The sequence below is a fragment of the Suricata suricatta genome, chromosome 13, assembly GCF_006229205.1.
Source record: "Suricata suricatta isolate VVHF042 chromosome 13, meerkat_22Aug2017_6uvM2_HiC, whole genome shotgun sequence".
Taxonomy (NCBI): Eukaryota; Metazoa; Chordata; class Mammalia; order Carnivora; family Herpestidae; genus Suricata; species Suricata suricatta.
In genome coordinates, this window is record NC_043712.1 from 60145733 (window position 1) to 60289911 (window position 144179).

Sequence of the window (144179 nt, forward strand, 5' to 3'; positions counted from 1 at the left end):
TAGTGTTCTCTGATCTTCCCGGATCTTTGGTTTGATGTTTGTTTTAATTTTTGAAAATTTTCAGTTACTATTACTTTCCTCTACTTTCTCACTTTTTCCTCCATCCTATATTACAGTTAGGTAACTTTTGAAATTGGCCCAGTTCTTTGATGTTCTGATCTGTTTTTTTTATTCTGTTTTCTTCTTCTGCATTTCAATTTAGGAAACTTCTACTGACTATGTTCAAAGTCACTAATTCTTTCCTAAGCTATATTAAGTCTACTAATCACTACTCAGAAGGCATTCTTCATGGCTCTATAGGATTTTGATTTCTATCATTTCCTTTTGATAATTTCTTGAGTTTCCATCTCTCTGCTTACAATGACCACTCTTCTTACAAATTGTCTGCTTTTTCTATTAGTGCTTTTAACATTTTATTATTCTTTTCATTTTTTTAAATGTTTATTCTTGAGAGACAGAGAGAGAGAGAGAGAGAGAGAGAGAGAGAGAGAGAGAGAGAGAGACAGAGGATGAGTGGGGGAGGGGCAGAGAAAGAGAGGGACACAGAATCTGAAGCAGCCTCCTGGCTCCAAGTTGTCAGCACAGAGCCTGATGCAGTGCTCGAACTCACAAGCCACAAGACCTGAGCTGAAGTTGGATGCTTAACCAACAGAGCCACCCAGGCGACCCTAGAGCTTTTAACATTTTAATCATAATTATTTTAAATTCCTTGTCTTATGATTTCAACATCTGTATTATGTGTGAGTTTGGTTCTAATGATTTATTTGTCTCTTCAGACTGTTTGTTGTTCTGGACTTTTTGCATACCTTGTCATTTTTTGTTGAAAGCTGAACATGATATGTTGGGTAATAGAACTGAGGTAAATAACGCTTTAGTATGAAGATTTATGCTGATTTGGCTAAGGCTGTATTGTGTTTAATATTTGCTATAGCTAAAGGTGTCAGAGACTTCAAATTCCTCTAGTGTTCTTGTTTTTTTCTTGTCCCTTGTTGCTTGTAGGATTCCCTAGTACTATTTCTTAGAGAGAACTTGTGTCTTACAGCAATTTTAGTTGTTTTTTGGAGCCCTATTAATGTGGTGATGTGTTATGGAATAAGAAAAGTGTTTTCTCAAATTCTAGTTAAGTATAGGCCTATGTCTCAGGCTGTGAATTTCCAGTGTTTCTCCAGTAATACAGCTCTTTCACTCCCACCCCACCCCACTCCTTTCCTTGGCTGCAGGATTCCCAGTCTATTTCCTGGAAGCACTAAACCCTGTTGACTTCTTTCCACATTATATGAGACAAGAAGGCTGGAGGGGGCTACAGTGGGAGTAATTCCCTTCCCTAGCTTGGATAAACTCTGAAAGCCTTTCCTTTGGAGAGTAGGTCTCTGTTATAAAGAAGGCTCTGGGTATATTTCACAAGTGATTACTCTTTTCCTTTTCCTACCAGTGAGGTGAGGGGATTTCTTGGGTTTTCACCCTAACTGTGGTGGGGCTTCTAGAGGTAAAGCCCATGAAACCATGAAAGTGTAGGAGCCCCACTAAAACTCTAGTCCCCAGGAGTTTCTCCCTCTCAAGCTGGTCCACAGTCAGCATCCACCAATCCATCATAATTGCCATTATATGTTCCTACCAGTTCATAACTCTAGCAGCTTCTGATCCAGGCAAGCAGATCTTGGCTGTGTCTCTTTGGATGAGCCTGTCTCATCAGATTTCAGAGTGGCATTTTGTCCTGCAATGTTACTTTTCAGATGTGTCTAAAAATTGTTGGTTTTTGTTTATCCAGATTTTCTTGTTCTAAGGACAGAAGTGATCTATCTCCCTTTGCTGTAGCTAAGGTGCTCTCTCTCTCTCTATATATATATATGTAACTGTTTTATGTTTTATGTATTTTTGAGAGCAAGAGAGACAGAGCATGAGTGGGGGAGGGGTAGAGAGAGAGGGAGACACAGAATCTGAAGCAGGCTCCAGGCTCTGAGCTGTCAGCACAGAGCCCTACGTGGGAATGACTTGATTTCCCTCTCATTCATGAAAGATCTCTCACAAGACAAAAGATTATGGGTCAACACTTCTTTCAACACTTGAAGAACATGTGCCACTTCTTTCTGTCCTCCATGGTTTCTAAAGCTTTTCTTTTTTTTAAGTTTATTTATTTATTTTATTTTGAGAGACACAGAGATAGCTCAGGTGGGGAAGGGAGCAGAGAGAGAGAGAGAGAGAGAGAATCCCAAGAAGGCTCCACGCTGTCAGCACAGAGCCAGACATGGGGCTCAGTCTCATGAACAGTGAAATCACAGCCTAAGCAGAAACCAAGAGTTGGTCACTTAACTGACGGAGCTACTGACAGACACCCCTGTTTTCCATGGTTTCTGTAAGAAATCTGTTATCATTCCAGTAGTTTTTTTCCTATATATAAGATGTCCTTTCTCTTTTGGTTTTTCCAGCATTTATCTTGGTCCTTAGTATTTAGCAATCTGACTATGATATGTCTTGGCATGAATTTCTCTGGGTTTATCATTTTTGAGGGGAGAGAGGGAGAGGTATTTTATTTCAGGTTTTCTTAATGCCTTAGTCAACTTGTGCTGTCATAATGAAATATGATAGAGTAGGTAGAAATTTATGTCTCACTGTTCTGGAGGTTTTAAGGTCCAAGATCAAGGTGCCAGCCAATTCAGTTCCTAGTGAGCTCTCTTCCTGCCTTGCAGGTGGATGTCTTCCTGCTAGGTGCTCACATGACCCTTTATTGACGGGTGCACAAGAAAAGAGAGGCAGTGGGCAGGGGAGAGGTAGGTAGAAAGGAAGGATTCTTCCTCTTCCTATAAGGCTACTAATCCTATTTGATTAGTTCCCCCATCCTTATGACCTCATTTAACTAATTAAATTAATTGCCTCCTAAAGATCCCTATGTGGGACTTACACTCACAGACCACAAGATCATGACTTGAGCTGAAGTTGGATGCTTAACCAACTGAGCTACCTAGGTGCCCCCCCCTTTTTTTGAGAGACATAGTGAGAGTTGGTGGCGGGGGCAAGGAGATAGAGAGAGACACAGGATCCAAAGCAGGCTTCAGGCTCTGAGCTATCACCACAGAGCCCAATGCTGGGTTTGAAACCATGAACCGTGAGATCATGACCTGAGCTGAAGTCAGAAGGTTAACAAACTGAGCTACCCCGACACCCCAAGAAATTAGGTCATGTGATTAAAGAGGCTGGCAAGTCCAAACATTTGCACTAGCATGCTCATTCAGGTCCAAGGTTATCAGGTAAGAGCCAATATTCAGTTCAAGTCCAAAGGCTGTCTGCTACAGAATTCCCCTTTCCTAGGGGAGATCAGTTTTTTTTTTTTTTTTTACTCAGACCTTCAACTAATTGGACAAGGCCCACCTACTTCTGGAGGAAGTAAACCTGCTTTCCTCAGAGTCCACTGATTCAAATGTTAATTTCAATGAAAAACATTTTCAGAGAAACATCCAGGATAAGGTTTGATCACATATCTGGGCACTGTGGCCTAGCCAAATTGACACATAAAATTGACCATCACACTTGGTAAATGGCCACACCTATCTGTAGGGAAGTTTAGGAAGAAGATTTATAGTGTGTATTTATAACAGGGCCATAAGATCTTTTCTCAGGTGTTCTTTCTTAAGATCCCCCTCATCTGGGAGGCTCTGGGTTTGTGAACCACTTAAAGTAATAGAACTAGTTGAGAGACTGGATCTGTCCATTTGGGTGACATCAAATTTTGGGTCATCAAATTAAGTATGATTTCCATAGGCTGATCATTAATTAGTGAGCAACAAAGATCCCTGTGGATCAAGACTGATTAGTTACCACTCTGATTATGCTGTGCATTACAGCAATCTTGCCCCTTTTCTGTTTTCTAGTGCTGCCATTGACCTCTAGCACTCTGGGACTCCAAGGAACCTATTTCAACAGTGGCATCTTCTACTATCATCTCATATGTGCAGACACAGAAAATACAAAGTTTTTCAAGAATACTACTGCTCTTCTAACCAATGGATTTCTCAATGTTTAGGTCAAGTGATTATCCTCCATTCCCTCCTGAGGGAATCAATGAAAGGGTTGAAGAATACATTGCACATAATGAATCCATCCCCACATTCCTATCTCATCAAGTCTTTGAATCACTTATTCTCTATTATACCAAGGAAGTTCTAGTATCTTTACCTAACTTAATGAAGACCATTGTTGAGTCCAGTTTCAGTCAGCCAACTCAGCAAACTCTTAGAGCCACTCCTGACTGATTGAGCTAATACACTGAAACCAAAATCTTTGGTGCTACTAGCATATCAATAATTTCAATATTATTTTTCTTTTCCCTTGGTCCAGAACCCACTCCTACATAGAAGTTTTCCAGTACTGATATATGTTAGCAATACCACAATTTTTTCCCTGTGTAAGCTTCTCCTCTGGTGTTAGGTGTCTTATTCGTCCTCTCAGGGTATGCTGATATCAGAGTCTTGTTCTCGATCTAGAGGTAAAGAATTATTGACATACCTTTGCAAGGTTAATGCTTTTGTGAAACCATTACAGAATCTTCAACCAAGGGATGATCAGCATATCAAAGAGGGTATGAGGAGTTGCTTCAGCTGGGAGGGGGACTCAGTGAAAATTGAAGATTCAAGATAGTCAAATTCATCCCAAACTACCAAAATGTCCCTGTTCCAGGTTAACACTCATTTTTAATTAAACCAAAACTTTTACATGTGAGACCTAAGAAGGTGTGAATTCAACTTTTATGATCATTGGGCAATTCACAGGATCAAACATTGGGTCTGATATGTAAATATCTTGCAGCTAAACAAGTTAATAGATTCTTTTAGAGTGGTGAAACTCTCTGGTTCTCTGAACTGTCATTTTATCCTGTAAATTCTCTAGGGCATCCAGAAGCCACCAGCCCTCCCAAAAGTCCTTGTAGACATGATTTCCACCACAGTGGTCCAACCCAGCAACTAGGTTGGTCTAGCAAAGACCTACCTTCAACAGGCACTTAATCCTGCACTGATAACTTAAGCAACTGTTTCTATTTCATGCCTAAGACTATCATGATCTAATTTTTCACTAGTGATAACTTCAAACTTTCACTAGTGTTTATTTCAAACAGAACCAGGTTAGATAGCTAGTCCCAGATTCCTATCTTTGGGATCAATTTCCTAAAGCTACTTTATAGTCTCTTAAGGTTTATTTAGAAAACTGGAGTATTCAAGTAGAGGAGGATTAAAATGCTAGGAACAGGTACATATAAAACCATTGGAAGGACTGGAAGAGCAAAACATAGAGTAGACCATCCCTATCTTCAGGTAAACCACTGAAGCTCTAATCCAGGACAGTGAGAAATTCCTGCAGCCTCCGATGTTTTCTATTGAGGGACATTCTATTGAGGGATCTGTGCTGTGGGTTGGCTGGTAAGGAAGCACTCATGGCTGCTGCCACTCATGTATCTGTCAGAGAAATAAATGGTTTCTGCTTTATTCTATTTTCCAATTCTCACACAAGTGAAACTTGTTGACAGAAGACTAAATAACATCCAGAACCGTGCAGCCGAAGGAATCTGGGAGATACAGCTCTCTGGCTTCCAGTCCCTGTGATACAGAGTGCATAAACAGGAATAGGAATAAATGCAGATCTCTGCCCCATCACATCTCACACTGAGGGTATCTCCCAACTTTTATGCAGGCTATAATTTCAATTCCAAATAGATGAAAAACTGTTTAAAGACATTCAACCAGCTCTCTAGTTCATTAGCTGCCCTGCCTGCCATACACGCACATTTTGCTTACTGGTTTGCTTTATACTTTCCTGCCTCCTTGCCTCGTCCACGTGCCTGTCAGCTACAGAGCCAAGAATGGACATAGGATGGTTGAAGGAAGAATCTAAGAGGAGAAGAAAAAAAAACAAACAGATTTACTTACCTGTAGTCTAAGTAATGTTCTGAAGGCATCTGTCCTCTCTTCCTCATATTAGGACAATAATAACTTTGAAAGTTCATTTTAAAAAAGATTTAATTTTTAATTTTTTTTGAGAGAGTGTGTGTGTGTGAGCAGAGGATGCGCAGAGAGAGAGGAAGAGAGACAATCCCAAGTGGGCCCAGTGCTATCAGCGCAAGAGGCGGAGGGAGGAGCGCAGTCTCACCAATCACATGATCATGACCTGAGCTGAAACCAAGTGTCAGATGCTCAACTAACTCAGCTACTCAGGCACCCCAAAGATTTTATCTTTGTCATCTTTATACCCAGTGTGAGGCTCAAACTCAAGATCAAGAGTCACATGTTTTACCTACCAAACCAGCCAGGTGCCCCAAGAGTTCATTTTGATAAAAATCTCAAGAGATAGCTGGAGAGTTTAGACTTACAAATTTTTCCAAATAAGATGATAGTGCATAACATACACCTCAATATCTTTTATATTTGCCCCCTCCCCACACATACATGGAGAGCGGGGTTGGGGGAGGGAGAGAGAAATGGTTCAAGTCTACTGTTAGGGCAATTCTTTCAACAGTATAATCTATTTTTAAATCCCATCCACCTAAGTGAGATAAGGACACTGAATGAAGCTCAGAGGTTGAGTAACTTGCCCACAATACAACTATGAAAGACCACAACTATTTTTTTATTTAAAAAACTTTTTAAATGTTTACTTATTTATTTTTGAGAGAGAGAGAGTGAGAGCAGGGGAGGCTCAGAGAGAGAGGGAGACAATGCCAAGCAGGTTCCAGCTGTCAGTACAGACGGAGCTGGAACCCACCAACCATGAGATCATGACCTGAGCAGAAATCAAGAGACGGATGCATAACTGACTGAGCCACCGAGGCGCCCCAAAAGACCACAACTATTAAAGAAACTTTCATCTGCCCATATTGGTTTCCATGAAATATGACAGGGAATGGTACCCTAATTTAATGAATGGAGCCTAATTATTAGAGTCTGGCCTCGCTGTCAGGATCATCTTTCACCTCAGCTTAGTTCCTCAGGCCCTTCGCCCGCCGCTATGTAATTAGATCCCGCGCCAGTGCGGTCCTAGACCTTGGTCCTGACTCCATGGAGCGCTCTGCTCTCCTATCAGCCAAAAATGGAGTAGGAGTGACCTAGGATGGCAGGTTCTCGGCTAGGGGCAGGACTAGATAGACCGCCAGCGAAGAGAGGCAGGGAGAGGGGGCGGGGCGGGGCGTGCCCCGCCCCCCGCCCCTCCGTCCACTCCCATTGGCTGAGGGTTTCCAGACCCCATCCCACCGCCCGCAGGGCTACACTCAAAGTGTGCAGGGCAGGTGTCTGGCGTGTAGCAGTAACTTTGCGCGCGTGTTCAGGCTGAGCGCGGCGCCCATTCATTGCCCACGAGCACCCATCCGTCTGTCCTGCCGTCGTCCAGAGAGAAAACGCTCCAGGCCGAAGGCAGCCGCCACCTGGAGGACTGAGATCCAAAGGGGCCGAGAGTGCTGCTGACCCTCTCGGGCCCGGGCGGAGGACTCTGGTCGCGACCATGCAGACGTGCGCCAGGGCCTGGGGGTTGCGTCTGGGTTGCGGAGTCGGGGGCGGCCGCCTCCTGGCTGGAGGGAGGGGACCGTTTTGGGTGTCGCGGGGCCGTGACAGCAGCAGCGGCGGCGGGCACAGCAGCAGGGCTGGGGACTCGCGCCTCCTCGAGCGCCTCCTGCCCAGACACGACGACTTCGCTCGGAGGCACATCGGCCCGGGGGACAAAGACCAGAGGGAGATGCTGCAGGCCCTGGGGCTGGCGGTAAGGACCCCATTCGGCCCTCCAGGGCCTCACCCCGCTTTACCCGATTTCTGCCGGCTCGGCTTTCGGCCTCCCCCCACCCCTGGAGCTCTTCTTGACTCCGCGTGGGACCCACACCCCGATCTTGGGCCCTGGCGTGGAAGCGAGCCCGCGAGTTCCGTTCCCGTGCTCCAGCCTTTTCTCACCGGTTTACTTTCTCCACCAGCTTTTCGCGCCTCAGAACCTTATGTTTTTCAACCCAATTCGCCCTTCTGATGAACCCTAACTTTGCGAAAGGAGGACCTCCTGGTTTAACCAATTATCTCTGGTTGCTGACTGAAATCCAGCCTAGAGTGGTCGAATCACTATCCCAATTCATTTACTTTCCTCCAAGTGATTTCTGATTTGCTCAAAGTTGTCCTTTTTTTCTTCTTAAAGAAACACTAATTAGGCGATTTAAATGAGGTTCCCACAAGCCTTTGTAGATGCAAAACACAGAGGTGACTCCTTTAACTCGGAAGCACTTTCCTCTCCCTTTAGTGTTCACGGATTTATATTTCCATTCCAGTGTATTGATGAACTGATTGAGAAGACGGTGCCTGCCAGCATCCGCTTGAAAAGACCATTGAAAATGGAAGACCCTGTTTGTAAGTTACGGGGAGAACTCCCTTAGACTCTGCTTGCTCTGGCTTGTTTGTCTTATATAGTCCCTGAAAATCCAGCTCTGGGTTAGGATTGCCCAGGACTGGGAATATCTTTATTAATATAAAACAGTGCGAGTACCTCAAGGGGCAGGAGAGGGTGGAATATTTAGTTCCTGGAGCAAGCAGTTCTGTACCCGAGGTTGGAGTCCATGCCTCGCCTTTCTAGCTCTTTATCTAGGCGCCAGCAAACTGCCTGCCCAGAAGGCAGTGCACAGGCGTGTGTGGAGGACTCCCCACTTCCCAGGCACCGTCCCAGGCCACGGTTCTCACATCCTTTGGGTTGAGATGTCATCACCTCTGTGCAGGTCAGGATACTTGAAAGGAAAAAGGAATTGCCTATAATCATACAAGTAGGGAAGTGACAAAAAAATGGGAGGAGATGCAGACATATGGCCTTCTAGCCCAAGGTTCTTTGTATCACAGCAGCTTCAAATTGTTCTCATACCTCATGTCCAATTTCATTTACTTATACCTACTGTAAGTCAATAGTACTCCTCAAGTTCAAATAATTTTTATAAAGAAATGTGCAAATAAGATTCGTGCCTGGTTAAAAAAAAGTTTAGTTTACTCAGAATTACTTAGAATTTTATTTCATATTTAAATATTTTTAATATTCCTGAAGACTGACTTTCAGAGGTATTTTTATTAGTATTTAACTTCCATGGACTAAGACAAGAATCCACGTGTCAAAGAGTCAGGCAGAGCTGAAGAGTTCTCTTTCTCTCTTAAACAGGAAAGAATTGTCTTGGGTGTTATCTGCTTTTTGAATCACAGAGATGCTATCTCTTATACTTTTGGAGTCAGATGAAGAAAAGACACTTTGTTTTTGGTTTTAGGACAGAAAGGATGTGTGGATGGCAAACTTTATTTTGTTTTATACTTGATCTTAGCCAAAAGGCCGAGAAGTGATGAAATTTATTTTGTTCTGAAGTAGGCAATGTGAAGTATAAAGCCAGTCCGACTCTGGCTGGCTAATGTAACTCAGGTTATGATAAGAACTGCTCTCCTTGTTGGTTTCAAATCTGAACTATTTCTCTTGATGGCAAGAACCTTGCCCTTAGGAGAAAATCTGTACATTTTGTTCAGTTGAACTGATTGAGACCTAGGGATAGCTGGAAGCTTTATCTATTTCAATTTTAGGAAACCAGAATTCAATAAGTTATTGAATGTTTAAAGAGTGAAGAGTTGTATATATGTATTTTTAAAATTATTCATTTTTGAGAAAGTGAACAAAGAAGGGAGAGAGAGGGAGACAATCCCAAGCAGGCTCCATGCGGTCAGTGCAGAGTGGGGGTCGAATGCCCAAACTGTGAGATCATAACCAGAGCTGAAATTGAGAGTCAGATGCTTAACCAACTGAGCCACCCAGGCACCCCAAGAGTTGTGTGTATATATATATATATATGTATATATATATATATATATTTTTTTTAAGAGTTGCATATTTTTAAAGCAAGCCTTAGGTAATGCATTTCTGAGATTTTCAAAGTTAGAAAATGTTTGGGTCACCCATTCTTACAATATACTCTAAAACAAGATGTTCTTTTTTAAATGTTTATTTTTGAGAGAGAGACAGAGCATGAGCATGAGCATGAGCAGGGGAAGGGCAGAGAGAGGGAGACACAGAATCCAAGTCAGGCTCTAGGCTCTGAGCTGTCAGCACAGAGCCCATCAGGAAGCTCGAACCCACAGCGGCTTCTTCCCAGCTGAATAATGTGAACAGTGGGGGATTTCATTTCTCCTTCTCTCTTTCATTAAAAGTGGACTTCTGATGAGTAATTTGCAACTTAAATGTAAATTTTAAACCCAGTGGCTTCTGTGAGATTTGGGGCTGGTTCTATCTGGTTATTCTGAGATGACTCAGAGAAAATATTGCACTGTCAGTTTCCACCCCCTTCTCTCTCGCCTTGAAGTGATTTGGCTTCTAACAAAGCTTGCTTCTTGGAAGAGTGAGCTGTGGTTGAGGCTGGCAGAGAATGTGTCAGGAAGTCATCAATTTTTTATTCTGAGGTGTGCACATGTCATGGTTAATGAATGTTCTCCACATGAGGAGAACAAATTGGTCCCTGTAACCTCTAGTAGTAGCATTTCTATTTAATAGTAGAATAGCATTACCTAAACAGTTTAATGTTGAATACTTGTTTTCTGTTGTAGTCAGAGAGGAATTCCGGACCCAATATTTGTTCAATGTATCCACAGGAAACTAACAAGAGCTAGTCGGTTACATGAGTCTTAAATGCCATCATTGCTGAGTGAGAAGACTGAGCTGTAAGCATCATGAGATACATGAGTTAGTTCTTACACATACTTTAATAACCTCAAACATTTTTTTAGTGCTTACCATATACTAGGTACTTTTAAAAATGCTTTTCATGTGTTAATTTAGTCCTTAGTACAACCCTATAAGGTAAGTACCAATCAATCCCTCTGCCATTTGCCAACTGCTCAGGTGAAAATACAATGGCATGCTGAGAATACAGAAGTGGGAACACTGAGCCCTCTACCAGAGAGAGGGAAGGGGTGATGGGTGCAAGACTGGGGTTGGCTACTGAGGGATGAGTCATGATGCTCTGCTGGACAAGGCTGGGGGAAGCTACTGCAGGCAGAGGGACCACGTACAGGACAGAGTGGCCTGAGAGAATCAGAGAATTTATCTTTCCTGAGGGATGCTCTCTTCCCCTTGGACACTTAGGTGCTTTGAAACAATAGCTTGATTATCAGTTGAATTCTCAGTAAATCGAGCTTCAAAGAAACAAGCAAAGCTACTCAACTCAAAATCCTGTTATCCTGTTCAAGTGAGTTTACTCTCCCTCACCCACATACACATAAAGAGAAAAAAATAGGAAGTATATATGTCAATGGCAGCATTCATTTTCCTGGAAGGGCCATGATGGATGATTTTAGCTTTTTTATTACCTTGCTTTTTTTTTAGGTTTAATACAATAACTATTTTATACTACCAAGCTTTGAAGTACTTTGTGTATGAACCAAGCCAATCACTTTTAGCTATGGTATGCCTCTCTGTGTAGTATTTTCGGTGAAGTCATCTCAAGCTAACCAGACTGAACTGGCCCAGAACTGCACAGAAGCTGCAGGGTTTAAAGTTTACACAAAATTGCACATTGCTTGTTGTGAGCATGCTGAAGAAGAAAGGAGACATTAACCCCTCTAATGTTCAAATTATTCAACCAGAACTAAGCAGCTGAGCTGTCACACTTGAGAAGCTTGTGGGAACTTAATGTTCTAAGCCACATCTTTTAGAGCAATATTTAATAAGTCGTTAATGGAAGGAGTGTTGTGTAATGCAGCTGCAGGTGGTGACTATGTCACCCAAGTGGGGTTGGGCATTCTCCTCCATTGACCTCAAGGACACTGAAACTGAGCTGTTCCCCCAGCTGTAGATGTCACATGTCTTTTAGCTGGATGATATCCATCTTTGAATTCTGTCTGTAGACTCCTCAGATTGTGACAAGGCTCACCCTTGGCCTTTTCCTGGCCAAGTTCCCAACTTATAAGATTATTTTGTCTTTTTAATACCAGTGGATTTTCATTATGCAGCTGTGGAAATAAATGAAGATCAACCAAATGAGAAAAGGAAAGACTATTTATTCTGTACTTGTTATAGCAAGGGAGTCAGCCTTTAGTTTTGGCAGAGGAATGGGGAAGCCTTATAGTGAAATAAAGAAAGGCTTCAGGTATGCTTGAGTTGGGGCTGTTTGCATGCAGAAGATGTAGGGGAGGCAAGTGGGACCAGGGGATCCTGTGTGATTGGTTAAGGGTGTGTATTTGGCTTTTATGGTTGGTCCAACATCAGAAGCCAGCCCCAAAATTAAGGTAGCTATTAATCAAATCCTGGCCAAGAATTTTTTTTGTTAATTATTATGTAAGTTATTGTGCAGTTTGCTGCATAGTCACTGAAGATAACAAGTTGACTTTCTGCAAGTCTAACTTACAGCAGGCTGGCTTCTGGAGTTTGTTATAGATAAGGTATTGGTTTTTTGAGCAGGTTGCTGCAGGTTGTGGGTTCTGTGGTAATTAATGGCCTGGCCATTGTCTATTTGTGTATTCAGTCTCTCACAATAGAATCTATTTTGTCCTTTTATTTTTGTTATTAATTCTTATAAGGCAAATGGCTGCTCATGTGACTGATACCTTGGACAGTCAGTCTATTGCATAAATTGTTAAATGTTCATTGGCCATCTAGTATATGCAAAGCACTGTGAGGAAAAATATATTAGTAAACAATCACTATCCTCAAGCTTATATCTTACCTTCTTAATATAAGTATGTCAGAAGTTTAAAAAAGTCCCATGTGCCATGAGAAGTATGGATAGAATGCTGCGAATATTCAAGAGATGATGTGAAGTTGGATGGAGAAATGGGATTTCTGAAACAACATAGAGAGTTGAAATATATCTTCTCCAGTTAGAAGCAAAGACAATACCTTGACATTGACTATCTTATTTTGGTGTGTAAATATAGTTTATATAACTATATAGTTTATATGCAAAGGAATAAAGGCAGTACCTTCACTGAGAAAAGAAAATGGCAAATGCAGCATAGAGAGCATAATTAGGGAAGTATTTTAGTATTGTTGTAGCACTGTTTGTGGAATCTCATCAGAATAAAATTATATTGTCAGTCACTCAGGGATTCTAATGTATGTTCCAACACCACAAACCAATTCTTTAATTAGGTGTTCTACAAATGTAACTCAATTCTGACACTATCTACTGAAGAGAGCCTAAGAGCCTGCAGGTTAAGGGGTCAACCCCACAAAACTGTCCTCTCTTCAGATGTCAACTCCAAGTCCACCTGTGCTTCTGATCAACAAGCTATAAATTGGAGGTTCCCACAACCCCTTCTTTGGGTTTGATTAATTTGCTAGAGCAGCTCACAGAACTGAGAAACATTTTCATATGTTTACCAGTTTATTTTAAAGGATATTATAAAAGATGCAGTTGAGTCACCAGATGAAGAGGTACATAGGGTGAGGTCCATAAGAGTTTTGAACACAGGAACTTATTCCCTTGTGGACCTTGCGGTTTACCACCCTTAGCATGTGGATGCATTAGCCATCCTAGAAGCTCATCAAATCTTGTCCAAGGGTTTTTATGGAGCTTAATTTGTAGCCTCCTACGCCTTCCTCTTCCTCTCCTTAGTGGTCTGTGGGTGAGGCCAAGAAAGTTCCAACCCTCTTATCTCTTGGTCTTTTTAGGTCTTTCTAACCATTCCCATCCTGAGGCTATGTTGGGACACCACCCTAAACCACTTATTAGCATAGGTATGATTTATTTTTTAATCATTTTCAGTTGTGATCATAAGGGCTTCTTATGAATAACAAATCCTATTACTCAAGAAATTTCAAGGACAAAGACCATATATAGTTTTTATTATACTACAGAGGTATTTCAGTTCAGTAAGTGGAGGTATATCTCAATAGAAGTGGAAAAATTAAAATATTTTAAGAGATGCATCCTAAAATGAATTAGAATCCGTTTTCCCCCTTTTTATCTTTAGTTTTTAAAGTTTATTTTGAGATAGAACCAGCAGGGAAGGGGCAGGGAGAGGGAGACAGAGGATTTGAAACTGACTCTGTGCTGACCCAGAACCATTGCAGGCTCAAACTCAAGAACTATGAGATCATGACCTAAGGCTGTCGTATGCTTAACCGACTGAGCCACCCAGACACCCCAGTTTTTGGCCTTTTTAAAATTAGAATACAAACTTAAAATCTCAGTCTTTATAAATTGATAATTTTTAGCATTAAAATATTTGGGACTTATATTTTGACATATAAAGGATACAAACATGTAAACATACGTTGATGAGAATCCAAATAAAATAGGTCCTGTGCCTAGGACAAAGAACATATAACATGTAAAAACAACTTTTCCCCTTCATCTTGCTACCGGATCATGGAATTCATCCAGCATCATCAAATATATTTTATATAAATGAAATTGCTTATTAGGGCACCTGGTGGCTCGGTTGAGTGTCTCTTTAGGCTCAGGTCATGGTTTGTGCGATCAAGTGCCGTCTCCAGCTCAAGAGACATTATTAGTATTATCTGTTTCCCTCTCTATCTCTCCCCTACTCTCTCTTTCTCTCTTTCAAAATAAATAATAAAAATAAACTTAAAAAATAAAATTTAAATGAAATTGATGAGGGAGCATGAGGCAGGTTGAGGGCAAAATACAAGCTAGCAAACCCAACCTTACCTCCCTCCTAGTAGGATTATGTGTGATATTCCTCAGGTACTTCTGGCTGCCCAAGTGATGAAATTTTGAGGTAATGGGGAGGGGTGGTTCATGAGGTCTGGAGCCAAGGACCAAGAGAGAATTCTTGAAGTCTTTGGTGCAAAAAAGTGATTTTATTAAAGCATAGGGATAGGACCTATGGGTGGAAAGAGCTTCACTTATAAGTGTGGGGGTGACGTTTTATAGAGTCAGGGGGTAGTTTCCAAAGAGACCTTTACATGCTAAAGACTTACTGGAGGCCTAGCTATTGTAAAGCTAAGGTTGTTTTTCCCTCTAGCAAAGCATTAAGACCGTAGGGAGTTCCTGGACTTTAGGCTATGATTGGGGTTGCCTCTTTCTGGTAAACTGGTGGAGACTCTATAATCAGTTTAACCATTTGCTTTTCTGTCCTTTCCTGTTTTGGGGTAGCCTGGAGTGTCCAGGATTATCAGACACATGGAGGGGTGAGTGAGTGTGTGAGTGTGTGTGTGTGTGTGTGTGTGTGTGTGTGTGTGTGTGCTGTTAGCCTACACTTTGCCCTCAGCTTGCCCATGTTCTCTCATCACAAGGACAAAGGAAAGGACAGAAAACATGGTTAAACTGATAGAGAGAGAGAGAGAGAGAGAGAGAGAGAGAGAGAGAATCCAAAGACAGGCTTCAGGCTCTGAGCTAGCTGTCAGCACAGACCCTGATGCGAGGCTCGAACCCAGGAACTGTGAGATCATGACCTGAGCCGAAGTCGGACGCTTAACCAACTGAGCCACCCAGGCGCCCCTAGACTTAATTTTTAAGATCAGTTTTATGTTCCCAGCAAAATTAAGGGTAAGGCCCAGAGAGTTTCCCATACCTCCTGCCCCAAGATAGCCTTCCTCATTATCAATATACCCCAACTCCAGAGTGATAAAATGGTCACAACTAATGAACCTACATTGACATACCCAAGGTTCATAATTTACATTAAGGTTCACTCTTGGTATTGTATATTCTATGGATTTGGAGAAATGTATAATGACATGTATCTACCTCTATAGTATCATACAGAATAATTTCATGGCCCTAAAAACATCCCACAGACATTTTCTCCCCTGAAGACATTTTTAAAAGCTACCACATTCATCCAAATTAGCACATACTTCCTATCATAAATTATAATGAATTTTATCTAACTTTTACAAATATTCAATGCTAATCAAAATGAAATCAACCATATTGTATCACTATATTGTAAATACAGTGTTACTCCTAAGGACTATTATGGTACACGGACCATTTGCCCATACGCTAAATGCCCTAGTCTACTCACCTTTGTTGCCAATGGATTATAAGCTATAATCAAATTTATTTCTACAGCTTCCTCCATCTGCTTCCCTTTCTCTTTTATTGGGAAGCTTGTGTGGAAGGTAAGATACTGTTTTAGGCACTGAAGGTAAGAGTCAAGACGTAAAGGATGATAATGATGCCTGACTGTAGGTTATAACTAATAGGGGGATAGATACTGTGTAGCAGTAAGATCTGTAAATTAGGATGAATGCTTTGGCTGAAGTTAAGACATGAGCAGAGGCATGGAGGTGTAGAGATAACATGGTTATTTGAAGGATATGGTAAGCAGCCATGTGTGTAGAATACCAGGCTGTAAAAAGGCTTGGAAAACAAGCTATGGGGGGCTCAGAGCCATAAGAGATTTGTTTTTTCTCTGTAATGAGAAGACATTAACAGTTACTACAGACGGAATTGACATGGTTGTGTTCCACAGAGTCTTCTGACATCAGAGGCAAGGAGACCAGTTGGGAGATTGTTGGAGAGTTTAGAAGTGAGATTTTTAAAAAAGATTTTTTTTAACATTTATGTTTGAGAGAGAGACACACACACATACAGAGTTTGAGTGGGGGAGTCAGGGAGAGAGGGAGACACAGAATCAGAAGCAGGCTCCAGGTTCTGAGCTGTCAACACAGGCTCTGAGCTGACCTGGGGCTTGAATCCATGAACTGTGAGATCATGACCTGAGCTGAAGTCTGATGCTTAACTGACTGAGCCACCCAGATGCCCCTAGAGGTGAGATTTTAAATCTGCATTAGTTCAGGTCCACCAAGGAATACTCACCAGAATAATATTAGATATTCAAGAAATTACTGGGAGTGGGAACAAGAGAAGGCAGGGGAACCTTTAGGCTGTGATGCAGATCTGATCCTGGTGGAAGAGGAAAGAGATGGAAGGAGAAATGGCTATGAATCTAAGTAAGTTTTGGTCAGTCCAAATGGGAGTCCTTGAGTCAAAGTCGCCCATGGGAGGGGGTCCCAAATCTTGTAAGAATGGGTCTGCATTAATTAGTTCTTTTGCTGTTCTTAGTAATTGACTGAGAGTAGCCTGTGGAAAATACAGTTTTCGTATAAATATGGTGGTTGATCCAGTAGGTGGGCTGTCAGTTTCTAGGCTGAATGTCTCAAGGTGATGTAATCTCATGAACGGAACAGAAGAGGAGGGTACTGAAGGAAGGAGAGATTATGAGTCTTGTTTGAGCAAAATTGTGTTTGAGGTGTTCATGGAACATACATTTGGAAATGTTGAAAGCAATAGTCAGAAACATGAGTCTAGAGCTCGAGATAAATAAGCGATGGAGTTCCAGATTTCGTGAGTCCTCTGAATGAAATCATGGGAGTGAAATTTCCTAGATATGGAGTATGGGGAGAAGTAGAAGCCAGGATGTTGGGAAAATAATAGAACATGTAAAAGGGAGTCAGAACTGTCTGAGGGGAAATAATTCATTCGGAAGGCTGTGGACGTAGGGTGTTCTGGGTCCTATTGTCATATTCTGGACCTTTCTTAGGCATAAAAGGCAATAAAATCCACCTGAGGGTGCAAAAACATTCTGTAGTAAGTGTTGATAGACTGATGATCTGAGTGAGATAGGAAGAAGGAGACTGAACATTAAAGAAAAGTGGGAAATTTCCAGAACAGCCATTGTGGACATCTAGGTAGTAAGAAACCTAGTATTTTTACACACACAAAGGTATTTTTACAAAAATGCAAACAATTTTAGTAAGGATTCTCAATACCTAGAGTATCAACATACTAATTAAATAATGATGAAATACAATTTCTGAAATTCTAAAATTATTGCATTAATGAGTTAATGTACTGCATTATTTCACAGAACTTGCTTAATGGCTGTGAGTTTACATTTATAAATGTTTCTCTGAAGCCTATACTTTTAGGGATACAGTTGAACTAAATGTGAGAACAGTTTGTGCATTGATTTGTTATCATGGGATTCTGTGATGGGTGATTATTGTGAATACTGAGCTAGCTATATGTGGGAGTTTAGGTGAGTTTTCATTGCAACACCTTGATTCACCCATATTTTCTGATCACTTACTGTGTGCCTAGCAGCCTGCTAAGCAGAGATTATAATTTAGTAGGTAAGGTTCTGGATTGGACTATAAATTCCTCCCTATGCCTATTCCTTTGATCTATAAAAAGTATCTCTTTCCTGCAAGAATGTTAAATTGTTTGAGTTGGACTCCTAGAACATATCCTTCCCTGTTTTTTGCTCTACTTGGCTATAATAATGTCCCCACAAGGCAGCAAAGAGGAAAAACAAATACTCCAGAACTTGCACCCTGATTCTCATTTCAAATTTACCATTTGGCCTGATTACATAGGTAAACTGGTATTCCAGATAAATATGAATTGTAATGTTTCTCTGTACATTTCTTTCTTAAATGTGAATAGAATAAATGAAGAGAAGAGAAAGTACTGTGACCGAAGGCCAAGAAGAGAATAAGAGACACGTTGCTCCTTCTCTTCACCTCCCCACTGTGGGATGTTGTTCTGATTTTCTGACAGCTAGTATGAAGATCTTGAATCTTATGTATGTTTTGGGTGAACAGGAAGAGCTGGAGATGAGGGACCAAAGAGCCACTGCAGCTGGACATGCCTCAGCTCCTTTTGACTTTGGAGGTATCCACTGGGTAGTTCTAACCCTGAGTGTAATGAGGGTCTGGATGTGACACGGTGTTAATTAATTGAGCAAAAAGATGGGCAAGAACCTGGCAGGATTAGGGCCAAGTGGACCGAGCCGCAGGTCAGGCCTGCATGGTCTTGTCCCAACCACATCTTGTCACATAGGATAGGTACTCCTCTGCCAGTCTCAAAGAATTTCCAATTCAAAGTTTCCATGCATTTTCTTACACTACACAGAGCTTATGAATTGGTTTACCTTCCTGGAATGAAAAAGTTCTTTGATTCACAGACTTTGATAGTTAAACTGTCCTTTGTTGGGGGAGGAAACCTGACAAGAAGGAATAGGGTTTATGGGCTGGGTAAATGGGTTGAAGCCAAGGTGTTCTGGGGGGAGGGAGAGGGGTGCTGCAAATGATTAGGTGATGTTACAAAAAAGGCTACACATTAGCCTGTAATTTGTATACAGACACCAGTTTCCACTCAGAAAATTCAAAAATGTCCTGACAAATGCTATCGCTCATGGTCTGTTTATCTTGATTGAAATCCTCAATCCCACCCCATCATTTTCGGAGCAGCTTTGAAGCCAAGGATCTGCAGGTTGACAAGAAAAATATGCTAAGGCATTCTGTGTCCTAACATGCTGGCCCCAGCTTTCCCCTTCAGCCTCTGGCAGAAAAAGGCCTTTCTGGGTGAATTCAAATATGACTGTGTTGGTTTTCAGTCCTAATGATTTCCTTGGAGACCTTTCTGAATATCTTGCCAAGTACACAAAGGGCAAGGAGTGGGAGGGAGGCTCTGACACTGGTTGAGTGGCTGTTCTGTGTTGGGTGCTGCTGAACTTCCCGGAAAATGCTCTGTGGACCTTTGGCCACTGCGGGGACTGACAGGTGTCTGAACTCATAGATTTCACAAGGAAGGGTTTTGTTCTGCACATAACATTTTAATTTAATTTTTAATTTTTGAGTATCAGAAGTATATTGTCAAATTTTAAAACACAGAAAGACAAATAGGAAAAAGCAAGACCCCTTCACTCTCCTCCTGTTAGTTTTTTTGAGAATCATCCAAGAGATATTGTTAATATATAGCATATACATATGTATTCTCTTTTTGATATAAATGGCAGAATCATAATACTCTTGATGGATACTTATGTTTAATATTTTTAGATTGTCAAAAACCAGAAACAAAGCATGGATACATTTTTTTTCATACAATTGACACAAAAAGTAATCATGGGGTTATGTGTTACGGGCAATGCGTTGAGCGGTACTGGGAAACTGTGTGTGCATGTGTTTTGGTGTCACAGGAATATTAACCCATACGTAGCCTGCCTGTGTATTCTAATGACATTTTTCTAATTCTTGTCAAAATTCAAATACATGGAAAATTAAAACCTGAGCCTAGAGTGCATCGAATATTTAATAGTTAAATTACTTTATTCCTGTTAGAAAGTATTTATTTGGTGTAGTGGTGAGTACAAAGCCCTCCTTGATATTTTAGGTGCTGGTGACAAAAAGGAGTAACTATTGGCAAGTCTCTTATGTGTACTTATGTAAGGAGAAAGTGTTCATTCTGAATTCAGCGAAGAGGAACAGCGTGAGACCCACCTGTGGATTCTTAGGGATTGGTGCTGAGGCCACTGAACTCTGTTCTTAGTACATTAGAACCAGGGCATTATGCAATGCTCTGAGGCAGAGTAATAAACAAGGTCAGAAGCTGGCGTTTGTTCCATAAGAAAACTTACTGCTTGAATTCCTGAAGGATTGCCTGAGGACTTTCATGGCTGAGGGCGGAGGAAGGCACAATAATGAGACTAGCTACCCCCTACCCTACCCTCCCACCCCAGGCTATAGGCAAGCATTTGAAGAATGACACATTGTCTCCAAATATTTCTTACTGGACACACCCTTTCTCTTCCTGTCTTATTTCCCTCCCTGGTTAGTTTCACTGCCATTCACATTAAGGAAAAGTTACTTGAATTGGGTCTGTTTACAGAATGAAGCTGTTTTTGTCACATTGGAAGGAAGAGTGTGAGGAATGTGCACCGCTGTGGGGTATGCTCTAGGGGAGATGGAATCTCTTCCTCTCTGTCTTGTCCACAAAGCTCTCCTTGGGCCATGCTGCCCAAGGTTTGCTCTCTATAATGCTTCTCTTACTAGGTAGGGGGGAAAGACTGCCACTTTGGAGTTATGGATCCCACACTATTTTCTCTAGAAAAGAGAGAAAGGAATCTAAATCTGCTGTGAAGGGCAGTGGTAGATATTGCATGGTTAGGATTTGGGTTTTTATTTTGACCACTCATGCCTCCAAACTTGCCCTTAGTGACTGATTTCTGCTTATGTTCCATTTGAAATAAGTTTAGCAGGTAGATCTCTGATTGTGACCTTTCCTCGTTTCTCCTTTTCTCCATGTCCATTGGATCTTGGCATCATTTAACAAGGTAATTCAAACTCTGGACCCGTAAATACATGGATTTTGCTCTTTTGCTAATTGGGCCAAACTGAGATTTTATTAGTGGATATGAGAAGTGGTGAATAGTGAACAGACATTTGAAACAATTCATTCAACTAAGCTGTGTGTCTGGAAATGTTTTTTATGATATGAGACTGATGCAGCCTGAGGTCTTGATTTTATCACAGTTAAGAAGCAGTTTGTTCTTCAAGTCAGAACTGCCTTGGTCTCTAGCTGGGAAGTTTCTTCAGGATGAACAATGGATGAGAGAATGGGAAAGGCTTCCACACCATTCACACTTTTGGAAGCATGGCCAAGTAACTACGTTGTGTTGATACTCAGGAGTGTCCATTTACTTGGTGTACTATTAACTCACTTTGTTCCCAAGAGAAGGTAAAATTGGTTGTAAAAACTAGCTATGTCATTTGGGGAACATTTGTGTTAGCCCCAAGCTGAATAGTGGTAGAGCCCACGAATGCTTTGGCAATTTGGTCCAGTGAGAACTAGAGTAAATCTCTTAGAGGATTAGAAACTTCATTGTCTCAAGTATGATCATTTGCATACTCTGGATATTATCTGTGTGTGTGTGTGTGTGTGTGTGTGTGTGTGTGTGTGTGTAGTGTGTAAGAGATAGTGGCAGTTATGAGGGATGCTGATAATGTATCTGGAGACCCCAAAATCTCAGCGAGAATGGTGGAGGGATCTGATTTTCCTTCTACAGGAAAACCCATTCACTCACGCCTCCTAGCAGAGCTGTCCAGGGTCGAGCCCAGTAGGTGCCTCAGCTAGAACCCAGCTCTCCTCTTTCCAGCAGCCTCTGCCACCCGGGCTCTGGTCCTGTCCTGGCCATATGCTTTCAACGGTTAGGAAAAGAAGACACGAACCAAGGCTAACCAGGTGCCCACTGGCACATTCCACATCGTTCATGGTCTTCAGATAGATACCTGCCGTTATGCCTTACACACTTGAATGAAACATTTGAAGAAATTTAAAGGCTCACTGGCATAAATGAAGAGCAAAATGAATAATTATGTAGAAGACCGAGAAGCGTGGAGGTTTCTAGCCAAGAAACTCCAGATAGAAAATTATGGGAGCAGAGAGGGGTAGTACTCTGTCAACTGCAGCCATGTCTTTATGCCTCTGGAGTTCCTCTTCCTGCAGTTACCATTAACTCACTTGAGCCATAGTCCAAATTTTTAAGGGGGAAAAATAAAAAACTTTAATCATTAAAATAAGAAAAAAAAGTCAAGCTTGAGAAGCAAGGCTTGTTGCTTTTGTCGATTTGTCGCTCTATGTCCACATTTCCCTTTTCATATAAGAGCACCAGTTGCTGAATTAGAGCCGACTGTATTATAGCATGAATTCGTCTTAACTCGACTACATCATTAAAACTTATTTCTGAATAAGATCACATTCACAGGAACCAGGGGTTAGGACTTCAACATCTTAGGACACAGTTCACAGGACTTCTTTGCTCATTTTCCTCCTGGACTAATGTATGGGCTTCTTACCATATCTCCCTGTTTCCGGGGTTTCCTCTCTGACCTAGCCACAGTATCATTAGAATTTTCTTTTCATAATGTAGAAAAGATCATTTTCAGTACTCTGTTACTCCTAAAGGTTAAAATCTTGATTTGACGGATAAAGTCCTTCACAGACTGTTCTCATTTGGGCACTAGACCTTCTGTCTTCATGACATAATATGGAAAAGGAACCTATCACTCTTGTACAGGATCCTAATTGAAGCTGACCTTGCTGAGTAGTGTGTCCACCAGGCACTGCTAGTCAATCCCGCCTCCTAATGGACTTCTCAGTCACTCTATCCTAAGACTTTGGTAAGTGACTGGATTTTTTGCATAATTGCTAAGGATGTTATACTCACATATCTCCAGATACTGGTTTATTGAATTTTCGCATGTAATTTCTAAATTTTCAAGTGGAATAAGGCAAGGTTGTCTATAAGTCAGTTGGATGATATTTACTCATGAAACAGAAAACTGTCTTCTTTCCTTAACCTGATCTGGCAAAAGGATACTTCTCTTGCAAATATATTCCATGTGAAAACATGTGAGGTGGGAAGTTGAATTGGTGGGTAAAAGTGTTTTCTTTGAGGATAAAGGAGCAGTAATAAGAGTAATATTCACATAGAGTTCAGAAGGGTTAAAACAAAGTGAAGCATTCTCCTAGCCAATTAGCCATGTTAGAGATGGATGTATATAAAACTTTCTCTGATAGTAACAATAAAATCCAATAATCCCAGGATGTGACTGAGTCTCAGAAAAGATCTTAAAGGAGCCAGACATTTGCCCAAGTAGTTAAATTTTTAGCAGTCTGATGCATCTATATGCAGAAAGGCAGAGAAAGAACCATGTAAGGTCATTTTTGTATCTAGAAACTATTAGTATAAGTGCTGTACCTGTAGTAGGGCTGTACCTGGCCAGTAGGGAATGGGTAGAGTCTGTTGTTAGATAAACTGTATTGTAACCATTCAATTTAAAAGCCACGTAGCCTTGGGCAAGTGATCTTCAGGTCTTTGATTCCTAAACTGCATGAAAAGCATTTGGTACAATTCCTGGCAAAGGGTAATGCTCAAATGTCAGTTGCTATTATTATTTTGTTATTATATGAATGATCCAAAATAGGGTCTCACTTCCACTTGAGAACTTTGTACTTTTTAATTATCTAAATGCCCTAGTGGGAATTCTAGTTAAAACTAAATCTTTTATGGTGTGCCTGCTTGGCTCAGTTGGTTAAGCATCTGACTATGGCTTAGGTCATGATCTCATGGTTCCTGAGTTCCAGCCCCATGTGGGCCTCTGTGCTGACAGCTTGGAGCCTGCTTTGGATTCTATGTCTTTCTTTCTCTGCCCCTTGCCTGCTCATGCTCTGTCTCTCCCAAAAATGAATAAACATAAAAAAAATTTTTTTAACTGCATCTTTTATGACAACTAATATTTTATACCATTGGGTGAAGAACTTTTTATTCATAGCTCTTTCTGGGGTACCTGGATGGCTCAGTCAGTTAAGTGTCTGACTCTTGGTTTAGGCTCAGGTCATGATCTCATGGTTTGTGAGTTTGAGCCCCATGTTAGGCTCTGCACTGACAGCTCAGAGCCTGTTTGGGATTCTCTCTCCCTGGCCCCCCTCTCTGCTTCTTAAAATAAATAAACTTAAAAAAAAATAAGTAGACCTTTTAGTGATAAGAAGGAAAAAAACATCAGAGTTAGTAGAGGAGTTTTAGAGAAAAATATAGGTTATGTATTTTTAAGACTTATGCCAATGTTGGTATAAGGCAATTTAACAAGGAAAACAATACTAAGAGAAAGCAGAATTTTTATTAGGTGTAAATACTATAGAAATGTAAAGGGAACAGAAGAAACTTGGAATGAGGCAAGTATTAAAGTTGGGCAATTCTAACAAAGCCAAAAAAGAGGAACCAAAAAAAATTTTTGAGGAATCAAACTTGAGGAGTAATTGAGTGCTATTTTGTGGATTTTTGATACTTAAGTGTGGATTTTAATACTTAAGTGTTACTAAGGGATTAATTCTTATGATTTCCAGATAGCTGTTTTTCATATATGGTATATTCAAATGAAATCATGGTTTTCAACTATAATTAGAGCTCTCTTTTGAGATATTTTCTGCCTATAATATAACTCTCTTTCTTACAATCAGGTGAAAATGAAATCCTTACAACTCTGCATGCCATTTCCAGCAAAAACCAGATCTGGAGATCGTATATGGGCATGGGGTATTATAACTGCTCTGTGCCACAGACGATTTTGCGGAACTTACTGGAGAATGCGGGATGGTAACGTATTACTTGAGTGAAGACAGGAGTACTGTGTTTTGATTTTCATTATTCTCCTCATTTTCCCATACCCTCTTCCCCCTGGAGCATCAGAACTTATACACTAACACCTACACTGCTGTGTTGTCTCTAACCTCCAGAAACCTACCTGGCTTCCTCTGGCTTGGGAAATTTCCTCACTTAATTGTAGAGAAAATGTAGAAGTTCTTTCCACTTTTATTCCTTTAAAACATTCGAGAGCTCTAAAATATGGATGCTATTAATCTCTTCTTTTCCAATTCAATGTCTATTCTGTCTTTGTAAGTACATTGAGCAAGATGTCAACTTGTAGGTAGACAGACTTCAGGACTTTATTCTTTGCAGACACTGGAATTTTAAGGCTGTTCCTTTGTGTAAACCTATGTTTGCGCTTCCTCAGCATGTCACAATCTTGGTACATTGTCTTAGGATTTTAGGAGTTCCTTTACCTTCTTCCCCCAATATTCTGGGTTCATAATCAATGGCAAAAGCAGACATAGTATCAGGTAAATGGAGATTAAAATATCAGCTTCATTATTTAACACTTTGTAGCAAAAGAGAACACATGTATTCTTTGTATTCTTTGAATTGGCTCTTCTAGGAACAGTAAAAGAAGGGACAGAACTGTACAGTTGCTTGTTCTGTTCTTACCTCACCAATCATGAAACTCACTCCTATTCTCCTTGCGTGCTACTGTGTGTGTGTGTGTGTGTGTGTGTGTGTGTGTGTGTCCTTGTCTTTGCCCACTCTGACTGCTACTCTTTTCACAACCCTGAAAGTGTTTCTCCAGCACTTAAGGAAAACACCCAAGTGCACATATATTCTATTTTGTTATTTTCCGTTGCAGTTGGCTGTGTGATAGAAAGAACAAAACAGAAGTTCACATCTCAATACTAAACAAGAAAACACCTTGGATATGTCTTTAAAAAATTCTTTTTAATATTTATTTATTTTTGAGGGAGGAAGAGGGACAAAGCACAACTGGGGTAGGGACAAAGAAGGAGACACAGAACCCAAAGCAGGCTCTAGGCTTTGTGCTGATAGTAGAAGCCTGATGTAGGGCTCAAACTCACAAACCTTGAGATCATGACCTGAGCCTAAGTCGAATGCTTAACCAACTGAGCCACCCAGGCGCCCTTGGATATTTTTTCTTTTATAAAAAAATTTTTAATGTTTTTTATTTATTTTTGAGAGACAGAGAGAGATAGCATGAGCAGGGGAGGGTCAGAGAGAGAGGGAGACACAGAATCTGAAGCAGGCTCCAGGCTCTGAGCTAGCTGTCAGCACAGAGCCCGATACAGGGCTCAAACCCACGAACAGTGAGATCATGACTTGAGCTGAAGCCGGATGCTCAACCGACTGTGCCACCCAGGGGCACCCCTTCCCCCAGATATTTCTTGATAGGCAGAGGTTATGGCTCCAAAGGAGACTGAGAGCAGACCATGCCATCTGCTTCTTCTGCCCAGGGGAAAATATCTGACTATAGAGGAGAAAAGATGGTGATGCCTGGGCCTTTCTTTCCCTTGTTTTTAGATCCCTGTCATTGCATACACCAGTATCTTTAAATTGAAACTTTATTTCAGCTAATGCCTTAGTCTCAAAAGGAATGTCTGCACTTCTTTCTGGTGTAAAAACAGAAATGGGGACACAATAATTCCCAGACGACTTTTTTTTAGTTAGTTGTTGTAAAAAAATAACTTTTTAAAACTATGTATGCATGTAAACAAGCATGCAGATCCCATTTATTTGGGCCACAAGTACAGTATAATTGTACTTGAGTTTTGCAAAACACCAAATATAAATAACCTGAAACTAACAATACACACAAATTGGCTTCTTACACAGACATACCAGGAAGTATGAGCTGAAAACTGAGTAAATTAACGTTGTTTTACATTAACATATGTAGTGTCAGTTAACATTTAAAAATAAGTTTCAAGGAGCCCCTGGGTGGCTCAGTTGGTTAAGTGGCCAACTCTTGATTTTGGCTCAGGTCATAATCTCAGGGCCATGAGTGCAAGCCCTGCATTGGGCTTTGCACTCATAGCGTGAAGCCTGCTTTAGCTCCTCTTTCTGCCCCTACCCTGCTCAATATCTTAGTAAATAACAAGAAAAAGGCAATCTTATCAATAGCGTAATCTCCAGAAACTTATCTATTCCTGGAATAGGAGTAGTTTCCTGGAGCCCCAACAGCACCCTCTCCTCCATAGTGATGTGGGGAACAAAGGCAAGTAGGAAATGGCAGGTAAAGTTGAATTTGCTGGGGCACCTTGGTGGCTCAGTTCGTTAAGCCTCTGACTTAAGTTCAGGTCATGATCTCACGGTTCCTAAGGTTGAACCTCATGTCGGGCTCTGTACTGACAGCTCAGAGCCTGGAGCCTGTTTCAAATTCTGTATCTCCCTCTCCAGCTCACCTGCTCACTCTCTATCTCTTTGTCAAAAATAAATAAACACTAAAAATTTGAAAACAAGTTTCAATGCATAGCACTTGCTATAAAAAGTAACTTTAATTTCTAGTACTATCATTATCATGTGAGGACAGATTAAGCAATTGCCTTTGCAATTCAAAGGATTTATAGCAAGATGTAAAAATTGTCTGTTAGGTTAGCATATATAAAAAAAAGCAATGTTAGTAAAGGTAGACTTCTCTATGGGAAATCATAAATTGCCTCCACATGAGCTTTTGAAATACCAAAGGACATGCCCCACAGCAATACATTTTAAACATTTGCCAAATGCTTTGCATCTTTTTGCAAAATGTTTTATTTAATACATTTTGTTAGATTTAATTTGAATCCTCCATGGTCAGAATTCTCATTTCCATATACTGGCTTTGTATCAGGGACTTTTTACCTGCCACCCTAAGACAAACTATTGAGACATGGATTAGTCCTTTTTTTTTTTTTTACCTTAAAAACAAATATGTAAAGCTCCTATCCCCCAAAAACTCAAGGGCTGCCAAAACCTTTACTGCTTTGTTCTAGTCAACACGTGAAGATAGGGCCATCATCCTCAGCCTCTGTGGGAGGGTAGGAGCCTATCTCTGTGGGAGGGTAGGAGCACCAGTTAGCAAACCCAGGTGAGCTTCACACTCCTTTCTGATTTTTGTAAATTTTCATTTCCCTGGTTCCACTGAGATCCTGCTCACTCCCTCCCTTAAGACTAATTCTCTCCTTAAAACATCAAGCTACCTGTAATACGCACACATGCACACACGCATACAAAGATACAGATCCATCTAAGAATAGAAACTTTTTGACAGTTTTGGCATTTTGAAAATGTCCTACTAATCTTAAACTTTGCGCAAAATGTTCTTGGCACCAGGAATAAACCCGCCGTGGCAACTGCTTATAACATGGGAACTTATACCTGTCCTCATACCACCCACAAGCATAACTGGTTTCTGTTTGAATCTGTGAGGGACTGGAGTTGTGTTTGGTCATCAGTATAGATGGCCCTCATCTGCTGCCTCAAGTCCAGACCTGTAGTTCTGAGGAACAAGACGTTTGTGCAGGCCAGCACAGAAGTTAGCAGAGATGCAATGGGAGCACGGCGTCTTTGCATCTTTCTGCTTTTGCATGAATGCAAAGCAGTCCTAGTGGCCTAGAGGGTTTTGTCCTAATGCAGTTACATGTGTCCCATCATTATAGGGGCCAGATCCCTTGACCTAATCACTCCACTTTGCCATCCCTGCCCAGAGCTTTTAATTTCAACATGCTCCATTCCTTCATTGGTAAGAGAACAGGAAAGAACCATCAAAGAAGTTGGGTTTTCTGTTTGTGCATTGTTGTTGTTGTTTTGCTTTTGGTGTGTGTGAGAGAATGTATTTGCATTGATTGCTGAGGCATCTTTTCCATGGTGGTATTGATAAAAGTTTGAATGATAAACTCCATATGCAAATGGCCCGTCTCTTTCCCATTACAAAATAAGCCTCAAAAGTACATGAATGAGTTTTAGTGTTTCTGAATAGTGGTCAGCAGCCTTCACTCTTGGTGGCCATAGAGAATATTCACCATATTGCTTCCTGGCTGTGAGCTGATGTGTTCATTTACTTTTAGGGAGCAGCCAGCATTTTGAGAGGGAGACAATGTTTTTGCTTTTCAGTCCTGGTTTTTGGGTGGATTTAAAATATTATTCTTTTCCATTCATTGAAAGCTGCTTTGAATCAGAGGGCAATACTGTACCTCACCAGCACTGATAGAGAGGGCTGTGCACATGAGATTTCACATTATCATCCTTCTGAATGGTTTCCATAGAGACGGAACCAACAAATTCCGGTGACGTGAGGTGAAAATAAATGGACAACATAGCTTCAAAAGAATACAAACATTGGGGCTCTTACAAGAAAATTTACATCAGGTCCAGAATTTTATTTTATGGGGTCTATTGTTACATATCTTCAACTGCTGATAACATCAGTAACTAATATAAAAAAACTTACATTTTCTTTGTAGCTATTTCTGTTTTGTGTAACTTTGGCACTGGGATTAAAATGAGAGAATCTCATGTTTTTCCTACTGCAAACCGCCCCCCACCAACTTCTTTCTCAATTCCATGAGAAAGTCACAGCCCCAAATCATAGAAAATACAGATTATTTTGAATAAATGTTAATGGCATATTGAATATGTCAAACATCCTGGCTGAGCCAGACAAAATGACTTCTTGGATGTGCAGATGCTTTAAAAACATATTAACATACATCAATAAGCAGAAATGAATTCAGTTAAATAGTTGGTTGAAATACAGAAAATGTAGGAACACCTGGCTGGCTCAGTTGGTGGGACATACCACCCTTGATTTTGGGGTTGTGAGTTCGAGCCCCACGTTGGGTATAAAGATTACTTAAAAATAAAATATTTAAAAAAGAAAAGAAACATATAAAATGTAGATTACAGACACCCTTTCTTAGTCACTGTATTTTGTCTAATTGAAACATGTATGACAGCAGGCCCTGTGTTAGCATTTTTCTCCTGAAATGAGGGTTTTCTAGTATCCTTGGGCTTCAAACTCACTGAACTGAGTTTTTAAAATAGATGCTTGTAAAGACCTTTAAGCCCTGTTATTTTAGTATTGTATAAAATGTGTAACTATAAAAGAAGTTCACAAGTAAAAGAAGTGGGATCATTTATTTATTTTTTTGCAAGAAAACAATTATATATTTCTCAAGCAGTGCTAATTAGCACCAGGCTAAGTTTGGGCTTATGAACGTGATAAGCAAGGTGAGAAAGAGTGAGAAAGGAAGAGAATATTAAATCCTAAAAGTCTATTATCAAAAGAACAGCACAGTCTCCAGTATGAACGACTGTGCTTGGGAGGTTTTGGACATTTTTCCTGCAGGTAATGGGGAGCCATCCTCATTTAAGCAAGGAGGTCAAATATTACACACATCTGCACCGCAAATATTCAGTAATTTCCTGTTTTAAGCACAGCACCGCAACAAAGAACAAGCAGTAGATATAGGGCATTGGAAGGAAAACTATTGGGAATTAATCATTACTTGATCTCAGAAAAACTAGTTTCTACTTTGGGAATTGACAGAATACCTTTGAAAGAATAAGAATATTTAGGAAGAGAAACTAATTTGTTTCTCTAGTTGGGATCTAGTTGGAGGAAGAATAAGCAATATGAAGCCGACACAAGATGTGATAATTTCCGGGAAAAAAAAACATTCTAAGTAGAAATATCTAATAATATCTGACTAGAACCATACGTAAATCTTCTTTAAGATCAAAATAGAGGAAAAACACAACTTTTCAAAGGAATTAACATTTGGGTAGGATTTTACCATTTCCAAATGCTTGATATATATTAATCTCCTTTGAGTGCTAAGAAAACATGATACAGGTGATGTTATCTCCATTGATCAAGAGAAATAGGCAGAAAGAGATTTAGTTTACTTGTCCCAGTTCATAGGTAGTAAGTTAAAGAATTAAGGTTGAAATCCAAGGCATCTTAATACTTAGTGTCATGATAATGCAGAGAAATCTGTGAAATTATACTACTTAAGAGTACAGACAGATATGATCTTTTTGGAGAGGAACATGGCAATATATACTGAGAACCTTAAAACCAATTTTCACATACAATTCAAAATTCCACTTTTAGGAAATTATCCAGAGGAAATAAGACAAAGGGAAGACTGTTCACTGTTATGCTCTTTCGAGTATTTAAAACCCAAAGTAATATTTAATTTGAGGGGACTTTATGGTAAATAAAATGATTTAATACCACAGAACAATTAAAATTATGTTGTAGCATAATAAAGGTATTAGAAATTTTCCATGGAATAATGTTAATGAATAAAATCAGGATTGAATAAAATCGGGATAGAAAATTTACATAGGGCATAGTCCTTAAATATAAACATGGGGGCATTTGGGTGGCTTTGTATGTTAAGCATCAATTCTTTTAAAAAAATTTTTTTAATGTTTTTTATTTATTTTTGATAGAGAGAGAGACAGAGTATGAGAGGGGGAGGGTCAGAGAGAGAGGGAGACACAGAACCGGAAGCAGGCTCCAGGCTCTGAGCTAGCGGTCAGCACAGAGCCTGACGTGGGGCTTGAACCCATGAACGTGAGATCTGACCTGAGCTGAAGCCGGAGGCTTAACCGACTGAGCCACCCAGGCGCCCCAAGCATCCAATTCTTGATTTTAGCTCAGGTCATGATCTCATGGTTTGTGGGATCGAGCCCCATGTCAGGCTATCCCCTAACAGTGTAGAGTCTGCTTGATATTCTCTCTCTCTCTCTGCCCCTCCCTGGTTGCTTACACTGTCTCTCTTTGAAAATAAACATATATATGATTATGATGGCATATGTAATTATGGTGTAGAAAAGAGTAAATTAACTAATTGTGATAATCTCACAATATATGCATCTATATCAAATCATTGTGTTGCATACATTAAATATGTACAGTTTTATCTCAGTAAAACTGGAGAAAAAAGAATTATAAAGAAAAGTCACAAATCAAGGGACAGACAGCACAACAGAAAAATGGGCAGCATACTTGGAGTGAGACTGTCACAAAAGAGAAAAAAGAAAAAAACTTTGAAAAGAAATGCATGTAAATGTTAATTGTTGTTATCTTGGAGTTTGGGGATAATGGGGGATTTTATTTTTTTGACAGTTATCTGAGTTTTTCAACCTTTTACAATGAATACGTATAAGGTAGTCCTAAAAAAGTTTGTAAATAATTTCTTGATTTTTAAAATGGTTAATAAGTGGTAGCTGAGGTCTTTAATATTCAGAATACAAAATAAAAAAGTTAAAATTACTGTTACTCTTACTACCCAGAGAAAACTACAGTTTACACTTTGGTTCACTTGTTTTTATAAATTTATAAAAATGGGTAATGGAATTTTACACTGTACTTTTTAAATTAATATATCAGGAACATCTCCATGTCAGGAAAATATTCTTTTAACCATCATTTTTAGTAAATGCATAGTATTACATATCCACAGTGCCTAATTTACTTTAATCATTCTCTTTTCAGTGGACACTTTATTTTGTTCCTCATTTATCAACATGCAGTGCTCTGATAAATTCTTGGGAGCATTGCTCTCTGTATTCCTATTGTATATTCTATGTCTACAGATATACTGGATCTTTCCCATTTATTAGATGGACTAATTAATATGTGTTTAAGCTCATGTGTGTGCATATGCAAGTTTGTGTGTCTGTCTATATGTAAAATAACTCTGAGTAATGTTTCATGTTAGCCAGGCATTCTAAGCATGTCTTTATGGTGGCAGACTATGCTGTGTGTGAAAGTCTTATCTGATGTGAGGTCACAATTGTTCCTTGTCTATGCCTTTTGCGTGACCCCATTTCTACTCACATTTCTTTTCTACTTGTCTACAACATGTATTGTGTGCCTCATTCATTCCAGTTCACCACCCACTTAGAATTTGGCGAACTGATTTACAGTTGTTTAGCCAGGCTGTTCAAGGAGTTAACTGAAGCTAAAATGTATTCTGCTTTGCACAAACACATGCGTGCACAACCGCGTGCGCGCACGCGCACACACACACACACACACACACACACCTATACCAATAAAAGTTCTGGGGAAATTATTTCAAAGTCTTGACATTGTACTGCTTGGTAAAGCAGGTTCCCCCACCTGGTCCACCTCAAGCATAAGAAGGATTTATTGTTTTCAAAGCCTTCAAGAAAGAAAAAAGAAAAAGGATATCTACAGAGCAGGAGAAAAAGGCATAAACCTTGAAAAATTGAAAACAAAACCGAAAGCCTAAATTTTTTTTCTAATGCTTTCCTGGCTGGGAAGAACAAAAACAATAGAGTTATGTCAACCATATGCAGGAGCATGGACTACAATCTGTCCCACTTTGGTAGTTATCAGAGTGAACAGATTCTTGGTAAAAAGAAAGCTCTGTCACAAGTTCTTAGTTACCCTCTATTTTATCAGCTTATTTTAGTTTCTTTTTTTTCCCATAATATTTTATTAGTTTCTTTAATATATTTGTCACTGTGAAATAATTTCATTTATTGTCACTTTTTCCCGATTACAAGATGTTCTCCTTGAGATCGGGGATCTATTTGCTTGTGATGTATCATCAACAGAACCTATCATAGCTCTTGGTACTGAGTAGACCTGTAATAATATATATAGGATGAATGAGTGAATGAAGGAATAAAAAAAAAAAAAGAATGAAGGCAAGAAGTGGGTTAACTCAAATACCTACTGAAATATTTTTGGCTAATAACAAGAGGATATAAAATTAGAACTCACGTCTATGCTGCATTCTAATCATTTATATCCTTCAATATTTTGAGAGAGTGCATGCATGTGTGTGCACGTGCATATATGGTGGGGGGTAAGGGTAGAGAGAGGAGAGAGAATCCCCATGAGGAGCCTGCCTGACACCAGGCTTAAATTCACAAACCATGAGATCACAACCTAAGCCAGATGCTTAACCAACTGAGCCACTCAGGCACCCCCAAAACAAAGTTTTGAGTATTAGATAGTAGATTCTTGGATGCTTTCCTATTGGGAACCATGGTTGAGGTAGTCTTTTAGCTAGAAGAAAGCAGGAAGTCAAACTTCTGTTTATATTGCTATACGTAGGTTCAAGAGAATTTTAAGAGCCAGCTTAAAATAAAATACAATAAAACCTTGGTTCCAGAAACATGCTTGTAATCCAAAGCATATCAGAGTGAATTTGAAGAACCATTGGCTCAGTTGTGATCATGACAATGGCTCATTTATCAGGTTAAAATTTATTAGAAATGTTTGCTCAAGTTACTCACAATCCAAAGTTTTACTGTACATAGATTTGATAAGGTTATTAAAATAGAAAGGTAAAATTAATAAAAAAAGAAGTGTAAGATTAAAAAATAAAGAGATAGAAATGTAAATACCGAATTACCTAAATAAAAGATAGTATTGTTACTATGATTTAAGTCTAAGCTTCTTACAAAGGCCAAAGGGAAGCTTACTGATACAGTTCTCAAGAGAGGCAAAATTAATTTTAAGGTACTAAATTCCAAACTGAAGACAACTTGTGAGGTTTTCCCAAAAGTGGAGTCAGAGTTTGGACATGGCCTCTTGTGTCTCTCACAGGATCACCCAATATACTCCATACCAGCCAGAGGTGTCTCAGGGGAGACTGGAGAGCTTACTAAACTACCAGACCATGGTGTGCGACATCACAGGCATGGACATGGCCAATGCATCCCTGCTGGATGAGGCTACAGCAGCTGCTGAGGCGATGCAGCTGTGCCACAGGTGAGAGGCCCACAGGGTGAGGGACGTCCTCCAGTCTCACCTGCTGTGCAGGTGCAGCTGGCCTGTCAGCACCCAGTGACTCATCCCTCTCACGCAGACCCACGTAGCATTATGCCAGTCAGTTGCCATAACATAATTTTAAAAGCCATTTGTGTTCTTTTATTTAAAAAGTTTATGTATTTTGAGAGAGAGAGAGCATGAGCAGGGAAAAGGCAGAGAGAGGGAGAGAAAGAATCCCAAGCAGGCTCCATGCTCTCAGTGCAGAACCTAATGAGGGGCTCAAACTCATGACATGACCTGAGCCGAAAACAAGTTGGATGCTCAACCAACTGAGCTATCCAGATGCCCCTAAAAAAGCCACTTTTTAAAGTCACTATTAATTACTGTTTTACATTACATAAGAAAAACATTTGTCCTCTTATGTAGTGTTAAGTTCACAGATGTTACAGTAACTCTGAAATAGTATCCCTGCTCCATGCTGTCTGTGCCATCTTCAGTGTGAGGCCTTGGTTCTCATGGTCACAAGATGACTGCGCAGGCTCTCACCATGACCTCTGCACCCAGGAAGAAAAGGGGCAGTGTAAAGGGTGCTGCTAGCTAAATAATCCCTCTTTAAAGAGTTTTTTGGAAGCCCCCACTCAGCAACTTTATGCTTCATGAGCATTTCTAGCTACAAGTGACCTGGGGAAATGCAATTTTCACTCCATGGGCACATTGCTGTCCCCTGCATATTGGGATTCTGTTACTATTGGTTCAGGGAGAATTATTAGGTAGGAACTTGCAGTCTGTATTACCTTCTTTCATGAAGCACATTGCTTTAGGTTGTATTTAATTTTTATAGCTTGCTTTCTTCTATTTGACAATATATTGTGAACATTTCCCCCATTTCTTTAGTCAGCTTTTTAGGATATGGCTTTTATTAATGGAAGTACCATTTATGTAACCTCATCTCTATTTTCAAGTTCTTATTATTTCCTGAGGAAACATTTCTAGAAGTAGAATTGCTGGGTCATGGTATATAGTTAACAATTGGTCTCCGATTCCTCACCTTCCTTTGCTTCTTGCCTTGTTAGTATGTTTGAACTTACCTTCCTGGTAGAATTCTCATGTAGATGTCCTCTGGTGGGGAAGTCTATCCACATTCATTGGTGTGTCTATGAGGTTTTGTACCTCTGGCCCTGAACGCTCATGTAAGTCTCTTTCTTGGCTTCCTCAGACTTAAGGGATGGTTAAATTGGTTCTGTGTGCATGGACACTTTCCCCACACCAACAAACGATTCTTGGACAGTGCTGCTGCTCAATTCTGAATGACCAAAATATATATTTTTTACAAATCACAAATTTTTTTATTATTTAAAAAATTTTTTTTAATGTTTTTTAATTTATTTTTGAGAGAGAGAGACAGCTGAAGCAGGGGAGGTTCAGAGAGAGAGGGAAACAGAACCGGAAGCAGGCTCCAGGCTCTGAGCTGTCAGCACAGAGCCTGCTGCAGGGCTTGAGCCCATGAACCTAGAGATCATGACCTGAGCCGAAGCCGGATGCTTTAACCTAACCGACTGAGCCACCCAGGCACCCGTAAATCACAATTTTTGCAGTAGTGAACTCCAAACTCAATTCTGAATGATCAAATATGCAGTTCTTATAAATCACAATATTGCAGTAGTGAACTCCAAACTCACTTAGCAGGTTTGGAAACATCTAATTATCCAGCCCCAGGCTATTCTGCTTCCCAAGTAGCCCTAGGGGTGGGCTCAGACTCTTCATCCTTATCTGGGTAAACATTCAGAAAGGAATACCTCTCTATTCTCAGCTTTTCATTTTTTTTCTTATCCACCATTGTACTGCTTTTGCATTTTTCCCCCTGCCTCTCTTTCTAGGTGAGAGGTTCAATTTCACACCTGGAGAAGCTGAGACCTTTCTGGTTGATGGTTCAGGGGTTCTGTCCTGAACCGATTTGACTTAACGATCTATAACTCTGCAAAACTTGATTTGCTTCCTCTCTTCATTCTCATACTTTCAGACCTGCATTTAATTTTACCCTTGAAAAGCAACCTTGTAATTTTTGTCTTTAGGAAAATGTTCTTTAAAATAGCAGAATTTTCATCTCCATCTTAGGTCATTTAGGGTCAGTCAAATGGTTCTTTTCTCTCCATTTACTTAGATTCATACTGTGAAGAGCATTGTGCTTTGGATAATTAATCACTTTTGTATTTCCCCAACTCAATCTATTCTTGTATTAAATTTCTGCTTATTATAAAAATACCTGTTAAGATTGGGAATAATATGCAAACAATAGAGAATATAATGAAGTGAAACCTGTTGCTTCTCATTTTTGTTCCATTAAGAAAGCTACTGTTAACTGATCATTGTGCGTCTTTCTGGGAATTTAAATGCATAGCACAATATACATGAGCTCCCTACCCATTTTACCCAGATGTGCTCACGATACATGAACTGTTATGTAACCTGTTAAAAAAACCCAAAATTCAGCTGAGTAAATTTGAAGATCTAATTGACTTTATTGAACAAAAAATGAATCAGACAGCATCCCATCTAGCAAGTAGAAAGGAGCACCAAAGGGCTACAGAAAGAGAAAGGATTTTTCCCCCCATAGCTGATGATTTAATGTTATCTTTTTTCAAGTTTTTATTTAAATTCCAGTTAGTTAACATACAGTATAGTGTTTATTTCACGTGTAGAATTTAGTGATTCATCACTTACATACATCATGCAGTGCCCATTGCAACAAGTGCCTTCTTAAATACCCATCACCTGTTTAAACCGTCCCCCTGCCCACTTCCCTTCCAGCAGCCCTCAGTTTGTTTTCTATAGTTAGGAGTCTGTTTCCTGGTTTTCCTCCTTCCCTCTCCCAATGTTCATCTGTTTTGTTTCTTAAATTCCACATATTAGTAATATTATGCTATTTATTTTTCTCTGAGTGACTTATTTCACTTAGCAATAATACTCTCTAGCTCCATCCATATTGTTGCAAATGGCAAGATTTTATTCTTTTTGATGACCAAGTAATAATCCATTGCGTGTGCTCGTGTGTGTGTGTGTGTGTGTGTGTGTGTGTGTGTATCATTATCCATTAATTAATCAATGACATTTGGTCTCTTTCCATGATTTGGCTATTGTTGATAATGCTGCTATAAACATCAGGGTGCGGGTATCCCTTCGAATTAATATTTTTGTATCCTTTGGGTAAATATCTAGTAGTGCAGTTGCTGGATCATAGGGTAGTTCTATTTTTAACCTTTTGAAGAAACTCCATACTCTTTTTCATATGGCTGCATCAGTTTGCATTCCCACCAACAGTGTAAGAGGGTTCCCCTTTCTCTGCATCCACACCAACGTCTGTTCTTTCCTTTGTTGTTCATTTTAGCCATTCTAACAGGTGGGAGGTGGTGTCTCATTGTGGTTTTATTTTGTCTATCTCTGAGTGACATTGAACGTCTTTTCATGTGTCTGTTAGCTATCTGAATGCCTTCTTTGTTCTATTCATGTCTTCTGCCCATTGCTTCACTTGATTATTTCTTTTGTGGGTGTTCAATTTGGTAAGTTCTTTGTAGATTTTGGATACTAATGCTTTATAACATATATCATTTGCAAATATATCTTCTCCCATTCCATTGGTTGCCTTTTAGTTTTGTTGATTGTTCCCTTTGCTGTGCAGAAGTTTTTTATCTTGATGAAGTCCCAGTAATTCATTTTTGCTTTTGTTTTCCTTACCTCAGAAGATCTATCTAGTAAGAAGCTGCTATGGCTGTTGTCAAAGAGCGTACTGCCTGTGCTCTCTTCTAGGATGGTTTCCTGTCTCACATTTAGATCTTTTCTCCATTTTTAATTTATTTTTGTGTATGGTGTAAAAAAGTGGTCTAGTTTTACTCTTTTGCATGTTGCCGTCTAGTTTGAAAGGGAAAGGTCTTTAAAGGTAGGTGAAGGAAGTTCTAAAGAAGCAAAAAAAGGGGGGGGATTATTTACAGCAAAGTCACTTTCCTTTGGGGGACAAAAAGGGTCTTATTAGGTGAATTACCTCATTGGTGCTTATCAGGAAATTCTAGACTGACTAGTTAAGATTATATTACTAGAGAAGGTTGAAACTCAATCAGGTATGTATTTAGCCCCAAATTGGTGACATGGACCTAGCACAAGTGAATCCATTTGGCACGTGTGGTTTTCTTTTTAACAACAGAAATTGGATTTCAGTAGAATTATAACCACTAGAATTAATGCTTCATATTTTATACCTTGCTCAGAGTTTTCCTAAGTACTAACTTTGCTTTGCATTCTTAAAAGATACTTTGATTTCCTTAATGTGCATTTTTAATGTGATTTTTCTTTCCAACAGACACAACAAGAGGAAGAAATTTTTGGTTGACCCCCGTTGCCACCCACAGACAATAGCAGTGGTCCAGACTCGAGCTAAGTAATTAATTTCACTCATATTTGGAACTCCGGGATATTATCATTCATGCTCTTTTCTGTTGTTTTTTCCCTCTTACCTCAAAACTGATTGGAAGTTTAAACTGAACCTGGTTTAAATTGAGGTTGATGTGTTTTATTTTCCTTCTCACCTTCTTCCTGAGATCTTGCTGGTAAGAAAAATGTGTCAGAACTGAGAGAATACATGAATGACTCCAGTTGCTTCTGCTTTATATTGTCGTTTGTTTTCCTTTTGTAAGAAGTAAATTAATATATTAAAACAATTTCAGCAATGTTTCAGAAAGATTGAAAAGCAGAGGGGAAAATTGGAACTTTCCCACAATTGATAGGGTTTTGTGTGTGTTCCTGCAAACATAGATTATAGAGAATCCACTTAAACCTAGATGTGGTAAAATATAGATGAAAACAAGTGTACATATTTGTTTAGTGCTGTAATCAGATAAACACAGCACAACTATGACTTGCCAGTGTGTTTATTTGCTTTCTTCTTCTTTTTTTTAAATGTTTATTTACTTTTGAGAGAGTGACAGAGACGTTGTTCAAGCAAGGGAGGGGCAGGGAAAGAGGGAGATACAGAATCCAAAGCAGGCTTCAGGCTCTGAACTGTCACCATAGAGCCTGATGCAGGGATTGAACTCACAAACTGTAAGATTATGACCTGAGCCAAAACTGAACACTTAACTGACTGAGCCACCCAGGCGCCCCTGCTTTCTTCTCGAGAGCTAGGCAATCTCCTCCAACCCCATACTACCATCCCTTCAGAAGGGGTGTGATTAGAACTAGATGGTTAAGGAAGGTCTTTCTTTTTATCTAATTGATGGTTTTCCATTCATCTAAAACTGATCCTGGGTGAAGGTGCTGACCAGGTGTCAGCTCTGTAATCGCAGGAATTGACTCTTTAGTCCTGTGAATCCATGTACATGACCCTTCTCAGGAGAAGGTTCTGGCAGAAAAGGAGTAATGAGAGTGGCAAGGGAGGGTATGAGAGAAACAGAAGCCAGGCTGTTGGAAGTGCGTGAGAAGGTTTGAAACACTATTACTAGTAAAAGGCCAGGTGTGAGATGGTGTGTGTGTTGGGATGAAGTGGGGGAAGTGTGGAGGTGATGAAGAAGGACACAGAATATCACTGAACATAAATTTTACAAAGTTTTATTTTCTTTTGAAAACCAAAAGCATGATTGCTCTTTTTCTGTCTTTCCAGATACAATGGAGTTCTCATTGAGCTGAAATTGCCCCATGAAATGGACTTCAGCAGAAAAGATGTTAGTGGAGTGCTGTTCCAGTACCCAGACACTGAGGGGAAAGTGGAGGATTTCACAGAGCTCGTGGAGAGGGCCCATCAGACTGGGGTATGGCAGATCTCTCCTTGTGGGGGTCCACATAGGTCTGTCCCAACTTGGCATTATGATTTTTCGATGTGGCTTAATTTCCATACCTGTAACATCTAAAATGTTAAAACTGTCCTCCTTCCTTCTTCCTTTCTTCAAGTTTGTTTTCTTCGTTTTTTTCCTGGTACGTAGTAAAAAGTAAATATTTTTGAGTGAATCAATGAGTAAATGGAATTCACAGGGCATGAAACAAGCTTGTCTGTCTGCTTATGTTGGGGATAATTTGTTACTCTCCCACTGCTCTCAGGGGAAGGGAATAACCATGTCTATTTTCTCTTGTATCCTCCTTAGAGCCTGGCTTGCTGTGCTACTGACCTTTTAGCTCTGTGTATATTGAGGCCACCTGGAGAATTTGGTGTAGACATTGCCCTCGGCAGCTCACAGAGATTTGGAGTGCCATTGGGCTATGGTGGACCACATGCAGCCTTTTTTGCTGTCAGAGAAAGTTTGGTGAGGATGATGCCTGGGAGAATGGTGGGGGTCACAAGGTAAAGCAGCTCATGTTTGTCCCCTTTTATTGTTATCATTATTTTCTTTTTTCTTTCTTATCATAAAAGTTGTTGATTTCTCTCTAAATTTTACCTGGGCCAGGTTATAATAATGTATAATATATTTGTATTGAAGGCATATCAGTGAATTTAATTAGGTTGATGAAAGCACGGAAAGACTAGACATTCTAGGTGTGTTTTATATATGACCAGTTTCATTCTCAAAAGCATTATCATGCTACACAGTTATGTAAAATACAAGTGTAGTGAGAGATTGCCATGAACATATTGTGATCTTAGAGGCCTGCCACTTGTTTATTCTAGTAATTCCTTTCTTTTTTTTTTTTTAAATGTTTATTTGTTCATTTTTGAAAGAGGGAGAGAGCACAAGCAGGGGAGGGACAGAGAGAGAGAGAGAAAGAGAGAGACAATCCTGAAGCAGGCTCTAGGCTCCAAGCTGTCAGCACAGAGCCTGACTTAGGGTCTTGAACCCACAAACTGTGAGATCATGACCTGAGCTGAAGTTGAATGCCCAATTTTCTCAAGTTCTTTTCATTGATAAATCTCAGATTAAGAATTTAGATGAATGACATGATCATTACTGGGTAAATTTAGCATGGTCTTTTAGACTAGACCTTTCATAGAAGTTGGACTTATTAACCTATGTGAATAATCTATATTGGTGAATGATGTGATTTTTTGAAATACAAATTATGACATAATAGCAAGAGGTACCTTGCTTCATAGCGTAAAAATAAATTTCTTCAAGTATTCTTACATTAGTTTCTTTCAATGATATGTCTTGACTAGATGAGATGAGGCAGAGAGTTTTCTAATTAATAAAAATTTAATATATTAATTATTGTCTGCTGAATTTTATGTTGGAACTTAACTTTCTGAAAAGTGAACTCCAGAGCCTGATAAAATAAAGGATAAGACTGTTGAATCTTTGTCTTTATCCAAATTCTTTTCTTTTAATGCGTATTTATTTTGAGAAACAGAAAGGGGGAGAGAGAGCGGGCAAGAGAATGGACAGACAAAGAGAATCCCAAGCAGCCTCTTTGCTCAGCATGGAACCCTATGGGTGGGGCTCCATCTCCTGACTAAGAGGTCACAACCAGAGCCAAAATCAAGAGTAGGTCATTTGCTTAACCAGCTAAGCTACCTAGGGGCCCCATCTTATCCAAATTATTAATTGTATTCAGAAAGAAGGAAAAAATTTCTTTGAGACAGGTGGTAAAATTATTAACATTCTTTTTTTTAGGTTCTTATTTAAATTCCACTTGGTTAACATACAGTGTAACTTTAATTTCAGGTGTACAATTTAGTGATTCAGCACATTCTTTTTATTTATAGCTATATAGATGCTTTAGATTTCCAGTCCAGAAGTTGATTCCTTTGTGAAATATTTCCCTTTTCCTGTGTCTGCCAAGAATCTCATAATGAACTTTAATTCTCATTAAATTTAATTTTTTTCATTAAATTTAATTTTAAATTCAATCCACATTCACCATCATTATATTAGTCTGGGTAATTCCTGGGAAGTTTTCATTCAAGATTCCTATCCTTATTGTATATATCTTGGTCCCTCTCAAAATACATATTAAAAAATATTCCAATTTAAAAGAAGATGGCTTGGTAATTGTTTTCTTATGGCCTTGTAGCCAAATAAATTCACTGGGTTCCCTTCAACCTGGGAAAGAAAGAAGCAGGTCTATTTGTGACTACCCTTGGTGCGATGATGATCTGTGCTAACTAGATGTTTTATTCTTGGCCCAGAGATGCCACTGGGAAAGAAGTGTATCGTCTTGCTCTTCAAACCAGGGAACAACACATCCGGAGAGACAAGGCTACTAGCAACATCTGTACAGCTCAGGTAGATCACATGGCTGCCCTTCCCACTGAATGCCTTATAATCTGCAGACATGAGCTGCTCATTCATTCACTTAATTTTCATTCATTCGTTCACCATCTACTGACCAGTGTGCACACAGAAGTGGTAAGATCTTATTGGTAGAGAAGCTTTGTGATCTTGTCAGAACCAAAATACAATGTATTTGCCTTGAGTTCTGTCTATATACATACGTCGTACTTAAGTGTCTCCAGCATTCTTGGCCATAGGTAGGCCCATTATGGGTGGCTGTTGGGCACCTTCTCTTAGGGCTAAAATGGGAGCCCTCCAGGAATGTTGTGAGGAATCAAAGTGAGGGTGTTTGAGGTGACTGTGCTTGAGGGGATGGTACAGATTGACTGATTGGTGGTGGTCGTGGGGTATTTTTCTGTGGGCTCATGAAAAGCATTCTTGAAATGGATGGAATAAAAGAGGAGGAGCTTCGCAAGTTCCTGATGAGCCTGGAAGTTGCTCAGGGCTCAGGTCAGAGGGAGCAGTGTTTGAGACCCAGTGAATTTCTAGGCTTAGGTAGAAGACTGTTCTGAGCATCCAATCTGTTCTAGGTCCATCTTCTCCATTCAGGGTCAGAGAAAGAGATCTCACCCATAACTCTTTGGGTAGTTCAGTACATTTGTCTCTCAGGGCATTGGCTCAAAGCACCACCACCAGATTTTAGAAAGCCTTTCTAGGGAAGTAGATGATAAGGACTTTTAAAGTTGGTTCTATAGCCACTGGTCTTTGGAATACTTTCCTCAGTAGATTTTCTTGTATTTGTTATCTCAAGAACATGGCTGCTTCAGGGCACCCAGGTGTGTTTCAATTGATTAAGCATCTGACTCTTAATTTCGGCTCAAGTCATGATCTCACAGGTTTGTGAGTTTGAGCCCTGCATCAGGCTCTACATTGACAATATAGAGCCTGCTTGGTATTCTCTCCCTCCCTTTCTCTTCTCCCTTACTTGCTCTCTCTTTTTCTCACTGTCTCTCAAAATCAATAAATATATTTCAAAAAAAAAGAGGAAGGTGACTATTTCTTTTTAGGTAAGAACTTTTCTGTTATCTTAGGAAGAAGCTAGCTAGCTATCACAAACTTTTTCTCTGTTGATAGCAAGTTGAACTTTATATAATGCTGTTACTTTCTATAGTTTACCCTTCATTTTTTGAATTCTTTGCTTAAATATTTCTGTCCTCTGTAGCTGACTGCTCCTGTCTTGCCCTTTCTGTTCATGAGCATTTATTGCTCCTGCTCGTGCCCTTTCTTCCAAAAAATGCTTGTCTGGTTACAAGTGCATTTGGGGGTTTTCTGCTTCAAGGTTTGAAATTAATTTTACAGGTGAACTTTGGCTGAACAAAGGTCTCTATGTTTTTCATCAATTATTAAAGTGATATCTGCCCTGGAGATAGCCAAACTCTGTATTCTCTGCTTTTAATCTTCTCATTTTGGAGAACTTCCAGCTATCCATTGTCTATTCCATTTCATTAGTTTCTTTTCATAATTGGTTGCATAAAGCAGTTGCCCATAACTCCAGTGTCATTCTCCATAAAGATGCAATTATTCTTTTTTGTCAGGAGATGATGTATCTTTTGGAATGCTCCTTGACCTCTCTGTCTTTGACTCCAGCCTTGTCCAGATATTTTAAAAATGTTTATTGATTTTGAGAGAAACAGAGAGAGCAGGGGAGGGGCAGAGAAAAAGGGAGAGAGAGAATTCCAAGCAGGTTCCAAAGTAACAGCACAGGACACCATGTGGTACTTGATCCCACGAACCATGAAATCATGTCATTATCTGAACCAAAATCAAAAGACAGACACTTAACCACCTGGGTCACCTAGGCACCCCAGCCTCTGCTTCTCAAAGCAACTGCATTGTGTTCTCAGGCTGCCCCTTTCCTCTTGAGTATGACAGGCTCCCCACTGGACTTGTCCTAGTTTTGCAATGTCGGTGGTTTGGAGATATTTTTTTCTTTAATCTATGAAAGTGTATCACTAAATTGTTCTTAAAAATTCTTCCTACAAACTTGCAATATTTCACAGATCACTAAATTTGCATCATGTTCTGTTCTTTGTTTTCTTATGAGTCCGATGCAGGGTTCAAACTCATCAACTGTGATATCATGACTTGAGCTGAAGTCAGACACTCAATCGACAGAGCCACCCAGGTGCCCCAAAATTTGCTCTTTTAAACTATACAGTTTTGGGGCACCTGGGTAGCTCTGTCAATTAAGCGTCTGAATTTGGCTCAGTTCATGATGATGCGGTCCATGGGTTTGAGCCCTGCATTGGGCTCTATGCTAACAGCTCAGAGCCTGGAGCCTGCTTCTAATTCCATGTCTCCCTCTCTTTCTGCCTCTCCCCTGCTTACACTCTGTCTCTCTCTCAAAAAGAAACATTAAATAAAATTGAAAAAAAGTATACAGTTCAGTGGCTTTTAGTATTTTTACAAAGTTGTGCAACATCACTGGCATTTCATTTCTAAACATTTCATCATGCCAAAATGAAATCTGTTCTTATGAAATGATTGTTCCTCATCCTTCTACCTTCTCTGCAGTCCCTGGGAACCACTAATTTACTTTGTCTTTGCATTCTGGGCACTTCATATAAGTGGGATTATAAAATAAGTGGCCATTTGTGTTTATCTTCTTTCACTTAGCATAATGATTTCAAGTTTCATCCACTTGTAGTATGAATCAGTAATTTTTTTTTATGGCTGAATAAGACCTCATTGTATGCACTAACCACATTTTGTTTATGCATTCATCAACTGATGGATATTTAGGTTGTTTCCATTTTAAGTTATTTTGAATAAACTGTATGCACATTGATGTACAAGATTTTATGGGGTCATGTGTTCAGTTCTCTTTAGGTACATACTGAGGATTAGAATTACTGGGCCATAATATAAAATCTACATTGAACTTTTTTCAAAAGTGGCTGCATTAGTTTGTATCCATTCCACCTATGTACATGGGTTCTAATTTCTTCAATACTCTGGTTTCTCTTCAGATCGCATAAATCTTTCGCCTTTTACTAATTTCTTCATGTTTTCACCAATGCTTCTTACTGCCTATCTTTCTGGTTATACCATCCTAATGACTGTGAAGGGATATTTCATTGTGGATTTTATATGAACTTCCCTTATAAGTAATGATTTTGAGCAACTGTGTCTATCTTATCTATCTTATCTATCTATCTATCTATCTATCTATCTATCTATCTATCTATCTATCTATCAAGTTTACATCCAAGTAACTTAGTATATAGTGCAATAATTATTTCAGGAGTAGATTCCAGTGATTAATCCCCTTTGTATAATAACAAGTGCCCATCCCAACAAGTATCCTCCTTAATGCCCTTTGCTCATTTAGCCAATCCCCCCACCCACACACAATCCCTCCAGCAACCCTCAGTTTGTTTTCTATGTTTAAGAGTCTCTTATATTTTGTCCCCCTCTTTTATATTATCGTTGCCTCCTTTCTCTTATGTTCTTAAAATCCACATATGAGTGAAGGCATCTGATATTTGTCTTTCTATGACTAATTTCACTTAGCATAATACACTCTCATTCCAACCAAGTTGTTGCAAATGGCAAGATTCATTCTTTTTCATAAATGAGCAATACTCCATTGTGTGTGTGTGTGTGTATACACCACATCTTCTTTATCCATTCATCTGCCGATGGACATTTGGGCTCTATTCATACTTTGGCTATTGTTGATAGCACTGCTATAAACAGTGGGGTGCATGTGGCCCTTTGAAGCAGCATAACTCTATGCCTTGGATAAATACCTAGTAGTGCAATTGCTGGGTCACAGGGTAGTTCTTTTTTAAACTTTTTGAGGAACCTCCATCTTTTTACCAGAGTAGCTGCACTAGTTTGCATTTCCACTAGCTGTGCAAAAGGGTTCATCTTTCTCTGCACCCTCACCAATACCTGTTGTTTCCTGTTCATTTTAGTCATTCTGATTGGTGTGATGTATCTCATTGTGGTTTTGATTTGTATTTTCCTGATGTTGAGTGATGTTGAGCATTTTTTTCATGTGTCTGTTTGCTATCTGGATGTCTGCATTGGGGAAGTGTCTATTCATGTCTTTTCCTCATTTTTTCACTGGATTATTTGTTTTTATGGGTGTTGAGTTTGATAAGCTCTTTATAGATTTTTGGATACTAACCCTTTATCTGTCATTTGGAAATTTCTTCCATGTTGTCGGTTGCCTTTTAGTTTTGCTGATTGTTTCCTTCACCGTGCAGAAAGTTTTTTTATCTTGATGAGGTCCTAATAGTCTGTTTTTGCTTTTATTTCCCTTGCCTCCAGAGACATGTAAAGTAAGAAGTTGCTGCAGCAGAGATCAGAGGTTGTTGCCCGTCTTCTCTTCTAGGATTTTTATGGCGTCCTGTCTTATATTTAGGTCTTTCATCCATTTTGAGTTTAGTTTATTTATTTAAAAATTTTTTAATATTTTCTTTGAGAGAAAGAGAGACAGTGAAAGCAGGGTAGGGGCAGATAGAGAGAGAGAGAGAGAGAGAGAGAGAAAGAGAGAGAGGGTAACACAGAAGGTGAAGCAGGCTCCAGGCTCTGAATTGTTAGCACAGAGCTTGATGTGGGGCTCTAATCCTTGAACTGTGAGATCATGACCTGAGCTGATAATGGATGCTTAACTGACTGAGACACCTGGGCACCCTATTTTGAGTTTATTTTTATGTATGGTGTAAGAAAGTAGTCTAGGTTCATTCTTTTGCATGTTGTGGTCAGGTTTTCCCAAGTTTATATTGTATCAGTGAAATTTGTTCTTTATATTGGTCAAGTTTGACCAGGGTGTCTTGGATGCTGTGTTTTCCCCTCAGGTAGTCTGATAGGTTAAGAATGGTCCCCTACTATCATAGAGAATGGAAAACATTTTGTTTTGTCCCTGTTTGTAATTTTGGCATTTCAAGTCAAAAGAATACCCCTTCCCACTAATTTGTCTTCCATCATATTGTTGAACATGATTCCTTAAATGCTCTTTGTTGTTTCAGGCTCTCTTGGCAAATATGGCTGCCATGTTTGCAATTTACCATGGTTCTCATGGGCTGAAGCATATTGCTAGGAGAGTACATAATGCCACTTTGATTCTATCTGAAGGTGAGTCATTTATCTGTATGAAAACGTTTGAGCATATGGGGCACCTGGGTGGCTTAGTCAGTTAAGTGTCTGACTTCAGCCCACGTCATGATCTCATGTTTCATGGGTTCAAGTCCCTCATTGGGCTCTGTCCCGACAACTTGGAGCCTGGAGCCTGCTTCTTCAGATTCTGTGTCTCCCTCTCTCTCTGCTCCTCCCCTGTCTCCAAAAATTTAAATAAATATTTTTTAAAATAGTACAAAAAAACTTCTGAGCTTAACAAGTCTGATAACCTGAGTAAGTAAAATAGAAAACTCACTGTATGTCTAATACTGTATACAAAATTGAAAGTCAAATAGGAAACTATTTGGGGGCCTGGGACGCCTCGGTTAAGCGTCTGACTTCAGCTCAGGTCTGATCTCACCATTTGTGCTGTGCTGATAGCCAGAGCCTGAACTTGCCTCAAATTCTGAGTCTCCCTCTCTCTCTCTGACCCTCCCCAACTCACACTCTGTGTCTCTCTCTCAAAAATGAACATTAAAAAAACAAAACAAAACAAAACAAAAAACCAATTTCAACACCTATGGTAGATTGAGTTCTAAAAATTTTAATATGTAGATCTCTTATTCACTCCCCAACACTATAAACAAGAGGGATGATCACTCTGAGAGGAAAATGGTCAAAAAAATTAAGTATAAAATATTTACATATATTAATGTTTCCATTATTTTTGAGAGGGAGACACACAGAATATGAGTAGGGAAGGGACAGAGAGAGGGAGACAAAGAATCTGAAGGAAGCTCCAGGCTCTGAGCTGTCAGTACAGAGTCTGACACAGGATTCAAACTTGTGAAATGTGAGATCATGACCCGAGTCAAAGTTTAACCAACTGAGCCATTCAGGTGCCCCAAATTTAAAAGAAATACATTTACAAATAAATGGCCAATAAACATAACACATGTCAACTTCACTATTAAGGAAATGTAAATTGAAACAATAGGTTTTCTCCCATTATATTGGCAAAGATTAAAAAGAATGCTGACATTGGTATAACTTATATGAGGGCTTTTATTTTTTTTTATTATTTTTTTAATGTTTTATTTATTTTTGATACAGAGAGAGACAGAGCACGAGCAGGGGAAGGTCAGAGAGAGAGGGAGACACAGAATCTGAAACAGGCTCCAGGTTCTGAGTTAGCTGTCAGCACAGAGCCTGACGCGGGGCTTGAACCCACGAACGTGAGATCTGACCCGAGCCGAAGTCGGAGGCTTAACCGACTGAGCCACCCAGGCGCCCTAATGAGGGCTTTTAAATTGTGCCTACAGGGGCGTCTGAGTGGCTCAGTCGGTTGAGCCTCTCTCTGACTTCGGCTCAGGTCATGATCTCATGGGTTTGTGGGTTCAAGTCCCGCGTCAGGCTCTGTGCTGACAGTTAGCTCAGAGCTTGGAGCAAGTCTTCGGATTCTGTGTCTCCCTCTCTCTCTGACCCTCCCCTGCTCATGCTGTCTCTCTCTCTGTTTCTCAAAAATAAATAAAAAACATTTAAAAAATTTTAAGTGTGCCTACATCTGGAACCAAAAATTCTACTCATAGAAATGTATCTGAAGGAAATAATCAGGTGTCCTTGAAACATTAGTTAGAATACCACAATAGCCTAAATGCTAAAAATAATAAATGATTAAATTATGGTACTTGCATATATTTGAATATTATACTGCCACTAAAAATAGTGATATAGTTATTGATCTGTAGAAAAGCAAAATGTTTATGATATATTAAATTTTTTTAAGTGTAAAGAGATGTGTGATATGTGACACATACACACATACATTCCAGTTCGAGAGGAATACACACCAGAATTTATATAAACCACAGTTATTTCTGGATGGTGAATATGGTGATTTTTCTTCTTCTTTTTATATGTATTTACTTCATAATATTTTATAGTATAGTTATAAGCATTTAATTTCTTCATTAAAAAAAAAAAGGCAGCTACCGAAACAGAGACTAACACCAGGAACAGACAAACGTGAGAATTTACCTCTTTATTTCTCTGTGAAATGTCACGGGTAGAGGAACAGATTTCTCTGTTGGGCATTGGTGGCTCTCCTATCTTATCTAGGTCTCAAGCGAGCTGGACATCAACTCCAGCACGATTTGTTCTTCGACACTTTGAAGATTCAGTGTGGCTGCTCAGTAAAGGAGGTCTTGGACCGGGCCACTCAGCGGCAAATCAATTTTCGGCTCTTTGAGGATGGCATGGTAAGCAAAATTTTTCCATTTCATCATATTCTCTAAGATTTCATGCCTTTATTCACTAAAAATTTCTTATTTATCTAAAAAAATTAATATTTGAATTTTAGGCAGAATCTATGTCTTACAAAAGTTAAATAAGAAAAGGATAAGTATCTAGCATCAATAGGGGTGACATGCTGGGATCCAGAAATGGTTCATAAAACTTAGCCATGTGAAATCTGGGACTCAACTAGTCACCTTCACCTATGGGCCAACTTGGGTCTAATGGCATCCTGATAGTTCGGAACAACTGAGAATTTTATCCATCACCTCCCTCTCTTTGACCTCTTTTGGGGGTTTCTCCACTGGTCTTGGACTTTAGGGCTGATGTTTTCCCTTTCATTTTCATTTCTGCAGCTTGGTATTTCTCTTGATGAAACAGTCAGTGAAAAAGATCTGGATGACTTGTTGTGGATCTTTGGTTGTGAGTCGTCTGCTGTAAGTAAAATAAGAAGATGCATTTTTCCTAATGACTATTTGAGGAGCTGTCAAAGATACATGTGCCTCTTGTGGCTCCAAGTGTGACATTGGGTGACCTGCTGTTAAAAATTATGCCAGTGACCATCTTCTATAACTAGTGGTCACTGTAGTGGGCCCTAGCTAGGAACTTGAAGTCAAGCCACTTGGAAGGATTGTTAATGGTCTTTAATTCAAACTGCCTTTCCACTCACTTTTGTGCATGTGTTTTATTAAAATTGTTTTTCAATGATAAAAGCAGTGTCAAATGAGAATTCTTGAGTGATATCATCATAACTTTTTTTCTTTATTTTTATTTATAGTTTATTGTCAAGTTGGTTTCCATTTAACACTCAGTGCTCATCCCTACAAGTGCCCTCCTCCATGACCATCATCCCCACTTACCCTTCAGCCCTCAGTTTGTTTTCAGTATTCAAGAGTCTCTCATGATTTGCCTTCCTCCTTATCCCTAACTCTTTTCCCTCCTTTCCCCTCCCCATGGTCCTCTGTTAAGTTTCTCATGTTTGACCTATGAGTGAAAACATATGGTATCTATCCTTCTCTGCCTGACTTATTTCACTAAGCATGACACCCTCGAGGTCCATCCACGTTGCTATGAATGGCCAGATTTCAATCTTTCTCATTGCCACTTAGTACTCCATTGTGTGTGTGTATATATATATATATATATATATATATATATAAAACACATCTTCTTGATCCATTCATCAGGTGATGGACATTTAGGCTCTTTCCATGGTTTGGCTATTGTAGAAAGTGCCACTATGAACATTGGAGTACATGTACCCCTATGCATCAGCACTTCTCTATTCCTTGGGTAAATCCCCAGCAGTGCTACTGCTGGGTCATAGGGGAGTTCTATTTATTGATAGTTTTTGAGGAACCTCCACATTGTTTTCCAGAGCAGCTGTACCAGTTTATATTCATCATAACTTTTTTGATAGCACTTTAAACTAATTTCCTAGAACTTGCTTTATTACTCAAGGAACATGGAGAAGTTTTTTGGCGGGGCAGGGAATAAAAATTGTCATATTTCCTTTTTTATCTGAGGTCCACAGACTTTGAAAAACAGTGCTATGGAGAATTGCCACAATTCATGACTCCTAATACCTTTTACCTCATCATGCCAGATGCCGGGGGGTGTAGAATGGGGTGACGGGTGGGCAGTGGTAGTAGGATATCTGCAGTGCTTTGTCAGAATGCATGCTGATCAATTCCAGTCTTGCTTCCCGTCCTCTAGTCTGTGGTCTCTCCATGCAGGAGCTGGTTGCTGAAAGCATGGGTGAGGAGCTGAGAGGTATTCCAGGGACTGCCTTCAAGAGAACTAGTTCATTCCTCACACATCAAGTGTTTAACAGGTTTGTGTGGCTGTGTGACTTCTGTATCTGCATTGTGTGGTTCAATGGCATAATAGAGAGTGGCTTCTGTGATGTCAACTGTGATATGGTTTGGGTTTTGTGGCTCAGCCATGGCTCACTAAGAAATGATTGCCATAAGGATTCCATTCCTGATGGTGGCAAAGCCACCTGCTTCTGGCTCTGCTCCATTGGCACTGTAACCCCTAAACCCACTTGTCAGGAAGAGGGAAGTTTGATGCATAGTTGCCAGGCTGGTGTTCATATCCAGGAACTCAACATCCTCTCCTTCCTAACCTTCCTCTCCTGACCACAGGAAGCTTCTTGTCCTAGTGCATCCCTGAGGTTCGTGGGGGTTCCATGCCCATCTTTCTGACACTTTGTTAGTATGTTACCTATGTCTCTCTATTTGATTTGTAGTTTGAAGGTAAATCTCAGGGTGTCATGTCTTTCAGGAGGATGTGCATGGACTTTTAGCTCATTAAAATGGTCCAAATCATGTGTTTTGTGTTCATAGCTATCACTCAGAAACAAATATTGTCCGATATATGAAGAAATTGGAAAACAAAGACATTTCCCTTGTTCACAGCATGATTCCACTGGTAATTGTTGCCCTTATTCCTACTTGTATCTTGTGCCCGGTCCCACCTGTTTGGGTTGTAGCTGATATGTTGTAAGAGGAATGAAGGGGTGGCCATGTTGGGAGATCACAGGAATAAGAGGAAATCACTAATATGATACATTTTGGATGTGCATTTTAAAGGGGTCCTGCACCATGAAGCTCAACAGCTCATCTGAACTTGCAGTAAGTAGGAGGTTTTCTTAAAAACGTTTTTAGGGGGGGCGTCTGGGTGGCTCAGTCGGTTGAGCCTTTCTCTGGCTTTGGCTCAGGTCATGATCTCACGGTTCATGGGTTCGAGCCCTGCGTCAGGCTCTGTGCTGACAGCTAGCTCAGAGCCTGGAGCTTGCTTCAGATTCTGTGTCTCCTTCTTTCTCTGACCCTCCCCTGCTCATGCTATCTGTCTCTCAAAAATAAATAAAAAACATTAAAAAAATTTTTTTTAATTTAAAATCTCTTTTTAGGAAGGAATTTAGTAGCAGTCTTTGAGCTTGTACATAAGTGGATAGATAACTAGAGAAAGCCACTGGGACTCTATTTAATAACTATCTAAGTTCTTAACCTGCTAGTCAATAATCTCAGGACAAACACTAATTTTATTGCGATTTGGTCATTTAAATTTATGAATAAATTATTTTCCAAAAAAGTATAATAGTATATAGTAGTTATGCCTTCCTAGCCTCCTTATTTGTTTTTTTTTTAAGATTTTACTTTTAAGTTATCTACCCACTCATTGTGGAAATTGAATTCACAAACCCTGAGACCAAGAGTTACATGTCCATTGATTAGCCAGCTATTTCCCTTTTTAAACCTGAATTGCAAAAAGCTTTTTTATCAACTCGGAGTTTATTTTGCTCAGTAGAATTCAGAACCTTAAGCCTTTTTTCTAGAAATCCATTCACAATGCCAGAAGGGTATGGATAGGAGGTTTTCATTTATTTCATACTATCAACAGAGGATTTGTATAACCTGATCTTGTAGTTGGAAAGTATCTCTACTAGGTTAGGATCAATTTTAGCAAAACTATCTCCCTTTTTTTCCACTTGAGACATCACATTAGGCAAAGGAAATCAGTTCATATTGTTTTTAGAAGGGTTTTCCCCATTTACTTTGGTTTATGTCTTGTTCTGCTCAATGAATAGAGAATAAGATACGTGCTGTATAAGATTCTTGTTTGAGTAAACCATACCTGAAACAACTCATTGGGTTTCATGGATATAAACCTATTTTGATTTATAGATAGAAAAGGATTTTAAAAAGTTTATATTTTTGTGTAAGTTCCCTTTCTGGGCTTTTGTGACCAACTTGTAAAATGAAGGGAGTAAGAGACAGTATTTACCCATTAAGATTGTGATGAGGTTTAAATGAATATATGTAAAGTGCTTAAAACAGTAGCTGGCACATAGTAAGTACTCTTTGTGCTAGCTATTGCTATACTCATTATCTTCATCATCATTAAAGTTAGTGTTGTTAATTACTATTACAAAATATGTACATGTGCATGTGTCTTCTCCCCCATTGCTCTTCAGCCTATTACATGGAAGGAATTTGCAAACATCCACCCATTTGTGCCTCTGGACCAAGCTCAAGGATATCAGCAACTTTTCCGAGAGCTTGAGAAGGACTTGTGTGAACTCACAGGCTATGACCGAATCTCTTTCCAGCCTAACAGGTAAGAGATTTCTTCTTCTATCATTTAAGCTATCTCTTGTGGTATAACACCCACTCTAAAACTTGGATGCTTGAAATAACAATTTACTATTTCTTATACTAAGAGTTGAGTAGACATTTGAAATCCACAGGGGCAGATGGCTAGAAGGTCCATTGTAGCCACATTCACATAGCTGGCAAGTTAGAGATGGGCTGCTGGCTGGGAGTATAGCTGAATATGCTGACCTGGGCCTTGGTTCTTGTCCACATACACCTCTCCATGTGGTTGCTTGAGTGTCATTCCTCCTGGAATGTTGTCTGGGTTCAAAGTGGAGTGTTCCATGATGGAAGAATGTGGAAGCTGCAAACCCCTAAAGCTCAGCCTCTGAAGGTTCATAGCACCACTTCAGATGCTATGCTATCTATTCTGCAAGTGACAGAACCAGCTCAGTTTGAATCCAGGAGGGGACAACACAGGGGTGCATTGTCTTTGGAAACTAGTTACTACATTTATCGATGACATAACATGACAATTAGAATCAAGTACACATACTAACTCCTTACTGGCAGCCATGTCTCAATCCAGTAGGGCCAGGAGGACTGGATCCTGGTTCATTCTGTCACTAACTTTGAAATTTCCTTGCCCCTCTTCTGGCCTCTGTCTCCTTATATGTAAAGTACATATTTTTGAAGAGCAGTGATTTTTAAAAGCAGAGGGCACTATCAAAATCTCCTTGGTACTTTTAAAAGATGCAAATGTCTCTATCCTTCTCCAGACCTACGAATCATAATCTTCATTGGTTGGGACTAAGAATCTTTATTTTTAAGCAACCAACCAAATGGGGCACCTGGATGGCTCAGTCGGTGGCTCAATCGGTTAAGCTTCCGACTTTGGCTCAGGTCATGATCTCACGGTTTGTGAGTTCGAGCCCTGTGTTGGGCTCTGTGCTGTCAGCTTAGAGCCTGGAGCCTTCTTCAGATTCTGTGTCTCTGTCTCTCTCTGCCTCTCCCTTGCTCATGCTCTGTCTCTCTCTGTCTCAAAAATAAATTTAAAAAATTAAAATAAAAAAATAAGCAAATAGGTGATTATGATCACTTCTGACTTCCAATTTGGAATCCACTAGGTTTGTGACCTGTCTTCATGGGAATAGATAGATAGATGGATAGGCAGACAAACCCTAACAGTAAGAGTCCACATTTTAAGTCTCTTCAAAAGAAGAGTTGATTTCTGCCACTTGGGTTCTCCACCTTTCACTAGTCAAAGTGTTAATTTTCCACCAGCAGCCTCAACACTGGCCACACTAGGAGCTTATTATAAATGCAAACTTTGTATTTCTAGGTACAAAAATCAAATGGTTTTAAAACTGAGACATTTACTGTCTATAAGACAGAAAGTATCATATTTTAGATACAACCAAGCCCTGCCTCCTGTTTGGTACTATAGACCATAGAGCAAAGGCATACACTCTGTAAAAACAGTATATCCTATAAAATTCAAACCGTTTAGGAAGGGGGTATATGCAAATGAGAGGACACAGAGCTCTCTTAATAATAGCCTCTCACCCTGATTTTATAAATAGGAAGGAATGATATTAATGAAAGTCAGGCTTCATGCCTTCTTTAAAACATCATCATCCAGCCCCTCTCCCTTTTTAAAGAAAGAGAGGAAATTGAGTGAATTATTAGCCTGAGGCAATAATAACTTAATTAAATATTGAAAGTGAAGAAACTTTGCCCTCTAGTGATAGAATGTGATTACATCCTCTGTTGTATTAGTAATTTTTCATGATTATTTTAACTCTTAAATCATTAGTTAGTTTTTGCAGCTAATTGAGGGCCAATCTGAGGTCCCCAGATGACTGACCTACATATGAGGAAGCTTGCCTTCCCTTCTCTTATCAAAATGGTTCCCAGCCCTGGCTAGAAATTAGACTCATGTGGTGCATGCATAAGAAGATCCTGATGTCCAGATCTCAACTCCAGATTGAATCATAATCTTAATTGTGAAAGATAAGGGAAGGGGCACAGGCATGAGCAGTTCTTTTTTTTGTTTTTAAGTTATTTATTTTGAGAAAGAGATTGAGGGACAGAGAATCTCAGCAGGCTCCTCACTGTCCTCTCAGAGCCTGACATGGGGCTCAATAATCTCATGAACTGTTGAGATCATGACCTAAGCCGAAACCAAGATTTGGATGCTTAATCGACTGAGCCACACAGGTACCCTTACTTACATAAGCAGGTCTTTAAAGCTGCCCAGGTGATTCGTTTGAAGGCAAAGTTAAGAACTAATTAGAAGTTTCTTTCTCTCCTGCTCTCCTCTTACGATGGCAGTGAGATGCAGTACCCCATTTCAGTTGTGTAGGAGGTCAAGAGATCTTTATCAAGATGTCCTTGCTGTCAGTGATGCCGTCTCATACTACAGAGATTCCCAGGTGTAACTAACACTCATTTCCAGGAGCCAATTTGAAAGTGATAGTAGCTGTGGGCAAAGTGGAGGCTTAGATGAGAGGGATATTTCTGGTTCTTAGCAGAGGCTGCTATGACAGCTGGAGAAAAGCCCTTCTCTTTTGTTGGGAAGAGAGAAGGGCTATGCTTCCAGAGATGAAAGTGATTTGATGTCTTAATTTGAGGAGCAGAGGAAAGGGTGCACCATATATTCTATATACAAGGGATTCTATTTTTATCTTGTTATAACACCATCTTGGTTTATTAGTGCTAGGCTTCTCTCTACAAGGGAATTAGATTTCCAGGTCTTAGAACCTATATTTGAGGTATTACAATTAGTCTACCAAAGGGTTATTTATTGGTTTATCATGATTTATTGCTGGTTAGTGACCAATCGAAGATGCTGATGTAGGCTTCATATTTATTGTAAGACGTTTTCTTCAACATTCTATACAGAAGAAGAATTTGTTGTATCATGTCAGCCACTGAAATTATGCTTATAAAATAAGAGGTGCAATAACAATTATCATAAAGAGACTATTACAGCAAATACTCAGCGTCTAGGAGGAGACAAGCCACATGCAGTTGGGGAATCACAAAACACTGTGTATTGCACACCAGTGCTGACTCAGTGGAGTCACCTCCAAAGGCTGAGACCCCAACATTGGCATCAGCCTCCTTTTATGGGATGGGATGGTAGGGGGTTGAGAGACATAAGAAAAAAGGGAGGGGGCCCTTTTCTACAGGTGCTACACAGGTAGTTGGTGGAGATAGGAAGCAAATAAGATTACAGAAGCTAAAAATATCCAGCCTCTGGCATCTGGCTGCATCCTTTTATCTTGTGTATACTAGCTTTTCTTCTCAGCCCCACTTCCTAGTGCTTTCACTTGGTACCTAGTTAGAGTGGTCAGTAGGTCTGTAGACTAAGGTCTGGTCACCAAAAAGTTATATCTAAATGTTTCCTTTCCTGGGGCACCTGTGTGGCTCAGTTGGTTAAGCATCTGACGTCAGCTCAGGTCATTATTTAATGGTTCATGAGTTTGATTCACGTATTGGGCTCTGTTCTGACAGTTCAGAGCCTGGAGCCTGTTTAGGATTCTGTGTCTCCCTGTCTCTCTGCCACTTCCCTGCTCAGTTTGTCTCTCTCTCTTTCCCTCTCTCTCTCAAAAATAAACATTAAATGTTTCTATTCCTCTCTCTCAAAAATAAACATTAAATGTTTCTTTTCCTTTTTTGTTACCATATAGCATTTATTTATTTTAAGTTTATTTATTTATTTGGTGAGAGACAGAGCACATGTGGCAGAGGGACAGAGAGAGAGTGGGGCAGAGGATTCAAAGCAGGCTCTGTGCTGATAGCAGGTATCCTGATGCCTGGCTCAAACTCACAAACCATAAGGTTATGACCTGAGACAAATTTGGACACTTATACAACTGAATCACCCAGGTGCCCTTATTTTATGATATTTAAAAGACAAATATGGCAAGATCTTTAGCAAGTAAGATTTGTTGTAATATTTTGCAATGCTAACTTTTTTTTTGTGGTAAAATACACAAAAGATGAAAATTTACCAATTTAAAATCACATTTTTAAGAGTCCAATTCAATGGCATGAAGTTCATTTACATTGTTTTGCAACCATCAATACCATTCAACTCTGGAACTTCTTTTTATCTTCTTAAAGCTATTTACCCTTTGAACAATAACTCCCCATTTCTCTGTTACACCAGGCACTGGCAACTTTGATTTTATTTTCTGCTACTTTTAACTTGACTACTCTACCTATGTCATGTAGATGGAAATACATATTTGCCCTTTTATATTTGGTTTATTTCACTTAGCATAATGTCTTTATCCATCTTGTAGCATGTATCAAAATAGCCTTTTTAAGGCTAATATTCCACTGTATGCATGCATCACAATTTGTTTCATCTCTTCATCTATTGTTGGACATTTAGATGGTTTCCACCCTTTGACTATTGTGAATATTGACACACATCCCTGAGTCCCTGGTTTTAATTCTTGGAGTATATGCTCAGATGTGACATTAAAAGATGTATGGGGACTCAGTTTAATTTTTTGAGGAATGGCAATACTGTTTTACATATCTATGTAGACATATAGATCAAAAGAGGTAAAGAAAAGAATAGTTATCTCAAAGTGGTAGAGTTTCCATACTTTTTGTCTTTATCCTATTTTAGATTACTAAAAACCTTTCTAAACCATGATATATGTTTACTATATAATCTAAAAAGTTAATTTGAAAAATAAAAAGAAATTAATTTAATTTTGGAGGACATGTGTATTATGAAATAATAAATGCAATGTAAGATGCTCAAGATCCATTTCTAGCCTGGGTCTCCTGATTTCAGAGGATTTCTCCATCATTGATGGCATGATGAAGCCAGCTTCGAAGCTTGCCCTCAGTCTTAGCAGCAACTCGGTACTCAAAGTGGGAAAGGCTCACAACAAAATGAAAGGAACCAAGCTCTGCAGAAGAGAATAATATTTCACTTGAAATACAACTCTGATTCTAAGAGGCCTACGTAGGAGAACTATAGTTTTCAGGGACAAATCTGGTTGTTTCTCCATGTGGCCCTGACTTCTGTACCTCATCTTTGCTGCTGGGCTCTTTCATACTTTCCAGATCCGGTACGCTTCTACATTGTGCTCACAGGAGGCTGTTGTTCTTTCTCTAATAGTCCCTTCCTCAACAGCTATAACGTGTTCAGGTACCCCTTCAGCCCCCTTTTCTCTCTCTTCTTCTGGAATTCCTATGATACGGATATTGTTCTGTTTGGTTGTATCATTCAGTTCTTGAATTCTCCTTTCATGCTCCTGGATCGATTTCTCTTTTTCTCTGCCCCCTCTTTCCATAATTGTGTCTTCTAATTCACCTATTCTCCTCTCTGCCTCTTCAATCTGTGCAGTGGCTGCCTCCATTTTATTATGCGCCTCATCTATAGGATTTTTTAATTCATCACAACTGCTTTTAAGGTCCATAATCTTTGTAGCAGCAGGTTTTCTGGTGTCCTCCATGTCTTTTTCAAGCCTAGTGATTAATTTTATGAGTATTGTCATAAATTCTTGGTCAGTTATGTTGCTTATACCTGTTTTGAGCAATTCTTTAGCTGTCACTTCTTCCTGGAATTTCTTTAGAGGAGAGTTCTTCCGTTTCATCATTTTGGCGAACTATCTGTCTCTTGTACATTTTAAAAGCTTGTTATGTGCTCTGCTCCTGCAAGTTCTGCTACATTAGAGGATGCTCATTGACTGTCCATGGCTTGTCCATTCAGGAAGTGTACTTTCAATGGTGTCCTGATCTCTCTTGTTGTGTCTTTGGTTATTTTATTTCCCTATTTGTAGTGATATTTGGGACTCTCCACCATGTGTACTTTGACTTGTTTCTTGAGGTAGCCCTGGAAATGAAAAACAGACAAACAAACAGGAAACAAAAGCACACAAACGCACAGACAAATCAAACAAACAAGTAAACTGAAAGGAAAAACAAAACAAAACAAAAACAACAAAAGACAAAGCATAGTCTAAAAGCATAAAACCAGAAATCCCAGCTACAAATAAAGAGCAGGGTGGAGGCAGAGCTGATAGAAGAGCTTATACAAAGAGAGAAATGTCAGGGGTGGGGAGAAAGGGAAATTGAAAATTGACCAGGCCGATAGACTAAAATGCTTAATTCAGAGAGACAAAGAGGAGAATATGGTAGGAGGCAAGGAGTAAGGAACGAAGATAATGTTAGCCAGAGAAACTATATAGTCTGATTATTCCAGAGAGAGAGACAGAGGAAGGAAAGTAAAGATGGGGGTGTAATCATAGCAATGCATAAATGCTGGTCTTACCCAGGGGTCCGGTTTAAAAAAAAAAAAAAACAGGTCTTTGGTGCTGATGGACATGGTTTGGTGTAGGCAGGTCTCACCTCCACTGTGGGTCCTGCGGGCCACTCCCGAGGCCCCAAGTTGGTGCTTGTCTGGAGAAAAATTGTGGTGCCCCAGTCCTTTCTCGAGCCAAGCATTGCAAATCACTCTAGGGTCCGATCTCCCTGTGCTGCAGGCGTAGCCAAGGGGGGCTGTGTTTTGTGTCCCAAGCCCCGCCTCATATCCAGTTCTTAAGTCTGCCCGCTTTAATGATACCACCTGAAATGTAATCCCACAGGCCAGGGCCCTTCCTAGCTGGATGGAGTAGGGAGAGTAGGGTAGCGGTTCCTCCTGATGCCGACTGGGACCTGGGACCAGCGCACCCAGCCCAAAGAAAGCCCCACAGGTAGAGATAAGATCTTTCCCCAAATGCCCTGCAGTTAGATATGGGATAGTCGGATCCCTCTCCCTCCCACCGAGGTTTTTCTTTTCTCCAGGGATATTTCTATGCGCAGTTTCGGTGGCTCTTTCTCTTCCCCTCATCTCCCCAGAGGGGACTATCTCACTTCTGTGCCTCCGTGTCCCAGTCCATTTTTTTTTCTTCCCCAGCTCACAATCATGCACCTATGAGGCTGTCTTCTTAGTAGACTTTGTCTCTTTTCCTTCCAGACTCTTGCAGTTCAGGGTCCTTTGTCTTCAGCCCTTCTTTGTTTGAGAGATGCAGGCAGGTAGCACATACAGAACTCCCTATGTCTCCATCATCTTGCCTCCTCATTGGTGGTATTTTAAAATAAAGTGTTTGGTTGACGGGAGTTTAACATCAAAACATATATCATTGGGGCACCTTTTAACATCAAAACATATATCATTGGGGCACCTTGGCCACGCCGTATTTTAAACATTTGACTCTTGGCTTAGGTCATGATCTGATGTATTCAAGCCCTGTGTCAGGCTCTTGCACAGATAGTGCAGAGCCTGTTTGGGATTCTGTCTCTCCTCTCAGACCTTACCCCGCTTGTGCTTTCTCTGTCTTTCTCTCTTTTTTATTTTATTATTTTAAAATAAATAAAAATTTTAAAAAACCATATCACTAATAGTGTTTCCTTCTGGAGAATTAGATGAGGAAGAATGGGAGAAGATTGCTTTTCTTTTTTACTGATGCAAATTATTTAATCACATGAATATTTTATTTTATAATAAAAAAAACTTTTAAATCCACCTGTGACTTAGACAACAAGACCCAAGAGAGGCTTGCAACAGAGAACAAGTCAGAGTTATTCCAGGGGAAGAGTCGCCACTATCACTGGAAAATCTGTGATTGTCCCACTTCTTGGGTCACTCCCTCAGATTATGAAGTCCTGGCTATGGGAGTATCCTATGGGCTGTGACTGGGTCACATGTCCAATGCCTTCTTAATGGATAGCAATTGGGGAATATTTGCTTCCTTCCTGCTTCTTTAGGGGGATTTAGAACTTTGACTTTCCCCTAGATCCATACAAGTTGGGAAATTCCACTAACTCATACAGACACTGAGAGACTGTGCATTCCTACATACATATAAAACCAGCAAAAGTGAAAAACAAATAAATCTCTGACATCCTAGTTGAACTGTTCCTTTATAATTTTAAGCGCTTTCACATGTTTGATCATCACAGCACCATTTTCTTTTTTAAAATTTTTTTCTTTTTGAGAGAGAGTGAGAGAGAATGCAAGAGAGGCAGAAAAGAAAAAGAGAGAGAGAGAGAGAATCCCAAGCATTCCCTGTACTATCAGTGCAGAGGTGGAATCAGGGCCTGAACACATGAACAGTGAGATCATAATCTGAGCTGAAATTAAAAGTCAGATGCTGAACTGACTGAACTACACAGGCACCCCCGATCATCCCAGCTCCATTTTCTAATTGGGCTGTGTTTGTTTTTTTACTGTTTATTGGTTATGTAGTTTGCAGATATTTTTCTCCCACACTATAGCTTGTCTTTTTTTTTCTTTTTAATGGGATCTTTTGCATAACAAACATTAAACTATGATGAAGTATAATTTACCAACTTTCATTTTATGAATTGTGCTGTGCTTTCAAGTCTAAGAACTTAGCTCTAGATTCCAAAGATTTTTCTCCCATTTACTCCTAAAATTTTATACTTTTTTATTTTATATTTACGAGACCAGTGCTCTAATCCCTGAGCTACGGAGCCTTTATTTTATATTTAAATCCATCATCCACCTTGAGGTCCTTGAGGTAGTTTTTGTATAAGGTTAGGTTGACCTATGCATGTCTGATTGCTCCAGCCCTATTTGTTGAAAAGGCTATCTTTCCTCCACTGAATTGCTTTTGCAACCTTGTGAAGAAGAAAAGTTGGGTTTATTTATGTGAATCGATTTCTATTTTCTATATTCTAATCCATTGACCTACATACCTATCCCTCCACCAATAATACATTGTGTTGATAGCTGTAGTTTAGGTATATAATAGATCTTGGCATCAGATAGACTCATTTGTCCCAATTCTTTTTCCAAATGTAGCTATTCTACTCACTTTGCCTTTACAATATGAATTTTAGAATAATCTTGTTTACCCCTAAAGAAATCTTGGTTTTATTAGATTATGAGGTATATTTTAGCTTCCAAATGTTACATTGTATACAGTGGACTAGCTGCTAGGTGATAGATAGTATTGATAGTTAAAGAGAAACAATTCACTTATATTCAAGTGTGCAGTTTGTCACACATAAAATGATTTCTCATGAAAAATGTCTTTAAATTTAATAGTTTAAAAACATATTTAGAGAAACTCCTCAGGTTCAAATATTATTAAAAATAAAATGAGCCCACTGACTTATAAACAGCCAAAAAAGAAACTTCTCTTGAGTAAATGTGGCAATCAGTGTGCAAACTATAATGGTTTTAAAAACTATAAAATGATGTCTGTGACAACATCTAGAGAAAAGTAAGAAAACATCTGGTAAACTAGATACCTGATAATTAAAAAAAAAGTATAAATCTTAAGTGACTGGCCCCCAAAATTTAAAATTTTAGGATCCATAACATGATCATTTTCTTTAGGGCACATCTTACAAGAGAACACAAATACTGTTTTCTTATTACAGTTACAGTATAATTTAGCAGGACTTTGGTGACTACTGGGGTCACCTTAAATCATGAATTACAGTTTAATATGCAGTCTTAAATGGATTCTAAATATAAATGTAAACATCATGAAGAAATATTTTATTTAAAATAGCAGCTGAAAAAAATCTGTTTCCAAATATTCCAGAGCCATTTCTATGGTGTCTGTGAAGTCAGCCACTATATTCTTTCAGCAGACTGAAGAGTTTTTTCCATGACTGATCGAGGCTTACTTCTGTGATCAGAGATATATGTACACATTAACCAACCAAAATGCCTTCTTTACAGGATGCAATTCATTCATAATCTTTTTAAAAATTTTTTATTTAATGTTTACTTATTTTTGATAGAGACAGAGCATGATCCAGGGAAGGGCAGAGAGAGAGGGAGACACAGAATCCAAAGCAGGCTCCATCCAGGCTCTGAGCTCTCAGCACGAAGCCCAGCACAGGACCAGAACTGTGAGATCATGACACGAGCTGAAGTCGAATCCTTAATTGACTGAGCCTCCTAGGTGACCCTGCCCCCATTTCTTAAGATAAAAAACTTAAAAAAAAATTTTTTTTTAAATGCTTGTTTACTTTTGAGAGAGAGAGAGAGAATGTGAGCAGGAAAGGGAAGGAGAGGGGGGAGATGCAGAATCTGAAGCAGGCTCCAGGCTCAGAGCCTGACACAGGGCTCAAACTCACAGTGAGATCATGACACGAGCTGAAGTCAGGCACTTAAACAAACGAGTCATTCAGGTGCTCCCCAATTCGTTCATAATCTTAACCCATCTTTAGTTTTATGTTCACTACGTGCTAAGATTTCTTCCTGTGACTACTGGCCATGCATGTTCCATCATCTGTAAGAGCAAGCCTTATTCCTTCATCATAGATTAAGAGATCATCTACAATCATATTTCTAACATCTAGCAGAAGTCTCTAAGTGTCTTTTGGGATTCATCTTGTGTGAAGGTCTAATAAAAATTTGTTCAAAAGTTCTAAAATATTTAACCCTTCTAGGTAGAAATAAGTTTCAGTATTCCTAAATCCCAACCTTTTTGCCCAGAGTTCTTAGCAAAGGTGAAGGTAAAGTGGTAAAAATCATTGACAATTGTGTCCTTAAATTCTAGTTCTAGTCTTTTTCTAGCAAAAGAGCTGTACTATCACCCTAGTCCTGTCATTCCATCTTCAAATTCTACCCTCTTCCCCCATTCCTCCACCCTTTTGCTAAATTGACATTGAGTAGCTGCCTGGCATTGCACTGAGAATTCTATACTGATACTAACAGAGTCTAGGTTAAATTATTACAAAACTGTTGAATACTACCAACTCCAATTTATTTTCAACTTGTGGGACATCGTACTTATTCTAGCTTCTTACAGTCTACGACTTCTTTTTTTTTTAATTTTTTAAAATGTCTTTTATTTATTTTTGAGAGACAGTGCGAGCAGGGGAGGGTCAGAGAGAGAGGGAGACACAGAATCCGAAGCAGGCTCCAGGCTCTGAGTTAGCTGTCAGCACAGAGCCGGATGCAGGGCTTGAACCCAGCAACCATGAAATCATGACCTGAGCTGACGCCAGATGCTCAACCGACTGAGCCACCCAGGCACCCCTACTGTCTATGACTTCTTATAGATTCTTTGTACGGTGAGTTTGGGTTTTGGAGGATGTTGTCCACTAGACTTCACTCATTTTGTGTTTAGCAATATAATAATGTAGCAGTTGTTTCACCGGCCTGAACAAATGCCATGACAGGAGGATGTTGTTTTTCTAAGGTAATTTAAGCTTATGCTTACTTGGCACTTCTGTGGGTCTGAGGCTCCCCAGCCATTAGTGTCCTCCTTTCTGTGGCCACTTCTGCAGATCCAGGCCACCAGCGACTTCATTTTAAACAGAGGTCAGAGAACCAGTGTTTTTGCTGTCTCTCCACATGTAATGGTTTTCTGATGGACTCTCAATCTGGGTTATGGAGATAAGCGGTTATTTTTCATAATACTTTTCAACCAACAGGTGGCACTAATAGTTCCCCTTATTTTAATAGAACTCCAGTAATAAGTCTTGTGTGGCATTTAATTTTTTAGGGCTTTTAAAAAATTAGTTATTTTGAGAGAGAGAGAGAGAGAGAGAGAGAGAGAGAGAGAGAGAGTGTGTGTGTGGGTGGGTGGCTGGGTGGGTGTGTGTGTGTGTGTAAGTGGAGAAGGGGCAGAGAGAGCGGGAGAGAGAATCCCAAGCAGGTTCTTTGCTGTTATTGCCAGCCCATCTAGGGACTCTATGGCATGAATGGTAAGATCATGACCTGAGCCAAAATCAAGAGTCGACACTTAACTGACTGAGCCACTCAGATGCTCCTTATGTAGCATTTAGTTTTAAGTTGCCACATCTAGCATTTATGATTGTCTTTAGGATAATGCCTCTCTTTTAGTTAACTGGCTCACAGGTCCTTTCCATTTCATTCCTGGTTTGAACACCTTGATTGGTTTTCTAACAAAACAAGATGAGAAAAAGTAATGAGAAAAAATAGAGGTAAATATAGAATACACTTGTTGAGTCCCCTTTCCATGGAAGAAAAGATGACAAAGTTGTCTACTTTGGCTGGAAATGGGAAGTAATTTTGAACAAAGACCATGCAGAGTACTGTTCTATATACTCTGAGACCTATATCCTACTCTCAAGGCTTACACTCAATTGAGATAAGACAGGCACACAAATGACATTTGAGCTCTAAAATAATTCTCAATGCATGTATTTAGGATTGTGTCATAAGAAAAGTGACAAAATACTAGGAGTCCATATGGGCATAATTATTATCCCTATTGTAGAGATGAGGAAACAGAGAAACAGAGAGGCTAAGTAACTATTGGTATTGGTGGTTTGCTGAAGCATATTCATTATTCTGTTCCCAAAATAAAAACATCAAGTGAGCAACAACTTGTTTTTCCAAATACAGGAAGCTGGAAGACTAATGTCTGCCTCCCTCCCTAGAACAGGGCAGAAAGCAGAGCTTACTCAGTAGAAGTGACAAGAAACTTATACATGTTAACTAACCCCCCTAATTCTATCACTTAGACAAGGGTTCTGTGAAGGAAAATCACAGCTCTGAATCCTTTGGGAAGCACAGTGTGGTCAGAGAAACAGTACTGCACTCACAGGAAACATGATGCCCCTTGAGAGGCCAACTTGTACTGAAGTCTATTCTGTCACTCTTGGCCATTTGGGCATGTAACACTCAAATGTCAGTTTCTTCATGTACAAAATGAGGGTGATGGTTTCTATCTTCCTGATGAGGAGGTATTGGGAGGATTAAATAAGATGATGTAAAATGGTTGAGTGGCAACTCACACAACAAGGACTATCATTAACCTGTACTTACTCTGTGCAGAGTGCCTGTTAAGTAGGAAGTGCTTAATTAATGGAGCAACTTAAACTTATTATTACTGTCACTTAGCTAATCTGTCCTATTCTATTTCTCTGCAAATCATGACTTTCCTTCTCTTTCTCCAGCCAGGCTATAAGCCCCAGATGCTTCCCTGTTCTCTGGCCTAAGTCCTCAATTCTGCTGTCTCCTGACACCAGACCATATGTGTCCCCACAGTAGTTTGAAAACATTTCAAATCCAACTGTTTCTATCCTGGTATTCTTTGAAAACAAAACAAACAAGGAAAAACAAAACAAAAAAAACAAACAAAAAACTTCAGGCTCCAAATTTTAGCTTTTGATTAAAAAAAAATTTTTTTTATATTCATTTATTTTTGAGGGACAGAGTGTGAGTGGGGTAGTGGCAGAGAGAGAGGGAGACACAGAATCTGAAGCACAGAATCTGTGCTGAGCTGTCAGCACAGAGCCCGACATGGGGCTCTAACTCACAAATCGTGAGATCATGACCTGAGCCAAAGTCAGACGCTTAACCCACTGAGCCACCCAATGCCCCTAGCTTTTAGAAGTTTTTAAGTTTAGAAGTTTATTTAATTTATTCTTACAACTTGTACTTTTAGACTGTGATCTCCATATTATGCGGTGATTAGAAAGGATGAACATCCAAATCACTGGGTCTTCTGCAAAGTTAAGAGAGAGTGTAATTTTGCAAAATAGAGGAAATAACCATTTTGAATGGGATTTAAAAGCTTATTACTCACTTCCCTTTGCTTCCTGCAGAGACTACTGAGAACATTAAGTAACAGTTTATGATTGACTCAGCATCACTCACTGGACTGTTAGTAAATTATGTGTGCTCTAAAAGTGGGCCTTCAAGAACTGCCTAGTTGGGTTTGGCCAATCTCTAGCAGCCACATGCATGTGGGGCATAGCAAAGCTCACCTAAGAATAAAGGGAATGTGACTACACTCCAAGTGCATAGGTTCTTTGGGGGTAATCTCATCACTGATTATATATGTGGTGGTATTGACATTCTTGTTTTAGGTGTACTAACTGTACACCTAATTGTTATCCTTGAAAGATACACACTGATGTTTGATTGATAAAATGATATAATACTGAAGTTTTGCCTCAAAGCGATCTAGTTCAGGGGATGCCTGGCTGGCTCAGTAGGTGTGACTCTTGATCTCTGGGCTGTGAGTTGAAGTGCCTGTTTGGTGTGGAGCCCACTTAGACAAAGCGACATTCTGTGGTCATTCAAGAGCTTTTAGGCTTGTGCAGAGATCCTTGGTGAGCTTTCCATGGTGTCTGATAGTACCTTTGTGTCACATGGTGGAGAACATCCAGCCCTTGCTCAGTGAATAGTGAATGAGTCAATGAAAGTAAGAGACCCAAAGCCCTGACCCTTTCCTTCTTGTCTTTGCAGCGGAGCTCAGGGGGAATATGCCGGGCTGGCCACTATCCGAGCTTACCTCGATGGGAAAGGACAGGGACACAGGACAGTGAGTATGGGCAGGTGGTGCTTGCTCACCACAGGGCGGGCCGTGGGTCTAGCTCTAAAAGTCCTTTTTGTTCTGTGGTGCACTCCCTCAGCCTTCTTGGAAGCAGCTAGGGAGCACACAATCAAGAAACAGATTTTCCTGAACTGGCCCTTAATGATCCTTGTCCCAGAGATACTTCCATGGACCATTTTGAGGGAAAGCATTTGAAAATAATGTTTTTTGCTCAAGCCTAGCCTGTAAAAGTCAGCCAGTTGACTGTGGAAATGCTTTCCATGGGTTGTAAAGGATAAAAGGGACAGAAATGTTACCGTTCCAGGTCTCTTCTCCCTCACTTAGCTCTGGCCCTATACCTGGACAAAGGGTAGGGACTGGCATTTAATTCTTCCATAACCCCTACTGTGACTAGACAGTTCTGGTCATATGTATGCTCAAAAAAAGTTTATTGAGGGGCACCTAGCTAGCTCAGACAGTAAAGCATGCAACTCTTTATCTCAGGACCATTAATTTGAGTCCCACATTGACTGTAGAGATTACTTTTAAAATATTCATTGAATAAGTAAATTCTCTTAATGAGGATTGTCATCTCTAAGCAATAAAAGATATGGAACAGAGTTCATGGTTCTGCTTAATATATTGCATTCAGTACGAGAGTCTAGTCTCTAGGGCCCAAACTGCTCATGGAGCCTGTGAAGGTACCCACAGGTGCTAAAGTGCTTGACTGGACTCCACTAATTCCCAGGTAGTAGCGCCTTTAGCAGTCAATCTGACATAGGCTTCAGAGTGTGGTGAACGAGCCCGTGTTTTGGAGGTCTTCATTTTGATGTTGAGCAGCACTGAGACAGAACTTCCACTGAGTGTAGAGGTGAGTTCTTAGAGGGAGCAGTGGGTAGAGTTTGGGAGCAGGATAAAAGTGGCTACCCAGCCCACGAGACTTAAGAAAGGGTGCCAGGCTAGTTCTGGCTGCCCAAGTTAGTGGGGTGCAGTAGCTGGTGCCCCTATCTTAGTCCATTCCTGGTTATATTAAGACTAGAAGATTATTTATAGCTCATTGCCTGAAAAATCTGAAAACTGTTTTACCTCCCTTTCAGAAAAGAAGGAAAAAATATTTTCTTCCTCCTTCTCCTACTCTTGCATCCTGATTTCACAGGTGTGTTTTCCCAGGCCTTTGTCCTAGTTGGGGAGGAAACTGATTGTCAAAAATCTTTGAAAAAGAGGACGTCATTAATCGAATAGTTATTCAGTCCTGGTCACATACAAAACACTGTGTGTGCCAATCCTGAGTTAGATTAAGTGATAAATCAGATAAATACAGTCTCTGACACTCCAAGTTGGGTTTCCTAGTGGTTTAGAATTCTTTAATTTTCTAGGGAAATACTAGTTTAGAACTAGAATCAGTTTTTTAGACCTCAGAGCCTCAGCACTGTCATGGCATCGAAAGGAAACATTGAAGCTCATGTCCAGGGAATGTCAGGCAGGTGACTGACATTAAAAGTTCACCTTCTATTTTTCCTCTGTGGCTTCCACATACTGAGGTAGCCACTGAAACTCCTTGTTCGATTAATTCTTTAACCACTAGGTATCTGGGGATCCTGGGAAGGGATCCGTTCATCTGTGTGACCACCTCCGTGTTGCCTCCTTTGCCTCACCCCCTCTTGCCCCTGCTTTATAGAGAGGCTTCTGAGATCTGTGTTGTGGTGGTCATGCTAAAACCCAGGTTCCCTCAACTCCATGATGCTCCCCACTCCTTATTGTTTCCAGGTCTCCAGACTGACACCAGGAAGTATCTGTGAATTTCCAGGAATAGGGGACCATACCAGAAAGGTCAAGCCGAAAGGATGAAAGAACTCTTTTTATTAGGCCTGGGCAGAGTTCTGTGACTAACAGATCTTTTTTGGGTTCCTTTTCCTTCTCTTTGTGTTTTCCAGTCTTACCTTCTCTGTCTGTCCCCTGCAAGTGATGTTTCTTCTCTGAGCATTGTCCACACTGCTGTCACCACAGTGTCATTTTTTCATTCTGAAGGACTGTGGGGAGCGAGCCGCTAAAGCTGGGGAAAGGCTGAAGGAGGGGAAGGCCACCCAGTCCCCAGGATTGTAAGAAATACGGAACTCTTCAAGTTCGGAAATGTTGGCACCCTTTCTAGATTAAAGATTTTAATTAAAGCTGACATTTTCAGTTAGAGAAGAAACTGACTTATTACTCAAATAATCGGGGAGGCTTTTTCCATATCAGAAGAGTCTGAAACAGCTGTTACTGCACAATAGACCTTAATGGAATCCAGTAAAATATATCCTTCTTTTTTGAAAAGGAGTGTGGGGAAATCATGTGTTACAGTACCACCCGGGTCCCTGATGGTTCTATTTCAAGCTGTGTTTCACAATTATTTTCACATTTGCTCTTAGGTTAAGTTTCAGAGATTCCTAAAATGCAACGGCCAAGTTCTTGACTTACCAGTTTAATTTGGGGGAATAAAAATTTATTTAACAAACACAACACACTGTCTTAAACCCTTCATTAACAATTCAATTTGTTAGTCCAATATTAATTCAGATTTGCTGATCAGAGATGTGCTTTTTATACAAAGGGAAAACATTGGCACTCCCCCCCTTCAGGAAAATACAAAAAAAACCACTCCCCAAACATATATATAGGAATATGTTTCTCTTTCTAACTGCCTGAGACAAAGTAGAGGCTTTTGGTTGTTAGATTTTCTTAGTAGTAAGAAATTGATTTTCCCTTGCAAAGGCGCACTCCTCCTTACTCCTTCACTCATTCAGCAAGTGTTGGAGGGTGAACTATGAGTTGGGTCTATGCCATGTACATTGGGGAGTTAGAAAAACATAGCATCCACCTAAATGGATACAAATGCTACAAAGAGGATTTGTTTTGTATAAACTAAAGCATCATACCCAAGCCCCTGTGACCTCATGATTTTAAAGTGAGGAAAAGGTGTGGCGCCTGGGTGGCTCAGTTGGTTAAGCGGCCGACTTCAGCTCAGGTCATGATCTTACAGTTCGTGAGGTCAGGTCCCTCATCAGGCTCTGAGAGCTCAGAGCCTGGAGCCTGCTTTGGAACCTGTGTCTCCCTCTCTCTCTGCTCTGTTTCTCTCTGTCTCAATAATAAATAAAACAAAAAAAAAAAGTTCAGCATTGTTTTAAAAAATAAATAAAAGTGAAGAAAAGGCAACATTAGAAAAATTTCCCAAAAAAACAACTAAAGTTTCTTAATTCTACATAGAAAAATAGAAATGTATAATAGCAACATTTAAATGAGTCACTGATAAGACCACTGAGACTTTTTTCTTTCTTCTCCTTATATCAGGATATGTATTGGTTTTCTGTGGCTGCTGTAACAAATTCTTACAAACTTAATGGCTTGAAAAAACAAAAAATTATCTTCTCAGTTATGGAGTGCAGGAGTCTGAAATTGGTTTCCCTTGGCTAAAGTCAAGGTATTGATAAGGCTGGTTCCTTGTGGAGAATCCATGAGAGAAAATGTTTCTTTGCTTCTTTGGAGGCATCCTGCATTTCTCAGCTTGGAGCCCCTTCCTGCCATCACTCCGAAGATCCTTTGGTAAAATAAAAATACCTTATGGGAATGGACAAGTGACTCTAGCTTTGGTTCTGAGAAATCAAACTCAATAAAATAGGGAAACATTTAAACAAGAAAAAGGGTTTGAGTACAACACTGCATAACCAGCATAAGATGAGTAACTGTTCAAAAGATGCACAAACTGTCAACAGAAGAGTGACACTTGCCTACGGCTACAGTTGTCTTTGTGTAGTCATGCACGTTTCCTAAGTAGACACCTTTGCTGTTTTTGAGGAACCACCTGCTAAGCAAAGTTTTCTCTCCATAAGCCCATTTTTATAGTGCCCATCCATTTCTCTTCAATGGGTTGCAATGTTGATTCTTGGATTTAAAAAAATTATATTCAGGGTGATCATTGTTTCTCCTTATAGCTTTCTTTTGGTAAAACCTCTTGTGATGCACTTTCCTGCAGTGTGACATCATCAGATCTATCAGAGCATGTGTGTTCACTTGTGTTCACATGATTTGTAGGAGGAAATGAAAATTATTTAAATCTTGGAATTCTAAAATTGTACCCACCTTCCACCTTCTGTAAGAATTCAACTCATCTGTAAACGCTAGCTTAGGCTCTATCTCTTGAATCACTTTCCCTTGACCTCTTCCACTTGAAGCAATACCCTGAGTTTCTAGGGCAAGTGTTTATACATTTTCCAGCATTGTTAATGTGCACGGAACAAGGGTTGATAGGTTTTCATGGTTGCTGTATGATTTTCATGACAACTAACAATTCATTACACAGAGTAAGCATCCAGTAAATGATGACATAATCAGCATAGGAAGACCTGGGAATCACGTCTACTATTATCATCTCTCCTGGATCTCAGCAAAGCCAAGTAGAGCACTGAAGCTGTGATGTGGTCACTCGGGTCCTAGAGTTTAACTTCCAATCTCATGTTCTTATAAGATACTTTCTACCTATTATAACTGAGACAAAGTCAGAATAAGCACGGACCTGTTTTTTGGTGTGCTGAGATAATGGACGAGAATGCTGGTTAATATTCCAGGAGTCTTTAAAAGTTTTTTCAACGTTCATTCATTTTTGAGCGATAAAGACAGAGCACAAATGGTAGAGGGCAGACAGAGAAGGGGACACAATCTGAAGCCGGCTTCAGGCTCCAAGCTTGTCAGCACAAAGCCTGATGCGGGGCTAGAACCCATGACCTGTGAGATCATGACCTGCACCGAAGTAGGATGCCTAACTGACTGAGCCACCTAGGAGCCACTACAGGAATCTTTAAAGAGCAATATTTTTGGATTCAAATGGAACCTGCCCTTTTGGTCATTGTTTTACAATATAGCAATAATGAAATCATAGCAGATTTAGGGTGCTATGATCACTTTAAATAAAGTATGCAGTGCCTATTTTATCTGTGCTTCAAACATGTTGTAGGATTTTTTTTCTCATGAATAGCCTGGCAATTATTTTTTTCTGCTTCCTTCCTTTCATTCCATTCCTAAGGTTTGCCTCATTCCAAAATCAGCACATGGGACCAACCCTGCAAGTGCCCACATGGCAGGCATGAAGATTCAGCCTGTGGAAGTGGATAAATATGGGAATATCGACACAGCTCACCTCAAGGCCATGGTACTCATCTTCCACTACACAGATGGGAGAGATCTAGGTTGAGAAGAGGTGGTGAGAAGGAACTGGATGGTTGATACCAACATTATCTTTCTTTGCATTCTAATTAAAAGACTGCAGTTCCTCCTGAATGGTTCTGGGGAAAATGGCATAAAATCCGAAAACCTAACTGTCTCTAAGAAAAATAAAAAGCCATAGTCACATTTTTGGTCCAGAATAAAACCGAACATAGTCTACTTTACCTCTTCCTTCACCAACAGGGACAAGGTCCTTTAAATTGAAATCCTATTCTCTTAATTTTAGCATATATAAGAAATGGAATGAATTATTCATGATCATAGTAAAGCTACTGCTTGCAGGGCCTGCCTGCTTCCTTCTGCCTAACCTTTACCTTTCTTCTCCCATTAATAACTAAACAGACAGTCACAGTTTTTTTCAGTCTTTGTTTTGGGTGAATGTGTGTGACTGTCCAGCCATTACCTGCTGAATTTTGGGCAGCATTCCACTCCTTTCTGCAACACCAACCCCCACTCTGCAACCTCCCAACCTCCAGGAAGAGGTTGCCTAGCAACTGTATCTGCTTTCCACTGGTGGACTGGAGGCTGCATCTTAAGAGGGAAAGAAATCATTTGAATAGCAATGTGATTTTTGTCGGGGTTATTAGGCATAGAGACTGAGAACTTCATGTAACTGCCATCAAAGGAAGCTGAAAACACACAGTACTGCTAGTGTCTCCCAACCATCCCCACCCTTTCAGCAACCCACAAAGTTTTTACCAACAGAAATACTGGGGCAATACTTGTAATTACTAAGTTTCCCCAATATAGGATATGACCTTTAAAAAAATTTTTTTTAATTTCCACATGAGCTTGCTCTGACTCACTGGCCAAAACACCAGAAATATGCCTTTTATATATATGTTTGCTTTCTGTGAAAAGGAAACATCAGGGAGACTTCTTTTTTATGAGAGCAGAACACTCCTTATGGGAATTCTAATTTCAACAGAATAGTAGGGAAAGGGAATAAGGGTGGATATGGCAAGATGAGCAGAGAGAGATTAACTGTGAGAACAGACATGTCTGAAACCAAAAAGACTTGAAGTAATTATTGAGATGACTAAAACCAAAGGAAAACCTAGGAGAACTGAGCCCAAAATATCCAAACAACTTCCAAACAGTCTCTTTAGTCTTGATCATGGAGACTTGACCTGAAGGGATTTCATTGTTTCTTTGGAATAACTTAAGAAAGGAGTAATGGATTTTATTGTCATCATAGTTTGAGACAATACCAGAAATGAAAAGACCAAAACATCATCTTTCCTAATCCTTTAAGGTAAAAAACAAGGGTTTGGCCAATAAACATTTCCTCCTTTGTCTCCCTCTGCCTTTTTCTATCCCATAGGTGGATAAACACAAGGAAAACCTGGCAGCAATCATGATTACATACCCATCTACCAATGGAGTGTTTGAAGAGAACATTGGTGATGTGTGTGACCTGATCCACCAACATGGAGGACAGGTCTATCTAGATGGGGCAAATATGAATGCACAGGTGAGCAACCGAAGAAAAACTCCCTGAGAAAAAAGTCAGAAAAATATTATTTTTCTCTGATTTCTTGACAATTGTCTTAAAACATGATACTGAATTCAGAAACTGAGGTTGACTTTTATTGCCACCTTCAAGGAAAGTACTGCAATTTCACTGAGATCAGATTTGAAGGGCACAATAGGGGAGGTTGGAGAGATAAAAAGGTTGACAAGAAGCAGGGAATAAACTGAATGTCAGAGTGTGTGATCTCTCTGGTGTGCTACAGCTATGAAGGTCACCTGACTCCCTATGGGAACTCACCCAAGTTCTAGCCACTGGTAGATGTTGATCTCCCATGGCAATGGACAAGTCCTTAATCTGGCTTCAACTTCATCAGTGTAAAATAGCTGAATGGTTCTGTCCCTGCAGGGCCAATCCTGATTACTTGTGTTGGGGGAGGGGCACCTCTCTGCAAATGCTGTAGGGGCCATTGGAGCAGAAGGTGTTAACATTTTTCAGAGTTTTATTAACTTCTTTGTCATTATTGTTGTGATTATGGGTTTTTTTGGGTTATTGTTTTTTTTTGTTTTGTTTTGCTCTTACCATTTCAAACTCATTCTGCTTTTATTTGCTTCTGATTCCCTTTGTAAGTGTAGTTGACGACAGATTGTCTATTGCTAAGAGTGCAGGAATGCACTCTTCAAGTTTGGCCAATTCAAAATTAGCCCTGCCTAAATGGCAGGAACTCCTGTTGTGGTTGGCATTAGGGTAGTCTCAGGAAAACTGTCAGCCTTCCTTCCTTTCCCTTGGCTCAGCATCCTATCAGGTAGCCTTCCAATCTCTTCCTTTGGGGCACTTCTTAAAGCCAGTCTTGCAGGGGGAGGTAGCATTGTTGGGCTGAATGTCGTCTGTTTTCCAGCAAGGAGGTACTTCCCTTTCTTTTGCTTGTGATGCTTCCTCTCCTCCCTCTTGCGGTGGAAAGTTAGGAATTGACCATATATTCAAATCTGTATTTTGAAATCTAAATTTGGCTAAATGGTCAATTGCTGTTTTCATAGAAACCACAAGCCAGGCTGCTTATGGGATGCTAGATTTTGACTGCAGAACCCGGCTAGTATTAAGAACGTTTCTGTGAACAGTTCTGCCTAACTTTCCTCTGAGGGGAGCGGGTGTAGCAAACAGCATGGCCTCCTTTCCAGAGTACCCTTTCAAGCTCTTGACTTCTGTTTTTGGTTCTTTCCCTTTGTGGTAGGTGGGAATCTGCCGTCCTGGAGATTTTGGGTCTGATGTCTCACACCTAAATCTTCACAAGACCTTTTGCATTCCCCACGGAGGAGGTGGTCCCGGCATGGGGCCCATCGGTGTGTGAGTTCCAAGCTGCTTGTTTCAGGATGGTTTTGGAGACTGAGAATGAAAGAATGGCCTCAAGTTTGCTGTTGTTCTCACTGAGGTCTTCAAGTGTCATGGACACCTTTCATATCTAGTATGCCTGTAGGGGCTGGGGACATGCACTGAGAAGGGTGATAACTTAGGCTTCCAAGACGTTTTTCTTTTTTGTTTTTTCCTGTTCTTTTTTTTTTTTAAGTGTTTTATTTATATTTGACAGAGAGTGCAAGCGTGGGAGGGGCAGAGAGAGAGGGAGACACAGATTCTGAAGCAGGCTTTGAGCCTGAGCGTTCAGCACAGAGCCTGACATGAGGCTTGAACCCATGACCCATGAGATCATGACCCAAGTAGAGGTCGGATACTTAACCTACTGAGCTGCTCAGGTTCCCCTTTCCTGTTCTTTTTAAAAAGGAAATCAGCTGTGGATTACATTGAAAGTGAATTATCAACAACCAAAGGAGCTCATAGTAGAAAAGTGCTTGCCAGGGGCTGCGGAGCAGGGGGTGGGTACGGAGAGGTTGGTAAAGGGTACAAACTTTCAGCCATAAGATGTCTAATATGTACAACTCTGTGATTATAGTTGATAACACTATATTGTATAATTGAAATTTGAAAGAGTAGAACTTAAATGTTTGAAAGAAAGAGAGAGAGAGAGAAGGAAGGAAGGGAGGGAAAGAAAGCAGTGAATTGGATATAAGGTGTTGAATGCTTTGCAGCCTGAACTCTGATTACATCTGAGTAATGAGACCAGAACAGCACTAAATAGGAGTATCGTGCAGCCACTGATAACTTTTTACACTGCAAAATTGAATCATCTTGTGAAGATGATGCTGAGTAGCCATGTCCTGAGTTTCTTCAGATTTCTAAAAATGGACCAACGTGCCCAGTCTTCAAATTGCTGGGAGTCTGGCCCTCTTGCTTTTTCCTGCTTTTCTTTTTGATAATCATTATTTACAGTATGTGGGGACACCTCAGTGCCTTAGCTGTGGGGGAGGCAGTGGAGTGAAGTTCATGTGCTGGCCTCTGATGTGTAGGCCCCTGTGGCTCCTCAGCAGTACCCTTAGAGGCCTTGGGAAAGGGTCTGTGGCATGGGGCAGGGAAGTCCCCACATCTGGTAAGGCCATGGATCCGCAAGCTATTTCATGGCTGCCTACCTCTGCCAAATCCTCTGCCACAGTTCTCTGGTGAGCCGCTGGGACACTGATGTCTGGTGAGGAGGAAGAAGAAAGGAACACTTCCTGAATACCTGTCTCTTAGCAGGCATCAAGTCCCTTCACTGCTAGGAATAGAGCTTCCTGAGAGGGCCTGGCACTTGCGTATTTGGTTGATTTGGATATTTTTTATATCTTCTGAATTTGTCTTTAAAAAAAAATACAGGAAGAAGCATCTTGCTCCTTTTCTGCCGAATCATCCGATCATTTCGGTAAAACTATGTGAGGATGACCGGCCTGTGGGTACTGTCAGCGCAGCCCCATGGGGCTCCAGTTCCATCCTGCCCATTTCATGGGCTTACATTAAGGTGAGGCCTGTGACTGTGTTGGTGGGGAATGTGACATGTGGATGGGAAAATAAGACCATGGACTTCCTTCTTGACTTAAAAATTAAGAAATCCATGATCTGAGATAATAGTACAGTGAACATTACTGACCTGGGTGGAAGAAACCTACTTAAAGAGATCAGCTAAAATTTATTTCATCTCTTCATTATGCTACTTCCTTTGAGCTCTCATAGTGGGTTTAACATCAGAGAAACTGACATACCAGATATGTTTTTCCAGACAGAGTTAAGTTCCATGAGTCATATGGATATTCTGGTTACATCATTTGGTTTCCTGTAGGATTTGTATAGCCCCTAGCAAGTGAAAAACAGTGCACATACTAATTATTACAGATGGTTGAAATCCTAGGATAAATTTTAGAAATAAATTTCATTTTGTTTTAGATTTCTTATGAGCCTGAAGGATAAGATGAAAAAGTAGCAGAAATTTGCTTATTTGGTGGTTTCCCAAAGCTCTTTGCCCTTTAGAGTCTGTGGACTGTAATTCTCTGGGGGTAATTAGACTTTGATAGAGAACAGCTTTCCTTCATTTGTGTTTCTCACAAAAAGAAAAAAAAAAAGACAACAAAAACAAAACAAAACAAAACAAAAAAACCTACAACCAGAGTTTATTTTATATAGCATTTGTTCAAACTGGCTTGTCCACCTCTTGGGCTAAGACTTTACATTGGACAGGAATACTTGTTCAGTGGCTAATTAGAACAGCCTTCCCTAATTGTCTTCCCTCCTTTAAAGAAGGTGGCTTCTAGTGAAACAACACTCTAAAACTCAGCTGTGCAAATCATGTTGGAGGACTTTCTTGGACTGGCTGTCATTCGATAACAGTGCGGCATTTATGATTCTTAATGAAAACTTTCTGGAAAGCGGTAACAACAATTCTGTACTCCGGAGACTAAAACCTGCTTTTTAAAATGATACTTGAGTTGTTTTACAGGCAGTAACAACAAAAACAATCATAATAAAGGTCTGCTTCTTTGGAAACAGAATTTTATTCCCAAGTTCCTTTTGGTCCCTAGATCCTGTAAACCTAGGTTATTATGGATGTGTTTGGGTTGGGGATGATTTCCCACATATAGAAAGTAAATGCCCCTAGGCTGGTTTGGCCATATGTCAAGAATACCAGACAGAACCTCAGTTAACACTGAAGTAAATAAAGTAAAGTTTAAAATACCTCTCTGACCTTGACCCCTCTCTTTATTTCATGCTGTTACTTGCCACCTGGGCTTTAGAACTACCTTCTTTCCCTGCTGTAGCCCATCTTGGACACTCCCTACAAGACTGCAAGATTCTACCGAAGATCCCAAATTATCTTCTGGTTTCCTTTTGCCTCTGCTGCTCAGTCTTACTATCCTACACTGAATTCTTAGGGGATTCATCCCCAAATACACATGCTTAGGCCCAATCCCAGAGAAAATAAAATTCAGCATATGGAGGGCAGGGCTTTGGCCATCAAACTTCCAAGTGACTCTGATGCAGGAGTTGAGAGACAGTGGCTGGCTGAACCAAATCTAAATTCTTTGTGGCAAAGGGTCCAGGCTTTGGATGTTATCACAGCCCACCAACCTCTATGGTAACTCCCAGACTGCAACCAAGTGCCTTTGCTGCTACACTTGGTTTTGGCCATTCTTCTCAGCTGGAGTGTCTTCCTTGTTCTTTTTGCTTCATCAAATTCTACCCATTTGTAGATTTCAACTCAAGTACTAACTCTTACTCTGGGAACCCTTCTTTGTCCAGCCTGGCAAGATGTGTCCTCTGCTTACTTTGGACTTTGGTGTCCCTATTTTATTTGGTACTTTCTCATTTGCTTTATATTAATTATGTACTTAATACATATCAAGCCCTCATCATACATGAGGTATTCTGGGAAGAATGTAGGCAATAAAAATTGGTGCAGCCTTGAGTTTAAGCTCTTTGCTGGCGATGATGTTCACCTAGTATAATCATAAGGACCTAGGAACCACCAAAAAAGGGTAAGATTAAACCTGGCTTGTTAAAACATAAATAACCCTGACTATGGTCAACTAGAAGACAAACCATACAAAATTGATACAGTGGGGATTTTGGTCAATATCCTATGAGATTCCTAGCAATTATCAAGATAATCTCAAATTCCTAGTAAACAAACAAAAACTCTCCCAAATGCATGTAGTCTAAGATTCTTTTTCCTCTTTAGAAAACCCAATAGTTAGCAATCAATTTTGCCTCTCTTTGTTACTTTGTTTCTTGTTGTTACTTTGTTATTACTTTGTTAATTTTATATGAAATATAAAGTTATGTTGAAAGGAGAAAATCAAAATTTATTTCAGTATCAGAAAACTGGAAGACATCTTTGTTGGGACTGACACTGGGCTGACTTCCTTTGTTGGTGGGATTTACTTGGGCATATCTTTTGTTAGTGCCCCTTGGGTTTACCTGTTCTATGGCTGATGACTCTTTTTCTCTGTTGCAGATGATGGGAGGCAAAGGCCTTAAACAGGCCACAGAAATTGCTATATTAAATGCCAACTACATGGCCAAGCGATTAGAAAAACACTACAGAGTCCTTTTCCGGGGTGCAAGAGGCAAGTGACAACCATAGTCTACAATCACCTTGGTTTTTTCTTTTTTTTTCCTTTTATTAAAAATTTCTTTTAAATATTTATTTATTTTTGACAGACAGAGAGACAGAGTGTGAGCACGGGAGGGACAGAGAGAGGGGCAAAGAGAGGAGACACAGAATCTGAAAAAGGCTTCAGGCTCCAAGCTGTCAGCACAGAGCCCGACGTGGGGCTTGAACTCATGAACCGTGAGAGCATAACCTGAGCCAAAGTCGGATGCTTGACCTACTGAGCTGCTCAGGCGCCCCACCTTGGTTTTTATTCTTGGCCAGGTTTGACCTAGTAAATGTTTTCTGCAGTGAGTAGGGAACTTCTGTTTCTTTGCATATACCAGAGAAGAAGCATAGTTATTGGAAATAACTTCAATTGAGTGAACAGTTTAGGAGTATCACTATTTTTAAAGCTATGTGATGCAGTTAGTCTACCCAGCCCAGGTCAACAAGGAGCCCACAGCACTTGAAGTTGTATACATAAATACCACGCACTCTTAACCTCAAAGTGCTATGGTAATGGATCCAGAAGAGTGGATTAATTCAGACTGGATAAAGGAAGTGCATAATAGTTGGGAGAGCCTTCTGGGAGGAGACATTTGAGATGTGCCTGGAAGGGAGAATATCAGGCCCCAATAAACAGATACTGGAACAAGACAGAATTGTCTAGGTTGTGGGTTGCTTGTTGGGTCATTGATGGATGGATTGGGAGGAAAGAGAGAAGACGAAGATGAAGTTGGAGACGCTTATGGGGGTGGTGATTGATTGATGGATAGAATAGGAGGAAAGAGAGCAGGTGAAGATGAAGTTGGAGAGGCTGACTTGAAGTCTTGGAAGGCTCTTGACTTTACTCTTGACAGCCATGAAAGATTTTTGAGTAGGGGAATGACAGGATTAAGAGAAGCTTAAAGTCATTAAAAAAATGGCAGGGGAAGAATATCCTATTAGAAGTAGGATCAATACGACTTAGTTACTGATTAATTGAATGTGAAGTGAAATTCTATGTAAGCCTCTTATGCTTATAATAGAGGTACAATGGAGAGAATAGGAGGAGGAGGAACCAAGTCATCATCCTGGATGTGACGGGAGAGGATGTAGCCAGATAGATTTGCAGAAATTTGTCTTGGGCACAGAATCTCTTAGAAATGGTGAAACGCAAGGAAAGAGTTTTGAGAAATCAGAGTAAAGCCACACAAGCAGATGGCTACCTTAAGAGGGTTGAGCATTGTGGCACCTGTGTGGCTCAACTGGTTAAGCGGCCTACCCCTGATTTCAGTTCAGATCATGATCTCAGGTTCGTGAGTTTGAGCCCTGCATCGGGCTCCGTGCTGACAATGTGGAGCCTGCTTGGGATTCTCACTCTTCCCCTTTCTCTGCCTCTCCTGCAGTCTCTCTCTCTTCCCCAAAATAAATAATAAACTTAAAAAACAAAAAAGTGGAATGAGCACAGGGGTCCCCAGTAAGGGAGGACTCCCTGCTTGATGCATCTGTAGATGCCCTGCAGCACCTGTCACAGCATCGCTCCCCAGAGAAAGCCCTCCTGGTCCTGCCTGCCTCTGTTCTGGCCTCCCTCCTCCTTGAAGCCTCTCTTTTCTGGTCGAGAGAACTACTCCCTCCTCTTGCTTGGCTCCCTGTGCTACTGAGGATTTCTCCCACTCAGTTTGTTGTCTGGCTCTGTCCATCAGACCTTGAACCCCTGTAGGGTAAAGACAGTGCCTGGTTCCATTCTTGAGCTCCCATCCCTGGCATCGTGTTCAGCCCAGCACAAATGTATTGCACAGCAGGAGACAGTCTGGTGTTCAGATATGAGTCTTAAAAACAATTGCCTGTAAATAATTAGGAATCCTTTGGTCACCTTTGAAAGAATTAGAGCAAAAATAGTAAGGCAAATGCCAAACCACAATGAGCTGAGAATGGACTGAGGGAGGGGAGGAGAATGGAGAGCATTCATGGTTTGGGGGAGTTTGGTGGTGAAGCAGGGGTACATGTGGGAGCTCCGTCAGTAAGATGTAGTTTTGTTTTGAAATCAGAAAAGAAGATTTTAAACTGCCAGAGAAAAGGCTTTGATGAGGGGAGAGTGAGGCTACAGTGGAGGGAATAGTAGATGGGGGAACAATTCATGTGGGTGGTAAAGGAGATGGCACTAAGATCCAGGTAGACATGTAGCACACTGGCTGTGAGCACAGAGTCGGAGAGCAGGGACAGATGGGGACTTGGAGCTTGGAGCCAAGAGACAGTAGTATGCCCAGACCCTGGGCCACAGGAATGAGGCCTCTCTTTCTTTGGCTCTTGGTTTCTCCAGCTCAAGCAGAGTATACATCTATATCTGTCATCTTTAATTTAAAGGCTGGTCTTGCCTTAAAAAGATGTATCCAAAGGCGTGGTTCTGTAGTTTGAAAATAGGAAAAAACTAAATAACCAGAAGCTCTGGTTAGGAATGCTCCCTAGAGATTAGGAAAGAAAGTTGTGGGCAATATGTCTCTAAGCAACACAATAAAATGCTTTGTAGTGGGTATTAAAGAATCTACAAGAGCTACTAATTAATTCAAATATAGCTCCTGCTCTGTGAAATGCATCCTGTTATGTATTGGGCTTCAGGATTAGTTCAAGTATTTATTTTGTCTGATTGTATAAGTAATGTGTATGGAAAATTTGGAAATTTAAAAATCTGAGGAAGAAAATGTAAATGATTCATGATTCTGTTAAGCAGACATAACCACTACTAATATTTTGCTGCATCCTCCTTATTTTTAGATAATATTACGAGTAGTTTGTGTCCTGTTTAATTTTATCTTATAATGTGATCATTTTCCCATATCCTAAAATGTTCTTTGAAAGAGGCTACATTGATTCATTTGTATGGATACATCAGGATTTTAGGAATTCTATCATGTTTCCCCCTAGTCATTTGCTTCTGTAATATGCTGCAATGGATATCTTTTACTTAGATTTTTTAAAGACATCTCTGATTATTTCCTTAGGTTAGAGCTGCAGAAGAGAAATTATTTTCTCAGAGAGTATGAATGCATTTAAGTTCTTGGTACGTGTGTCCCGCTTGTCTCCACAAGTACTTTGTACCAATTTATTTCACACTAAGAGTATACGAAGTAACCATTGTACTAGGGCCCAGTGAACACCAAGTGCCAGGCTGAAAAAGAAACACAAACCAAAACCAAAATATCTTTCCCAACCTGGTGACTGAAAAATGATATTTTTGTTTTAACTGACAGGGTTTACAGGTTTTTTCCCTCTGTTTATTATTTAAAAGTTTTTTTTAATGTTTTTTTTTTTTGAGACAGAGGGAGAAAGAGAGAAAGACACAGAGAGAGAGAGTGGGGGAGGGGCAGAGAGAAAGAGAAAGAGAGACACGCACACACAGAATCCGAAGCAGCTCCAGGCTCTGAGCTATCAGCACAGAGCCTGATGCAGGGCTCGAACTCATGAACCACAAGAATATGAACTGAGCCGAAGTCAGACGCTTAACTGACTAAGCCACCGAGGCGCTCCATGTTTATTATTTTTTTAATGTAGTTGAAACCTCCTTGTGATTAACTTTATTTGACGACTTCATTGAGACAATTCACATATCACACATATCACCCACTTTAAGTGTACAACTCACTGATTTTTAATGTGTTCAAAGAGTTGTTCAATGCAAACTGTCATTTTTTAAAGCAAGAGTGCATGTGATCTGGACTACATGTGGGGATTGGTGGCACTCCAGGAGAGAGGCAAATGAACAAACAAGTGTCTCTCAAGTAAATGCCTAACCATGTGCTTAGCGTTTGAATGACTGCTTTGAAAACAAAGACTGTCTCAGTCCTAGGGGATTTGCAGAACAAAATGATAAATCTAGTTTCCATTTGTTTTGACATTTTATCGCAGAATCAAATAATTAATTGTATTTCTCATCCCACGCAGAGATATATTGGTGATTACAGACTTTGTCACCCAATCCCAAAGTTCATGAAATCAAAAATTGTTTACATTTGGTCTCGTAAACACATTATTCTCAGACCTAAAGTAGAATTATCACTGTCCCTCCTGAGGGCCCAAAATAGAAATGTTCTTAATAAACCAACATGTCTAATGGCAATATTAGAAGACCATTATTCATCTTAATCATATTTACTAGCTCTATATAAGACTTTGGAATTACAGATGACTATGAGGCAATAGTTTTAATGAACTCCAGGCTTCCCTTTATGAACCGTTTCTTTGAGAGATTCGAAAACACCAGCTGAACTGTTGAGGCTTATGGTTTTGTGAAGCAAGGGAGTGACAGGCAAGAATTGGAATGGAGGAAAAGCAGTAGTATTTAGGACAGGAAATGAAAGGAATTACCTCAGGTAAGATGGTATGTTTTCAAAGGAGGAGCTTAAAAAATTCGCAGCTGTCTACTCTTGTGGGAGGCCAATCTTACTGTTTGAGGGAAATGGAGTTTTTTTAGTAGAGGCAGCAACTTTGTTACTATCCCAGTGTTTTATTTATGTTTTAATCTTTTCAGTGCCTATCCCCTTTTGACCTCAGACGAACCTAAGGCTGCCTGGAAATTTCTGTTAAGTATTGGTTTCCCAGTGGACTTTATGGGCAGATATGGGCTTCGTGGAATGGTCTTCCATGTCCCAGGCAAGGAAGTGTCCCTTCTTAGGTCAGAGGCTCTGCCTACCCAACCTCATTCCCAGGGAAACATTCAGTTCTGATTCTGTAAAATCAGGTCCTTGGATTGCAACTGAAAAGCTTGACTAAGCTTGTTCACCTAAGCTTTATAGAGTAATTAGCTAGTGAGTTCCACATATCTCTAGGTAGTCATTCTAGGGATAAGAGTTGAAGGAAAGGTGTTCCAAGCTTAGAGCCAAGCCACTTTTATTTTGCTTTTCCGTCATCCTACCCCTCTTCTCCTTGCTCCTTGGTATCTTTTCAGGCTCAGCTATAGCCATGGTTAGGCCCAGCAGAAATACCTACTCATTAAAAATTAAACCTTGTGCTGATCAGTGCATACATTTTCTACCTCAGATTGCCCTGAATCACCACATGCCACAGACGGTTTGTGTATCTTTTCTCCTTAAAAACTACAAACACAAACAAACATCTTGGAATCTAGCCTCCAACAGCCACCAAATTTCAAATTCAGCCCTTTCGGGACTCAAGTAGAGAGATATGCTAAAATTCTACCATTTCCATTTGAACACATTAGAATATGGATTTAGAAAATAACATCTGAACCTCATTTCAGAAATGGAGCTCTTCCCAAACCGCCTGGCTGTGGTGGGGACACCGCAGATGTAGTCTCTGTGTTAGCCGTGCTGGGCTGGGCTGAGCTCCGCGTGATGGGGCCTTTTAGCTGTGTCTGAACTTCAACTTGGAAGACAGCCCTCCGCCTGCCAGCAAGAGCGACTCCTCTCCTCCATCATGTGTCTGTCTCCTCTTCGTCTCCTGCCCACTGAATGTCCTTCAGAGCAATGAGCTTCATTAGTCTTCTTTCTTGTGTCACTGTCACAGAGCCTGGGGGCTGCCAGAGACTCAGAGAAGAAAGGTCAAAGGTTGAGTCTGGCTGGGCTCCCCAAATGGAAGAGGGATAACTGGGTATTCAGGATTCCTGGACTTAAATGATCTCCACCTCCTCCCCACCTGCAACCCATCCCCGCCCCCCAACATTCCAACTGGGCATTCTTTTTAAGCACTCTTTGCCCCTGACTTTACCTACCTATGAAGGTAACTTTTCACTTTTGAATCACACTCCTCACAAATTTAATTTCCATCATTGTTTGAATATTTTATAAATACTCAGTGAAAGTATATTTAAAGCTTGAGGCTCTCATACTTTATTTTCTCACAAAATCAGTCCTTTTCTTATTGGTTCATTACATAAGAAGCAGAACAGTTATAGATGATTTCAGAGGCTGTTTAGTGACCGGAGTTATTCTTCTCAGGCTTGAGAGTTTATGTCTGCCCCATGTATCTGTAAGTAATTCCTTGTTTGCTGAGAGTCAGGAAAGTCATTTAGGAAAGAGTACATTATTGTCTCATATACACATCTTTCCTAGAAGCAAATTCATCGGATTTTGGGATATGGAATTTGGGAAGCCCCCAGAAACGTTCTAGATTTATGAAAATGCTGACTTAGTTGATGGTTTATTCCTGCTGAAGGGTCAAACAGGTTGTTCTGGGTAAATAGTGACCTGGGCCTGTCGAGGGCCGCCAAGTTTTCTGTCTGCCTCAGGCAAGGATTATCACTCTGTTGAGTGGGCCAGTAAACAAGATTTGCATCTGGAGGCTGGAGATTGCCATTTCCTGGTCAAAATAACTTTGGCGACTGTCTTGCTGAGCTAGACCTGAGTGGCCAAGGCACACAAAAGATCAAAACCGTATTCAGTGTTAGTTCTCCATCCCCCAAGATTGCTGAGGCAAAGTCGGGGCGCTTCTTTGATATGCATTTGACTCTGTAGCCTGCCTAGGTCAGCTTGCCTTGTCTTCCCCCCCTGAAGACTATATAAAGAACAGTTCTTTGAATAAACGTGCTCTTTTGCCTGATCGGAGAACCGTGAGTTCTGTCTTTACTCTTTGTGTCTCCCTCTCCTGTCCCCTTTTTCTCTCCCTCCCTCAGGAAAAGGACCCGGGACGATTCTCCGCCCTGCTGGTCGCCGATAGCCAATAGCCGATAGCCGATAGCCGGATAGCCGATCCGGGACTAGCGGCCTGGCCATCGGGTTACGACATGGGCTTAGAGAGGAAATCATCTTAAAAACTAGAGCAAAGTGAACTAACTCCCAGGGACTTTGGTTTCATGAGCTTCTTGCCACTTGTGGTGTGCTGTTTGACAGCCCTGATTTCTAATAATCAGCTAATAATTCAGCCTTAAGCCTGAAACCAAAACCTCAAAAGCCCCTTTGAAGAATCTCACACAATTATATATGTGCCTTGGAGATATACGTTCAGTATATATTTACATTTGCACAGAAGAAACAGCTATTTGATGCTGTGGCAGAGTTACAGAGAACAGTATCAGTAGATCTTTGTCTCTAGAAATATTTTGTATAAAAGGGTCTGGCCTGTGATGACATGTTTAACTGTTGCAAATAGATTTTATATCATCAGAGGTGAAAGAATCTCATCCCCAGGAACCTCAGTCAAATATTCAAGCAGTGTTGCCTTGGCATCAAAGTTCCACCTCCCATCAGCCTCTTGCCTCAAGGGTGTGTGGTGCACTGAGGACCAAACACACTGGCTTGACATATTAAGAATTTTTTATATTTACTTTTATATTTTATAATTATAATTATCTTTATATTTTTAAAGTAATTTTTAAGTTTATTTATTTTGAGAGAGAGATTGAGAGAGAGAGAGAGAGAGAGAGAGAGGGAGACAGTCGTATGTGGCACAGTACCCAATGTGGGAATCAAACTCACAAATGGTGAGATCATGACCTGAGCTGGAGTTGGACACTGAACAGACTGAGCCACCTCGGCACCCCTATAATTATAATTATTCATAAAAGTAGATGAGGTCTTTGTTCCCAACTATAAACTTAGCAAGTGGCCATGGCTTCTTGGTCCTTGTTGATATGTGTTACAAAGTTGATTTGTACATTTGCTTGGGTAAAACAAGCTGATGGTAATCGACGTGAAACAATTTTCCCAAACAGGTTATGTGGCTCATGAATTTATTTTGGATACAAGACCTTTCAAAAAGTCTGCAAATGTTGAGGCTGTGGATGTGGCCAAGAGGCTCCAGGATTATGGTGAGTGATACCCTGGGGAAAAAACCCTCATAGGACAACTCAGGTTTTTGACATTTACATATGTACCCACACTGGCTATGGGCAACTTCTTCGAGACACAACCCAAATGTGATCCATAGGATAAATGGCAAGTACAGGATTCTAGGTAAACTCAAAGTGAGAGAGAAAAAACTTGCCCTATGACTGCATTGGTACTACCCTTCAAAAGATATTAAATCATGCATCTTGAATGCCTTGGCATTCAAGAAAAGAAGTTTACAGTTAATAAAATTTAAAGTCCCAAAGAAAATGGTTTTTGTTCCCTGTGTTTCTTTTTTCTTTGCATCTTTTAAATTTATTTCTAATTTTTAAATATTTATTTATTTTTGAGAGACAGAGTGAGACAGATTGTGAGTGGGGAGGGGCAGAGAGAGAAGGAGACACAGAATCTGAAGCAGGTTCCAGACTCTGAGCAAGCGTCTGATGCAGGGCTTGAACCCACAAACCGCGAGATCATGACTGAGTTGAAGACAGATACTTAACTGATTGAGCCATGCAGGTGTCCCTTTAATTAAGTTTTAAATTTTAATTCCATTATAGTTAATATATATTACTTTCAGGTGTACAATATAGTGATTCAACACTTACATACATACTGTGTTCATATGATAAATGTACTCTTTCTTCCCATCTATTTCATCTCCCTTTTGGTAACCATTACTTTGTTCTCCCTAGATAAGAGTCTGTTTCTTGATTTGCCTTTTTCTCTCTTTTCCCCCTTTGTTTGCTTGTGTTCATTTCTTAAGTTCCACACATTAGTGAAATCATATGGTATTTTTCTTTCTCTAATTTATTTTGCTTAGTATTATACTCTCTAGCTTCTAGCTTCATCCATGTTATAGAAAATGGCAAGATTTCTGTTTTTTGGCTGAGTAATATTCCATTGTGCATGTATATGTGTGTCTAGATATATATGCTGTCTTCTTCATCCATTTCAGTGGGTAGATATTTGGGTTCTGGCCATAATTTGATTATTGTAGACAATGCTGCTATAAACATCTGGGTGCATGTATCCCTTTAAATCAGTATTTTTGTATCCTTTGGGTAAATACCTAGTGTAATTGCTGGATTGTAGGGGTAGAGTAGTTCTATTTTTAGCTTTTTGAAGCCCCTCCATACTGTTTACCAGAGTGGCTGCCCTATTTTGCATTCCATCAGTGCAAGAGAGTTCCTTTTTATCCACATCCTCTCCAACACTTGTCTCTTGTGTCTTTGATTCTTGCCATTCTGACAGGTGTGCATTGATATCGTGTGGTTGTTTTTAAGCTTATTTATTTTGAGAGAGAGAGTGTATGTGTGCGTGCGCGCACATGAGCATGAACTGCGCAGAGGGGCAGAAAGAGAGAGAGAGGAAGAGAGGGAATCTCAAGCAGGCTCCCTGCTGTCAGTGCAGAACCTGAGGTGGGGATCGATCCCATGAACCCATGGGATCATGACCTGAGATGAAACCGAGTCCGGACACTTATGCAACTGAGCCACTTATGCCCCCTCTTGTAGTTTTGATTTGCAGTTCTCTTATGAGTTATGTTGAGCATCTTTTCATGTATCAGTTGGCCATCTGCATGTCTTCTTTGGAGAAATGTCTCTTCATGTCTTTGGCCCATTTTTAATTGGATTATTTGGGGTGTTTTGGTGTTTAGTTGCCTATGTTTCTAGTAAATTCTTACTCCTATCCCATTTCTGGTAAAGATAGGAGTCCATGAAGAGGTGAGTTGATGTAATGGTAAAGAAAGTAGAGCAAGTAAACTATGGAAGTGTTAGATGAATGGCATTTGAATTTTAAAACCACCTCAGCCATGGCATACCCGTTCCAGCTGCTTCTATAGATGAAGAAAGGCACATGCTGGTTCCATAAAGACAATCTATTGTCTTGGAAGAATTTTGAAAGATACAGGCCCTTTATGAATTAGTGGATGTTCATTTAGCACAGACCTAATTAAAATACATTCTTAGTGGCATTATTAGTAATACCAAGGATGCTTCAATTCTAAGAAAGGCAGAGATGGTGAGAAGTTTGCCTTTCAATGGATGTGGAGTCCTATCTGAATTTTAATAACTAGGATAACCTCTTTTAATAAGGAAAGTGAAAGCTTCAATAATTTAATAGTTTTACTACTGCATCATATTGGGAATCCCACATGTGTGACTCATTTCTCTCTTGAATGCATGATCTTATTATGCAGAGTTATGCTAAATATAAATGGGAAAGCTAGATAAAGTTTTCATTAATGAAATTAGCAATTACCTCTTCAAAATCTCTTGGTTGCTCCTGTAACCTGACTAGGCCTCTTGGCTAATGGCTAAGTAATGGCAGATTCAGACAGACTATACCGTCACTTCTGGGACATGTGGTCTGCATCACATATCTGACTGTAGCAGCAGCATTTGCAGGGAGGGAGAGCATGGGCTAGGAGGTTATTATGATGTTTGATAGAGTGATTGCCACAGTTGCCCTAAGCCTAGACTTTTACAGGTGTCTAGCAACTTAGTAAGTACCTCAAATGTGTTTAATAATTGAGAGATGAATGAATGAGTGGCTAAGTAGAAAAATAGCAATTGAGAATGATAACAGCTTCTGGGTCTTAATCACATGTACTGAATTAAAATTTCCAGAGGAGGGGCCTTGTAATCAGTATCTTTAACAGCCAAATGTGGGGCACACTGCCTTTGGGAAGAGTTTTCCAAACTTAGCAAGTAACAAGAGTCACCTGCACAGTTTTAAGACATATTTCTGAGCCTTACCTTGGCCTTCCTGAATCAGGTTCAGGACCAGAGAATCTGTGTTCCCAAGATAACTCTGATGGTTCTGGATATGGGAATCACCACAACAGAATATGTTGAGCTGAATTTGCTCACCCATGAAATTGGTGTTGTACTTAATGGGTAATGAATGAGCTTTTTAAATCCCTTTCTTGTTTGACTGATACTGTTCTGTGTATTTGTCAAAACTAAGTAAACGATAAACTTAGTATTTGTGCATTTTACTGTATGTAAATTTTATCACAAATACATGTAAGCAGATACTGAATTTTAGTTAATGATATGCATCCTGAAGTATTTAAGAGAGAAGTATACTGATGACTGAAGCATACTTAGAAATGCATCAAAAATAAGATGGTTGGGGCACCTGGGTGGCTCAATCCATTAAGCTTCTGACTGGCTCAGGTCATGAGCTCATGGTCTGTGAGTTCGAGCCCCACGTTGGGCTCTGGGCTGACAGCTCGGAGCCTGGAGCCTGCTTCAGATTCTGTATCTCCCTCTCTCTCTGCTCCTCCCCTGCTCGTGATCTGTCTCTCTCTCTCTCTGTCTTTCAAAACTAAATAAACATTAAAAGATTTAAAAAATAATAAGATGGATGGATGAACAGATATGTGATTAAGGAAAGAGAACATTACTATAGAATCTAGGTGAAAGGTATAAGGGTGTTCACTCTATAGTCCTTTAAATTTACCATTTGAAAATATTTGTAATATGTTGAGAAGATAATCCCTTAAGGCATGCAGGCATGACACTGAAGCACTCCATGTAATTATGCAATTGGGGAACCATTTAAATTTCTTCATATTTTACAGTTTCACAGAAAAAGAGCAAGAAATGGGAAAAGGGTTTTGGCTTTTGTTCAGGAAATCTCTCTCTTGAGTATTTCTTGTTCATTCATCTTACATATGAAAAGTTTTGGAAACAAAAACACCTTCAGCCTGTGTTCTGAGTAAAGGCAAAGGGTTTCCATGTACTGGCCAAACCTCAGTTTTCTCATTGTTTTATGGGGTTAGTAGGCTTCTTTATGGTTGCTATCACTTTATTTAACTTTCAATAGTCTATAATATTTTAATTTCTCTTAACTGCAAGTAATACATGAGCATTATAAGATGATTCTAAAAAAACCCCAAACAAACCCAAAGAATCTCGATTTACCCTGTGAGTTCAAGCCCTGAATCGGGCTCACTACTGTCAGGACTGTCAGTGTGGAAACTGCTTCAGATCCTCTGTCTGCCCCTTCTCTCTGCTCACGCTTTCTATCTCAAAAATAAACATTAAAATAAAAAAAAATTAAATTATTAAAAATATATAAACTGTCATTTCTCATAAAAATGGGATATCATTATGTAGCTTGCCCTTTTCACTTAATGTTTTTATTGTTTACCAAATTTAACAAATAAAAATTTACATACTTTTGAATAGTTGCATATTTATTATATGGATACGCTGTAAAACTTGCTTAACTGATCCTCTCTTGTTGGATGTTAATTTATTTCCTAAGTTCTTCTTGCTGAGATGAATACATATATAATTTCTCCCAAATCAGGGAGGTCAGGGACGCCTGGGTGGCTTAGTCATTTAAGCATCTAAGTTCAGCTTAGCTCATGATCTTATGGTTTGTGAGTTCGAGCCCTGTGACAGGCTCTGTGCTGACAGCTCAGAACCTGCAGCCTGCTTCAGATTCTGTGTCTCCCTTTCTCCCTGCGCCCCCTCCCCGCCCCTCCCTCACTCACACTCTGTCTCTTTCAAAAATAGACATTAAAAAAAAATTACAAATCAGGGAGGTCAAAGTTAGTGACACAAGTTCCCTTATCTCCTTTGCAGGATTCCATGCCCCTACCATGTCTTGGCCAGTGGCAGGAACTCTCATGGTTGAGCCCACTGAGTCAGAAGACAAGGCAGAGCTGGATAGATTTTGTGATGCCATGATCAGCATTCGGCAGGAGATTGCTGACATTGAGGAGGGCCGCATTGACCCCAGGGTCAATCCACTGAAGGTGCGTAGACATTGGTACTTTATCCAAAGTGTTCCATAGAGTATAAGATTGGGGTATGGACAGTGTACCAGTAACCCCTGAACTCTCATAAGAAGATATTATTCTTGCCTAGAATAAGACCATTGTTCTGAAGAGAAAATTCATTACTTGCAGGTTTAAATCTTGAATTCAGTAGCAGTTAAGTATAATGTGGATGTTTTGAGATATGTTTTGTTTATGTAATTGTTTTGTCATTGTGAGAGGTATACCTACCACATGCAACCCAACTGGTTGCCAAGGGAGGGTGCAGGGGCTGACGGGTTCTTACCTAGCTGGCTGGGTGAGTCTTAGATGTCTCTCTTTGATGCACTCTAGTGAGATTATTTACTTAAAAACTCTGGTTAAAGACAAGTTCTTCTAGTGCAGTTTTCACTTAGAACAATTGATTGGTACTTGGCCTGAATGTTTTTTAATGCTTATGGCCAATTTGGAGAAAATCTAAAACATGTTTATTGTATACCTGCTTCTGAACTGTAGATGTCTTATTAGGTCTAGACATTATTAAGCCGGGGGTTGGGATGGGGATCATTGTGAAGGTTGTGCTTGTGCTATTATGGCCCTGAGCCAGAGAACAAGTCTGAGATGCCTGGGGAAGCTCAGGCAAGTTCCAAAAGTGCCTAGCTGAAGGTGGACCACAGGGGCAGGCCATTGGCTGGCAGGAGAAGGCACCTTGCTCATTGTTATTTCTCTGTTCTGTGGATACTGAAAAGAGATTTTAAGGATTTAGGTTATTTTTTTAAATGGCAGTAGACATTTAAAGGACATAATACAGTTATAAAAGCAAGTGGAAAATAATACTGGTAAGAGGATATTAGATTTTAAAACGTGCCCAACTATGCTATATGCTATTTATACATATATGCAGTCATAGGATAACATTGCAATGAGGATGGTGAATACCAAATTTAGGAGAATAATCATCTCTAGGGAAGAGGGGAAGAGATGAAATGGAAGAGTTACACAGGCAGCTTCAATTATATCTTCAATGTTTAATTTATTTTTTTAAATGTTTATTTTGAGAGGGCATGTATACACATGCAAGCAGGGGAGAGGCAGAGAGGGAGAGAGAATCCCAAGCAGGCTCCACACCATCAATGCAAAGCCTAACACGGGGCTCAATCTCATAAACAGTGAGATCATGACCTGAGCCGAAATCAAGAGTTGGACATGACTGACAGGGCCACCCAGGTGCCCCCCCCAAGTTTGTTTTACATGGTTAAGCAAATATGGTAAAATGTTGATTTATGTTGGGTGGTAGATGTGCTTAATATATTACCATGTCTTTCAGATGTTTGGAATATTTCAGAATAAATTTCCCATCAAATTTCTTACCCCTCAAATTGAAATAAAACCAACCAGCAGCCCCCTGTCCCTGGGCTTCCAGTAGCTCACTGGTTGAAGCAAAGCACAGCAGAAGGCAGTGTTCTGCTCTGATCCCTTTCCCATCTGTGTGTCTCAGATGTCTCCACATTCCCTGACCTGCGTCACATCCTCCCACTGGGATCGGCCATATTCCAGAGAGGTGGCAGCATTCCCACTTGTAAGTTGTCCTTTGAAGCCGAGTGTGCCAGCTGGTATCCACGTGCGTATGTGGGGCCATCACCTACCCAATGAGGGTCCAGTGTCAGTAACAGTAACCATATATGGGACACTTTCTTAAATGGGTCATGACAAGTGACACAGAGCACAAGAATTGGCTTTCAGAGCTCTGAGGTTAGAGTGTCAGACACGGGCCTGAGAATCCGCAGGGAACACAGTGGAGAAAGACCAAATATGAGTGCCTGTCAAATGGGTTAAAGTGTTTTCTATTATCATCCAATAGGGAGAAAGCCCCAAATGCAATCTCTCTTTCCTTTCTGATTCTTACACAGAAAGGTGCTCTGCAGTCTCTGGCAGGGTTCAGACATGGGTCAAGTTAGATTTGGGGGGACAGTCATGAAGGGGTGACTTTTTTGTTAGATTGGTGCATAGTTGATACACGTTAAGTTAGTTTCAGGTGTACAACATAGTGATTTGAAAAGTCTATACATCATGCTATGCTCATCACAAGTGAGCATTTGCGTCACCAGAAAAACTCTATTACAATAGTGTTGACTATACCTTTTATCTCCTTGACTTATTCATTTCATATCTGGAAGCCTGTTCCTCCCATTCCTCTTGACCCATTTTGGCCATTCTGCCTGCCCCTCTCCAGCAACCATCAGTTTTCTGTATTTCTGGGTCTGTTTCTGCTTTTGTTTTTTAGATACCACATGTAAGTGAAATCCTATGGTATTTGTCTTTCTCTATGTAGCATGTTTTACTTAGCACAATACCCTTTAGGTCCATCCATTTTGTAATGGCAAGATCTCATTCTTTTTCATGACTGAACAATATTCCAGTGTATCTATGTCCACACATGAGTGCACAGACACACATACTCTTCTTTATCCATTCATCTATTGATGGATACTTTGGTTGCTTCCATATTTTGGCTAAAATAAATAATGCTGCAATAAAAATGGGAGTGTGGGTTTTACCTTATGCTTTTGAGCTTTTGTTGGGTTAGTGACATCTTAGCCTCTGGGGACATTCATTACAATCTCCTCTTTCCCCAAGAGAAATGTTCCAGAATACCCCAGATCATTTCCATCTTTTGTCCCTTGCAGCCCTTTGTGAAACCAGAGAACAAATTCTGGCCAACCATTGCTCGGATTGATGACATCTATGGAGATCAGCACCTGGTTTGTACCTGTCCACCTATGGAAGTTTATGAGTCCCCATTTTCTGAGGAGAAAAGGGCCTCTTCTTAGTTCTGCTTCTCCAAATTCAAGTAACTGACTTATCTTTCTCTGGGGCATTTGGTGAACAAGAACTCTATAATTTTCTACCCTGGACTCACCATGCGATTTTATACACTGTATATTTTTGTAATCTTTCAAGGTAAATGTAAATACAATTGTGGAAGCTCATTGTTGAAAGACTTCAGTACCCGCTTCTACATGGTAGCAGTTGTTGGTTCAAGTTGCCTTGATTGGGAGCCATTTAGTTTTTTGCATAGAAAATTTTGGGTTTGCTAGGAACTTTAAATGTAGGAAGTTAAGAAACATTTTAGAGGCTATACTGTAGAATTGGTAGACAGATTCTTTTTCCAAGTAAGTCTTTGTGGACTATGCCATCTGTGAGGAATCCCAGGGCAAATGTTTACATTCTTTCTCTAATTTGCCTAATCTGTTTTCTGAGTGTTTTCCTTTTTCCATGTGTGGTTTTCTTCTATCTTCAATTATTAGTATTCTAATAAAAGCATTTCAATTTGAAGAATGTATTCTTTGTCCAGTTTTCAATCTTATTCCCATGTATGTTAAGTACAAAGGGATTTGAGGGGCAACAAGATCCAACCCAGTATCCATTTTTACATTAGTTTTGTCTAGTAATTTTTCTCATTTAACAGTTCAGAGATAATAAGTCAAGGTATAGTGTTTCTTCAGTGTTCCTGTTCTGCCTTCCTTTGTAGGTAGTCTTCATCCTCATGGTCTAAATATGGCTCTTGCATATTGAGATCACATACCCATTCTGATGGGAAAAAGGGGGGGAAACAAAAAAATTCCACCCAGTAGCTTTGCTTGCATTTACCTTGTCAGAACTGGTTCAAATTGCCACTCCTAGCTGCAAAGGAGTATGGGGAGGTCTTTTACCTGAGTATGTTAGTGCCCCCAAGAAAATCATGTTATTAGCTAGATAAAAGGGGAAAAATGGGTTTCAGGTAGGCAACTAGCATGGCTGCCACAAAATAACTTCCCCCTAGCAATAGCAAATGCTTCAGATGTTCTTCCCTATTCCTAGTGAGGACTTTTTCAATTCCTGACTACTTGGTTCTTTGCATAGCAGCTTGTTCACACAACTATTATTCAAACTATTATGATAGTCATCTGTTGAAATGTCTTAGTGCTCTAGTGAATGTTCTGTAAATGCTCCACTTATTCTCACACTTAAAACGTTTGTAGAACAATTTATTTCAACCTAAGCAATACAGAAGTGATGGGATACATTTTTTTCTCTTTTACATTACAATTAAATGCTTAATACTGAGTTCTTATCTGGAGTCAGGTACTATGCTAAGTGTTTAAGATATATTATCTCATTGGAACCTCTCACAACATTCTGTTTTTACACATGGGGGTATGGAGAGATGCCCAAAGTCACATAGCTGATGAGAGGGATAAGCCAGAATTTGAACCCAGGCTGCACAACTCCAGTAGGAGCTGGTCAAAAAAGGCTACCACACTGCCATGGTCACTTTATACCTGGAGAGTCTGCCCTTCCTGAGCTGGAAAACCAGGGTCTCGACACAGACTAGCCATCAGGTTATGGAGTAGCCTCTTCATTAAAAAAAAATTTTTTTTAATGTTTTATTTATTTGAGAGAGAGCGTGAGCGAGCAAGCAGGGGAGGGTCAGAGAGAGAGGGAGACACAGAATCGGAAGACGGGCTCCAGGCTCTGAGCTAGTTGTCAGCCCAGAGCCTGATGCAGGGCTTGAACCCACGAACTGTGAGATCATGACTTGAGCCGAAGCCAGACACTCAACTGACTGAGCCACCCAGGCCTCCCTGGAGTAGTCTCTTTAAAGGAAAGACAAGCACATCAACAAATCATCCAGGTGAACTACAGCTCTTCATCAGACTGTAAAGTGTATCAGAAGCAAATGCAGGTGATTACAAAGTTGAAACTGGCCTGGTGCGCCTGGGTGGCTCAGTGGGTTAAGCGCCCAATCCCAGTGATGATCTCACAGCTCTGAGAGCCCTATGTCAGCTCAGAAAAGAGCCAGCAGGGAGCTTGGAGCTTGCTTAAGATTCTCTCTCTCCCTCCGGCTTTGCCCCTCCCCAGCTTGTGCTAAGTAAATAAATCAAGCTAAGAAAAGAAAGTTGAAATTGTCCTTCACTATTAAGCCACTCATGTTTCCCACCTCTGAGTCTTTGCCCATGTGGTATCCACCTAGAGCACGCTTCCCTGCTAACTTTGATTTACTGGATTCTATTTGTTTTTCATGATTTAGCATCTCAAAAAGGTCATCCATACAGGTCTGTGAAATGTGCTTTTGGTTTTAAAAAAAATTTTTTTGTTTTGAAAGATGGAGAGTATGAGTGGGGGGTGGGGCAGAGAGACAGGGAAAGAGAATCTCAAGCAGGCTCCATACTGGCTCCATACTTGAGCTGGACGCAGGGCTCAAACTCATGAAATGTGAGATCATTACCTGAGATTCAGTGGAGTCTTGTTGCTTAACCAATTGAGCACACCCCTGTGCTATTATTTTGTATCTTTGCACTCAAGCTTGTTTTCCTTTACCCTTAGCACAATCAGTAATTATTTTGTTTACTTGGTTTTCTTCTGCTTCACCAGACTAAGTTCCCTGAAAACAGGGACCATATCTCATTCATCACTGGATTTCCAGTGCTGACCCTGGGTCTTCCACATAATATTTGTTCAACAGAAAGAAATATGAATTGACTAAAGGAATGGTTCTTTACTTATAATTTTTTTAATGCTTTTATTTATTTTTGATACAGAAGAGACAGAGCATGAGAGGGGGAGAGTCAGAGAGAGAGGGAGACACAGAATCTGAAACAGGCTCCAGGCTCTGAGCTAGCTGTCAGCACAGAGCCTTGATGCGGGGCTCGAACCCACGAATGTGAGATCTGACCTGAGCTGAAGTCGGAGGCTTAACCGACTGAGCCACCCAGGCGCCCCGGTTCTTTACTTTTAAGAGGAACACTCTCATGGAAACCAGTATTTCCAATGCCCGCTGTTAGGAGTTGGTAAAGTACAAAATGCCAGGCCATAAAGACAAAGACCTCTGGACAAGCTTCATATAGGATGCCACTTTTTTTTTACAGTGGTATACATAAAATTTAAATTATTCAATTCCATAGCATTAAGTACTTATTAAATGTTGTGTAAAATGTGCCTATAAATGGAGTACTTAGTGCTTTTAAAGGTTTACAAGGCTATGGGACAGAACGTTTTGAGCCCTTACTTGGCAAAGGTCAGGGATGCGTACTAGGGCAGTGGTTTTCAAACCTTAGTGTGCATGGATACTCGGAGGGCTTGTTGGGCCTTGGCCTCAGAGTTTGATACAGGTCTTAGGGCCAAAGCATTTGCATTTCTAACAAGTTCCAGGTATTACTTCTCAGCTTTCTTTGTTCACATTTCAGACTTTAAAGGATGGTTTTGGGAGGCTGAAGGTGGGTGAGAGGCTGGACTTAGCTTCGCATTTTTTATGCAAATCTTACCATTTTGAGAAAAATCCCTCTTTGCTTTGCTTTCACTGAGGATCCTATGGCTGGAGAAGGCTGTCCAGGAGTAGAAGCAACCAACTCTTTGGCCATGCTTTCTGATCTGGTAGGCTTGCTCCTACCAGCATTGCATCAAGGAATTATTTTTAGATCAAAATGTCAGTTTTATTGCTAATAAAGCTGACTGGAAAATAGTGTTTTCCTTGGGATTAGGAGGGCTTGCTCTCCATTTGTGCCCCTCTGATGGTTCACCAATCTAAGTCGTGGACACCCACTCAAGGAAAAAGTTTGAGTCTGTAGAGCAGATGTATTAGTGCAGAATTGCTGCCCCATGAGGACCCCAGTGGTAGTGCAGTAACATGGATGAAGATGTCATCCATCACCTCTATGGAGAGCAGTGAGGAGTAGGTCAGGAGGGAGGAATGTTATGTTACCTGAGGTCATTCCATAAAGAAAACAAAATCCAGGAAGCAGGAGTTAGTGCCCCAACACAGAGTATACCACTCTTTGTGTGTTGAATTTCTTGCTGGCAATTAGAGTACTTGCTCTGGAGTCAGATCCCCTGGAGTCATAGCTTAGCTCTCCTGTATCCTAGCTGTGTGACTCTGGAGAAGATACCTGGCGTCTCTCAGCCCGAGTCTCCTTACCTATAAACATTATCTACCACTCTTGGTGAGGTTTCAATATGTTGCTCTGAACAGTGCCTGACACCAAGTAAGTGCTTGTAAGTGTTAGCTCTTATTTTCATCTTCACTTGGGGCCTTGTGTCCTATACTGTACATCCCTGCACTCCCTCCTCTAGGAGTGGAGCCCCAACCCCAACTGGACCTACCCGGCATTCAGATCCATTTCCTTTCCTTTGCTTTACATTCCTAAGTGCCCCTTTCCTATAGATGGCCTCCACAGAATGTACAAGGAACATGGGTTGTGACTTCATATGGATATAAATTAAATTCCTAGATGTGCCAATTGTTTTGAGAAATTAAGCAAATTTGCTTATCCCTTCTGCATTTCAATTAAGGTATCAAACAACAATAATAAAGTACTTACCTTAATCAAGCCTATTGTAAGAATTAAGTGAAATAACACAAAATGATCATTTAGCATAGTGGCACCCAGAAATCAGACTTATTCTGCAAATCCTGACTGAACCATTTGTATTAGACTCTATTCTAAATGATAACCACTTTCATGGAGCACCAATGCTAGATGAACAGACAACACATCAAGACTTAAGTGTTAGGGGCGCCTGGGTGGCTCAGTCCATTGAGCGACTGACTTCAGCTTAGGTCATGATCTCACGGTTTGCGGGTTCGGGCCCTGCTTCGGGCTCTGCGGACAGCTTGCTCAGAGCCTGGAGCCTGCTTTGGATTCGGTCTCCTTCTCTCTCTGCCCCTCCCCCTTTCATGCTTTCTGTCTCTCAATAATAAAGAAATGTAAAGAAAAAAAAAAAAGACCTAAGTTATTTTTTAATTTTTTCAGGTTTATTTTTGAGAGATATATATACAGAGAAAGAACGTAAGAGGGGAAGGGCAGAGAAAGGAGACACAGAATCCGAAGTAGGTTCCAGGTCCCGAGTTATCAGCGCAGAGCCTGACATGGGGCTTGAACCCACAAACTGAGATCATGACCTGTGCCAAAGTTGGACACCTGATTGAGCCATCCAGGCGCCCCTTATATAATACTCTTTAGAAAACAAAAATGGTAGGTGTGTGTGGGGGGGGGTAGATTTGGGAACCTTTTATATTTATATTTAGGCTAAAATCTGAACAGAAAGAAGCCAGGCATGATTGGATGGGGGAAAAGGGCAGGAGGAGTGTTCAGGAATAGAGACACATGCTTGAAGGCCTTAGTATCTCTGCAGCATTTAGTTTATTTTAATATATCAAGGGTTTTAAGAATCCTTAGGAAGGGTGCCTGGGTGGGTCAGTCAGTTGAGTGTCTGATTTTGGTTTAGGTCATGTTCATGAGTTCGAGCCGTGTGGGGCGCTGTGCTATAGCATGGAGCCCACTTCGGATCTTGCCACTCCACTTTCCCCCTTCCTTTAAAAACTGAGTGTTTGCAAAGTTGAAAATGGAGTCCAGTGTGCAGCAAAACTGTGAGGATAGGGCTGGTGGACACTTCCCAGAATCACTGCAGTAACCCAGGTGCTGGAAGACCCACTTGTTGATTACCAACTCCGTGCACAGACAGGTCCCCTGATATGCAGGATTCATGTAATGTGTATGGTGTTCTCATACTGTTGTGCTTTTCTTCCTTCTGTTCCCATGTAGTTCTCACTGCTTACTTCACTGGGTACTAGGTCCCACCCATACCTCCCTCCTCATGCCCTCCAGTTCTCCCACCTCTCAGTGTTGCTTTAACCACCCCGTTTTTCATACGTTGTTACTTTCATCTGAAGCTTTTCCCATGTCTCCCCACTACCTCTCATACATGAAACTTGCTGGGAATAGAGAAGAGTCTTTGATATTAAAGAAGATACAGTCTGTACTCTCAGATCACCCATCCCAAAGTTTGGAAAAATGTAGTCAATTTGGGACAGGGTGCCTCTCTCTGGTTCCTAGAACTGGCAAGGGTTGTTGGATACCTTTTCCATAAAAGCAGTATTACTAAATTATGATTTAATAGTCTTTTATATGCTAACCTAGGAACCTACACCTTTCATCTATCATTGCTCCTATAGGAAATGTTTGTACAAATTCATTCAAATGACATAATTGCATTTTCAACCTACATCAAAGATCAGTGTCATTTTTTCACAAATTAACTTCTAAAATGAAGTTAGATATCATCTATAATTAATTCAAAATTCAAAAGAATTGACAGATAGTTGAAAAAAAGAACAACTACAAACTATTTTAATGAATCTATAGGATTCTCTGGGTATCTGGACCTCTCTAATAAAGGCCGAGGGTTTTCAGAACGAATACAATAGAAATTTTAGTGTGCTTTTGATCTGTTTGTTGCTTGTACTTTAACCCTACCAGTGTTTGTAGAGTTCAGGTGTGGCATTTTTCATTTTGTACAATACTTTTGAAGATCATTTGAAAAAACAAAACACAAACCTTGGTGAGACTCTGAAGATTTAAGTGTTTTAAGTAACAGCCAAAGTCATAAATTTCCAGAAAACAGGGTGTAATCCAACAGCACCAGGAGTGATGTCAGTCATCCTAAAAATATTGACTTTCCCCCAACAGTGCCGTCACTGGGAACTTGATCTCAAACTGCTACTCACTGCAGGAGGAGCAGCCAAGGAAGAAAGGAAGAATTAGATACTAACAGATCCTTTCTTTCGAGTCTGGCATAAAGAATGGAAAGAAAAAAAATAACTTGCTTATGTTCAAGACATTCTATCCTACATGAACTACATAGGAATATTAAAGTTCCCCAAAATAGCACAATGTTTTTATTGGTTAAAAGAAGTTACTTCAAATACATTCCAAAATACAATGAGGAAAATACTTTCCATGGAAGGAGACAGTTGGGTAGGCTGTTAAACTTGGAAATAGCAAAGGAGTGAGTATAGTATGTGGTGCCAGCCATGTTGGGAGGGAGGGGATGGATTGTGGAGAATTAGCACTATTTCTGTATTTTGTCAAAAAGACAGCCTTTAGCCTGGGATGGTATCTTCCATTCAGAAAATTGCTGTTAATTTGAAGTCTAATACTCCTAAGCATGAGGCAGTTGTTGGAGAGTCTGAATGGTGATATAGTTAAACAGGCTAAGTACAGTCCTTAAAAAATTTCATTATTTCCCAGAAATTAGTTGCCTTTAATTTTTTAAAAACCCTAATTTTTTTTTGGAGACAGAGAATGTGGGCACAGGAGGAATAGAGAGAGGGAGAAAGATAATCCCAAACAGGCTGCACACCAATAGCATGGAGTCCTATGAGGGGCTCAAACACACAAACCACGAGATCATGATCTGAGCCGAACTCAGATGATATTTCATTTTAAAGAATGAAATCCATGTTTAGAAAAATATTTTTTGATATTTAATTTTGAGAGAGACCCAAACGAGCCACCCAGGTGCCCCTAGTTCCCTTTAAGAATGAAATCCATGTTGGGGCGCCTGGGTGGCTCAGTCGTTTAAGCGTCTGACTTCAGCTCAGGTCATGATCTCACGGTTTGTGGGTTTGAGCCGGTTGGGCTCGGTTCTGACAGCTCACAGCCTGGAGCCTGCTTTGGATTCTGTGTCCGTCTCTTGCTCTGCCCCTCACCCACTATGTTCTCTCTCTCCTAAGAATAAAACATTTAAAAATTTTTAAAAAATGAAATCCATGTTTAGAAAAATATTTTTTGATATTTAATTTTGAGAGAGAGAGAGAGAGAGTGAAAGTGAGTGGGGGACAGGCAGAGTCAGATGGAGATAGAATTAAAAGCAGGCTCCAGGCTCTGAGCTGCTACCACGGAGCCCCCCTCAGGGCTGGAACCCATGAGTGATGAGATCATGACCTGAGCAAAGTCAGACACTAAACTAAGCCCCCACGGTGCCCCCATGTTTTGTTTTTTAAGTTTTAGTTAACATATAGTTCTTATAGTATGAAAATGAGAAAAGGCTCTAAAAGAAATATGTACCATGCGACAATAATCAGAATTTTTAGATGAAATTCTGTCAGGTTGCACATTTGTTCTCTTTAAAATAGTATCCAAACTTGGTTTTCAAAGGGCAAAAGGATGTAGTATCAATTAAAAGTAAATACTGCGGTAAATACACAACATAGTGAAGCAGAAAAAATTAACAAAGTAAAAGAGCCTTGAGTTTAAGGCTGCTGACTATAACTTAATGGTAACTCTCTTGAAATCACTAACTTGTCTACAAAATGGAGATAATACCATTTACCTCACAAAGTGTGTATGAGAAGTGAAATAATGCCAATACCACGTTTCTTTTTGGACATAGACTCAAGAGATGGGGGAACTGTTGCCATCCCTGTTCCAAATGGAAAGGCTGGTAAAATGCTCTTAATCCCATGAAAAACAAACAGGAAAATATAAATTGGTTATCAAGGAAGAAAAGGAGACCTCTAGGTGGCAGAAATGAAGAGGGAACACAGAGGGCCTGACACCATGCGAGACATGAAGAAGGCTGGACTAGATAGGTTTTAAGATTGGGATTTCAATGAATCAACAGCAGATTTGTTATCAGAAACTATAGAGGCCAGGGGCGCCTGGGTGGCTCAGTCGGTTAAGCCTCCGGCTTTGGCTCAGGTCAGATCTCACGTTCGTGGGTTCGAGCCCCGCCTCAGGCTCTGTGCTGACAGCCAGCTCAGAGCCTGGAGCCTGCTTCAGATTCTGTGTCTCCTTCTCTCTCTGTCCCTCCCTCTCTCATGCTCTGTCTCTCTCTGTATCAAAAATAAATAAAAACATTAAAAAAAAAAAAAGTTTTAGAAACTATAGAGGCCAGAACCAAGTGGCAAGACATTTCAATATCTTAGAAGTGGAAGAACTGCCAACCAGAATTCCATATCCTGTGAAAAGATCTCCATGGGAAATAAGCTTATTTGGATGAAGGAAAACAAAGAGAAGTTGTCACCAGAAGATTTGATCTATAAGAATTCCTTCAGTAAATTCTTCATGCAGACTGGAAATAACAAAGAAGAGCAGAAAATCAGGCTTGTAAAGAACAATGGAAAGGGAAAGTATCTGAGTAAAAGTAATAAATTTTGTTCCTCTAGAGTTGTTTAACCCTAGAAACATGACTCATGAAATAAAAAAATTAATAAATCAGACTTCATCAAAATTAAAGACTTTTTCTCTAAGAAACACTCTGTTAAGAACAAAAACATGAGTCACAGACTGGGATAAAAATATTTTGCAATTCACATATCTGGCAAAGGACTAGTACTCATAATAATATTAGAATTCTAGGGGCACCTGGGTGGCTCACTTGTTTGCATCCAATTTCGGCTCAGGTCATGATCTCAATTTGTAGGTTCAAGCCCTGCATTGGGCTCTATGTCTCCCTCTCTCTTCCCCTCCCCTGCTCATGCTCTGTCTCTCAAAAATAAACATAAAAAAAAAGAATTCTAAACTCAACATTTGGAACAATCCAATTAGAAAACAGGCAAAAAACTTAAGACACTTCATGAATAGACAGGATGGCAAGTAAGCAGATGAAAGATTAAATCATCAGCCATTAGGGAAATGCAAAATAAGGCCATGATGAGATACTCCTACACATCTATTAGAATAGCTAAAATAAACTATGTTGACAATAACAAGTACTGATAAAAACACTGAGCAGCAATTGGATCTCTCAGGAGTACAGAATGGTACAGCTACTCTAGACACTTAAGCAGTTTCTTATAAAGTGAAATGCACACGATATAACCCAGAATTGTGCTGCTGTGTATGTATCCTAGAGGAATGAAGACTTATGTTCATACAAAAACCTATATATTATTTTTGCTTTTTGCTTTATAGGCAAAAACTAGAAACAACCCCCAAGTCCATTGATGGGTTAATAGAAGATAAAACTAACTACTCCTCAATAATAGAAAGAATGGAACTATCGATATATGTGATGATTGAGGTTGATCTCAAGGTTATCATGCTATTGGAAAAAAATCAATCTCCAAATGTTACCCACTGTATGTTTCCATTGATATAACTTTCTTAAGATGACCAAATTATACTCATGGAGAACTTATTAATAGTTGTCAGGAGTTAGGGTTATTGGAAGAGTTGGACTATGAAGTGGGCAGCATGAAGCAATTTTTTTGTGATGGAACATCTACCTATCTTCTTTTAAATGTTTATTTTTGAGAGAGAGAGAGAGGGAGAGACAGACAGACAGAGACAGAGTGTGAGCAGGGGAGGGGCAGAGAGGGAGACACAGAATCTGAAGCAGGCTCCAGGCTCTGAGTTGTCAGCACAGAGCCTGACGCGGCACCTGTACCCATGAACCACGAGATCATGACCTGAGTGGAAGTTGGACGTTCAACTAACTGAGCCACCCAGGAACCCCGTCATGGAACTATTAAGTATATAGTTAACACACATCTATACATGTATAAAGTTTCAGAACTAGATTTGTCTAAAATGAGTTCATATAAAAACTGGTGAGATTTGAGTAAGAACTATAAATTAATATTTTAATTAAGTGTCAATTTCCTGGTTTTGATTAACTTATTGTGGCTATAGAAGATGTGCCTGTAGGGTAAAGCTAAGTGAACAGTACACAAGAACTCTAGAACTTGTTAGTAGTCATTCAATTTAAAAGAAAAAGAAAAAAAGTGAGTTGGGGGTATTCCACTTTATAAAACTTTAGTTTATAAGGATTTATGGATTTGTTAATGATCATATGTGTTCGTATGAATTTTTGGTAAGTATGTATCTGGGAACAAAATTAAAATCTGTAGTCTATGTAGAGAGAAAATAGGTTACTTTAGTGGTGAATACAAATAAGCCCCAAAACTCATGCAACTTCGACTGTAATTTCTTAATAGATACACAATTAGCCAAATTCTAACTAAAGCATTTGAGCAATATAGTTCATGATCTTCACACAAACACAATGAAGAACAGATATATGTGAGAAGGGAAGGGCACCTCAAAATTTTTTCCTAGTGTCTAGTAAAGATCTAGTAGAAGTTGTCTGGAGACCATTTCCAAGCGAAAATGTTCATGGGATTGCTGTGCTTTCCGCCAGTATCATTTCTCATCTATGAGAATTCACCAGAGAGTAAAAACAAAACAAAACAAAAGTCTGCATTTTTTTCTCAAAGAGAGAATGGTATGGAGTTAAATTCTTTCCAAAGTATGGAAAGTTTCAGCCCAAATGTCCATCGATGAATGAATGGATAAATAAGATGTGGCGTATATATACAATGGAGTATTACTCAGCTATCAAAAAGAATGAAGTCTTGCTATTTGCAACTACATTGTGAAACTAGAGTATTAACTAGCTGAAATTAGTCAGAGAAAGACAAATACAATGACTTTACTCATATGAGGACTTTAAGAAACAAAACAGATAAACATAAGGGAAGCAAAAATAATATAAAAACAAGGGAGGGGGACAAAAACATAAGAGACTCAATACAGAGAACAGAGGGTTACTGGAGGGGTTATGAGAGGGGGGATGGGCTAAATGGGTAAGGGGCATTAAGAAATCTACTCCTGAAATCATTGTTGCACTATATGCTAACTAACATGGATGTAAATTTAAAAAAATAATTTAAAAAATTCTATGGATATGGTAGGGAAAGAATATATTCAGAAACAAAGTGTCAGGGTTAGGTTATTAGAGATCTTAACTGAGTCTATCAATAGGCAATCTTTCCTAAACTGAGCCACTTTAAAAGACAAAAGGTGAATGGTATTCATAATCACTCTGGAACAAGCAATAAAACTTGGTTTGTCTTGGCAAACTGACACTTAGGGTTACCCTATCTGTATTAGTAATCTTTTGCTGTATAAAAAATTACCCCAAAGTTTAGTAATTAAAACAATGTTCCTTATCATAGTTTCTGTGCGTCTGGAATCCAGAAGTAGCTTAGCTGGCACCTCTGGCTTCTAACAGGTTAAGTCTGGGTCATGTTGTGTTAACTCAAAAGCCTTAGTGCCTGAAGATTTACTTTTCACTTATGGCTACATGTTAATCATGGCTTGGCTGGGGGTGGGGTGTACTTGATCATTCTCATTCTGGGACCCGGGTTATTAGAAAAGCTGTCTGGGGCTAGTGATCCCCATGAAAGGGCAAAGAAAACTCTGGAGGGCGATGAAATGCTCTGCCTGGAAGTTGAAACACAGCATTTACTGCAGTTCAGTGATTAACTGGTCACATGACCGTAGCCAACCACAAGGAGGCTAAGATGCATAATCCTAACACATGCCCTTGAGAGCCAGAAATACCAGGAGAACAGTACAAATGACTACCCTCATTCTGGTCAGTAAACACTCACCCCTCTCATGTCCTATACAAACTACATGTCCTCTAAAGTGATTATAATGAAAGGGCAAAAATGAAGTGTTAGTGAGAATGTGGGGCAACTAGATTCTCAAACATGACTGGCAGGAATGTAAAATGGTATACACCACTTTAGAATATCTCTTAATTTTTCTTGAGTAAATACTAATGAAATTGATGTGTTATATGGTAAGAACATACTTAATTTTATAGGAAACTTTCAAATTACTTTTCAAATACTTACACATGAAGCAGCTTTATTTATAATAGCAATATCCTGGAAACTCAAATATCCATTAGCAGATGTATAAACATATTGTGGAATGTCTAATTATAATGGAATACCCAGTAATACGTTCACATTTTGTCTATTCTGTCTGTTTTACATTTTGTTTTCATTTATTTCCAAGAATTTTAATCTCAAAACTACTCTTCATACTGTTGTTATTCTATCAATGCAAACCAATTTTATACTTGAGATTATAGTGTGAAATTCATTCTTTCATTCATTTTTTTTAATAGTAGTCATTTGGTCTGCTTGCCTGGTCCCTCTAGCTAGTTCTTGATGTCTTGTGTCTAGTGTTTGTGGTTTCTTTTCTGTGTAGTGTCTGATTAATCCAGGTTACGAAGTAATCTGTTCCTTCAAGGATTTAAAGGTCTGGTATGGGGACCAGTCAGCATACAATAGATAAGCATAAAAAACTTCCCAGCATAAACTGGTGATTAGGGGACCATCAAGCTCAATTCCCTCAAATCAGGTAGAGTCACGAGGTCTATCTTCAGGATGCTCTGAAAAATAGGGAAAGGTTTGATCCCTAATAAGCAAAAAAAAAAAAACCAAAAAAAAACCAAAAAAAACACCTAGCATACAGTGGACAAATCAGAGCAGATCTCTATCCAATTTGTATATAGACTCTACACTAAAATCCAAAGCTTTTAAGCTACAGGCTAGGCCCTTTTCTGTTAGCCAAACTGTTGAAACAAGCTTGCGAGAGAGCTTAGGGTGTTTTAGATTGCTAACTCCCCAAGTTTACCTAATATTCTTTTGTTTTGTTTTGAAATGTCTATTTGTTTATTTTGAGAGAAAGATAGCATGCGAGTGAGGGAAGGACAGAGAGAAAGAATCCCAAGCAGGATCTGTGCTCTCAGCACAGAACCTAATGTGGAGCTCTAACTTGTGGACTCTGATATCATGACCTGAGCCAAAGTCAAGAGTGAGATGCTTAACTAACTGAGCCACCCAGGTGCTCCCCCTTTTTAAAAAAAAATGTTTATTTTGATAGAGGGCTTGCGAAGGGGTGGGGCAGAGACCGGGAAAGAGAGAATCCCATGCTCGTTCTGCTCTGTCAGCATAGAGCCCAACGTGGGGGTTTGATCTCACAAACTGAGATCATGACTTGAGCTGAATTAAGAGTCTGATACTTAACCGGCTGACCCACCCAGGTGCCCTTACCTAACATTCTTAAACATACCTGCATACACATATTTGTTGAATGAGCCATATTATTTAGAAATGAGTTCTACAACTACAGGCTCTTCTTGTTCTATAAGAAAATTTAAGAAAAAAAATCCTACCCATATGAAAGTGGCTGAGTACTTAATAGTCATCACTGAACCTACTACATGTACCAGAATCCAGTGAGAAGCTCCTCTTTCAAACTTAAGCCTATGAAACAACCAGATACTATGTACTACTAACCACACCACCTATGAAGGAGTCTTGACAAAAAAAACCCACACCTTAATCTGGTCATGCTTGAATTCTAACTACCAATTTACATAGAAACAGGTTAAACCATACCACATGGTTATAATCAGCAAAATCTTATTCTGTCAGAAAGACTAGAATAATTTAAATATACAAATAAAAAATAAAGGAAAATTGATGGAGGATATATATATATATATATATAGATTAAAAGATACTTAAGTGATAGCAATTAACAACAATGTAAGGTCCTCACTTGAATTCTGATGCAAACAAACTACCCTAAAATATCTATATATGACATTAGTAGGAGACAATGGAAATTTGAGTATTTATTAGATATTTGATAATGACTATATTTTTCTTCACATGTGTGACAATGGTATTGTGGTTATTTCCAGTCTATTTTTTGGATTAAACTGAAATATTTATGTAAAAAAAACCTTGAATTCTTTTAAAAAAGTTCAAAAGCAAAATAAAATTGCTTAGTTTGGGAACCAGTTTTCTTTCCTAGTCTATAACGTTATATAGCAAAGTTAAGACAAAACATAGCCTAACTATAGAAATCACGTACTTTGCAAATAAAAGCAGAACAAACTAGTTCAAGTAGCTGAAACTGGGCAGAGAGATGGCCAATGCCAAAGGAAATACAACACTAGATGAATCAATTTAATGATTGGTACTATTTAGATTCTTTAAAATAAAAATGATTCCAATGTCTGTTAAAAAAAAAAAAAAAAAAGCCCAAAGTGACAACCATTCTAATCATTATGCTCTAAGTGTTCCCCAGAACCTGATTTTGAATTTAATTGAAGGCAGAAAAAGCACCCAAACTAGCTTGGCTTATATTAAAATGTGAGAGCTTATATAGCTCTATAGTAAAAATCGCCAACATCTGGGCTCACATTGCCTGTTTCTAGCACAGCTGTGCCACTTCCTTGAAGGATGAACTTTGGCAAGTTTCTTGCCTTCTTTAAAAAAAAAAAATTGGGGGGGCGCCTGGGTGGCTCAATCGGTTAAGCATTCGACTTCAGATCAGGTCATGATCTCAAAGTTCAAGCCCCACGTCGGGCTCTGGGCTGATAGCTCACAGCCTGGAGCCTGTTTCAGATTCTGCATCTCCTCTCTCTGGCCATCCCCTGCTCATGCTCTGTCTCTCTCTCTGTGTTTTGCAAAAATAAATTTTAAAAAATTTAAAAAAATAAAATATAAAAAAAAATTTTGAAATGTTTGTTTACTTTTGAGAGAGAGAGAGAGAGAGAGAGAGAGAGAGAGAGAGCGAGCGAGCGAGCGAGCATGAGCAGGAGTGGCAGAGAGGTAGACACAGAAGAAGCAGGCTCCAGGCTCCAAGCTATCAGCACATAGCCTGACGCGGGGCTCGAACCCACCAACTGTGAAATCATGACCTGAGCTAAAGTTGGATGCTTAACTGACTGAACCACCCAGGCAGCCCTAAACTTGGCAAGTTTCTTAACCTTTCTGTTCCTCTGAGGTTCATCCATAAGATGGGGATAATAGTACTTGCCTCTAAGGGTTGTCAGATGGGTTAAATGAATACACACATACTCAATAAATGTTGGCACGATGTGTGGCTCTGAATTCAGGAATATAAAAACGGATTCAATCATATTAAAACTTTACTGTGATGAAAACAACATACTTTCAGAGACTAGAAGAATGTTTTAGCATATTCTCATGTCCGTGAAATAAGAAACAGCAATACTGCTAAAACTGAACATTAGACAAGTTATTACAATTTTTCCAATTTAGTAAAATTAAAATAAAAAAACACAGGGTGAAACCTGTCCTTGGTGTTTAAGATTTCATACCAGCTCTTATTATAAAAAATCAAGAATAGAGAATTATACAAAATGTCTGTTTTAAAACGCACAATGAAATACTCTGGAGGTGACTGTTAAAAATACATACTTACAAGCCAGACAAATGTAAAAAAGTGAAGCAAGATGAGCTATTTTTCTGGTCATAAAATATTTATTAATGTATACTTTAGGGAATATAGTGAATATAAAATTTAGGATCACAATATGAAGCAATTTCAGTCCTCTCAAAAGTCAAGCCCAGCCCTCAATGCTCTGCAGATGTAAAACCACTGGTGAGACTCACTAAAAGCAGTTTGACTAGTACAGAAGAGGCTTTTCATGAACATTTACAACTAGAGCATCTGAATACCTCTTTTAAGTGCAAAACCACACCACATTACACTAATGCAGCAACAATGCATTCATATTGTTCTCATTAGTCATTAGTAGTCAACTTGCATAAAACACCAGAAAAAAGCACAATGGAGCTCACAAAATGGGCTAAAAAATGAACTTGTCCTTGCAAAACACATGGTAATGAAGAAGACATTAAAAATGTATTATGCACAATATAGAAGCTGTGTTCCAAAGATCTCACGTGTCATTTCCTTTTCCGTAAAATCAAATTACACGAACCAGGCACAACTAATATTTGGGAGGCAGTGCGTAGCTAAAATTTCATTTAACTAATTACTCAATGATTTAAAAAATTCCCATAAGTCTTTTCTGTCCTGAGGTAGTTGCAAAATAAATCATAACTTGGATATCAACTAGAGCTGAGGCTTTGACTTTTTACTCATTTAAAACTAGTTGTTACTGACAGGAACTACCTTTTGCTATTTAAAAGACAGTTGAGAAATGGGCCTCTTACTACACACACAAGATAATGGCTATGTAGGAAAGAGGATTAGCTGCTTCAGAATGTGAGAGATATGGTCCACCATTGCGCTTCCACCCTCCCCGCCCCTCCCCCCAACCATTGTAGATTCTTTATTGTCCAAAAAGCCACCAAGAGCAACACAGTAGTAGACAAATCATCGTCCTTTGCTGTAGCCGGGGAAGAAAAGGTCAAGTAGAGTCTGTAGAATCTCATTGGGAATCATGACATAATTCTGGCCAAGATCATGCCGGCAAGCAGGGCAGGAAAAAACTTGAGCCTTAAAGGAGCGCTGTAAGCAATCCTAAGGTAAAACCAAAAAAACCCAAAAACATTCCCAATTTCATCAGAATATAGCATCTAGAAAAGTCAGCAACTTATGCTTTCAAATAGGAACTAGAAACTTAAGAGGAACTGTAAAGGCCTGAATCTGCACTATGGAAACTAGACTATAGATATGGCTTCAAGTTCCACTTCTAGCATGTATTGTGAGGCTTCAGGTAAATGACTTTAATTTTTGTGTGTTTTAATTTCCTCATCCAATAAAATGAGAGTGTTAGAATTTTATGTATGGTTTTGACTAGCCTCACCTAGGTTGGATTTTAATCCTGTTCTTTCATGACAGAACACTTAAAAGAAATTTGGGATTCCCCTGCTTTGAACTAAATTATATATTTAATCAAATCACTTAGCATAGAATGTGTCTTCCAAAAATATATGGTTAAGGCACAAACATATGTGGAAGGTTTGTTTCCATTTTACCAAAGAAATTAAAATTCAGAAGTTAGGTCAGGGCACACAACACTAAGCAGCAGAGCAGGACTCCAACCTTGGTTTGACTAAAACTCCATCCTTCCCTTTATACCACACTAACAATACAATATTCAGCTTCTCTGGGAATGCTACCAGACAGAATCTGTTTTAGGTTTCATTAAGTGGATGAAATTATTTCAATCTGCACTATAATAAATGAAACATACATAAGCTAGAACATAGAAAACAGCAATGACACCTTACTATCTTCTCCAGGTCAAACTCTCCTCAACAATTCCAAACATGATGCGATACCTTTGACTATACAATACATATTTGACTATTACTGTAGAATTAAAACATGCATTACTGCCAAAATGTAATGAAATGTTTCTTAACTGGCATGGTTCCACAACTATGCTGCTGCATGGATATATGTTTCATGTGCTAAAAACAGGTTTGGAGGTTAGTTGCCCTCTGTCCTAACAAGGGAAAATGAGACAGAAACCTACTTACTTTACAGACATTATGGAGGCAATCTGTTGTCACAGGCTGGTAAACTAGCTCCTGGCAGCAGACACACATAAAAGATTGTTCCAATTTTTTCAGAAAATTCTAGAATAGTACCCAAGGGGAAGAAGAAAAAAAAAAGGTTAGTGTTTCATTAAAAATTAATATGATTCTAATTAGGGAAAAAATGTCTTTGTCACATTTAACACACTTTCTATTAAAAAAAAAAAAAAGTAATGGCAACCATAAGCAAATATATAAAACTGAAAACAAACTCCATTCCATAAGATATACACTTTAGTTTTAAATCTTATAATTGGTTTGGAAAAGCTACAAAGTCAAAGTATATGGCATTAAAAAGTGAATGTCTCCCCTTAAACCTCACATTCCAGAGATTACTATTTTTCCCTTAAAAAAAGTTATGGACATGTATTAAACTGGAATTTAAATAAAAACTTACAAGTGGGAAAAACCAATCATGGTCACTTGTCTCAAGGTTATTAGACAGATCTCTCTTTTCAAAAACACTAAATGGGTGGTATTCCAGTAACATAAACACATTATTTATTTAATCTTCTGCTGCTGGGAAACTCCAATATTTATTTTTTAAGATAAAAAAATAAACAAAAGCACTAGGCAATAATACTCTGCAGTATCTAATACTCCAAAAAACCAACATATTTATTCTCCTAGGGTTATCTTCTATGGTATTTTGCCTCAATCCAAAAATCACCTATTTTCCTGATGCCAATATTTACTCAAATTAGGACTTAATTATAAAGGGTAGAGCCATCTAAAGCAAATATGATCAAATAGGTACTCTCATACTTATCAATAGCAATTACTAGTTCCATTTTACCCCAACTATTTCCTTTAAAGTAATAAAGATCAGTAGTTTTTGAATAGCCATAAGGCTAATTTTCCATTCAATTACTTCTGGTAATATGGAAATATATTTTATGTTTTTTTCTGTCAATAAAAAAGTAGAATTTATAAGAATTTTTAGTAAAAATTAAATCAAAGATCCCATTTCAAAGTTGTATCTTGAAACTAATTCATTTATGAACATTATAAAAGTCAAATAAATTATTAACAAAATATTATACAACTTACTGGAAGAATAAAGTGGGGAGATATGGAAAAAATTCAAACTTTAATACCAGGTTACCCCCCTAATACACAACAAACTACTTTGTTAATGATTGATAATTTCCTACTATCTCCATGATACTTGTAAGATGTACTACAGATATTTCAAATTCCTACAATGTGCTAGGTACTCATCTGCGTTGTGGTGACAAAAATGCAAAGTCTCTTTCATGGAACTTTATAAAATCAATTTCAGATAGTAATAACTGAACAAACAAAGCAAATTAAAGCAATATTGTGGCTATTTTAGAAAGGGTAGCCAGGGAAGACCTTTCTGAAGACTAGTACTTTGCAGAGACTTACAGGAATGAAGGAGTGAGCCACATGAAGTTATAGAGAAGAGAATTTTCTAGTCCGAGAGATAGTATGGGCCTAATGGCCTAGGAGCAGGAATGGGCTGAGCGTGTTTCAAGAGGACAGAGATCACTACGGCTAAAGCATCTGGTCCTGAGAAGGCCCATGCCAGATGTAGGGCCTTGGGAAGGTATTGGGATAAAATGTACTCACATATACATAACATACGCACTTATTTAAAGGCCACCATTGGCCAACAGCTGATTTTTTCTGGCTTAAAAAATGTGTTCCTGGCTTATCTGAAAAGAATGGGCATAAAACCTGTTTATGACAATAGTACATAAACATCCAGAGTAATCAATAGCAGCAAATCATAATCATCTCTCCCAGGCATGGTGAGATATCTTACCAGCAGTGGATAAACTACCGGATACTATTTTTGTCTTTTTAAAAATTTATTTATTTTTAGAGAGACAGAGACAATGAGTAGGGGAGGCTCAAAGAGAGAGGGAGACAAAATCCCAAGCAGGCCCCACACTGTCAGTGCAGAGACTTACATGGGACCAGAACTCACCAAACCACAAGATTTTTTTAAATTGATAAACAGTATTCACGTATTAGAAGTCTTACACTGAAGCTCAATACACGCATCCAATCTAGTCAACAGATGTGCAAAAGTACTTCCATGTACACTCAAGTAGCTTTTTCCCTCTCCTATATTTGCTGCTTTGTCTCCTGCCCACCCACAGCTGGAGCTCACCCAAGTTATCCCCCTAACCAGCTGTATCCCCTCCAACCAGAGAATATTTAAACTACGATCAACAACTGTTTGCTGCACCTTACTTTCTCTAAGTGAAAATGACCTAACAGGGTTAGACTCTCATTATGTCTGAGTCTCTTGGCTAAAAAGCAACACTTCACACAGAGCTAAATCACTTCCCTCTGTCCTCCAAACACATTAGCTCATTTTACAAGAAAAACCCAACATTATCACATACATAAGCAAAGGAAATGGTGACTCCTAAAGGGTTTTTGATAAATCTCACCCATTTCTAAAAGTTTAAAAATTAGGGGCATCTGGCTGCCTCAGTCTATAGAGCATAAACAGCTTGATTTTGGTGTTGTGAGTTTGAACCCCACGTTGGGGGTAGAGATTACTCAAAATAAAAAATAAGGAGGGTGCCTGGCTGGCTCAATCAGTAGAGCCAGAGTTGATCTCAGGGTTCTGAGTTCAATCCTCATGTTGGGTACAGAGATTACTTAAAAATGAAATCTTTAAAATACACACACAGATAAATATAAATATATGAATAAATAAATGTTTAACAACTGTATCAGGGAACACTCTTCCTTAATATTGAGGACTATTTCTCAAATAAAAAGCAACACAAAAACTGAAAATTCTCTCTAAATTTAGGTAGAAAGATAATAAAGATCTTAACTAACATTTCAGACACATGAGAAATTTTGGCTAATACACTAACAGAAATAAAAGGAGCATTGGCAAGAAGAAATTACTAGAATATGACAGGATAAAAATTCATGAGAAGATACTAATGTTCACCCGTAATAGTAGCACAAAGGAAAAAATGCAAAGAAGTAACTATGTTATACCTGACAAGGAGTTAATATCTAATCAATAGAATATTCTAATTTTAAGCAAAATTAAGATACAAATAAAAGCAAGTGAACAAAGAAGGAATAGCCAATTTATATTTGAAAATTCCAGCTTTTGGGATTTGGTAAGGAAGCCTCATTTGCAAAACACAGCTTAACACAAAATCCACACATCAGTTGTAATTTCTTTTCACTTTAAAATTTCATGATTACCAAAAATGGGGGGGAAATCCAAAACAAAGTATTTAAATAAATCAACACTGGTTTATTTTACAAACAGGTTAAACATGTGCTGAATTGCTTAAGACTTATGCCATCATCAGATAACGTTGAACTATAGCAAAAAAATTTCCTGATGAGTTTTAAATTAAGTGTGTTTACACGACTGAAAATTCTTCCCATGAATAGTGCCTTCAACATAAATGATTAAGTTCAGGCACAAAAAGGCCAACACCAACAACTAAGAGGCCTAAAATCAACTTAAGAGCATTTAAGTATTATCTTGGATTATTTTTGATTGGCACCACATAAGATGATTACATAAAAACATCAAGTTTTGACTGACTTACAAAGGACAATTATTTTTCACCATGTTAATAATAAAACATTATTTTAAAAATCTTTACATACTGGACCTTCCACAAGAGATGCAAGCACTTCATCCCATAGCTTCTGGTTTTGGTGATCTTCTCTGATTAGATGTTGTTGTTGAGGAGTTAGTTGGAAAGCCTCAACTGCTTCAGCTGAATCTGAAGTTTTTAACATTTTGGAGGCACTTGGACAATCATCTAGATTTATTTAAAAATACAGAAGCAGATTTAATAGTGGTTCTAAGCAGAACTATGAGACCAAAGAGTTAACTGGCACCAGTTACTGTTTAGCATGAAGATAACCTGCCCACAGCAATATCTAACTTACCTTGGAGTTTAGAATACTATGTTTGCTGCTATTTTGGGCTCTGACACTATTAAAATACACAGAAAGCACCCCCTTCACAAACCTTTCGCATTGCTTTTAATTTCCTATGAGTTTCTCAATTTATTCTCTTAATATTTTTCTTTATTAGAAACTACGATTTTAGGGCTATGTTTGCAATCATTACCTACCATCTGTAGTTTGCCTTTTTGTGGCTCCGCTGGCCTGCTTCTTTGACTGTCCTTTAGTCTTCTTCCCTTCTTTATCTGAAGGGTAACCTACTGGATACTGATAGGGGAAAAAGTACAATGTAGATTTAAGCTTCACAAAGAAGAAGGGTTCTAGATGCTGAGAAATTTAAAAAGGGGAAGTGGGGGGAGGGGAGGAAGAGTCTATATTTTCCCTAAACTGAAAGACTTCATATAAAGGAAACAGACATTTAAAGGACAGAAGACTATTAAAATCCCCAATTCAGTGTAAAACCATGTAGTTTTGACTGTTAGCATATTTCATTGTATAAAATAATCTTAGTTTCAGATATAAAAGAAGAAAGAAGTTTTCAGGAGGTTTAACTAGGTGGCTTGAAAAGTGTGAGGAAGAAATTAAAGAATCAAGATATGAAGGTAAGTGAGATCAACCACAGAGCACAATATGGTACTCATAGAGATGGTAGTACACTCAATTGTGGAGCCAGTCTTTAAAAAAACAAAACAAACCTCACCCCCAACATTAAGGATCAAATTTCTTATCTCCCAAAATAAGGCAGGGCACAGGGGCTTTTAGAGGACCTAAAGCCTCTAAATTACTAAATTCTTTATCAGCTAAAGGTTAGACTTTAAGAAATAAAATTCTACCTATTTGTGTTTTACTGGCTACCCTTTATGGGGGAACATGCTTTGTTGATAACACTGATATTTAAAGCTCAACATGTTTCAGGCCCCATCAATGATATTATTAACTTATCATAGTAGATGGGCTTACATGCTCCTGCTTAGTTTCAAATCTAACCTATCTAGAACATTGCTCTTCTGAACAATAAATCTGAAAAAAATCTTTCAAAAATGGATTTAACAAATTATTCATTTAAATTAAGTTATAAAAAGAATTTTGGCAGTTATCTGATCAGGTGATGGGTCTCATTTAAACAATCAATTCTACAAGTTTAAAAAAAAAACAAAAACAGACACAGACTTGCACTAGAAAACACACACTCACCTGCCTGGGTGGTCAGACACTTGCCCATAGTTCAGCCCCTACACATGCAGTGTGGGCAGAGCCAGGGGAAATGAAAAGCTGGTAGTCTTTACAGGAAGCACAACAATGGGGAATGATGGAAGATGAACTCAAACCATGCTCTGAAGTCAGTGTCAGGGACAAAGTCTAGGGTGCATAGGCAGTAGACGGGGAATGTAGCCATACCATCCATATGCATACAAAACCAACAAAGTCTTACATGGGTTAACAGCTGAACATGGGCAAAGGGAAAAAAAAGGCAAAGCACTAAAGGTGGTGACAGGACAGGGAAGCAGCTTTGAGGGGGAAGAGAAAAAAGGGGTGAGGAAAAGTGAGAAGGGTAGGAGAAGCAGACCACTCTTATAAGCCACCTCCCCCTTCCCCTACCAGAGACACACCCCCTGTGCCCTCTAGCATAAACTTCCCTTCTTAAGGTCTTCTCTATAGTAATTTTATGTATCCCTCTCATTCATTCTTCAAGTCATTTCCAAATTGAACCGGAAATATTTTACTTTTCATTGAAGGCTTGGTTTTTCCCAAGCAAAATTCTTGGTCTTGGAGCAGTTTGACACCTAGAATGCTATCTTTTTACTTGTTTTCCTTTTGTATACTTGCATGATTTCATTCCTCACCCCTTACAGTCCATTGATTAATCGCTGTGAGCTGTATCCAGTGTTTGGGCACAAAGATACTACAGGGGTGTGTGTTTTTATGAACATACAAGTAGCCTAGACAAATGTAATCTAACCTGTAAACGCAGACATAGTCTCCTTGACCTTTCTATTCCTTCTGAGGTCCAAGGAGCAGGTTCAACATCATCTCTTCTTAACAGGTAGCGCCAAACCAAAAATCCATGGCTTGATGAAATCTCTGGCCAGTATTTCACCACCTAAATCATAATTATTTTGGTACTAGTTTGAGACTTAATATTTAGACTTCACAAAGCCACATTACTAGTTTAAGTACACTTGACCTAATTAAATGCAACTTCAAATAATCACTGGAATATTGTTTTGACCTTAATCCTTAATTCAGATAGTTCCCACATAAGTACCCATTACTATAAATTTGAAATATTAACAAAATTATGTAATAGAGCCTTGCATAATAGCATATAAAAATGGTGGCAGTAATCAGCTCCATTTTTTTAAACAATGAATACAACCTATCTTAGTTTATGATGTGCTTGGCTCTGAAAATCTATTATAATTAAAATAATTCTGAAAGATATAAGAGTCAGTATCTACGATACCCACATTATTTAAATAGTTTTATCACAGAGAACATATAATTACAAAAAAATTAACCCAAAATAGAACTCTGTCCTTACAGACTTTAAATAAGCATTAAGTGAAAAATATCAAAGTCAGGAGCTCACTTTGTATATCTGTTACATTTGCAGAAAAAGTAGAGATACCAACTAAGGTGGTCTACTATTTACTTTAGCCCACCCAGAGTAGAGTAGTTCCCTGCAGCAACCCTGTCTTGAAAGCCCAGGAAAAATGACTAACAAGATGTCATGCCAGATAGAGCACCTTATAAATGCCATCATATCTGTTGCCTTCTTCAGGAGCATATTTGCTGATCTTCCTCCCTTTAAAACTGCGTATCACTCTGACTGGCTTACCAGCTCTCCAATTCCGAGACTCTGCTCCAATTTTATCATCCAATGGAGCATCACAGTTTAGGGCCAATGCCCTAAAAAATAAAACAAAGTCTTTATACCAAGTAATCTTTAAGTATATAATCGCATTATTAGCTCAATTAAAAGGTGAATTATGCCTTACCTGATGGTTAAGATTCTATGATTCTTTCCATATTATTCCAGATAATAGGATTATGCTTTCCCCCACCAGCAGAGAAGACAAATCAGTTTTCTGATGTCACCCCCAAGCCAGGGGATTGGTTCTCAGATAGCCTGTAGGGTTCTTCTGAAAGTAATAACATCTGTGCCACGTATAATAGAAAACAACTAGAAATACATGGAATTTTTTTTTAAATAACGGTTTGCTGAGGGAAGGGAGAAAGTTGGACACTAAAGCAAGTGATTGTTGTAGATATTTTTGATAAGGGAGGGAGTGAGGTATACTGCTGGAATAATGTAGAAAGAAATCCAGAAAAATAAATTTGTCAGCAAGGTAAAAATGACCTTTCTAGGTCTACTCTCCACATTCCAGATGATAGAGATTCCTTAACGTTCAGAAGTTATTAAAGAACAAGCTTAATATGAAATTATCATTTAAATATTTTCAGTAAAAAGGTAAGTTTAAGTAAAACTGCAGTAATCAAATGCCTGCACTAAATTAGGACAATAAAGACTTTTGGCTCCTCCATATCACTATTTTTATGATGACACATTAATAAGGAGGAGCACTGAGTAAGAAGCAGCATCTGATTTAGTTGAAGCTTCCTTAGTATGTGAATGTACTCACTTAGTAGTACTTAATCAGTAAGGTTATGTTAGAAGACCTTTCTTGGGATAACTTAATCCTGCCAAAAAAACAAAAAACAAAAAAACCAAACCAAACAAAAAAAAACCCCAAAGGTCCCACCAAATCAGAAACTACTTAAAATTAGTATTCTTTCTCTGAGATACCTACTTCCTTCCTAACTTAAGTGACAAGAAACCACTAAGAACATGTAAGGTTAAAAACACACACATACCTAATTTGGTAAATTCAGATCTGATACAAAATACTTTTTCAGGGTATAATTCTTTTTATGCAGCTACAAATGAAACTGAACTTCAGATGAAATGTCTAATCTACCCAAATCTCTATCACAGTTATACTGTTAAAGTAAATAAAGTGTTTTGTTAAAAAAAACTTTCAGAAATGTGGTCAAATAGTTAAAGTTTACCACGTTTTGTCTTTTTATCTCAAAGGGAGATGAATTAAAACTCTGGGAGGTAGAAGAAAATGTATCCAATCTTCTAGGGTTAGTATTATATCTTATTTATGGAATACCTATTGAGATCTTCTTAAAGATCTAGAAAAATAATATGTACTATTTTCACATTAATGAACAGAATGGTTTGGTACTTTCAAGGACCTTTAGTCAGAATGACTGCCATCACTAACTGGCGTCAATAATTCACTTTTAGTTTCACATTAAGTATGTAAGTTGTTCAAGTATGTGAAATGAATCCAAGAAGATCAAACTAGGCAAAACAAGGCTTTACCATTACTCCGCAGCTCAATCAGTTGCTTCTAACTGCCCTGATAAAGGAAGGCCAGGACACCTTGCTGCCCTCATCAGTTCATAAAGTCAAAGAGCTGAGAAGAAATAGGAACAAACTTCTTCTCAAAGCAAGAAGCAAGTGTCAAACTCCCTCTTAGTGGAGAAAGAAAAATAAACTGGACCATACACTAGTCAGGAAAGAATATAATATGGGTCAGAGCTAAGAGTCTTTGACCTTGGATTTCATGTTTATGAAACATATCTTTGCTCAAGAGGTCTTTAAAATCACAATGTGTACTCAAAACTTAATGTATAAATTAACTGAATGGATGTCTGAGTCGCTATTGTAAGTCAATCCTAAATTGTTTTGAGTATTTTATTTTCACTACCTTCTCTTAAATACAAACATTTTTTACAACTTGTCATTTATTTTCTAATGAGAGTATAACATAATGGTAAACAAGGTTATACTTATTAGATTCTTTAAAGCTTGAAAAATATTTACCATTTATAAGTGTAGGTAGTTAGGAAATTTTCATTCAAGCAAAATAATCTATTATTATTAAAGGGTAAATATAATCTTCAGATTTGACAACTTAAAAAGCCCTTTTGCAAATTTAAGATATACTTTCGCCAACAAAAACACATTAAAATATCTCTAACTCCTTTTAAGATCAGTCCTCCTGAAGAGCTGCTTTTTCGCTAGAAAAAGACTAACTAGGGACTGGACTCCTGCTTCAGGAATGTTTTCACCAGCAAATCTGACCTGTCTCCTCTGCTGGTTCAGTTAAATAATCCTACTGTCAGAAATAATAGAGAAGGAAGACATAAAAACAGACTATGTAATTTGGTATGCAACAAATTTTTGAAATCATACTGATATATTTTTCTTCACACGGTAATCAGAAATTAAGGGCATACTACTTAAAACTGAGTGATTTAGACTCAAAGAAAAAACTCATTTTTACTCAATAATCCATAAAACACTCTTAACAAAAGGATATAAAAATTTCAACTTTATGAAATTGATAAAAAAATTATCAGTATGACAAGTTACCATGTGGTTGTTGTGATCTGATGATTTGGGTCACTTTATTATTATTGCTATTAGCATGCATTTATGAAATAAAACATTTTGAAGTCATTAAGTTTTCTGTTCCCATGGAAGCTGCCTTATCATTAATACTATGGAAAAAAGGTCAGCACAAGGTGGCTCTTTTGTAATGCTTCATGAAAGCATTTTATAATATCTTTATGAAAAGAAAAGGTCACTTTTATAACTAAACATTCTAACACTTAAAAGACATTATAAATTGTAAAAGCACCTTGAGTGTAGCTTTAAGTGTATCTGATGTTTCACTTATGCCCGCAAATGGGGCTCCCAATCTTAAACCTACTTCACATTGGTGAGTTTCCTCTAAAAAGAAGTTTGTTACTTTAAAAGACAAATCTGTGTTGAGTAAAACACAACTTTGATCTGTGGGGTAGTACGTAAGCCACCTTGTTCTCAATTTCACTTATATAGGTTCTCTTCCTTCAAAAGTTTTAACATGCTTTAAAATTTAAAGTACATGTATTAAGACTGGGAATTATGTTATTTAAAAATGAAATCAGTTATAATACTTTTAAATGATTATATAATCAGATAATGGATTTTAATTTTAGATCTTTAACTTTAAATTTAAGATTCTGCTCTACAGAATAAGTTACAAATTATATTACTATAATCAAACTTTTATACAAAGCCCAAACTTTACAAACTCTAACAATAAAGAATACCTGTTCATGTTTGTTAATGTTTGATCAGCCGATGGTGCACCAATTCTTTTATTACCAGCAAGATTTTTACCACCACTCCCAGTGTATGTGAATTCATCACCTCGGTCCTATAGGAGAAAATTTCCAGCATTAAGATACCTAATAACTTCACCAATTCTTGTTTTACAGTCAGAGCACTTGGTAGGACTTTATGAATTTACATGTCCTCTCACAGTATATACCAAAATAAGGCAAAATTCAAATGCAGTTGTGTATGTAGTATACCTTGGAGTTACATTAAGTTATCAAGATGATCATTTAAAAGTTATAGCTTCTAACACTTCTAAATGTGGCTATTCTCATGTCATATATATATATATATATATATAATCCAATAATCTATAGAATGTTAGAAAACAGGGGCGCCTAGGTGGCTCAGTTGTTTTAAGTGGCCAACTTTGGCTCAGGTGGTGATCTTGCAGTTTGTGAGTTTGAGCTCCTCATCAGGCTCTGTGCTGACAGTTCAGAGCCTGGATCCTGCTTTGGATTCTGTGTCTCCCTCTTTCTGTCCCTCTCCTAGTTTCGTACTGTTTCTCTCTCTCTGAAAATAAATAAATGTTAAAACATTTTTTAAAAAAAGTTAGAAAATAAGGTCTTATGGACTGGGAATATGATTTCATTTAACTCAATGGTATAAAATAAACATCAGTATTAGCTTGCAGGTTTTTTACAGAATAGCGTTTTAGTAAATACTCCATATCTGATTTCCCATCAGCAATCTATGTCATACCCAAGTTTGCAGTTAAATTTCAAAATTAAAATCCTTACAAAATAGTAAGTAAGTTCCCCACATTTCACATTATACAGGTTAACTAAAATTACATTCAGATAAAACATTTTTAATGAGCATTAATAAGAACACTGGAAAAGATTTTGAGAACTAAAATTTGCATAAAGTATCTAGAAAATGTGTAAAAAACATGGTGAAGGAAGTAGATGTTACATAAACTAGCTCCACAAACATTTCCAGAATAGCTAAAAATTTATATTGATATTACTAAGTTTCTGTCTAAATCAGTACTCATAATAAATTGAGAAGAGTGGTCAGTATACAAATTAATTCTGCTAACACTATCAAAATAATGATTCTTTATTATTGTTATAGTTGACACACAATATAACATTAATCTCAGGTGTACAACAGAGTGATTCAACAAATTTACACATTATGCTATGCTCACCACAAGTGTGGCTACCATCTATCACCACACCATGCTAATATACCCATTGACTATATTCTTTATGCTGTGTCTTTCATTCCCATGACTTAGTAATTCCACAACTAGAAGATTATAACTCTTACTCTTCTTCACCCATCTTGCCCATTCCCCCACTCAACAGTGTTACTTCTTAATTGCAAGATTTTAATTAGTTTAGACTGAACTTAAGATAATGAAGTTTTCTCTATTAAATCCTTGTCTGTAATAAAGGTCAGTTATTTTTTGCATCTTGTTTTTCCTTTGGATAAAGTCATAACTAAAATCTCATGTGTTAAAAAAATTTTTTTTAACGTTTATTCATTTTTGAGAGACGGAGCATTGAGTCAGGGAGGGGCAGAGAGTGAAGGAGACACAGAATCTGAAACAGGTCTCAGGCTCTGAGCTATCAGCACAGAGCCCTATATGGAGCTCGAACTTGTGAACTGTGATCATGAGCCACTCAGGAGCCCCCAAAATCTCATGGTCTAACAAATGTTTTTTTTGTTTGTTTGTTTTTTTAAATCAGTCTGAAAACCTTGACTTCACTTTTTGTTGATCCAATACTGAGGACTATATCTTAAATACTAAGGCATTAGGAATTTCATCTTTAATGTGCATTTCACTTGAAGGAAGTCTAACAACTACATCTAAAGCAGTCCAGAACACTTCTTAAATTCGTAAGAAACAGTCTTCCAAACAGTATCTGGATTGACTTCACAATGCTCATTCATAACCCTGTCAACTTTTTCTTTTATTTATTTATTTTGAGAGAGAGTGGGAGACAGAAAGAGCAAGCATGAGCAGGGACTTTGAGAGGGAGAGGGTGAGAGGGTGAGAGGGAGAGAGGGAGGGTGGGAATGAGGGTGGAAGAAGGAGAGGGAGGGGATCTCTGTTAGTACAGAGCTGATGTGGGGTTCAAACTCATGAACTATGAGATCATGACCTGAGCCAAAATCAGGAGTCAGATGCTGAAATGACTGAGCCACCCAGATGCCCAACTCTGTCAAGTTTTAAAGTTAGAACTGTGGCAGTACTATAAAGGAAAAGGTAGTGGGGACAAGGAGAGCATAATAGGGGCAACCTAAGTTCAGTATTGTTTAAAACGAAAGAACAAAAACATTTCTGATTCTTCGTCAAGCAGCAAATAAGTAAAAATAGTTATTCTATCTCATATTGTATTCTATGTCATTAGCTAATCCATACTTCATTTTTGTCACACCAAACTTTGCCATTGGGGGGGAAAAAAAGAATTGTCAGACTGTCAGAGCTCAGTCGGTATTAGTTCAGACTAATTTTTGTAAGGAAAAGTGACCAGGCCAAATTTATTACATCTTAAAGTCCATGCTCCACAAAGTTGTAACCCTGTGAGACAGTAGCCTAAAGAAGACTGCTCTCTGGGAACCGCTTACATAAGAAGCCATCGTTTACACAGGGGACATAATATTGCCTCAGAGTGACTCAATTTTCCAGTCTCTACTCTTTTCAAGCTGTAAAGCAGCTGCCTAACACAATAAACTGGATGTTCCCATTCCTGCCATCACCTTTATCAAGCAAAAGGCCTTCATCTCAATCTTCTCAATGCTGCTCTCCTGCAAAGACTATCAGATAAATATCCTATAGCATAGTTAAGATCATTAAACTTTTCTCAGACACCTTTGATGATTCCTTAATGCAAGGCTATCTAGAATACACCTGCAATTTCTGCCAGTTTCTCTCTCATAATATCCCTTACATGTTTGCAAAACTGGGTACTACCACTACTGCTGGTAACACCTAGTACTTACTCTGTGTGTGTGTGTGTGTGTGTGTGTGTGTGTGTGTGTGTGTGTGAAGTCAGGCTAAGCATTTTACATGCATTCTTTAAACCATGTAAACCTTGTGATTCACAGTATCATAAAGCCTTATTTTATAGATGAGGCTTCATTGACTTCCCTAAGGTCACTTAGCTAGTAAGAGATGGCATCAGAACACAAACCCTAACAGTTTAGTTCCAGAATCTGTTCCTATCACTTAGTAAACTACTTCTCAAGACGACTGTAAAAGGGAGACCATCTTTGTGGGTCCTCATTCCTCAAGTAAGATCACCCTAAAAAAGGGCACTAAAACTAGCATTTGATTGTCAAGTTACTAGACTAAAATATTAACCAGTTTATCAACAGGTATTCAGTAGTTTCATGTCCATTCATCTGGACAGAACAAAGATCACTGGTTCCATGGATGTTGCACTAAATTAAAGGTTTCAAAACAAAATCTTTTCTCCAAAAAAAAAAAAAAAAGTTTATTCAGGTTTCCTGCACCTATTTCTGTAGATATGATCTATGATAAAAGATCAAAAGATTGAAAATGCTTATAAAATATATTAACATTTCCAGATACACCTTAGCTGGTGACCTAAGCCTATGTGTTTTAGCCTTAAAATAAATTATTCTTTACATTTGTTAACATTCTTTAACTGCTTAAGACACGCAATTAAGAGCTCATCAGTACTTTTCGCTACAAATGTTTAATGTTTGACTAGTAACTATATTCAAAAGATGGGGAATAAGGGAAGTAATAATACCCACCTGAATTCAACTTGGTACTCATTTTCAACTTAACATGTTTATGTTTCATATAGATAAGCTTCTGCTATAGACAATACAACTGTTTGAATCCTTGTTCTATGCCAAGATTACACAAGTAATTAGGCAAAGACCTCACACAGAAATGTGAGATACCAGATCAAACACAAATGGGTCGATGCTAAAAACATGTTAGAGTTTCTACTCTTAGTTGGCTTGGAGTATTAAAAACAAGTGCCAACTGTAATAAACTATATAACATCCTTTGTATTTCTGCAAAATATTCATATTAAAGAAGTACTCAAAGGATTAACCTACATATTCCCATTTTCAGTTACCTTTGCCATGCTAACGCAAATGTACTGCCCAACCTGCCAGTCAAAAAATGGCAAACTTTTCTACCTTTGTCTGAAAGCATTCTACAGCTTGGCTTCTCCACAGCTACTCTAATTCATCATTATAATATACCATGAAAATAAACCAATGAAACAGAATGGGAGAAAATACATGCAAAGTACATATTCAATGAATAGCAAACCAAACCTTACCCAATTAGAAAATGGACATACCTGAAGATATACCACTGAAGAGGCTATACACACAGCAAAAAAGCAATTAATCCTGCCCAACATCATCAGCCATTTGGGAACTGTCAACTAAAACCACAATGAGATCTCACTACATACCTATCAGAATGGCTGAAGTAAAATAAAGCACCAACACAATGCTGGCAAGAATGCAGAGAAACCGAATCACTTACACACTGAGAATAGGAATGTAAAGTGGTACAGTCCCTCTGGGAAACAATTTGGCAGCTTCCTAAAAAACTAAATGTTCAACTACCATATAACCCACAGTGCACTTCTGGGCATTTATCACAGAGAAATGAAGACTTACATTTATAAAACAACAACAACCTGTACTCAAACATTTATCACACTTATTTGTAAAGTCAGAAACTAGAATAACCTGAATGTTCTTCAATGAGTGAATGGTTAAACTGTGGTATACCTATATCGTGGAATACTACTCAGTAATAAAAAAAAAAAAGGAATAAACTATTAATACATGCAACAATCTGAGAATTATGCTGGCTGAAAAGTCCCATTCCCAAAGGTCACATACTGTATGATTCCACTCATAAAAATTTTAATTTATTTTCTTGAGAGAGAGAGAGAGAGAGAGAGAGAGAGAGTGTGAATGGGGGAGGGGCAGAAGGAGAATGAGAGAGAATCTTAAGCAGGTTCCATGACCAGTGTGGAGCCCAATCTCATGGCTGTGAGATCATGACCTAAGCCAAAATCAAGAGTCAGACACATAATGGACTGAGCCACCCAGCTGCCCCCAATTATAAAAATCTCTGAAGTAACAAAATTATAGAAATGGAGAACAGATTAGTAGTTATCAGGGGTTAGGGACAGGTTGAGGGAGAGCAGATATAGTATGTGTGGTTATCAAAGGGCAAAATGAAGGATACCTGTGGTTAAGGGAAACTGTTCAGTGACCTGAATGTATCAATTATGTCCATATCCTGGTTGTGATACTGTACTATAGTTTTGCAAGATGTTACCCTTGGGGGGAAAATAGGTAAAGAGCTCAGAGATCTCTGTAGTATTTCTAATGCTACATGTCATTTTGTAATATCCCAAAATAAAAAGTTTAATAAAAAAAATTAGCTCTATAAAGAACGTTTTTGTTGCAATAATCAGCAACCACATGTATACATAAAACAGTATTTGTAGATTAAAGATTGGCAATTGACTTTTCTTGTAACTTGTATAGAAGTGACTTCAAGATAAAAACTATGCTAAAAATAGATGTTTTATACATTCTACACAAAACTTCTGTACTTCACTAAATGAGTAAGACCAGTTCTAAAGAACAAAGTTGTATCATGACTTACTACTTCATCCGCAAATCCACCAGCAAGGACAAGAGAATAAGCTCCATCATTACTTCGACCATGAATTCCACCAACATGGGGCCTATGGACACCTGCTTCGCTCACCTATGAAATAAAGAGAGTCTCAAAATACCTTTGAAGAGTTATGTTTGTTTACAAAATGCTTTTGCATATATTATTGGATCCTAAAACCCCCCAACTAAGAACTCACCCAGAGTCCTATCTTTGCTCACTGACTTTACTTCTTCCCAACTACGTATCTCTTAGGTACTAAGCTGATGACTCTTAAAACTGCTCAGATCTAGAATTTGGAGTTTCAAAATAATTATTAAATAATCATCATTTTATGTCTACCAGTCATTCTAGCTCAATTTGGGTAAAACAGAATTTTCTATCAGTAGCCCAGATTCTTCCCCATCTTATTTCTTGTCTTTAATTATAGCACTGCTCCCCATCAGAAAGGCAAAAACATCATTTAGCATCATTCTTCTCTCTTCTTCAAACCCATTTGGTCACAAATACTGCTGATCCAATCTCCTAAATCTCTCAAATCTTTATTTTTCTACTTCTTCTATAATCTTAGTTTGAGTCATGAATGCTATTAAACCTCGCTTTTTCACTGCCTCCAGTTTTTTCCCTTCAAACCCATTCTACCCATCACAAACATAATACTTTTAAGAACAAATCTGCTTTTAATATTCAACTGCTTAAATATATTAAATAGTCTTACTGTATATCAAGTCCAAATTAAGTATTATACATTGCTCTCTCTCAATCTGGCTCCGATCTACATTTCACAGCCTTAATTTTTTTTTAAATAATTGATTGTCATGTTAGCTAACAGTATATACAGTGTAGTCTTGGGTTCAGGATTAGATTCCCATGACTGATCACTTACATTCAACACTTAGTGCTCATCCCAGCAAGTGCCCTCCCCAATGCCCATCTCCCATTTTCCCCCCTGCCTTCTTCTCCTCTAACCCCCCAACCCACATCAACCCTCAATTTGTTCTGTTTTGAAGAGTCTTTTATGGTTTGCCTCTATCTCTATAACTTATTTTTTCTTCCCTTGTCCTATGTTCTGTTTCTCAAATTCCACATGAGTGAAAACAGGATATCTGTCTTTTTCTGACTGACTTATTTCACTTAGCATAATACTCTCCCGTTCCATCCACATTGTTGCAAATGGCAAGATTTCATTCTTTTTCATTGCTGAGTAATATTTTAGTGTGTGTGTGTGTGTGTGTGTGTACACACACATATCTTCTTAATCCATTCATCAGTTGATTTGGGCTCTTTCCATAATTTGGCTACTGTTGATTAACACTGTTATAAACATTGGGGTACATGTGGCCCTGTGAATCAGCACTCTTGTATCCTCTGGACAAATTTCTAGTAGTGCTACTGCTGGGTTGTAGGGTGGTTCTATTTTCAATATTTTGAGGAACCTCCACACTGTTTTCCAGAGTGACTGCAGCAGTTTGCATTTCCACCAACTGTGCAAGAAGGTTCCCCTTTCTCTACATCCTCACCATCTACTGTTGTGTGAGTTGTTAAATTTACCTACTCTGACTGGTATGAGGTGGTATCTCAGTGTGGTTTTGTTCTGTATTTCCCTGATGATGAGTGATGTTGAGCATCTCTTCACATGCCTGGTAGCCATCTGGATGTCTTCTTTTGAAAAGTGTCTCTTCATGTCTTCTGCCCAATTCTTCACTGGATTATTTGTTTTTTGGGTGTTGAGTTTGGTAAATTATTTGCAGACTTTGGATACTAACACTTCATCCTACCCTATATCATTTGCAAATATCCTCTCCCATTCTGTTGGTTGCCTTTTAGTTTCATTGATTGTTTCCTTTGCTGGGCAGATTTTTTATCTTGATGAGGCCTCAATAGCTCATTTTTGCTTTTATTTCCCTTGCTTCCAGAGACATGTCAAGTAAGAAGTTGCTGTGGCCGAAGTTAGAGAGGTTTCTGCATTTTCTCCTCTAGGATTTTGATGGTTTCCTGTCTCACACTTAGGTCTTTCATCCATCATGAATTTATGTTTGTGTGTGGCGTAAGAGTGTGGTCCAGTTTCACTCTTCTGCAGGGATAACTCTTACCTTCTCCAGCTTCTCCTTCATAGAGCACATGTTTGGGCTAAAACTATTCAATGTTATCCAAACATGCTACCCGATTTGTTAATTTAATCATGCTATTCTACACTTCCATGGCCTACTGCTTCTCCTCATAGATCTTCAATTTTGGCTCACTAAAACAGCATCACTTTGTGTTCTTCAAATTCCCTGGGAGAAGTATTAGAAATCACTTATTTATAATTGTTCTTAGCAGAGAAAAAGCTAAAATCCAAGCCTGCATAGTCGGGTAGGGAAAGACACACATTAGAAACCAGTGAGAAGCTAATAAAAGCATCAGAACCTGAGTGGAGGCCTTGAAAACACCAGGTACTTCAGAAGATGAGACCACTTGATTCTCAACCTCACCAATCCTGATGACAGTAAGTCTTTTCTGATTTCTTCCCTACTTCCTAAATGGCAAATTCATCCTTCTAGCTGCTCAGGTCAACAACCTCAAACTCATCTGAGGCAGTATTAATGAGGGCTTTTAAAGTTTGGGAATGAATTAGTGACAGGTATACAAAAAAAAATGAAGCAAACAAAAACCCAAGGCAATTAAAAATATGCTGTGTACTTTTTATTGTATTTACAATATTATATTGTATTTATAGTATTTTTACTGTATTTATTTTTAAATTATTTCTTATTTTATTTTATCTTTTTAATTTTTTTTTTTTTACTGTTTTTATTTATTTTAGAAAGAGAGAGACACACAGACAGCATGAGCAGGGGAGGGTCAGAGAGAGAGAGGGAGACACAGAATCCAAAGACAAGCTCCAGGCTCTGAGCTGTCAGCACAGAGCCTGATGCCGGCCTGAACCCACGAACCGTGAGATCATGACCTAAACCAAAGTCAGATGCTTTAATGGACTGGGCCACCCAGGCGCCCCTAATTCTTTTTTAATGTTTATTTATTTTTGAAGCAAAGAGAGACAGAATGCGAATAAGGGAGGGACACAGAGGGAGGGAGACAAGAATCTGAAACAGGTTCCAGGCTCTGAGCTGTCAGCACAGAACCTGATGTCGGGCTCAAACCCACGAACCATGAGATCATGACCGGAGCCGAAGTCGGACACTTACTCAACTGAGCCACCCAGGAGCCCCTTTTTATTGTATTTAAAGATTTAAGTCATACTATAAAACGTGCATATGGATTTAGCTAAAATTGTAATATACCATTGCAAAGATGGGAAGACACAGAGTATGTTAAACTTAATGCTCATTTACCATAGAAAGAATAAAACTAAAATATAAAGACAAAAGCAGTATAAACATGCAACTTAGAAATGAGGTAAATCTAGAAGAAATAGCTGAAACTTTAAAGTGGTGGTGCCTAAGAAGCAGTAAATGAGGATGAAAAACTTTTAAGATCTCTAAAATGATAAAATTACCTTTTAACAAAGAACAGTATAAATGATAAAAAAAAAAAAAGCATAGGTGACACCTAATTCCATGACATATGGGCCTGTTAAGCTATGTGGAAGAGTATACTCATCCTATATAGAGAGAATCTTTCATTCTAATAACTGAATGCTATGTGATACAACCTAGGTTAGCTCACTTATAATGAATAGATATTGACATTGCTACAATTTTAACTGTATCCAACTTTACCCTTTCAACAAAGCTAATTTAAAACATACCTGAACTCTAAATCTCCATGTTGATCCAACCGGAATCCCAGGAATAGGTCCATAATGATTAGAAGGAACAATAGTACATTCTCTAGTGCGACCAACACAGGCCATTCCCTAAAATTTATAGAATAAGTTATTTGAGAAATTGGTTATGTCAAACCTTAAAGCCAAATCTTAAAGTCAAATAAAGTGAGAACAGAAACTTAAGTGTATGATTAATATATAATTAGTTAGCACATAAGTTATGGCAACTTAACAATTTATATAATGAAATAATAGTTATTTGTTAATACTTCTGATATGGAAAATATAATTTATATCAGTACTGTTGGTATCAAAACATTGTAACTTGCATTACAGTTAAAACATTATATCTAGGAACAAAGGAAGACTTTCTTCTTTACCCTGCCCCAGTCTCTTCGGCTTTCAGTACTAGCTGATGGCATCTTTGCTTTCTTTTTACTCATCTTGAGTCTTTCACCAGCCTTTACAACTTCACTGGAATCAGTTTTACAGGAAGGACAATACCTTTAAAAGAAAAAGGAATTTAATATGCCATATTAAAGCCAGTAACAGAACGGCCTTTCTAGGTCAGAAAATATTTTAAGATGTAATACTTGGTGTATATAATACAGATGTTTAGATGGCATTTTAGTATTTAACTTTTCAAAATATTTATATGGTTAAACTAGCAAAAAAGAAAAACCCTTATCATTCCTTTAAGGAACATAAAAGATTATAATATCATAAAATCTCAAATTCAGCTCAGAAGTCAGACAGAGCCGTCCAATTCAAATGGCACCATGCACTCTGATCTTATCAGTAACTGGAGACGGGAGTTTATTCATGTGAAGTTCCTTTATTAAAACAGAAGTAGCAAGAATAGATGATCCTAGACTGCTCAACTATGCAACTGATACATCTCCCCATCTAAACTAGTTATTAGAACTCTCCAAGTCAAAAATGTATCGTCTACCACAGCAAATATAGAAAATTCAAGGGTGCTTGTTTTATATTAGCCTTATCCCTAGTTCTTTTTAATTCCCTATACTTGTTTGTTCTTTAGACTATTTTTAGGTGGTTACTCTCCTGTAACTTGCATGTCATTACAAGCTACCTTAAATAATTTCAAAGAGCAAAGTATAAATAAATATGTCTATAGAATCAGACGGGGCTATTCCTATGACCACAAGGAATGGAAACTTGAGGAATATCCTAACAAAGATCAAATGACCTCTCCCTCCATTAATTAATCTTGAATGTCTCTATACTTTCCATTTCATAATTATCTATTCCATATGGTCTATAGAGCAAAAAAGTCACCCATGCCCACTGGTTAATTCTGACTGCCTAATTATGAGATATCTTGTTTAGTACTACAGGCAAGAAAAATGTAAGTCTGTCACTGATTTTGGGAAAAACCAGTTAAGTTGTGATATACAGATGCAAAATCAAGGCAAAAGTTAAAATGAGGAAGGTAACAGTACCAAGTAGAATCCCTCCTAATTGAGAAATCAGGAGGCTTCCAAAAATTAATTTTACCTGATGTGCTAACTTTTAAAACTATAATTTTATCAGAGATTTTAGGGGCAAAGCAGGTACTATTTCTGATGAGAAAATGAGTTCAGAGGTGAAATATGCAAACATGATTTGAAGAAATAGAAAAGATGGTCAAACCTTCATTCCTTCATCAGGTTTGTTCAGAACCTCCCATATGCCAGGGACTATTTATTTTGTGCTGGGGATAAATGTGATCAAAATGTTTCTATAGAGTAGTTAAGTAAAACTAGTACATACAATGAAACAATTTCAGGAAGTGGCAAGTTCTAAAAAGGAAATACATCAGGGTTATGTGGGAGTTAAGACTGAATAAAAATGGTATATGTCTTTAGATAATTTCTGAGGTGATACTCCAGCTGAGGCCAAAGGAGTCAGTCTTATGAAGAAGCCAGGAAAAGCATTCTGGGCAAAAAGACATTAAGTACAAAAATCCTGAGGCATAAAAAGGAGTGGTATGCCTTGGAAAAACATGAAAGTTGGCAAACCTCAAGTTTAGGCAAACTCTGTACTGCACAGATATAAGCAATGATGTTATAGAGCAGGCAGGAGCCAGGGTTTAGTTTTATTCTTAGCGAAATAGACACTAGGGGGTTTTGAACAGATTTTGACTTAGTAAGGTCATTCTGCTGCTATGGGAGAAATGATAGCTGGTAAGCAATGTGAAAGCAAGGACACAAGTTGGGCATTTATTATATAGTCAGGGAAGAGATGTTGATTTGGACCGAAGGGTGAGAGTACAGAAAAATTATGCAGGACTGACAAGATCTGCTCATGTATTAGGGGACGTAGACCATGTGAGGAGGGCAAAGAAAGAAAAAGATGAAGTTTAGCTTTTAAGCCTGAACAAGTAGATAGGATGACTGTAGTAATTTACTGAAGACTGGGGGGAGGAGCAGGGTTTTGGGGGAGGGGGGGTGTTTATGGAAATCAAGATCTCCAGCTGGACTACCTTTGTGATATTCATCAAGTAAGCAGCTGAATGAAAACAGAAAAATAGAGCCCAGGAAGATTAGCTATGAACCATTAGCTTCGTATTTAAAATTTCATGATTGGATAAGGTTATCTAGGGAGCAAGCATGAAGAACAAAAAGCAAGTGAATAGTGCTTTGGAAAACTCCCAAATCTGGTAGATATGAGAAAACCAACAAGAGATTAAAAGAAGGAAAGGCCAGTGAAGTAGGATGAAAATTAGGTCACATAGTATCATAAAATCTATAAAGAGAGAGCTGATAAGTACAAGTAAGGAGAGGGCTCAGAAGTGACTGATGTGGCAACACAGAATGTGTCTGTGAGCCTAACTTAAACAAATATAGTGGAATTGTGAGAAGGAAAGTCCAACTGGAGAGGCGAAGTATGAACAGGAGAGGAAAGGGCAATTGTCAATGCAGACAGTTCTTGAGAAGCTTTGCCATAAAGGAAGCAAAGAAATGGGATCAAGGGAAAGGGGGTGGGTGGGTGGGGGGGTGGGTGTGTGTGTGACTGAATAGATTCTACGGACTGAGAATGACCCAGCAATGGCAATCTGGAAGAGGAATTCACTGTAGGAATGAAGTTCCTGTGAAGGCAAAGGGATACAGAACTGTGAGAGCAGGCAGAAGGGGTTTGCATTTTAAAGAAGCAGGAACATACTGTCCACAGAAACAAAAGGGAAGAAAAATATATCAGACTTTAGAGGAAATATAATTATGTTTATAGATGGTAAAATGCAGGCTGTGACCATGCAAGGCAGAGGTAGGGGTGAAAGGAAGAAGTAATATTCCTTCCCTCCACCCACACTTACAGTCTCTGTGGCAATGCAATAACGATCTTCCCAACAGATGGGGCAAGGCCAAAGGGAAGTAAAACAATCTATTCCTTATAGTAACACCAGCTACCCAATTGTGATGTTATTATAAGCACACCTCATTTTACTGCACTTTCCATACACTGTGTGTTTTGTTGGTTTTTTGTTTTTTTACAAATTGAAGATTTGTGGCAACACTGCATCGAACAAGTCTGGTTTTTCGAACAGCATTTGTTCACATTTGGGTAATGCTCACAATATTTCAAACTTTTTCAATATTGTTATGTTGTCAAGGTGATCTGTGATCGGTGATTAAGACCCGCTGAAAACACAGATGATGTCTAGAATTTTAGCAATAAAGTATTTTGCACACTTAACAGACTACAACCTCGTGTGTAAACTTTTATATGCATCGAGAAACAAAAAGTTCATCGGACTTGCCTAATTGTGATATTTACTTTACCACAGTAGTCTGGAACCTGTACTATCTCTGAGGTAAGCCTGTACTTCTGAGTATGTCATTCCTTAACTTATCCCTCCATGCCAGCAACAATCCATAGCTTAAGAAAAAACTTATTATGACATGAAAAAGTTCATTATTACTTTTAGCATGTTCTTCCCAGTCTCTTTTCTAATGATTTTGTTTTGTAGCTAAGACTACTTAATAGAAGTAGCATAGATTTTGGCTGGTATATTTTACCTTAGTGCCTGGTTCCACTTATTAACCTCAGAGGATTAAATTCACTAATCCATGTAAAACACTTTGTTAGTGTCTAGCATATACTAGGCACTTAAATAACTATTAAGTACTATTACGTGCACATCTAAAATACCTAGGGGATAGAGAGGCCACCCACAAAGGCTTCCCAGATGAAGTCATTGTTAAGTGAAAACCTGAAGGACAAATATCCTAAAGTTAAGTAAAGAGGAATATGTTTCAAAGAGAAAATGTGTCAAGTGTAAAAACCCAGAGGAGAGAAAGAAACTTGATTCACTTAAGGAACTGAAAGATATTTAATCTAGCTAGAGTGTAGAGTATTTGGGAAAATGAAGAGGAAAATGGTAAGAAAAACACCTGGAGAAATCAACTAAAAAAATATTGTACAAGGCCTTGCAGGGCACCACAAAGCCTGAGAAGCAAAGGAGTTAACACAATCAGATTTGCATTTTTTTTCCAGATTTGCATTTTTGAAAGAACACAGACTCCATATTAGAGAAAGGACTGCAAGGATTAAAAACAGCTAGAGATTAGTTCACAAGCTGTGATAATAAAGTTATCAATGCCAAGAAACCACTGGTATATACAATTTTAAGTGCTTTAATATGCATTACATATCTTCAGAAATCTTTGTTTTGTGGTTTAAATACATATCTCACATTCAGTTCTTAACACAGTAATAACAAAAAACCCCTGATAATCATACCAGTATTCCTCTTCAGGGACCTTATCCAAAGGTGGATTCAGGCAGTAAATATGATAGGCCATGTTACATTCATCACATAGAAGCTGCATGTTGGGTTCCTGTTTCCCACCACATATATGACAGGAGCAAGTACGGCATTTCTTACTTGGATCTCCACCACAAATGTCACACTCAGGATCATTTTTCCCTATTAATAACAAAATTATAAAAAGCCCAATCTTAAAATCATTTTATTATCTATGAATCATATAAAGAAAAACAAGTGAAAATAGCATACAGCTTTTTTTAATGAATAGAAAAAAAAAATCACAAAGAATAATTAAGTGTGGGACTTTAAGAATAAATGCCTGAGCTTCATGCTATACTTAACAAAATTACAGGGGTGAGGCCCAGGCATAGCAGGTTATCATTATCTGCAACCATGAAGATAACGTGTACTTTTGTCTTAAATACTTGTATTGGCTAGCTGAAAGTTCCCCAAATGTCCAGAGGCAATACAGTGAACTCTCCAGGTCATCATAAGAGATCTTTAAATTTCAAGGGAAGACCATGGGGAAAGAGAAGGGGAAAAAAATAGTTAAAAACAGAGGGAGGCAAACCACAAGACACTTCTTAAATACAGAGAACAAACTGAAGGTGGAAGGGAGGTGGGGGAGAGGAGAAAGTGGATGATGGGCATTGAGGAGGGCACTTATTGGCATGTGCACTGGGTGTTGTACATAAGCCAATTTGACAATATATTCATAATAAAAAATAGGGAATACTATATTCTGTTAAAGTCATTTGGATCTAACTATTTACTAAGTGAAACTATTAAATACCATGGACTCTGCAGGCTCAAACCTATCTTTGAATAGGCTAAACTAGGAGGGGGAGGGCTGTTAAGAGTTAGCAAGCCCATTCTGGTTCCCATTCAAGTTATGTCCCCAACATACTTTTGAACAGAGGGAGAGCACATGCATGCATGAGCCAGGGAGGGGCAGAGAAAGGAGAGAGAATCCCAAGCAGGCTCCATGTTCAACGCAGAGCTGATCTCACAAATGTGAGATCACGACCTATGTCAAAATCAAAAGTTGGACGTTAAACCAACTAAAACACCCAGGTGTCCCTAGAAATAGCATTTCTAACCCAGTTTAATCTTATTTATCTATTGGTTCAGAACTCTGGCAAGTAAGAGGTATATCATTTATTGCCCCCACAACCTACTTAAATACAAACACCTTTTACCAAAGTGTTCCCTTGAAATTTTAAAATTACACAGTATATATAGTAAAAAATTTTTATGTTCACAATACCAAAAATTAAAATGTCAAGAGAAATCATTGGAAAGATTTTATGAAAAATAAGGTAAATTTATATGAAATTCAAAAAGGACTGCAGAATTTTTTTTAAATGTTATTTTTGAGAGAGAGAGAGAGAGAGAGAGAACACAAGCAAGAGCAGAAGAGAGAGGACAGAGGATCTGCAAACAGGCCCCATGCTGAAAGCAGCAAGTCCGATGTGGGGCTTGAATTCACGAACCCGTGAGATCATGACCTGAGCCTGAAGTTGGACACTCAACTACATGAGCCACCCAGGGGCCCCCTGCAGAATTTTGCAGATGAATTATGTAAATAGATTGTTTTATATTTTGAATTTCTAACAAATGTACACAATATATTTGTAAGGAAATTTATCAGAACTGATCTAGCAATATGAGGGAAATGGGAAGCCATATCTGAAAAATAAGAGAGAGGAAAGGGAAAAGGCACTAATTTCAGTACTATCTTTCTAACTGGTCACTGCCTATTTTTTTTTAAATTCTTCATTTATTTATTTATTTATTTTTTGAGAGAGAAAGTGCAAGTAAGAGAGGGGAAGGGAAGGAGACAAAGAGAGGGAGAGGGGGAGAGAGAGGGAGAAGGGGAGAGGAAGGGAGGGGGGGAAAGAGAGAGAGAATGAATGAATCTTAAGCAGGCTCCACAATATGGGGCTTAATCTCACAACCCTGAGATCATGATCTGAGCTGAAATCAAGAGTCGATTTCAACTCTCTACTCTTGCTAATGAATGACAGATTACAATTCTGTTTTACTTCCACTAGGGAAGCTGTGACAACATAGAAGTAATGGATGCATGACAGACCTAAAAACATGCCTTTGGCATGCTTAGATTTTTGGTATGGAGAGCAATATGATCAATAGCAGTCTGGCTGTGGTACTGAAATGATTTCTTTACATTTCAACATAGCTACAAGTTGTAGTTATAATGTGAGTAGCATTAGGCAGAGAAAAGATATATGGAGAATGAGAGAGCAGAATACATGCAGAGGTACTGAGAACAGAAAGATGACAAAAACTTCATCTATCTTGGTTTTACACTGTTTTAGAGAGGATAAATAAGTTATATTAAATAGGTTTACTCAAGTTACCTGTATTCCTAGGATATAACTACCAAGTATTCCTAGAGAGCATATGTAAAGGTTCTTTAAAAAAAATTTTTTTTAAATGTTTATTTATTTTTGAGAGAGACACACAGAACATGAGCAGGGGAGGAGCAGAGAGGGAAGGCGACACAGAATCTGAAGCAGACTCCAGGCTCTGAGCTGTCAGCACAGAGCACATGCAGGGCTTGAACCCACAAACTGCGATAAAATGACATGAGTTGGACACTTAACCAACTGAGCCACCTGGTTTTTTTTTTTTAATGTTTATTTTTGAAAGAGAGAGAGAGAGAGACACACAACATGAGCAGGGGAGGGGCAGAGAGAGAGGAAAAGACAGAATCTGAAGCAGGCTCCAGGCTCTAAGCTGTCAGCACAGAGCCTGATAGAGTATGCCTAAAGGCTATTAATTCAAATCTAGATATATAAGCATCACAGCCTCAAAAATTGAGTGACTTAGACTGGTAACATGAAAGTCTATTTACTGATCTGTTAAAGGTCTTCTCGTCCGTAATCCTGCACAATTGTGGTAAGAAGAGGTTAGGCAGAACCCTTTATTCTAAGTACTTTTCTAAAATATACTAGAAATTGGGGCACCTGGCTCAGTAGATAGAACATTCAACTCTTGATCTCAGGGTTGTAAGTTTGAGCCCCACATTGGGTATAAAGATTACTTAAATCTTTAAAAAATTAAAATATACAGTAGACACTGACATGTGGTATAAATCCAATAAACTCTCACAAAAAATTCAGAATTAAGAAAGCGGGAGACAGTAATTTGGAATGATAGCAATTCAATCATGAATTAAAAGACCTAAAATCTAGTCCTACCTCTGTTACCAACTGGCTGTATGATATTAAACAAATATAATATGTACAGTGAAAAGGTAAGACTACATTCTAATATTCTCATGATTATTTAAACTTCATTTATTACTCCAGGAAATTCAAGGTTCAACCAACATTACTGTCAGGCTCTACTCATATGAAAATAAGTCCCAATATTAAAAATCAATCTAGGTAGCTACAAAATTACTGAAATGGGTTATCTGGACAAAATTATAATAAAGGAAACAAGAAAATGGCAATAAAATGCCAAGGTGAGAAAATAAGTTTTTTGAAAACAAATTTTATCATTTGAGAAAAATCCATTAAACCAGAACGGATCTGAGATCAAAAATGTGGTCATGAAAATAAATTTGTATGACCTATAGCTTTATACTTTCCCAAAAGTTATTCCCTGGGTGGTTAAAATACCAATCAAGTACAATATGTGTAGTCTAAACCCATAAGAAAAATCCATACTTAAAAACTTTCCATCTGCCAGTGACAGGGGATGTGCTCCAGGTTTCTCGATCTTAAAGATTTCATTTACGAATCTTATCTGGCAGTCATTTAATTTTCCTTCAGAACCCCTGTTTAAAAAAAGAAGAAAAGTTAACTTCTGCAGCAAAATCTAAACCATATGCAAATAATTAAGAGTCATTTTGGAAACCCACAGAACTTTGTCTATTTACAAATTGGGATTATAGCTATACCAATCACTTTGAGCCACTGTTTCCAATGGCAGGAAAAGTCCAATAGTGATTAGTTATTATTCAAAGTTAAACATAACTTTAGTGTAATATTAGGAAAAAAATTTACAGACTTCACCTAGATTATCTATGAAGAAGACAGTTTTCTTATAAATTAAACACTAGATAAAATGATACTCTATCAATCAAAATAAAAGATTTAAATATATTTCCAGTAAATACTGTAAGTTTCTGGGTAAAAAGATGACCTCTCAAAAAAAAAAATCCTTCAGATACTAAGCCATACTCCTCATAGATACAATTTATACCTGTTTGCATATGCTTCTTCAACGTTTCCTGCTGTGACTATGGATTTATATATGGGTTTTTCCTTTTAATCTGGCAACTTTGGTTCCTATTTTTGAAGCTATGTTATTTGTTACACAGAGATTTAGGATTCTTAAACTGTCTTATGAAATGTCTCTATCTCTGTAATGCATTTTATATCAAAAGCATTTTTTGGCTAGAGTTTGCGTGGTGACTCTATTCTTTCACCTTTTAAGACTTTTAATGTCAAATATTCACAAATGCAGAAAACTGCATAAATGTATAGTATAGTTGATTATAAGAATTATAATCTAATTCTTGTAGTCATCAACCTTGACAGAAAATAGAAGTTTACCTTGACATGCTCCCTCCCAATCTCATTCATTATTCCCTGCTAAGAGTTAATTATTTACCTTAATTTTCTTAGTCTTATCACCCTTCTGCCTCTCTAAGCATATGATATATAGTTCTGCATGTGTTTTAAATATTCTAATCAATGCCCATGCGATCTTTTTCTTACAATCTGTTAAAGAACTGCTATCATTTGTCCTATAGTGTTTCCCCCAGAGTCTTGATTTTGATACATGCATTCCCAAAGTTTAGTTTAAATAGGTTTTTCCCATCATTTGTATCAGTAAGTTGGTAGCTGGATCTAGAGTAGAGGTAAAAAAAAAAAAAAAAAAATCCTAGTCTGCTGCCTGTTTTTATAAATAAAGTTTTACTAGAAAAACTAATCATTCATGCATTCTCCAAGGTTCATTTTGTGCTACAGTGGCAGAGTTGAGTAGTTGCGATGGTGGAGACAATTTGGCTGTCAAAGGTTAAAGCTACTACCTGGCCCTTTACACAAAAAAATTGCCAACCCTTGCATTTAGAAATGCTTAGTCAAATACAGGTTCATTTTTTGGTAAAAATATTAATAGGGCTATTCTGTCAGGAAGCACCCAGTTTACTTAGTTGTCTTTTCCTATGATGATGGGAGCTATGATATTCAGTGCTAAAATTTATTAATTCACTGGGATTATGAAGTATTGATATTCCAGTTCTAGCATGCCTTTCTCATTTATTTGCTACAATTCCATAAAGAGAAACTCGGCCTCATCAATTATTTGCTGACTCAGTGACAGAGTATATAGAAAAATGTAGATTAAGTGCTTTCTTCGAGAACTTTAGAAACAGTTCCCTATATAAGTAACCAATGAGTGTTTATACTACTAG

At 38.9% G+C, this 144179-nt stretch overlaps 2 protein-coding genes across 2 annotated transcripts in view; one reads left to right on the forward strand and one right to left on the reverse strand.

Annotated features, from left to right (window-relative positions):
- The first annotated feature begins 7409 nt into the window (after window positions 1-7409).
- On the forward strand, window positions 7410-96759 carry GLDC (glycine decarboxylase). The gene is made up of 25 exons (XM_029919355.1): window positions 7410-7734; window positions 8282-8360; window positions 24743-24878; window positions 34486-34650; window positions 39002-39079; window positions 40298-40445; window positions 40776-40972; window positions 42752-42848; window positions 47876-47981; window positions 50082-50221; window positions 50612-50692; window positions 51992-52089; window positions 52604-52688; window positions 52850-52891; window positions 54235-54377; window positions 68577-68652; window positions 73700-73825; window positions 75224-75373; window positions 76602-76714; window positions 78113-78254; window positions 80742-80853; window positions 88525-88620; window positions 93244-93416; window positions 94915-94995; window positions 96104-96759. Exons 1-25 carry the CDS (start codon window positions 7480-7482, stop codon window positions 96245-96247), a joined length of 3063 nt encoding a protein of 1020 aa, XP_029775215.1. The 5' UTR covers window positions 7410-7479; the 3' UTR covers window positions 96248-96759.
- Window positions 96760-111922: 15163 nt separating this feature from the next.
- Window positions 111923-144179, reverse strand: part of UHRF2 (ubiquitin like with PHD and ring finger domains 2) — a 90003-nt gene continuing 57746 nt past the window's right edge. The window contains exons 5-16 of the mRNA XM_029919354.1: window positions 142426-142535; window positions 138700-138886; window positions 134337-134460; window positions 133939-134046; window positions 130176-130280; window positions 124474-124580; window positions 121050-121212; window positions 120263-120403; window positions 118473-118569; window positions 117997-118154; window positions 114313-114411; window positions 111923-113347 (exon numbers count right to left, since the gene is read on the reverse strand). Coding sequence (XP_029775214.1) covers window positions 113201-113347; window positions 114313-114411; window positions 117997-118154; window positions 118473-118569; window positions 120263-120403; window positions 121050-121212; window positions 124474-124580; window positions 130176-130280; window positions 133939-134046; window positions 134337-134460; window positions 138700-138886; window positions 142426-142535 — 1546 coding nt within the window. The 3' untranslated portion in view covers window positions 111923-113200. The remainder of the gene's footprint in view (window positions 113348-114312; window positions 114412-117996; window positions 118155-118472; window positions 118570-120262; window positions 120404-121049; window positions 121213-124473; window positions 124581-130175; window positions 130281-133938; window positions 134047-134336; window positions 134461-138699; window positions 138887-142425; window positions 142536-144179) is intronic.

Bases quoted from the DNA above. Each gene is read 5' to 3' on its own strand.
- GLDC (XM_029919355.1), top strand. From the start codon at position 7,480: ATGCAGACGTGCGCCAGGGCCTGGGGGTTGCGTCTGGGTTGCGGAGTC. The intron at 75,374-76,601 runs GTGAGCAACCGA...CCTTTGTGGTAG, and splicing joins GGGCAAATATGAATGCACAG to GTGGGAATCTGCCGTCCTGG. The intron at 94,996-96,103 runs GTAAGTTGTCCT...TGTCCCTTGCAG, and splicing joins AGGTGGCAGCATTCCCACTT to CCCTTTGTGAAACCAGAGAA.